General features: G+C 37.7%; 4 protein-coding genes across 9 annotated transcripts in view; 3 read left to right on the forward strand and 1 right to left on the reverse strand.

The window, feature by feature from the left end:
- Positions 1 to 330: 330 nt before the first annotated feature.
- On the reverse strand, positions 331 to 4332 carry tmem218 (transmembrane protein 218). 2 transcript variants are annotated; one of them, XM_079600134.1, is made up of 4 exons: positions 3751 to 4332; positions 3552 to 3654; positions 728 to 772; positions 331 to 605 (listed from the first exon to the last, which is right to left on the reverse strand). In XM_079600134.1, the coding sequence occupies exons 1-4, from the start codon at positions 3858 to 3860 to the stop codon at positions 543 to 545; spliced, it is 321 nt and encodes a 106-aa protein (XP_079456260.1). In that variant the 5' UTR covers positions 3861 to 4332; the 3' UTR covers positions 331 to 542. The 2 variants fall into 2 exon arrangements, with proteins under 2 accessions (XP_079456260.1, XP_079456259.1); XM_079600133.1 differs by having other exon boundaries at positions 513 to 772; positions 3751 to 4321.
- Positions 4333 to 5204: 872 nt separating this feature from the next.
- Positions 5205 to 75699, forward strand: pknox2 (pbx/knotted 1 homeobox 2). Its single transcript, XM_079600132.1, has 12 exons — positions 5205 to 5410; positions 21467 to 21538; positions 51125 to 51233; positions 53763 to 53899; positions 65504 to 65675; positions 67882 to 68067; positions 69524 to 69659; positions 70033 to 70130; positions 72235 to 72354; positions 72535 to 72611; positions 72778 to 72956; positions 73974 to 75699. The coding sequence occupies exons 3-12, from the start codon at positions 51147 to 51149 to the stop codon at positions 74213 to 74215; spliced, it is 1434 nt and encodes a 477-aa protein (XP_079456258.1). The 5' UTR covers positions 5205 to 5410; positions 21467 to 21538; positions 51125 to 51146; the 3' UTR covers positions 74216 to 75699.
- A 2554-nt stretch (positions 75700 to 78253) lies between these two features.
- LOC306991676 (pannexin-3-like) lies at positions 78254 to 84346 on the forward strand. Of its 2 annotated transcripts, XM_079599763.1 has the most exons (6): positions 78254 to 78374; positions 79384 to 79575; positions 81572 to 81714; positions 82300 to 82514; positions 82635 to 83368; positions 83909 to 84346. In XM_079599763.1, exons 2-6 carry the CDS (start codon positions 79392 to 79394, stop codon positions 83965 to 83967), a joined length of 1335 nt encoding a protein of 444 aa, XP_079455889.1. In that variant the 5' UTR covers positions 78254 to 78374; positions 79384 to 79391; the 3' UTR covers positions 83968 to 84346. The 2 variants fall into 2 exon arrangements, with proteins under 2 accessions (XP_079455889.1, XP_079455888.1); XM_079599762.1 differs by lacking the exon at positions 83909 to 84346 and having other exon boundaries at positions 82635 to 83586.
- Positions 84347 to 86953: 2607 nt separating this feature from the next.
- The window catches only part of opcml (opioid binding protein/cell adhesion molecule-like), a 169771-nt gene continuing 112545 nt past the window's right edge, over positions 86954 to 144179 (forward strand). For 2 of the 4 annotated variants that reach the window (XM_079598664.1, XM_079598663.1), the window contains exons 1-3: positions 86954 to 87093; positions 96598 to 96720; positions 119292 to 119375. In XM_079598664.1, the coding sequence (XP_079454790.1) occupies positions 119303 to 119375 (73 nt within the window). In that variant the 5' untranslated portion in view covers positions 86954 to 87093; positions 96598 to 96720; positions 119292 to 119302. Of the gene's footprint in view, positions 87094 to 96597; positions 96721 to 119291; positions 119376 to 120927; positions 121223 to 144179 lie in introns of those variants that run through there. The other 2 variants (XM_079598665.1, XM_079598666.1) reach the window with 2 other exon arrangements.

The following is a 144179-nucleotide window of genomic DNA, read 5'->3' on the forward strand; positions in this document are numbered from 1 at the left end:
GTGTGTGCACTAACTTGGATGGGTTAAATGCAGAGGACAAATAGCCTATGAGTTACAATACTTGGCCTTCATGTCTCGTCACTTCACTTAATTCATAATTTGATCAAGTTAATTCATGATTCAGACTCATGACGGATTTATTCATGAATTGGACAGATCTGGTTCTTGTTTGCTACCCATTGACTTGATCCAATCACAGCTTAGTACTCAGGGTTATGGGTTTTTCTGGAAAAAACCTATGACAAATCGGACAAATCCTTTGAGCAATTATGATAGTGATGCTTGCTAAGCAAGCACCAATAATTTAAGAAATTAACAAACTGGAAGTTTGAGAAAAATAGATTGTATTTGTTTTAACAGTAAAATACACAAAATTACGAAATTGCAACACACAGGAAAAAAGCCTCAGAGAGAGAGCCCTCCTAAAAACACTAGCAATGCACATGCTGCATGCAGGCCAGTCTATGTTGTGCTCTCAGAGAGATGTGGACGTCTCTGATTTGGACAGGAAGACAAAAGCCCTGGAACCTTCTGCTGTCCTCTCATCTCAAGCGGGGCTCGTTGATCGACGGCGCTGCCAGGTTGGCCGCCCTGCTCTGGGATATCTGTAGGAGTTTGGCACATGGAGCCTCACGGTCTAGTGTGTTCTCAGGGGCTTGGCATACACAGGCTCCAGGAAATGTAAGGGCAGCAACATGAACAGGGCTGCCAAGAACACCACACTCACCAAGGACAGGAGCACGTACCGGCCGATGAAGAACATATCCACTATCTGAAAAACATCACAGGCTTACGTTGTGAATTATTCAACATATTATACAGTTACTGAAAAGTAATTAAAGCCATGAGGGCTTTGATGTGTCCATTAATTTTTTTTAATTAACATGAAATACATTTAGTATGTTCTGCTTTTCTCCACTAGAGGTCAGCAGGGTTCTTTAAGAAATTCTGACTGCAACCTGAGGCACCTCAGAAGACCATTTAACACAGAACAAGACACTATTGAAGTGCCATAAAGACAGCATTTTTATCAATATGATCTTGAGAACAGTGTGAAACTAAAAATACAACTGTTTTAAACATTGATTTAAAAATATATATTTTTAAAGAAATAATAGAAGGATGTCTGAGGGATACATTACATTATAATTTATTAAAATAGAAAGCAATTTTATAATATAAACTACTAATATAAAACATGTAATACATGTAAACTAAATCTATAGTAATACCTGATAAATAGATAAACATACTATTTTATATTTAATATACAGAATAAGACATACAATGTTGATATATAGATATAAATAAGTATGCTTAATTGAATGGTTTTTGTTTAATATTTATGTAGCAGGATTTACCCTTATTTTAGCATTCTCTCAGAAAACAATAACTTCGTTCTCGCCATTATTTCTTACTCTGCTGTCTGTTTTTCCACCATGTTAGAATTAAAGCTGAACAGGGTGATAGTGTTGAATACTAATGACACTCTACATCCCTACGGACCTGAACTAGAGTATGAGGCCTAAATCATGGGAGAGGCCACAACCTACATTAAACTACAGACAGAGAGATGTCTTTGTGTGTGTCTATGCATGTGTATGTGGGAGGAGGCTCTGTCTCCAGCGAATGCAGTGTTCTCTCGTTTAACGCATCTCACTTTCTAATTTGCCAATTAGCTGGCTAGCGAAGCACAGAGCAGAGGCCATGTTTTATTAATGTGGCATCGAATGTGCGACAGTGAGCTCCTGTTTGGGGCCGGCCTAATTGGCACTGTGATATTATTCCTTTGTACAACAGCGAGGGGTTACCCGTTTCTCATACAACACACTGTCACCTATCAAGAAAAAAAACTATTATCTAGTCATACCCGCTGCAAGCAAATCAGCAATGGGTGTAACATGGATTTGCCGTTATGCACAAATCAGAGTCTAGCACAACGCCCGGTACTACATGCATGCTTGTAGAACTAACTAAATGAGACTTAGTTACAACAGGAAGCCACTGTGGCACAATGGAGATTGTATCATGTTTTGTTTTTCAATTTATCTTTCTGTTGTTCCAATTTAGGCAACTATCAGACTGTATATTCATTGCTAAATTGATTAAAACTAACGCACACACAAACATACATGATTTATAAAAGTGCTAAAAGGTGCTTGTTGACATCAGAAAATGTAACCAAACACCTCAAACCTGATTTGTAAACCTGAGAACATCTTTTGCAAGATATTACAGAAATTAACTACATGCAACCTGTGAGATCTCAAGTATGCATCAAAACAAATATTTTTCAATCTGAGAGCAGGGGGTTATTATTATATAATAATTTTAGGTTGATGACAAGAGAATGTTCGATTCAGTCAACATGTTTCCGTTCTGCTATTGAAGACTGAAAGGTAAACGTTCGGTTCGGTTTTTGTTTGTGCAGACAAGAGGGTGGCTTGGCAGCTCAGAGCGCTGGTTTTGGCAAAGACAGACTTTAGGAAAAAGCTGTTGTGTTTGTGCTTGTCTGCTGTTGAGGAGAGATAAACTAGCACATGTCTTTTTTTTCAAATATAACTCACACAAAGAGCTGTACAGTGCACCTAACACCATTCAAGCATGAATATCAGAATTCAGTAAGCTTACAAAATTATCAAAGCACTCGTACATTAACCTTTCATTAACATTTTTTTTATCAAGTATAGGAGAATTCCGGAAATATTGTCACTTTATTATAGGTACACCTGTTCAACTGCTTGTTAACATAAATATCTGCAGCCAATCACATGGCAGCAACTCAATGCATTTAGGCATGTAGACATGGTCAAGCCGATCTGCTGAAGTTCTGAGCATCAGAATGGGGAAGAAAAGTGACTTTGTTTGAACGTGGCATGGTTGTTGGTGCCAGACAGGCTGGTCTGAGTATTTCAGAAACTGCTGATCTACTGGGATTTTCACACACAACCATCTCTAGGGTTTACAGAGAATGGTCCAGAAAAGAGAAAATATCCAGTGAGTGACAATTTACACGGGCTCACCAAAATTGGACAATAGAAGTAGGGCCTTCTATAGTAGTATCCATCCTGCCTTGTATCATCAGTTCAATCTGCTGCTGGTGGTGGTGTAATGGTGTGGGGAATATTTTCTTGGCACACTTTGGGCCCCTTAGTACCATCTGAGTATAATTTAAACACCACAGCCCTATTGTTGCTGACCATGTCTATCCCTTTATAACTCATCTTCTGATGGCTACTTCCAGCAGGATAACGCACCATGTCACGAAGCTCAATTAATCTCACTATTAATTAATTCACTACTCAAATGTCTACCACAGTCTAGAGCACCTTTGGGATGTGGTGGAACAGGAGATTCATGAAACTGATGCTATCATGTCAATATGGACCAAAATCCATTATTGTTTCCAGGAGCTTATTGAATCTATTCCACGTGTATTTATGGTAGTTCTGAAGGCAAAGGGGGTCCAACCCGGTACAATAAAGGTGTACCCAACAATAAAGTGGCCTGAGTATACATGGAAATGACTGATAAATCTACGATGCACTCACCTGAACTGCTCTCTCAGGTGAGGGAACTTCAGGTGCGCGAGGGAAAAAGACTAAAACCAGTGTGATGGTGAGCGCCAGAAGAAATATAGGGATGATCCCTAACCTGGTGAGGCAATTACATCGTGGTTATTCATGATACAACACTACAGAGCAATGCTGATGCAAGTTCTGTGTCGAAAACATAAAAGTATGTTCTTACTTGGTTGGGCCGGTTGCGCGCGACAGAACGATGGCGAGCGCGAGAGTCAGTATCCAGGTTAAAGCAATGATAAACACACCTGTCCCAACGCCCAACACCACATCGGCCATCCTCACCTCTCACGCTGCGTGCGTGTGCCTGCCCTGGACGAGTGAGTGAAGTATCTTTTGCTTTTAGGCAGCGTTTATGATGGCTGCGCGCGCTAAATCCGCAAAGTCTGGAAGAACGTTATCAAGTCGATGTTATGAAAGCAAACCATGTGGCGTGTACATCTTCAAATTGCTATTAGTAGAAATATACTGTTAGTACGCTGTTTTTACTCGGTTCCACTAACTTAGCATATTACGAAGTAAACTGTGGAAAACATGCAGTTCATCAAAATCACGTGCTTAAACTAGCAAACTAATCCATTATAAACATTTTACGGCTAATCAGTTTGTATATATACACCTAATAAAACAACCAAATTATGAAACCAGCAACGTGATTCTAAATAATATACTGGTTTATGCACAGATGCATGCTGCAGAAAGTCTAAAATATTTCCATGGAAACCCAGTCGCTTCTGTTTATCTCTACACTTCCTGTGTCGCAAATGGACCAATCAGGTTGCAGTATCTGGCGAGCAGTATGCTGGGAGTTGTAGTTTTTCCCGAATACTGGCCATACATACTAATACCAAATAGTACACATTTACGTTGAGTGCGTTTCTCAATGCTTTTCTTGCAAATGTATATATTTGTATGTTTGTATTTTTCTCAATCTTTTTTTTATGGAGTTTCTCTTTCCATTATTCCCTTTATTTATTTAAATATATATTTCATATAGCCTATTGGTGATTTACTTTGGCTAGTGACAATTTAAAAGACAATTATTTAATATTGAAGACACGTTCTCTTGGTAATATCACACTGTGAGTCTCTATACAGGAAATATATAGGCTAGCTCCCTTTAGCCTATGGGAATTCATATGGCATAGTTTTTATCCAGATTAGCCTTTCAAGGGCTGCAATTTAGCTTGTAGCCTATGGGTTACATTTCTAGGACAATAACGAAATATACATTTAGGATTTGACCAAGTGGCTTTTCTTCTTCTTGCACAAATAAAAAATAAAATAAAAAAATAGCTGCCTTAATTTTAAATTGTAATTTTTTTTTAATCAACTTGGCTGTGTAAGTATTTTCAACTTAAATTACATTGAACTGACGTAAAAAAATGAGTTGAATCTTGTAGCCTATAACTTAAAAGTTGAATTAATGTAAAAACATTTGTTTATGACTTATTGATCGTCAGATCGTGTATTTATTTTTTACAGTGTAGCCTAGCCTATTTTTCCTCTGCTTTTCAACTACAGTACTAACAACCAAGGCGACCTGCAGCCGAATGTAGGTCTCATTTGATGTCGATAGAGGGCCAGCGGGCTCCACCGTTAATGAACCGGAGATGCGCGTGCAGGGCCCGGGGTGTTCGGTGTACGAATGGCAGTGGAAGAGGAACCGCGGAGGTCTACACTCGGTAGAGAGGGGTACGGGGAGAGAGAGAGAGAGAGGAGGGGGGAGATGGTGGGAGGGGTCTGATATGGCAGACGTCACGGCTTGTGTAGGGGAGTATAGGCTGTGTTGTCAGCCTGGTGTCAGTCTGATGAAGATTGGCATTCAGGTAAGCTGTCATTCATTTTCAATGTCAGAGCGCGGAGCGGGCGAACACTCCAGCCTGTTTTTTTCCCTCTCGCTCTCATTACAAAAGGCAGGACATTATTCATACAGACTGGCCGAGGGCTGAGGGGAGAGAATGATAGACAGAGAGGGAGAGAGAAAGTGAGGGAAAGAGAGGGAGAGAGAGAGAGAGCGCGCGCGTGAGTGAGCGGGAGGGAGGAGGAGAAAGAGAACGAGTGCGATAGAAGGAGGGAGGAAGAGAGGAAAGACTGTAGAAGATGCCGTGCAGTTTGGGGAGCGCGTCTTTGTGGATGAATTTATGGTGGATGATGCTTTTGGACTTGTGAAATGTGGTGGTAATTCTTGTGTCGACATTTTTTTTTGTTGGATTTAAAGGTCGTTTTGCATTTTTGTAGCTATACGACTAATTATTGTTATTCATATCGCGCAAAATATATAAGCATGTAAATTCTGTTCAGAATTTTAATTGGGATATATTTTGTTATCGCTAATGTTTTGTTGAGCAAAAGCAATGTCTTTAATGAGTATTACATATGTTTTATTTTATTTGAATGAGAGTAAGATCATAGCCTATATTTACTTTATGACTGGTCAGTTTTGAAACAATATTGCTCAGTAGCCTAAATGTTTTATCTGGCATTCAGAACTTTTTCCAGTTTGACATTTATGTTTATATTAAGATTATCGCACATTAGGCTATCAGAGCAGAGTTTAGGAAAATAAAAACAGATTTGACTGCAGTGTTAAATGATAGCACAATGACGACTTTCCGCGGAGTCAACTTTTTGTTTTAAGAATATAGCAGCCTAGGCCTAGGCCTACATTTTTTTGGTTGCGAATAGGCTACATCCCATTTTTTTGTCTTTCTCCAATGACGCAATATTTTAAATATATATTTTAAGCATAAAACAAACGTTTTGTGGTATGTAAATGTGTAATAAAGTTTGTATTAATACTGTCATGTTTTATGTTTTGTTTATGAACCGGATGATATTGACACTAAAAACTGCAATAATGGTTCAAGTAGCCTACTGTTGTTATGGTTACCACCTTCGAACCGTTCTCAAGCGTATAGGCTATTTGGCGCCAGAAAGAAAAGAAATACTATTGGAAACATGCTCAATGTGTGTTTTAGTACAGTTATCATATTTAAACGATTAATGGTTACATTTTTAAGCCGTCAATTTAATCAGTCTACTCTTTGCTGTTGGCTCTATGTCTGATGCATAGCCTACTGTGTAGCCTACTTTTTGTTTAGGCTACTTTTTTTTCTTTTTTGTTTTCTTGGATAGCAAATCATGTGGTATAGTACCTAATTATTATTCTCTTTTGTATTCTAAGATTTGTCCTAGGGATGGCCCGATACCGATACCAGTATCGGGTATCGGCCCGATAGCCTACTGAGCTCATGTACTCATACTCGTACTCGTAAAAAGCGCCCCGATACCAACAACCGATACCAGGCAGCGTGTGTACAGTGTTTGTGTCCAGACAAAGAAGCACTGACAACAGAAAGTATAATGGGGATAAAAAAGAAGGCTGTCTATGAAGTAAATGTATCATATTAGTGAAATATTAAACAAAATATAGTAACGCCTATATGGCTGTGGTGCGCGAGTTGATAAGAGAAAAACGCGCAGTGGATTGAGCGCGCCGCGGCACCGAAGCGCGAGCTGGTCGAGCGCATCAGACGTCAGTGGAAAGTTTGTAGTTCAGTCGGATGTCAATGGCAAAGAAAGTAAAACGAGGCATGGAGCTTATTATTAACATTAACTGACCAGAGAGAGAGAGAGCGAGAGCGCGCACTTCTGTTGAATGCTCTGGATTGCTGATCGTTCACTCGGCACGTATATTTGGATTAAAACTAAATCGTATATGTAAGTAAAACAGGAACTGTTACCTTATTTATGTTTAATAACGACATTATTACAGGACATTTGCAGGTCAAGAAGTTACATGAACTTCAAACATCCAAAGCGCGCGCCCCGAAAACCATCGCCTCAGACAGCGCGCGAACACTGAGTGGAATTCTTTCACTATTGCGCTTGTACGGATGAATTCACACAAAACTATGTAAAAACGCCCGTCTTGGCGAGTATCCTAGTAAACAAAGTATATTATATGTCAAGTGAACGTAGACAGTATAATTCAAATGGGGTCCGTGCGTTTGGTCTTAAAGGGGCAGCAGTTGAATTAATCTGCTGCTGTGTTTTAATGTTAACCAGACAAAGGATTAACTCTTGACTAAATAGGCTACATTTTTGGTAACTTCACAAAAAGATCCATCTATATTTAATTTATACAGTAATGAATATGCTGTGCATTAAATATATTTGATGAACAAATTAAGTTTACATTTAATAAACAAATATGATTTGACATTCTTTTGGTTTCTCTACCAATACATTTAAAAATGACAAATGCATGAATTAAATAAATTGAAAATAAAAATACAGGTATCGGTTACGGTATCGGTATCGGCGAGTACCAAAAATGAAAGTATCGGTATCGGACTCGGCCTGGAAAAAGTGGTATCGGGCCATCCCTAATTTGTCCTCTATGGAAGCTTGTTTCCGCCATTGAATGAAAAATCTAAAAGGTTATTGTGACTATCTCGCAATTCTGACTTTTTTTTCTCAGAATTTCGTGCAATTTAAACTCGCAATTGTGAAATATAGCCTAAAGTTGCAATTGCGTGTTATAAAGACAGAATTGCGAGAAAAAAAGTCAGAATTGCGAGATCTTGTAATTCTAAATTGCGTAAAATACACTTGCAATTACGAGGAAAAAAGTCAGAATTGTGTGGTATAAAGTTGCAATTGCGTGTTATTAAGTCAGAGTTGTGTGATATTCGCAATTGACCGTTCGCAAAAGCCACGCCCCTTAGTTATTGTTACTACGCCCGTCAAACAATTGAGAACCATAGCCATGGCTGGGTTGAGCTCCATACATTAAGTGATTGGTTTTGGAGTAATGCAGCAGACATATCCTCCAGGGCACGACAGAAAGTATAGACAGAATAGCGCGGGAGCACATGCACAAAACAGTTTTGTAAAATTATATATCAATCATTTTTATTTGATCATATATCATTTTACAAAACTGTTTTGCGCATGTGCTCCCGCACGCGCTATTTCAGTCACAACACTGCAATCAGAGGACGCGCTGAAACCATCAACTCTCGATGCGGTTCTCTTCATTCATAACTCAGCCTACTGAGAAGGATATATTTGTGTAAATAGTTGTGCAACTGCGCGAACTTTGTTTTGAAGTTTAATGTTTGAGTTCCAGAGGAATTTGTGACTGTGTACCTGTTCAACCACATCAAAGCTTCGTAATAAGTAAGTCCGTGCTTTTTCTCTTTTTTTTCCTCTTGTTTGCTGACTGATGAGGGGCCGCAGTGCCGTAGTGAAACGGTGTTTGTACATGTAGCCTATTTTTTAATAATAGTTGCAAGCAATCATAAAATACAGCAAGTTTTAAGCCTGTGCAGACCTCACTGCCATAGGCGCATCATTGCACTATCTTGCTGAAATCGGAATGTTTGACGGAGGTCCTTCTCCTTAGTTACAGTTGCTGAGCTAGGATTGGACGAGAACCGTTCGAGGGCGGGGTTTTGCGAACGGTCAATTGCGTGAAAATGTCAGAATCGCAAGATATAAACCCACAATTGCAAGGAAAAAGTCAGTATTGCGAATTATATAAACTCACAATTGCGAGAGAAAAAAAGTTAGAATTAAGTAAACTTATGTAAACTTATAATTATGAGAAAAAAGTCAAATTTGTGAGGTAAAATGTCGCAATTATCTTTTAGGCTAACTAGTTTTATTCCGTGGCAGAAACAAGCATCCATATTCCCCTGATTTGTAAAACATGAAGCTGATTGTTCCTTTCTGTCTTGCAGAGAGAGAACATTACATTGTACTGTAAATAATTGAGTTCCTCATTGGATATAGACTTGTTCCTTTGTAAAAAGTTTAGTGACTTAAACACCCTTGCACTTGGGGCTGTGTGTTTTTCTGCAAATTTGGATTTTCAACCTAAACTAGCAAGCTGGCGTTTGGAAAAACAGAGAACATCTGAAAGGTACTTCGTAAAGTAAGAAACATGCAACAAAAAAAGTATTTTTCTAAATTTTGTAAAGACGTCAGGTGAAATAAAAGGGCTAAATGGCAGTATACAGGAAATGTGGATATTTAAGGGTTGTTTTAAACTGTTCGCAAGCTTATGAAGCAAATTTGTACAAAGTCATTTTTAATGCTCTTTCTGGAAATCTAAAATGCTCAGTTTATGTTTTTCATGTCAGGTTTATATCAGAAAGGGAGCACTGCTTCATAAATGAAACAATAATTAGATAATTTGAAATGGTGTAGTTCCAAAACTCTGCAGAAATGAGAAACTATACTCTCAAATCCTCTTTCTGACTGGCTTAATTTAATTTAAATATGTATCTGCAGTATTCACAGACATAACACCTTTCACAATATGCTAAAATATTATTCAAGAAAAAAAAAAAAGCTAGGCTAAATTCTAATGTATTTAAGTAAATAACACTTTTTTTCTCTACAAATATTTAGATCAGCTTAGTCTTTCCAGTACAACCCTTAACAAAGTTCTTACAGAGTTGTAGATTTGAATTTCTTTAGTGTCAAATACAGAATAATTTCAGCCGAGAGGTGACATTGCATGTCCATTTTTGGACCTCAAAGATGGATCTCATTTAATCAGCTGTTTTATTTCTGTTGTGCAGGCGATCACAAGGCTGTAATGTTTTGTCTGGAAGATAAAAGTTGTTGGATGGGGCTAATTTAAATGCCGAGATCCCTGCTGGGATCTTAATTGATGATTTGTGTCGCGGGACAAGCTGCCCACGGGCAAAACTGCAAACACAAAATACTCAGACTTTATTTGCATATTCCCCTTCTCCCCATTATGAGCAAATTACAATCTGAGGTTCAATACTGCAGGACCCGGAGCTCTTTTGGTCTAATCGCTAATAATAAAAAAAAGACTCCGTCACCCTAAATGAAGGAAGTAAACTGAGCAAAAAGAAGATAGCAAACCAATTGTGATGCTTCTAGACTTCCATAAAGCTAATTGTCTTCCTCTCTAATGTGTCACTTTTGATGCCGACCCGTATATATACATTCACAGTGCTAATAATTGAAATGCCTATTTTTGTACAGGTCTCATTTGGATTTTCAGATCTTACACATGTTGTTTGTCTGTTGACAGTTAATGAGATAGCGTTTTTATCTTTGCCTCAAATGAGAATTATTCATCAGCCTGTAGTCTTCTGGGGTCTTGTGTGTTCAAGGTGAAGCAATATGAGGCTACATTGTTCTCTGCTCCTCTTAGATGCACAGAGACAGAGCTCTGTTGTTACAGGCTTCCACCGCTAAGCCTTTGCTGATCCTGATGGCTCTCCGAGGAGCGCGGGCCTGTTATTGCGTTGGACGGCTGTGCGTCCAAACGACCTCGCTATGCTGCTCTCATACTGCCAGGCACGACGGTCAAACTCCTCTCCTGGGACCTGGAGGTAGAGGAAGATTTGCTTGATTTACACGTGTAGAGGCACTTAACAGTCACCCGTAGCACAGCACTCGCATCACAGGCCGTGCTGTTTTCATGTCACCCTGGCCTTGGAGCCCACGTTGATTTGATTTACGAGAAAACGCAGGCTCGAAATCGACAGTCTCCAAAAAGAAGCGATGATCAGATGTTAACAAATGCAATGAAGTCGTCAGCACTTGTCATGCACTTTAATAGATGTAGCCTGAAGTGACTTGATGGAAATCTGTCCTTGACTATCCTCTATATCTGTGCAACATTTAAAACATCTAGATACAAATGTATTATAGTAAGTCTATGGAACAGGGTTATTATTGTTAACTGAAATGAAAACTAAAACCATAAAAAACATTTTCATTACTTGAATGGAAAAATAGACATGAACTGAAATATAATAAAAGCTAGTTGCCAAAGCAACATTTGTCATTTTCTTTTAGTTGATTTATATATATATATTGTTATTGTTGATATATATATATATATATATATATATATATATATATATATATTTTTTTTTTTTTTACATATATATAACTGAGAACTGCTAATTAATTTCTATGTGATATTTAGTGGATCTGGTGGATCTGGTAGGAAAAAAAATCCTATAGACTTACATTGCAGGAGTAACCCAAGCCATTTCTATAAATCAGAATCTCATATTTTTATTTGGGGGTGTGATCATTTGAATTTGACCAGTGTGCAACACCCTAGCAAGTACAGTAGCAACTGTTCCAATGTCCTGGTAAAAACCCAGTGACTTTTGCTCCGCGCATATATATATATATATATATATATATAGCCTAATATTATTATTATCTTATGCAAATGACAGTCAAAGTTGTTCATATGACAGAAATAATTACTTCACCAGGATCAAAAGCAGAGTCAAATTAGCAGCAGCTTATTATTAATTCTGAATTTAAAAACCTTGAACAAGACTGTAAACCTCTGAGTGCCTTTGTTCTTATCTCTAGTGGAATGCTGATAATCCAAATAAATGTACTCAGCGTCACTGAGGGAAATACAAACACTTCTACACAATTCTGAATTTATAATATTTCTGAGTAGTTTCTCAGAACAGACGAAGGTTGAAAATATTTTATTAGAATTCTTTTCGAGATCAAAGTAGAAGAAAAAACCCTACCCAGGACAAATTCATATCTCTTTCCCCCCCCTCTAAATATATAAATATATGCATGAGTACAATAACTAGTCAAATTAAAATAATGTGCTAGAGGCAGGAGAGTGCTTGACTAAGGTTGAGAGAGAATGATGTTTAATATTTTCTCTATTAGGGCGAGCATGTGAATTGTAGTTCTCACATGTTTTACACATTTCATATGTTGGTGTCATTTGGCGTGACTGGAGAGAGATAGATGTTCTCCACCGGTGCATTGTGTGCATTTCACTCTCCTGTCTTTTGGAGTGTGGCATGTTTTATTAGAGCTGAAATAGTGCATTGAATGCTCATCTATTACTGTAAAAGCCATCTTCTCCGAAAGTGGCATCTCGCTTCGTCCCGTTTCAATGACATCATTCATAAAGGCATGTTTTTCTCCCATTCACACTTCCTGCTCTGTCCTCTGGAGCATTCAAACACAGACCACCATTGATTCCAACCACCTGATTTCATTTGGACCTTTGACACCGGGCTATATCGGAGCTTCCTCTCCCGCTGATCTATTTGTGCATCTTTTGTTGTGTTTCGAACAGAACCCCCCACGTTTCCATCATCCTCTTTCAAGCTCAGAGCCATTAAAAAGGCATTGATCGGTAGATGTATGTGTGCAAAATGCCTGTGATGGCGTCAGTACATGACAGTTATTTTCCCTTTGATTAATGCATTCCAATGACTTTCTTTATATTGATCGTGAGTGACTCCTGAATGGCGGCTAATTCACTCGTTTTAAAAAGATTATAAATGCATATCAATTCAGATAAATGGATCTGAGTTTTATTTGCGAAGTGGTGCATCTCAGCTAGATTTATTGGCCAGTAGCTTTGCAAATACCGTTAGGAGCGGGGTCTTATTTTTTGCTTTCTAATAAAATGCGTTGGGACAGAGCAGCCTCTGGGATGTCATAAAGCACCTGGCTTCCCAGTGGATTTTGCCATAATGTTTGATTTACAGCTTGCAGAAGTTTCTGCTTGAAAACTGTCTCTGTTTTCTTTTCTTTTTACTGAGAGCACTAATATATATAGCCTATATATATATATATATATATATATATATATATATATATATATATAGTGTTTCCTTCTGGAGCATTCACTATTTTGTAATAGTTGCGTATGAGTCCCTCAGTTGTCCTCAGTGTGAAAAGATGGATCTCAAAATCATAGCTATCACAGCTGGAAAGGGTTCAAATATGCAGAAGATGCTGGAAAACCAAAGAGTTTATGGGACCTGGAGGATTTTCCTGAAGAACATTGGATAGTTTAACTGCTCAGGACAAAAAAGGGACTCATGAACAACTATCACAAACACAAACATTCATGAATCATCCAGGTAGAACTAAGGGTGTGTAGACTTTTGAACGCGGTCATTTTTTTATAAATTCAACTTATTTTGTCTTATGTAAACATCTTTTATGTAAAATATCTTAATCAGGACAGTACTAAATAAAAAATAACATGCATTTTTGTATGATCCCTCTGATTTTGTTAAAATAATGAACATTTTGCAGATTCTGCCAGGTGTGTGTAAACACACATACACACACACACACACACACACACACACAATTTTTAATGTTGTAGCTAAAAAGAATCACAGAAATTGTATATATTTTAAGACAAAATATGTATTTTCAGTTCAGTGATAAAATTATTAATTTTCCATGTGCTGTCAAAACGGTTATCCTTTCACTTTTTGACAGCTGCTGAAAAACTAGACCCCTCTTCCCCCTCGAACAGACCCGCTGTGGTCAAAAAGGCTTCTAGGAACATGCAGAATGCAGACAAACTGCAATAAATTGTTTTCCATAAGTGGACTGGATTTGATAATGTTTGGAAAGCGGGATCATAGTGACAACTCCAATCACAATGGGGATTCATTTTTGTACTAACATTGTAGCTCAAAGTAGCTTTCTGAGAAAAATTATACGGTAGTTCTTAATAAAAACATACTTTTTTTCAAGGGTGGATCTCAGTGCTAATGTACCATACAAATTGTAGAGTCAAATTGGCTTGTAAAGTGTTGTAATGTCACTAAATGATTTATTCTAGAAAGTTAAAAGCGATTTCCACAATCACTCTGCGCTTTAGTGTTAAAAAGGTTGCATAGCCTATTTGTCTATTATTTATCTATTTATATGTGTACTTGTTTTTATCAGTCCAACAGTGCGAGCGTTCATCATTATATCTAAATTCCTCCGAGCTCTGTGCTGTTTAGCGCTGCTGGTGGGTTATATTTGATACATCAGTATAAGCAGCATGATTTCAGGCTGCGGGGTGCTTTGCCTTCCTCGAGCACATGAGAGATTTCACACACACCAGCTGCTTTATTGCGTTCGTACAGTATGTGCCGACAGTTTTGGGAAAACCTCATGTCATTTCAGATTTAAGAGGTGGTTTCAATCGCCAACAAAAGGCCTCAACATCATTTCTAATGGATGTTCCAACCACGGCGAACCGCATTCCGCTCCTTCTCGCTCTGGTTTGTTTTTAGGGGCCCCATAAGATATAAAGTTGTTTCCTTTCAACTGGAGTGTAAACATATAAAAGGTTGCAGATTGAGTGTGTTCTTCTCGCTCTAGTGTTTGGAAATATCTCAGAACATTAAACAATCTTTTATTCCCAAAGCATTTACTCCACAATAAATTAGCACATCGCTGCAGTTTTTCCTAACAGTTTTGGTCTAATGGTCCCCCACAGCCTCATCAGCAATGCCCAAGTAATCCCGAATCAACACCATACAAAAGTTTTCCTTTTGATTTGTATTACTGGATGCAATTTAGCATTATCATTAATATTATTAGAAGGCAAATTATTAACTTTTTAAGTTTGTCTTACATGTAAATGTAACACACAAACACACACACACACACACACGCACGCACGCACGCACACACACACACACACACACACACACACACACACACACGCACACACATAATTTTATATATATACATATATATATAGCAATAGTTTTAAGATGATCTTTTTGTGTGTGCATGTGAATTTATTAAAATAAACTTTAAAATTATAATAAAATTATAATATAATTATAATTATAATAGTTTTATAAAATAAAACTATATATAATATTATTTGAAAGTACATTTGAATAAATTAACATGCACACACACACACACACACACATATATATATATATATATATAATATGCAGATATATACATATAAAATATACTTTAATATTATATATTACATTATACTATATTATAGCCATCATGTTTTTCTTCACGGTCTCTGCAGTGCACCTTCCCCATTGAAATTCAGCATTGTCTGATGCAGTGTAAACTCTACTGTGTAGGTGACCTTACTAAATTGACTAGTTGACGATCTTACGGACAGACGCCTGTACTTCGGTTTTCTCCAGCTGCTAGCCGTGAGACTTCTGGAGACTGTTCAATTGAAAACTTAGAGGGAGATAAATATAGCAGATGAAATTGTGTCCCGCTTTGTGTGAAACTCTAGAAACGGATGGTCTTCAGAGAAATCATCACTTGCCATACGGGGGATGATATTAATGCGAGCCCGCAAACACTGGGTGCGATAACAGCCAGGAGACTGATCAGCGATGCATCAGCCATTTATCGACCACAACTGCGTGGAAAACAATCTCGTGCTCCCTGACTGTTAGAACTTCATAACGTTGCCCTTCAGAAAGGACTGATGACAGCTCTGAGCTAAAAGTGAAACATAAACAGCTGCTGCCCCAGAGTGTGGGGGAAATGTAGACGCATGCATGTGGCGCTCTGCCATAGCCAGGGTAGGATGACACAAGTTTTTGGGGAGAGCGAGGACAGCAAATGCCCTCGCCGTTAGGGAGAGAAGCCAGGCCCGTGCACCCAGGTGGCTCATACATCCTTGGCGGATTTGTAACAGAAGTGCGAAGTAATGTGCAGAAGGTGGCAGTAATGCAAAATATGGCGTACACCTGCCTTTTTTATCTCTGTCGTAACGTGGACCACCATTCTGGTGGTCGTATGCACTCCAGAGGTATTTATAAACCACCATAGACATTTAATACAGCTCATCACACCTTTTAGCTCAGCTGACTTTAGCGATCAACACAACTGGGCCGAGGAAGAGCGAAAGGGTTAACCTTTTCCTTCCCGTTAGAAAAGGAGGGTGGAAAAACAGAGTGAGAGGTCATGGTGAATACATAGTGTAGGGGAATTCCTTACTGTCTTTCCTAAACCTGCCAATGTTATCAGAGTGCAAGAGTGGAAAACCTGCTACGATACATTAGATTAAAGCAAAAGCTAGATTAAAGACTCTCAAGCCAAAGTATGGTAAAAAAGGATATATGTAAGGTTACTGAGGATATCATTGTCATTGTGGTGGAAGGATTTTGTTTGTCAGAACACAATACACAAAGTAGCCGTTGCATTCTCAATGTCTCCACTAGGGACACTGTAGCGGGAATTAGCATAAACTGTAATCTATGAATTTTTTTATTTCAGATTTTTTTTTTTTATTGCAGATTTTATTGATTTAATTGATCGGAACTGTGTTATTTTGATATTATTTATTTATATATTCTTTATTGATATTTTGAATTTGCCTTTATTTGATATTTTCAGTTTTTCAGTTAATTTTTTTACTATTGTTTGTAAAAATATTTTTAAATAGTTTTATTTCAATTAGTAATTTTACTTCAATTTATATCAGTTATGCCAACTTAAAAAAAAATATTTAGTTTAAGTTTTAGCTAATATTCATTTTCTATTTTTTTGTTTTGTTTTTTTGACAACACTGGTTTGGAGATTTTTCTCCCCTATCTTTCCCTATTAATCAAATAGGAGCTGTACTGTATGCATGTTACCTACATAACAAAATAGCTGCTTGGGGACGTTACCAAGATGGCCACTGAGTGAGCTGACTTGCCTTAAAAGGACTAACACAATTTTAAAGTTTGTTACTATCACAGTAATGCAAAAGCTCACATTAAGTATGTACAATAGTAATGCACACTTAATGTATTAGCTAAGCACTGCAGTTTGCGTACTCGAGTTTCTGGCCTTAGAATGCACATGTGCGTTTCCTGAGCGTGTCTCATCTTGTGTGTATGCGACAGACTCACGAAAACCATCTTAAGCCAGGGAATCTGATGAAAGCTCAGTGTCTGACTTTCCCGTGTCCCAGCACTCATTCTTTAAGTCCCAGGACAGGAAGCAGAGCGAGCTGCAGGCCTCAGAGAGTGTCTGGGTTTGGGCAGATGGGAGATGAAGTTTGGCTGAGGGCCAGAGATCTCCGGTGAGCAGTTAGAAACGAAAGAGCATATGAGCTCAGGGATGGATTTTCCACTCAGCAAGGTGACCATCGGCTTTTGTCATATTAGTTTTAGTACTAATAATGTTCATTTGTAAAATATTGACAATTTTTTTGGGGGGGGTAAAACAAACAAAAAAAATTCTCAGAATTACCGTATATTTGAAGGAGGGAATTGAGTCAAACAGAATACATTTTTTTGATTTAGACAACTTAGCACGCCCTAGCAACCACCCTGACATCCCACAATGATCTAGCAACTGCATAGCAACTTAAAAAATCCTCTCACACTAGCAACCACTGACATCACTGGCATCATGTAAATTATACACCATTCAAAAGTTTGGGGTCAGTACTTTTATGCAGCAAGGATGCATTCAATTGAGCAAAACAGACAGACTTTTACATTATTACAAAATATTTATATTTCAAATAAATGCGGATTTTTTTAATCTGAAAAAAAGTCTCCACAAAAATATTAAGCAGCACTGTTTTTAACTGTGATAATAAAACAAATCATAGAATGATTTCTGAAGGATCATGTGACACTGAAGACTGGCGTAGCCTAATGGCTACTTCACTAAACTAAATTACATTTTAAAATATATAACAATTTTAATATTTCCTAATATTACGTTTTTACTGTTTTTTTAATCAAATCAATTCAGCTTTGCTGAGCATAAGAGACTTCTTAAAAAACAACAAAAAAAAACACTTACAAACCCCAAACATTTGAACAGTAGTGTGCATGTACTTTGTGGATTTTATTTTATTTTAATTCATTAAAACAATTCTTTCTTAAAACAATCATGAAACAACTGGTTTACATTAATTTATTAAAATAGAACCTGGGCTTATAATAATGTGTCATCATTACATATTCTGCCTTTCAAAGGTGGAGGAATTACAGATTTAAAAGTTCCCATAAACTCTTCTCCAAAAGTCTGAGGAAAATCAAAATTTCATGGTGAGGTGGTGTGCCATTTAAAAGATTTAGAAGGATTTGTTTCGGATAAGAGCCCAGATCTACCTGTCTCATTGCTACGCCTAGAGATATTTTTAGCAGTTAAGTCCTTTTCCTGTTTGGATTTCCATAGCTCACTAATGTGGAGAAGACTGCAGCTAAACTTCCAAGATTCAGATCAAGGGAAATGTATTATGCACTGAGTATGAAAGTGTTGTTTCGACATGGAGAGCACAGCGTATACTTCATTAAGCGCTAATATTGCTTTGTGAGTTTGTGTGTCGGTCTGAATGGTAACAAAATAAACTTTTGCTTCATTCAGCATGTGCGTTTGTTTTGTTCTCAGTGTGTATATATAAGCTTAATGCGTCTGCGTGTTGCTCCATATTCCCCTTGTTGTGTCTAGTGTGGCCTTTTGTGTCAGCTGCACACTGGTTTAATGTGAAGTTTAAGCTTCTCATGACGCCAACTAGGGTCTAGTTACACTAGTGGGAATACCTGCTATTGTCCGCTAAATCCCTTCTAATTCCCAGGAATTCTGCTATCATTCCACTTATCAAACCTCCTTGGTCCTGCCACACTTCCATAAGTTTCTATAAGTGATCTTAAAGAGCCATGATGCCTTTAAAAGCTATTTATGGTTTAAATGCATCAAATAGGCTACATATAGAGTTGCACTGTGTCAGTTTTGCTTGCCATTCATATTTTAAGGTTACATTTTTCATCCAGTTTTATTGGTTTTGTGATGCCAAATCTCATGAAGCAATCTTCCGACACAGACAAAAAGTCTGTCATTCTTCCAGACGTTTTTGACGACTGCTATCAGGCGTTCCTGAATGCAAAGGGCTATTTTCATATATTGCATAGAAATACAATTACGCCCTAATGTTACACACTTTATTAGAGGAGAGACACACAGAATATGAATTGTTCCGTGGTTGTCATAGTAACAGGAAGTTCTAAACCCCCGGCAGCAAACGTTGTTCTCGTGGTCTTTGAACAGCTGGGGGGGCTGTTACTGGCAAGGCATTGTGGGTCATTACCACCTTGGGACAAAATTCTTGCATTTCTTTGGTAAAAATCAGGAGTTTTGAGTTGCGTCATAGACAGTGTTTTAAATGTGTCGATCTAATGACTGTAGACTGTAGTTATTTTTATAGGACAGTCAAGATTGACGAGACAAAAGGACTAAAAGAGGGCTATATAATACTGGAGAAAGCTATCTATTAGAATTGACATTTGTATTAAAATCCTTTCTTGCTTTTTAAGAGACGTCCAAAAAGAAATCAGGCACTGGTAAAAACATCTAATACAATATAATGATATAGACTAAGTTTTATTGTGTTAGAATAATCAGCTAAAGGCCTGTTCACACAAAGACGAATGTTCGGTGCGATAAACACTTTAATTTGAATGAACGTCTGTTAATGCATCTGTTCAGACTGACACGGACATTCACATGCCGTCAGTGTGACAGACTCTTTTCTTTTATGCAGAGGTGTTCTAATCTCTTTTCCATCACACTGCGAAGAAAACTCACCGCTTTGAAACCTCAAGCTCGTTAAAGATGGGTGGATTCTGATTGGCTGTCAACAAAAAATCATCCTGAAAGTGATTACAATAACATTGTTCCTTTGTGTTGTTATCGTTATATTCTCATAGAATTAGAAAGATGATTCAAACTTTATAGTTATTGTCGTTGGTGTGAACGGCCCTTAAGTTGGAGTACTAAAATGACTAAAACTAAAATTAAATGTATTTAAAGCTATATAGACGTATCAAAATAAACAACAATGACAAAAGCACATAACACCATTACTAATACTTAAAACGAAAATTAAAATGAATACTGAAAATATAATGATAAAATCTAATTCAAAATGTTAATAAATACTAAAATAGTGTCTAAATAATTCTAAGATAACACAGTATCAAACTGTAGAGAGTAGCCCAGCCGCATTCATCTCAGTTGGAATCGGGTCAGTCACTCAGTATGAGTGTAAAGTCTCCTCAACCGTCTCCTTCTCTATATGTGGAATCATTATTCAGAGCGGCTGGGGGAGTGCAGGAGGTCGGTGTGGCGACTGAGGAAGGCTGGGATTAGGTATTTCACAGAGGTGCTCTGTGTATTAGAGAAGGAGGTTTACCCTAAAGTTCAACTTTCTCTGTTTTGAATGAGGGGTGGGAAGGGCAAACCCACAAATCTTCTGTTCATCTGGTTTGGAGGGTACTGTGGTGTGTATGAGGGACTTATTAGTGTTTATATCTGTAAATAAGCTGTTTGTGTGTGTGTGTGTGTGTGTGTGTGTGTGTGTGTTTGGTGCCCTGGTTGTTTGTGAAGGGGCCTTGAGCTGTAGATGTGGTGGTCTGCTGCGACAGGAACGCTAATGCTTCCTCTGAGGCCAGTGAGGAACAGCATGATTAGCCCTCCAGCCCCCCGGGGGGAGCCGCTGCGCTCTCTATGCTCTAATTCACTTTGACGTCAACAGGAAGGCAGATCAGGTCTCATGAGGGGGAGAGGGAGGTGGGCTGCGGACTGTATGGCTATGGAGGACTTTTGGGGCTTTGAGAGGCTGCGGGAGGGATTACAAGAACCCTAAAATGTTTTCTTTGTAGTTTGGAAGAAACTCGGGGAAAGGTTTCACACAAACCTATACTGGCGGACTGAAGCGTGGGGGGCTGGCCGCCATGCCTGCCATTCCCGCCCCTGACTTTATCTTTGTTTGCCCACCTACCCGAGCTCACGCACACACACATACAGCCTCTATTAAGCCAGAACAGCAGGGCCCACACATACATATACCTTCCCACGCAATATCAAATTACTTTTCGAATTGTGGGGTCAGCAGGCCCACGGGTATCAAGCAGCGTCAATAAAAAGATCCCCATTCTGAAACGCATGTAGTGCTGGCTAAACCTAAATCAACATATTTGGTCATTTTACAAGTTGTGTTGTAATGCTGTCGGAGTAATGATCTCAGGTTAGCTGTTGGTGAACAGACCATTAGATGTAACTGTACTCAGAAGGTTTCTCTTGTGTTGTAGACTGTCTGGAGGGCAGTGCGCCGTTGGACCGACTCCAACATCAGATGCTCCAATGCTGAGAACAAGCAAACTGTAAGTTCCTAAATCAACACTTTCCATGCTCATTTGCTCTGTTCCAAAAGCTAGTGAGCTGCCTGTGTAGGCAGTATTTTAAGGCATCATAGACGTAGGCTACCCCTGACACAAAAGCTGTTCAGAATTTTAGGCAGCCGTTTAAGATCAAGGTTTTGAAAATTAATCATTAATTGAAACGATTAATCGTTAAGAGACCGCGATCTCAATTCAAACACTCACACGATCTTATTCCTAAATGACAACTATTTGCCTTTCTATTAAACCTTTGACTAATCACAGCGAACATTCAAATTTGTGATGGCGCTACCACTGACCCAGAGAGAGCAGTTGTCATTTATAGATATGAAACCACTTCACAAACAGTCTTTTCCACCACACAGTATCATTATTTATGTGTTACAAACATTCAAATTGACAACAAACAATCTGTCTGTCTGTCTGTCTGTATGTCTGTCTGTCTCTTTCATTCTGTTGTTCATTCTATTGTTTATTGTTTTTTCAATTAATTGTATTATTTTTCCCTACTATCTGTCTGTCAGGTTTAATTGTTCTTCCTTACATTCAAATTGCAAATCTGCACCATTTGGCACATTCAATTCTGAGTGGCATGCATCCATGTCTAAAATACCAAGTTTATTTTGTGCTAAATTGTATGTTTATATTACATACACAAATAGTTAATTTAATACTGAAAAGTGTGAATTTCTTAAATCTAAATAAAAAAATGGCTATTTTACACAATTTTTGTATGTTCTGCTTTTCTGCTTTTTAGAATGTCACATTGTTATCTAAACAACATGCTAATGACGAACTCAGTCGAACTCAATTGTGAACCATATACACTTAACATGAAGAATGCTATTTTGTGGAATGGCATTTTGCAAAGAGTTGCTGCTGATGTTGCTCATTCTCAATCTGTCATTTATGAGGTTCAGTTTCGGTACGGTTGCTAGCAGCTAGGCAGCTCACTGGGTGTTGGAACAGAGCCATTTTGGTTGCCAAACACTTTTCTTGTACTTTGATGTTAACTGAGGTTTCCACAAACTCACCTAACAGCTTTTGTAGTCATGCATAAAACGGTCTTCTATAATTATACTTTTTGCGATGGATTTTTTTTAAAGCATTGATAGCACATAAAGTTCTCTCACTTTATTGAGGAGGGCTGATAAATATGCAGTGTCACCTATCGAGCTGCCAAGAATACGCAAACCTGTGATTTCTCTGCAGTGAAATCGCTCTTCTGGAGTCGTAGAGTTATTCCTTGCTGGTTCATTCAGAATTGAGCCTTTACAGATAAAGTTTGAAATGAATTTTCCAATGCTTGCTGTTCGTCTGCAATCACCCCAGCTGTGTTGTTTAAGAGTTTGTTTCCTCACTTTAATAGCACTTTCTGTTATGTCCTTATAGAGTGCGAATTTGTTCGAAAACACAATTTGTGTCTTTAATGGTTCGTGGGCTCAGGGTGGAATTACGTCGTGGATGAGTGAGAGAGGGCGAATCTGAGGGAGACATTTGTGTGTGCGGCAATATGGAGAATGGTTAACTCTTTGCTTTTCAGAGGGGGTAAAAGCCAGGCAAGTCTCTTTAATTGAGTGTGAAAACAGCTGGGTATCTAGTGCCATTTTCCCCCACAGCAGCATGGAAGTGACTATCTCAATATCCTCCCGACTCTAATCGCTCAAAACCCCAAATTCCCCCTTTCTTTCTCTCCCTCTCGCTCTCGGAGCCCTGCCGAGGATTGTTTTACGCTTAATTTTGTTAAACCTAATGAGATTTCCCTAATTAAATCTCCTCCTGACTGGAAAGCTCTCTCTCTCCTGTCGAGTGAAGTGATTGTTTGTAGATCTTTTTAGACAAATAAACATTTTCGGAGGGAAAGCACAGCGCAAGAGAAATGGAAGGAGCCTGCATCTTTTTGTTTTTTTGCTAAAGCAGCCTGTGCTGCATTCATGCTTTGCTTAATGACTATTCACCTAAATTTTCACCTTCTCAAATGATCAATACTAGTTCTTCTTGTCTCATCTTACAGCGAAGATGAAGTGAATTAACTTATTGTACATTATGCCAAATCTTAACCGGGAGCAGTGTTGGGGAGCAACCAATTAAATATGATGCTATTAACTTTTTAGTAGCATAACAGTAGCTCAGCTACCTTCAAAACCAAGCTTATAATTTAATACACTGGCTTAAAATGAATCAGTCAAATTCTTTTTAGTGAATCAGTTCAATCGGAAAATAATTTTAAAGAAATCGATGTGATCACTCATTTAAACTGATTCACCTACATGATAAATTTAAATTAATTAGTTTAAAGGGATAGTTAATTATGATTTCACTTTTCTAACTTTAGTTAGTGTGTAATGTTGCCGTTTGAGCATAAACAACATCTGAAAAGTTGTAACACTCAAAGTTCAAAGCAAAGGGAGATATTTTCTTTTAAAGAAATTGCTTTTTAAGGACTACAACAAACGGCTGGTAGGGACTACACGACATTCCTCCCGTGTAAGTGACGTCACTAACCCTAAAATGTATATAAACCCCGCCCCCGGGAATGTGATTTATAGATTATCATGACAGAATATGCTAATCAATGACTAGAAGATAACTACACATAAGCTACATAAATTCATCAACTACCATTCAGAAATGTTTTCAACATGGTGTCGCTTCTTCTTGAGTCTCTCCATCTTTTATGTTCAGACTCCGTTTTGAACATAAAAGGCTAAAAGTTTTTGACATTTTCAGGACACAAGCTTTTGAAGCTCCGCCCCCTGTGCCGGGAGCAGCAGCTCATTTAAATTTAAAGGGACAGACACAAAAACGGTGCGTTTTTGCTCACCTTCTAAAAGTGACAAGTTTAAGGGCCTGATCACATATCGCGCCTAAAAACACGTAGAAAACGCTAGGCGCGCAGCATTCTCCTTTTTCCAAAGCACTAGGGTGGTTGCGCTCCGGAGGCGTCTGTCGTTGCTAAGCAACCATCAGCTGCGCTCTCCATTACAGCAAGGATAAATAATGAGAGCTTGACAAGTCATAAAGTTCAGGAAATCCCTGGACTGCAATGATGAGCTGCTCCTCCATTTTTCTGCTGAGGTTGCAACGTAAACAGAAAAAGTGAGGAAGCTGATTGGTTGGTTCTTGTCACGTGACCTACGGTGCGCTTGCAGCATTCTGAAAAGTTGAGATGTTTTTATCTCGATGCGGCGCGGACGCGCTTGGAAAAAACGAGCGCGTCGCACCGCTTCCAATATGAGCACGCATACCACGCGCCTACATTTGAAATAACGAACTTGAGCGCGCAAAAGACGCGATATGTGAACAGGCCCTAACATGCTATATAAAAATATCTGTGGGGTATTTTGAGCTAAAACTTCACATACACACTCTGGGGACATCAGAAACTTATTTTACATCTTGTAAAAATGCCATTTTACCACCCCTTTAAAGTAAAATAAAATCCACAGATTCATGAACAGTAGATGAATCTGTATTGTATTGTTGTTTAATATTGATTATATTGTGTATCATTTTACAAAATAATATAATATTATATAAATACTTTAAAAAATCTATGTATTTACCTGTATTTGTATCTGAATGAACTACTCAAAAGTGACTAATTTGAACTTTTAATAAACTTTTAAGGGCTAACTCCTAAGTTTTAAAGTAGCGTCCTCAACACTTTGAAATGGCAACAACCATGGCAGTGATTGTAGACTGATCCTGGACTGAAAGCCTCTTTTATAGCAGCAATATTGTCATTTATATGAAGGTGTATGAATATGTATGTGTGTGTGTGTGTGTGTGTGTGTGTGTGTGTGTGTGTGTGTGTGTGTGTGTGTGTGTGTGTGTGTGTGTGTGTGTGTGTGTGTGTGCCAGCCTGCCAGGGTCTTGTTTTGTGTAGGAAAGTGCCGCTGGGTGTGTCTGGTCCATTGAACTCTCTGAATAAAAGGCCTTGAGAGTATTGTTGACTGCGGTCATTGAGCTGGTATTGTGGATGCCCCCTGGGAGACTATTGTGGGACTCGACCTTCTGTTTCCCGTGCCGGCTCCGGAAAGCTAGTGCCAAGACGCCTTCACACACATCACAGACACACACCATTCCAACCAGACCCTATTCTTTGCCCCCTCCTGTGGACCGTTGGGCACTTTGCCCGGTTCTTGTGAAAGGTGCCCTCAGATTTTACCCCCTCTGATCAGGTTTCTGCCACCAGTTGCCCAGTTTGATGTGAGTAAGTAGGGTGAGGAGTCAGGGGACTTGCCCTGGCATCTGGCACCAGCAGGCCACACACAACACCTAGAACACTTATTCGTTATTCAAGGACTGACTTGACAAAGCGTCCATTGCGAGGAATGTTGCTGTTGTTTATTTGATGTAGACTGAATTGTTTTATTTCCAGAAAGCTCTGTTAATTAATTTTCCTTTAAAATGTAATAATTTTCTTCATGTCTGGAATAATTTTTTTTCTGTTGAAATAATTTATGCCATACTAGTTTCATATTACCTTTACATCTTTTAAATTTCTAAAGCCATTGAAATTAACAAAACCTAAAATTCATGAAAAGCCATGAACATTATTATAATGAATATTATATTTATACAGTATTATCGGGAAAGTATGAAAGCCACATAAATTAATTAATGAGAAGTATTGGAATATCAGTAAGTGGAGTGCTGTATTATTTATTGTTGTTAAGACAGCAATTTGATCTATTGGGATTCAGTTACTGTATATATTATTGATTAATATGTATTTTTTCTGATGAATCTTGCACAGGACCTGGGACACTTATTAAGGGGATTATTCACACACAAAAAAAGAAAATTCTGTCATCGTTTACTCACCCTCATGTCGTTCCAAACCCATAAGACTTTCTTTCATCTTATGTGTTCCAAAAACTTTCATCTTTGGAACACAAATTAAGATATTTTTATGAAATCTAAGAGACCTCTGTACCTCCGTTGAAACTAAAACTCTGAAACTTCAAAATATCCATAAAGAGATTGTAAAATAAATCCATATGAATTGAGCTCAGGTCTATTGAAGAGACAAGATCGTTTTATATGATGAACAGATTTAATATAGGCTTTTATTGACATATAAACATTGATCAGCGGACAAACAGAAGCTCTGTCATGACAACTTTTTGAGTGTTTGGTAATGGATTTGACAATATTGATATATTTGGTCTTGGTGGAATAGTTCTGCTACGCTGCTGCTGCTGTTGGTTATTGTTGCTGCTGCTGCAGAGCAGGTACGGGCCTTACTCAAGCAAGCACACTTGAGTTTCCGTTTACCAAAATGAAATGCATTGTTCGCTGATCAATGTTTATGTGTGGATAAAAGCATAAGTTAAACTAAATTAAATTAAGTTTTGGGTGAATAAATGTTAAATGGAGGGACCGAAAGCTCTCAGATATCATTCAAATTATCTTCATTTGTGTTCCGAAGATGAACGAAAGTCTTGTGGATTTGGAACAACATGATCCAACTGATGACATAATTCATTTCTTTTTTGGTTAAGGTCAATTTTGATTTCATGTTGCCTTTTAATAGTGGATATAAATTTTTTTATATAGCATCAGTTTACATGGGCATTAACAGTACAGTACCTTGTGTCATCGAGGAGTTGATTAGTGCAATTCCTTTTGCTCTTCTATAACAATCTCAACCTCATCATCATCATCATCTCCACCACCCCTGGCCTTCACCCCGAGTCTGTTCCTCATCAGCCTCGATTAGCATTATGTTGATTTAGCCTAGCAGCCCCCACCAACCAAATGGAGGCTTATTAGTTTGAATATTTTTTTTTTTATTTATTCCCGTTTTCTTGGGGTCCCTGTCGGCATTTCCAATTACTCTCGCCGTTCGGCTGTAATTGCCTCCGTGCTAATGGCTGCCAGACAATTGTGCTAAATGAGGTGAAGGCGCGAGGCAGCGAGCTCGACTTCATTAAGAGCTAATGGGATTTTATTGGGGGGACTGAAGACCCAGCTCATCAAAAAGGAGAGATGGAAGGAAAACAAAACAGATGGAGGAGAAGAGGCTGAGAGAGTTTTATAGGCGTTTTCTTCAGTGTCTGCTTGTCTTAAGTTATGTCGGACAGGAATGTGCAACCCTACTGTTTTACTGTTAGAAACACATGCACACACACACACACACACACACACACACACACACACACACACACACGCACACACACACACACACGCGTGCACGTATCTGTCTTTTTCTCGATCACAAGATACATGCAAAGACGTACGCGCTCCACTAAGCAAACATCCACTCACGCATATAACAGATAGATACATGTATAAACACATTAAAATTCAACATAACATTCATGCTTGAAAAGATGAAAGAGAAGAAATTACAGTGAAGATTTGATGATAATCTATGCATGTCAGTCTGATTACACAGATTTCTTAGATAACATAAATCGAGTGCCAAACTTTGTGCTTGAAAGTGTGCACCACTTCTGGTTGAAAAAGTATTTGCTTGACTGTAATCTAAAAAAAATAATCACATTTCCCAGATTTCAGTTCTTAGTTTTTCATAGCAGCATTTATGTCATGAGCAAATTGTTTGATGTCGTTTAGATATGATAGATGCCAAATGTCTTCATGTCTGAATGAATGCCATATAGATGTAAAACAGATCTTGAAATCTCCATCTATAAATCAGAAGAAAAATGTAATGTTCATTTAAAACTAACCCATGAAACACTGAAGTGTTTGTTTATCTCTTATGTGTTTATCTCTTTCATTCCGGCTGATTAATATCTGTGTGCAGAGAGTGACAGAAAGTATTTTTGATGGCTAATACTAATAGAAACAACCTGACATAGATAGCAGTTCCATAGTGGGTGGTTTAACTTTCTTTTGTAATCCTGTTCTGCTTAAAACAAACCTGCTCTGTTAGTGTTTTCAGGGTTTGGCTCTACAGAATGTTTACTGAGAACAGATGCTTTTCTAACTTTTTGAAGACTTTAGCTGTGTAAACTTGGATTTGTCGTTTACCATTTTTTTTGTATCTTAATGTCTGGCACTTTTACTTTAAAAATACCACAGTTAATTAAAATATGACCATAAACTAATTGTTTTTGCAATTAACTATATAAATATAATTTTGTATTATTATTATTATTTTCACATAATACATTTAAGACCCCATTAAATGGCATGACGAATGCAATTTCCCCCCTGTGTGAACAAGTTTGGGCAGAACCCATTTAAGTCACATAGGCTTCATTTAAGTTACAGCCATGAACATGATTTGCTTCTTGCTATTCGGGCGGGAAATACTAGAGAGATTTGATTGGACAAAAGCTGTAGTGCAGAATGAGTCATCAACATTTATTACACTAGAAATCAAGCGTTGCGTCATTTTTGGCAGGTCATGTTAGTCAAGCTCGCATCAGCTGACTCTCAGCTGATCCACGTCTAACTATAGGAATACGATGCCTATCACTGTATACATATAGTTTATACAGTATTTAAGCTCCTTCAGTATTACCAGCAACTATCACGTTTCTCTGGAGCTAATTACCCTCCTCCATCCCCAGCTCCTCCTCTCGTCAGTCAGGATTTGACATTCTGATTACCCTTGAATCAGAATAAATTCTCGAATTATGTTGTACTTTAAAATCTTGAAGTAATGATATCTGCAATACCTTCATGTTGGAACCATGTTGGACGATAAATTCGACGATAGTGGTCCAGACAGAAATACTGTTTTTATTGTATTGTATTTTTTTTACTTTTAGGAATACACTTGCATATGGACTAGCATTAAAGCTAGTAAACATTGACTAAAAACAGCAGTACTCTCATCTTGATTTTATGGGGTCTAATCAATCATAATATCATAAAAATGTAACTTTTTATCAGGGACCCCCATGTATTAATATTCTTGCTGGTTGACAAAGTTCAATTTTAACAGTTGATGAGAATATTCTACTCAGGAAAATCCTATAAAACTTATTTTTTATATTGGGGATACTTCTCTCTTGTCAGAGGAAGTACTATTCTATACTGTACTGTATTTAAGAGCACTTAGCTCTACCTGTGACCGCTGTATACAGATTTGTGTGCTTATCCACAGGGCAGCTGCTAAACTGACTCAGAGACAGTGTTACCGTGTAATCAGCTTATCTCCGAGGTGGAAAAGAGAGGAAAATCTATGCCCTGGCCTGATTAGATAAAAGGCATAGCTTCCAGCCATAACATCTAACCAATATGACATCGGATAGGCTCTGGCAATGAGAAAAATAGGGCTCTGGTTTTGTCATCCTCTGTTTCTTTATTTATTTACTGTAATTTTAGATTTTACAGGGGAACATCTGTTTTGATTTGAATGTCGGATAACGACGGTTTAATGGATCATGCTATGGATAGAGTGAACAACCGTGGGACGTTCGTCATTGATGTGGATGGCTTGAGTCACTGCTCTGGTTTTTTGGAAATAGTGTGCCAGGAAATTTAAGAGTCAGAGTGAATGGGAGAGTTTTGGTGAAAGATGGACTCAATGAGTGAATACAAGCGACTTCTATGATACATACAGTATTGACATATTCCATGGTAAAAACAATTTCTAATAATCACGACTGACTTGATTGGATCATGGATGTTAAGTTGTACTATGTGAGATATAATTAACAGTCACAAAATGGTGAATAAATAGAAGTGTAGATTTGATTTTTATAATAATATGAGACATAGAACTAGCACAGCTGGAGGTAATTGCTGGCCAAAAGTCAATTAAACAGTTTAGTGTTCATTATTTAAAGAAATTTGATTATAGAATACTGCAACTGACTAATCAGAATCAAGTATTCCAAAAAGAAGCGCAATAATGCTGTGTAATATTACTTGGTTACATCAGCAGAAAAAGTTATTACATTTTGATGAAACTTTATGAAAGCAAGTGTTTTTGCTCTTTAAAGTAACATGCACTGATGAATCATGCACAAGACCAGCAACATTATTAAGAAAGCAAATGGAGTCAATTTTGTTTTTATGTTGTTTTTAACCAGAAACAGGCCTTAAATTTAATTATCTGCTCCTATGGATATATTTTTTCGTAGATAGTGATAAAGAAATGAGAGAGGGAGTGACTGAATGAATGGGTGAGTCAGAGAGAGGAAGAAAGAAAGTAACCCTGTCCCGGTGCTAACAGCTGTGTTGCAGCTGCCAGTGGCTCCTGCTGAGGGTGAGCAGCTCAATTCTCCAGGGTCAGATCTGTGGTATGGCGGTATCCGTGGCAACGGGCTTTGGGCCTGTGCGGCAGGAACAATCCTGCCTCTGAGACCCGAGCGCTGGGCTCTGAGCTCAACACACCGGAATGTTTTACACCAAGAGAGGGAAAAAGAAGCAGAGGAAGAGGGTGAGGGATGGAAACAAAGATGAGGTAAAGAGAGAAATGAGTCAAATGCGAGAGAAAGAGGGGTTGAGAAAGATCAGTGACCCTTTAGGAAAGTTACAAGATATTCCCAAAAAAATACATTTCTCAAATGACAACAGTCGTGATTATAATTTTGAGCAAAATAATTGTGATTATCAATCGAACTAATATGCACTGATGAAATTGTGACTGAGTTTTCCTTGACTAAAACTACACTAAAATGCCCAGGCATTTAGTCGACTAACGGTACGTTTACACGGCAACGATATGCTTAAAACGGAGAGTTTTTTCCTTTGAGTTTTCCGCGTACAGACGACACCATTGTCAAAACGATCCCCATTTACACAGATCCGCGAAAACGACTAAAATGCTGTATTCTGCTGCCAGGCCATTAGATGACGATGAAACACTAAGGGCCCTATTTTAACGATCTAAAACGCAAGTATCAAACGCGAAAAGCAAGTAACTTTGTGGGCGGATCTCGGATCTCGCAAATCTAAAATGGGTTGTTCTGAAGTAGCTATATTACTCATAGGTGTGGTTTGGGCGTAACGTACAATAAACCAATCAGGGGTGCGTTTCCCGAAAGCATCGTTTGCCAACTATGGTCGCAAGTTCCGTCGTTATCAGGATAGTTCAACGATTTGGTGTTTCCCGAAACCATCGTTCCAACGAACGTTCGCAAACAGCATTGCAAACTTGTGTGGTTGGAACGACAGCTCTCGAGCTGTGGTTAGAAGCATAGTTTCTAGTTTACATGAGATATAGACTGAATAAATCCTTATCTTTAGCAAAATAAGCAAGCTGACATTCAGTACAACCCGTGTTATTTATTTAGAATACATATAAATGTAATTTACGTCTTTTAGTTTGTCAAGAGATTTAAAACACCGTTTTTGAAGACTGCGCATGTGCGAACCTGCTCTACTATGTAAGAACGAGCCAAATATTGAGTCTGGTAATAAAGCAGAATAACTGAGAAAAATTAGAAATGGTCTTCAGATGCCATGTCTGTAACTTATATGACAAAATCTAGCGTTAATTCGATCTCAAACAGATTAATTAAAATAATTTATTAGTCCACCACGTGCGAGACGTCATAAACCAACGTGGTTGAACGATACTTTGCAACATACGGTTTCGGGAAACAGTCGTGACGAGCTAGTTGATTTCTCCAACGATGCATCATACTATGGTAGTTAAGCAGTGAGCTATATAGTTGTACGGGAAACGCACCCCAGAGCGTCATCTCACATTCCCTTTAAGAGCAGGCACGCTTGTTCCATGGCAGATTGCTATTATACGGGCGGATTTGCCAGGCGCACGCAACTTACACGATGGTAAAGGAGATTTCGCAGTCTTCAGAATTTTGTTTCCTGGTTCTTGACAGACAACCCACTTTGTCAGATGTCCTTATATACCTGTGCATTGGCACCATTGATCGAACAGGTTTGATCCGTCATTACTACAATTAGCATGAATAATTTGGGTAAATGTGTAAGCTAGATGTATGCCTATTTTTTCACATCTTCATGGACACCACAATGATTTCCCTCGTGTAGTAATATTTTTCCTTGTAATTATGTATGGTTTGCAAAAATGGCAACTGCTGCGTCTGTGTAGATGAGAGAAGCAAAGTCTACATTATGGCCAAGCATGCGCCCTTAAAATAGCATCTGAATAACGCGCCACTGACTTTAGACTAGGTTTTTCCTGGTCTGTGGCGGAATTGTTTTCTGAAACTGCAAAATAGCACCAGTGAACGTTTGCGCCGGAACACGGCGCCTCTTTCCGCTGAATAATGGCCCCAACTTGACTAAACAAAAACATGACAAGGTTGACTAAGGGGCTTACAGCAACTTTTTCAACTGAAGCCAATAAACCTTTTATGCGTTTTGGCCGTTCGTTCACACAACAATGGTGTTTTGGGTGCCTAAAAACGCAAACTTTTGAAACTGGGTTTCAAAGTGCAAGTTTTTGAAAATGGTCTCCGTGTAAACAACAAAAACGTGAATCTCTGAAGACGATGACGACATACACATGCATCGCCATCTAAAGGCCTGGCAGAAGAATACAGCGTTTGCAGTCGTTTTTCGCGGATCCTTGTGTGTGGGGATTGTTTTGACAATGTTGTCGTCTGTACGTGGAAAACTCAAAGGAAAAAGCATATTTTTGTCGTGTAAACGTAACCTAAATGTGATACAAACTAAAAAGAAAATGTGATACAGGACTAAGACTAAATTAAATAATAGCTGATGAAATTAACATTATCTAAATGTAAGAAAATGTTACATACACTGATGTGACTTATCTAGGTTTTTTCTCTCAAAAACTATATAAATATATATTTCCAGGAATAAGTTTTTGAGAAATAAGTAGAAAATAACCTGCAGGAGAAGAAAGAGGACAGGAAGTAGAACTTAAAAGTAACTGAGACGCATAGGGGTCAAACATTGGAAGTTAGACCGAAAAGAGTGGTCCGGTCTGAGAAAGAGAAAGGAGAAATAGAGCAATATGATCTCAGCCAAACAGAATAGTGGTTGTCAAGTTAACAAGTCTTTCACTGTCCCCTAAAGCAAGGCGGATGGAGTCGGTCTTATCTCCTGGCTCCAGCTCCGGCCCACAGCAGTCTGGCCCATAGAGCTTCCCTCAGCCTGAAAACATCGTTTTAAATCCGAAGCTTCATTAAAAAAAAATCATCCTGCAGCATCCACAATGATATTAAATATATTAAACAAGTATCCAAAAACCTGCCATGCTCATTTCAACAAACAATGAATGGAGTGAATTCATTAATCACTAAACAGTTGTGACACATTTGAACACAGAATTTCGACAAAAAATCCTAAAATATACAGTTATTGGTATCATTTGATATTGGATATCATATTTCATTAAGAATGCCCATTTACATTACATTTTTTTACATAAATATTATGTTCGCCGTCATCTAACACTCACTTAAAAATAGATTTTACTGTAATAATACTGTTAAATGTAATCTTAAGCAATTTTCAAAAGGAATATCTATGTTTCACACTGTTCATTACAATATTGTGATGCCTAAATTCAAAACCTAAAGTTTAGGTTTTTATTTTGGTAACACTTTAGAGTCTCACTATTACTAGTTACTTATTAGCATGCACATTTCTAGGACATTGGCTATTTATTAGTACTTATAAAGCACATATTAATGTATTCTTTACATATTCTTCATCCCTTAATCCTACCCAATACCTAAACTTAACACCTTACTAACTATTAATAAGCAATAATTAGGAGTTTATTGAGGTAAAAGTCATAGTTAATAGTGAGAATTGGACCTTAATATAAAGTGTGACCGATTATCAGCCATAAAAAATAATGATTTCCTTATCTGTATCCATCAGAGGTGGCAGTAAAATATGTATTGTCTACAACTTTTTAAAAATGTATTTATGAAAATAAAATTATAGTATGTGGTATGGCATTCCCTGTAGTATTATGAAAACAATTTAAAAGAGCAATATGTGTAGTTTTATTCGTATAATCTACATAATCTATACCATGTTCACAGCATTAAAAAGTTGCTTTGAAATCACAGCGTCTCACATCATCTTGCAGTTATGAAACAGCCATTGTCCTCTGTTAAAGACAGTTTATTTTTGAAGTCACACATTATAGCTGAATTTATAAATCTGCCACCCACAGTCCTTCTGGCCGGCCCTCAGCGACCAGCTGCCTCCTGCTTGGCATTGTCTATATATTTCATACTCAAGATTGCATTTCCATGAGGAGCTGACAAAGTGTTGATGAACTAAGAAGAGACACGCATTATCACCCTAGCTGGGTCGAGCGGGCACGAATAAGTTCAGCTACCATCAGATTGACAGCAGAAGTCTGTGTATTAATATTCATTTGAGTGCTAATGGAAGTTATTTAGATGTTGTAAACATCATATGTGAGTTTAACATGCATTGTTAGTCATGTCAGTTTGTCTACATGAATACTAATATGATTAGACGAGAGTTTAAGGGACAAAACAAGCAACATTTACACTTAAACAACCGTTTCCTGTGAGTATTCTGTCAGAGCGATGACGGAAATATGTACAGAATGATGTGCGTTTGGGGGGTGCAGCGAGAGTTTCCATGGCAACAGGATTCCTGTGAAAAGGTCAACGTGGAAGGCAGACTTGGAAAAGCACAAGAGGATTATTGGGGATTTAGCGGCGAGTAAAATCATTTTTTTTATTCTCTTTTTATGTATTTTTCTGTCCTATCTGAATGACGATAAAAACACTGGATATGAATAGTGCAATTATATTGCTCAAAAAAACGTCTCGCTCTCCTTTTTTATGATTTCTTGCCTTGGTCCTTTGAAGTGAAATTGAAAAGAGAAAGAGTGGTGGACGGCGGTGGTGCTCGGCTTTGTGCTTGGAGCTGATACGCACTCTTCTGCCCCCTCAATCACTTCTCTCTCTCTCTCTCTCTCTCTCTCTCTCTCTCTCTCTCTCTCTCTCTCTCTCTCTCTCTCTCTCTCTCTCTCTCTCTCTCTTTCTCTCTCTCTCTCCTTCCTCCCCCCCCTTCCCTTTCCACTCACTTTAATTAAGTCAGCCTCCCTGGCATGGCTGCCAAAGATAATTGGAGTGGGTTTTGGATGGCATTTACTCGAAATGTCGCCTGTTTCCTTCTTTTTTTTAAAATTCCTCGTCCCTGCCACGTTCACTAATTTTCTCCCTCTCTTCTTGTCGTTTATGAGATAGGGATTAACCTGAGGTGTGCGCCGTGCAGGTGTGCTTCACAGACGGAAGACAATTTATTAGCCAACTTTGTGGGCGAAGATTCGTTTTCTTTAACTTGCTTTTAGAATTAGTTCTATTTTTGGAGCACTTGGAGGAACTTTTATGATAGGCTACATTATAATCAAGCAATTAGCCATGCAAACTTCATTTACATTTTCTGCATTTACCTTTTTTTCCCCTTCACTCTTAAAAAAAATATTTTTTAAAGACTTCAAAAATATATTCAGGATATTTATTTATTTTTTACTGTACAATGTGAGTGAGTTGGTCATATATGGTTCTTTGTAGATTCTCGATTCAATAGGTTGTAATGTTTGTATCAGTTGACAAAAAACATTGAAAATGTATTATCATTCTACAACAGTGCTTTTAGTGTTAAAAAAAATGAAATAAGTGACAATATTTTGAAAAAAATAGGCCTTGTACAGGTATTTTAAAAAATAAAATAAAGTGGACTGGTCTTATTGGGATTACCACATGTCTTTGCATAATGTTTTTTTCTTTTTGTAACACTTTATTTTACGGTGTAATTTTTACATGTAGTTACTATAATAACTATAAATTATGCATAATTACATGCAATTAACCCTAATCCTAACCCTATTGCAGTTACTTAATATTACTCAGTGCTTAAATGTATAATACATTATAGTGCAGTGTAACAAAGACACCTTAAAATAGTCTAACCATTTTTTATACTTGTTTTTATACTTTTATACTTTATTATACTTTATTCACTTTATTTAATTTAATTTAACTCTGTTCTCATTACATTACAGTTTTCGTTCTCAATACATTCTGACTTTATTCTTGTAACAATAACATATTTGTTCTCATAATGTTACAAGTTTATTTTCAGTGTTATTTTTTACATGGCACTAAGACATTGTATACTTAAACCAATCATTCCAACATATCATTCATGTCAAGATCAGACATTTTAATTTTATTTTAATAAATAAAACACTTTATCATTCAAATAATCATGAAATAAGACTAATGGAGGGGTTAACGAATATATGAGTTAATGATAATTAACCCGTTTTGGAACATTTTTGTTGTTGTTGTAATCGATTGTCAGTCTTTTGGTTTATCATTCCTAAGGAATTATTGTTCTCTTTCAGTGAGATGATTTGCTTTTCTCAAGCTAACAGAATACAAATGCAGTACAGCTCACTTTGCTGCCAATTTGTCAGGTTAATCCTTGGTTTTGTAGCCAGTTCTCTGATTTATTGCGTGTGATGAACTTTCATGTTTTATTGACGACATCTGTTGTTTCGCAAGCCAGGTCTGGTGTTATGATGAAGTGCTGTTATGTAATCAGGTGGTGTAAAACTTTATACAGTACCACCCATTATAGTGTGTCTGCTCATGCCGATCTCCTGAGGCGTCAGCGTGTCACAGTTTTGGAGGCAGTGCTTGTAGTAGCGTGTGTGTTCTGGTCACAGTGTGTGGTGGCTGCAGCAGGAGTCAGCGAGTGAGGCCTCCTATCAATCATGCTGGGCTGCTGAAAAGGGCTGCGCTGGGCCGGGCCACCCATTCAGCCGGCCACGGCAGGGGGATCCAATATCCCCCCCAGCCCTAATGTACTCCAGATGGCCAGGGCAGAGCTCTGGGGCCGGCCAGGGTCTCTCTGTACACCTCCAGAGAGACTGAGCGAGAGCGTAGAGCGATCTGTCTGCATAGCTGCGGTGTGTGTACGTTAGAGAGGAGACGTCCTGACCGTGGGGTTCCACTGGAGAGCGTTTGCTGGACTTGCGGTGTATTACGCACACACACATTCTCTCGCTACGTGTCATACAAAACACCTTCATGAGCCTTATGTAGAAGTATAGAAGGGTTTTGAAAGGAGTCAACATGTCCACAGGGGTTGCTCCAGAGGTGCAGATTTTGTGGTAGAAAAACACAGAAGTTGCTTTAAACTGTAATAATCTGTCATTCAAAATGGATTTTAAAAATTGAGGATGCAACTATATTACATAAATATATATATGAAATTTAAAAGAATTATCAGGTAAAAAAAAAAAGAGTTGGTCAATATAAGTCATGATTGAGGGGATAGAAAGAGAGATCTATCTATCATCTATCCATCTATCCATCTATCCATCTATCCATCCATCTATCCATCCATCCATCCATCCATCCATCCATCCATCCATCCATCAATGCTACAAGTGAATTTAGGCATCACAATGTTATTATATACATTATGAAAAAATTATATTCATGTATATTCATTTTGAGATTTGTTAGTCCCAACAGTAATCTAAATGTTAAAACCTAGGAAATTAACATGAACAGGGAAATATTCAGTATCTGCTGACAACCAATATGGTACTATCACGAATCCCTAACAAAAATGCTTTTTTTGACAGATAAAACTTAATGTGCGATCAAATTTGTGAAATTTGGCAGGAAATTAAGGTAATTGTCGATTGTCAATAGCGATGTATGAAGCACTGCTCACTCAAAGACCGTTTTCAAACTAAGCAGATTTGTGTTGGTGAGCGTGGCACGACTTGAACGAGCGAAATCTGATAGGGGAACTTTTTCACCCTCACAAGAAACTTCAGATCGCATGGATTCCAATTGAAACGAGTGTATTTTGCTAGTGAAATTCAGCTGAGCAACAGTAAATGTGAACTGTTTAATGTATCTGATTTGTTTACACAGATCTAAATTTACACAGCAAAGATGCAAATATGAATTCGATGTAAATGGGAGAAAGTAAAGTTTTAAAGTGTCCTCATGCACCCATTCTGCAGAGTGAATTTAAAAATGGCTGAAATGTTGCTGAATTATTATACTCGTGTGAAATAATGAAGTATTATACTCGTATAAACTGAAAGCATTATCAAAATTCGGGGTGAGGAATTCAGCAAACTTTATGAAGGATGCTTCTAATTTTAAGGGAAACTGGAGTTTCTTGCAGAGATTCCATGTGTGTCTAGTCATGGCATACCAGCCCCGATGATTTAGATAATGGCCCCTTTAGGTGGAAGAACGCTACCATTTTAGTAAAATAAACAGTCAGAAATTGGACTGAGGGTTATTTGAAATGTTATAGATACACCAAGGAATGTGTCTGTCTCCCTGAGGCGCACATGGAAGCTTTCATGGTAACACTATATCTGATGGAAGCCATCGGTCCGCCACAGTTGTTGATGCACCTGCGGGTTCGAAACTTGGCTCAGACCTGGAGATGGCCAGTGAGAGACTTTCCACTCAAAATAGCCTGTCATTTTATCCCTGAATATTACCGGTGCCTCTCTCTTGTTCATTCTTTCATTTTCTCCGCACCCCCCTGACATCTCATCTTCTCACCCTCTATGAGTGTATTTTGTCTTGCTCTCTCTTTCTCTGTCTCTCATTTTCCCACTCTTCTCATCTCCCCGCTACCCCCCCCCCCCCCCCCCCCCCCCCCCCACACACACGCATGATTCTCTTTCCCTGTGGCATTGCAGAGGAAATTTAATATTGGATTGTTTGGAGTTTCCAAGGATTCCATTCGGCGTAGCTCCGGGCACTACGCAAAGACAAACATCAGCTGTTGGGGCCAAGAGCAGCAAACATCGCCTCATTATCCCACCATGCTCATTTTTGCTCCACTGGTCTTGTCTCTTGCTCTTTTCTAAGTGAATCTTTCTCTCTGTTAAACTTGCTCTTCAGGACTTTTTTTGACTGTTCCTGTCAAACTCGGAAAGTGTTGAACATTGTAAACATTTTTAAGAATCTCATTATACTCTCATTATACAGTTTATACAACATTCTAGAACTCGCTTTGGTTTGATTCTAAATACTCCATGGGCACCTTGCTCTCCCTGTGTTCCAGATCCTCTGGTGGCAGAGTTTTTTTTTTTTAAGGAAAAATTGTAGGACATGAAATACAGACAGATGGATAAATTAATGGACAGATAGATTGATAGATAGATAGATAGATAGATAGATAGATAGATAGATAGATAGATAGATAGATAGATAGATAGATAGATAGATAGATAGATAGATAGATAGATAGATAGATAGATACTGTAGATAGATAGATAGATAGATTGATTGATTGATTGATTGATTGATTGATTGATTGATTGATTGATTGATTGATGGACAGATGGATAGATAGATAGATAGATAAATAGATAGATAGATAGATAGATAGATTGATTGACAGACATACTGATAGATGGATAGACGGATACAAATATCGATAAATGGATGGATTGATAGACAGACAACCAAATACACAGAGAGAAGATAGACAGGTGGACTGATCGATAGATGAACGAACACACACACACGCACGCACGCACGCACACACACACACACACACACACATATAGACACACACATATAGACATACGGATGGATAAACAGACAGACAGACATGGATGGATAGACAGATAGAAATATTGATAAATGGATGGATTGATGGATGGATAGACATGACAGACAAACAAATACACAGAGAGAAGATAGATAGATAGATAGATAGATAGATAGATAGATAGATAGATAGATAGATAGATAGATAGATAGATAGATAGATAGATAGATAGATAGATAAACAGACAGACATATCTCTCTTTCTCTCCCTCAATCATGACTTCAAACTTCCCCATGCCAAGTAAAACATCTTGTTATCAGGGTTAACATTACCTCAAAGGCTTGTCTTTACCTCAGACTAGATTTAAACAGCTGCATTTCACTCACTTATCTCCACGTGTACGATAAGACTCTGTGAAATTTCATCGGAGCTGATAGATTATGACTCTAACCATTTAACCATATGTCTCATCAGTGTCCAGCATGTACTGACCCTCCCCGCCAGGTCCTCTTGGCTGGTCTGAACATACGTGCCTGCAGCAGAGTCTCCTTGCAGCGCTCTTCTGAAACTTAAACTCTTCATTAGGAATCTGCTGACAATCAGAGCAGTCAGAGAGTGTGTGTGATAATCCCCCCTCTCGTTAACCCCCCGTGGCTCTCTCTTTGAGCGCACACACACACTCGCGCTCCTGAGGTTTTCTCTTTTTTTTAGGGAAGGAGTGGAAGGGGTTTGAATCCTCTGCATGCTGATCACCCTTGCCCTAATCCTACTGCCACATTCCTGACAAGGCCTTCTCATGCTCTGTGTCTCTCTCATAGCATAGCACCTTATTTATTATCCTCATCGCTGTAGCTGTAGTAGGGGAGACCGAAGCCACAGTGCACTCTAGTTTCAATTTTAAATATTTCAGCAGTTTTTGGCATTTTACATTTAAATTTTCTTTCTGCTGCTGTCAAGATTTTTTTATATACATATTTATGTTGCTGTCAACATTTGTTTGATGCTTACAAAGTTTGCTGGTAGCTATTTCACAATTTGATTTGTTTCAGGTTCACAAGCTGTCGATTTGATTCCAATTCATTGTAATTTCGATTCAGATTTGTTTGTGACATGTATGATGCGTTGACGTAAATTCCATTGAAACAGGAAGCTAAGGCGGGACATATTGAATGGCTCCTCCCCCTTTTCAAATAGCCAATAGCGTTTATTTTACCGCACAGACTGCAAGTCGTACTTGACAGCACCACGGAAGCGAATAGTAGAGGTTTGAATAAATTCTAGCCATTTCATTAACCAACGTACAGTTGTAAAACCCGAGTTTGAGCAACCAGCAACATCTCCAACCCATATTTCTTCATGACATGTCAACGCCGGTCGCTTTGGCCAGGTGGTATTTATAGTATAGGGGGGCGGGACGCTTTAGATAGAGCATTTGATTGGACAGAAGATGTGATGAGAAGCTGAAGTTATCTATTTTAGCGGAAGAGAGGGACTGTAAGTTTTGAATGCTTATATCTCCTAAATGTGAATTTTTACATTGCTTTGGAACACACCAGCTTATATTATTCATGCTAAAAGCTTAAAAACTAAAATTTTGATTTCAGGGGGCCTTTAAATAAGTTATATATTGGCTATTGCTACAAGGAACCTTCTAAAATGGATGGTACAAATATTGATAATAAATTATGTTAACATTTTTCATATTTATAAACTTATAAATATGTATAATTTATAAAAGAGCTTCTGAGTAAAAATTATACAATTGCCTACAGATTTCAGAGTTTTCTTTTATACTCGATGGCTAAAACAGGCCTGTTTCCAAGGCATATCACTCTATTCCAGTAACAGCAACTGAGTGGAAATTGATGGACGACGTGCTAAACGGGTTAAAAACAGGCATAAGTGGCCACCGTTTCCATTGGTCAAAGAATCACTCCGCAAGCGTCCACTGAAATGACTTCTACAGAATGATGTATTAGCGCAGACTGCTTTCTGATCTCTCAACACATTTATCACAGATGGGTTCTCTGGTTTTTTGCCGCATCTACCCAAAGTCTCACCAAGCAACAGAGCTTGATGCCTCGTGGTAAGATTAGGAGGTATCCATTTAAACAGCCCTGCAGATTGGGAAAGCAAGATAACGCACACACTGTCCCCTTACCCGTATCTCTGCTCAACATGAGAGCGACCAAACCGATTTGACAGCAAGCTCTTGAAGATTACCTTCACTCTCTATGAGCTCAGGTGTTCCAATTTCGGCGGAATTCCAGCTTTCAATATTCCGATTTTTATCAGCGCAGTCAGGAACTGTAACCATGCCGTGTCACCGGCAGGAACGACCGCTCACTCTTGTGTGCGTTAAAGCCATCAAGATGCGATTGCGTTCTATGCCGTTGCAACACGGTGACAGAATTATACACACGCCCACACAAAGCACATACAAGTTTGAATGATCTAAGAGCACTTTAAATGAAGCTTTTGGTCAATTTTCTAAAGATTGCCATGTTATCGCATTTAATGGATGGAGTCAAGCAGTATTGAATTCTTTTCAAAAGAGTGCTATTAGCTTTTGGCCCTCTCAGCTTGTCATACAGTAAAACTGGTCTACGTGTTGTACGTGCACACCTCTCCTTTCTCTTAACCGTTAGCCAGGAAGTGTATTGAAAATAAGCCAAAGGATATCCTTGTGGTTCCGTACAGTATAATCAACATTTCAGGTCACAGCTAATGCAAGTTTCCATCATATTGCCCATCTAAACTCTTGATAAAGTTACACAAAAAGTCATGTCTATGAATTGTCTATGTCTATGAATAAATCCGGAATTCAAAATGCAATTGTGATAGTGCAAATCTTGTAGGTTCCATTCTTTCAGTACTTGTGCAGTCTATTGAGAAAATGCTAATTATAATAAAAGCTTTTAGCTATGCTAATGAGGTCATTTGCATGCGAACCATCAGGCCTCTGGGAATAGCAAAATTTCACCACACAGTAAGTTTCCGCAACACCCATTTCAGCGAAGACTTTAATCTAATTTTAAAAAGCAGGACACTTTGGAATTATTTCTAGATCTACCATATCCAAACAATCATTACCATAAATACAAAGGCAAGTGAAATTGCAGATAGATTGGATGAATGGTGAATGAAGATCCTGAACGTCCCTGACACAAAGGGTGTTTCCAAATCACATACACACAATCACAGAATGCAAGAATTACTCTAACCTTTTAAATTGTGTAAAATTGTCGGGTGTACAAGCAGTGCGCACTGTGTAGAATACTGTATTCTGTAATGCAATGTGCCGGATTTGACCTTCCATTTTATTAGTAAAATGAACTGCATTAGTTTTTTTTTTCATACAATATAAATCAATGAGCTCCAAAACAACATTGGACCCCATTTACGTTCATAAATAATCTTCCTTTGTGTTTCTCATAAGAGGAAAGCCAAACAGGTTTGTAAATGATGACCATGATTTTCATTTTTGGGTGAACTGTTTAAACCAAATGGAAAGCCATAATTTGAACATGTATGAGACACACGCAGAGAGAGATTTGAGCTCATGAATATCAGAGATTAATCCTCCACCTGTGGTTCCTACAGGTTAATGAGCAGTGCTGGGACGCCGAGTCTCCCAAGCTGTTTTACACTGTTGTGTGTGTGTTTGTATGCAATAGCAGCGTGTTGCCTGAAGGTGTATAGCCCTGGGGTGTATGTTTGTATTTTGTAAATTTGTGTGTTTGTGTGGCCTGAGAACCTGGTCCGGAGTTTTCCGTCCCCACGCTGGGGCACTGCTCCGACACACTGCTCCGACACACTGCCCTTTTCCCTTCTTCATTAATCAAACCCCATATCTCCGTCCTTTTTCTTTCCCAGCGCACACTTGCACGCGCTCAGAACGCATTGCAAATCTGCCCACGGAAGGACCTCTAATGTAGCAAATGTATTCAGGTGGGCCGGTTTTATATATTCACTTTGGAGAAGCCCTGACTCAGGACATTAAGATTCATGATATTTGGGCATTTGTGACACACGCGTACTGTTTAAAATTATTCATTGCATTCCCTGCAGCATCTGTGAATGACAAACTTCCACACAGGATACATAGAAAAAGAGCCAGGAAAATCACAATCAGATACACTTTTGGCACCGCCACATGCTTGCTTTAAAGATCAACGATTCCTCAGGTTAGGCACAGAGGACAGTGCTGGAGTTTACAATGAAGTCTTTCACTATTGATTCATACTAATCATTCATTTTACAGCTGTAGTGTGCCATTTTTGATGGTTAAATACTTTATATGCCAGCTTAATATGCAGAGACAACAACAAGAAAGTCATTCGCAGGTTGATTTTGTCTATGATAGCTATTACAAACAATGTGCATCGTAGTGATAATTACAGTTTTAATTCAAACATACTGTTAACAAAATATTACAGGAAAAAATAGCACTAATGTTAGCATGACTGAATACTGAATAGTCCAATCATAGTCACACTAGCGGAACAAGTACACTCAAGATTTGGGGTTAGTTCAACATGGATGCATTAAATAGATCAAAAGTGACAGGTAATACATTTATAATGTTACAAATGTTTATTTTATATAAAATAAATGCTGTTCTTTTGAACTATCTATTCATCATATAATCCTAAAAAAAGTATTATGGTTTCCAAAAATATATAGCACAACTCTTTTCAGCATTGATAAGATGTTTCTTGAGCACCAGATCAACATATTAGAAGGATCATGTAACACTGGAGACTGGAGGATTGGCTGTTTGAAAATGTTGCTTTGCCATCACAGTATAAATTGCATTTTAAATTGTAATATTTCACATTCCAGGTTTCACTGTTTTTTTGATCAGATAATTTCACTCTTTGAGTCACAGTTTTAAAAAAAACATTAAAACATCTTTCCAACCCCGAACTTCTTAACTATATTATGTGCTAGTACTGTATGTATAACGTGTTTTTGTGGAGTAAAATTAGATACCAATTTAGTGAATCTGACAAAAGATTATGAATATGACACGAAATATTAAAGGTTCGTTTTGTCAAAAGACAAAAACTAGTGTACTGAGTCCATGTATAATTGGTTCGTGACACCAGTGGCACAGAAAACACTTCACCTACAGTATAAATGAAACAATCTATGTAGTTGTTTTCGAAACCGCGTCCAGTGGCGTGCCACGTTTGAAGTGTCTCAAGAGAAAGTGAAGGTCTGTTGTTTCTTCAGTCTGCCAGCTTGCCTGGTAAACAGATATATAAAACACCCTCTTCCCAGATGTGAGGGCTAGCTGTGAGACGCAAGGGGAGAGTATGCGGATGATGATGAATGGGGTCTATAAACCACGAACCACTTCCTCCTGTACTTCAGAGCTCACCTGTTTCTGCTTAACGTGAAAAAAAAAAACTGCTGCTCTTTCTCTGCACCGGCTCACACGCTGAGTCCTCCGTGGCCCGTCCACAAAGGATGTTTCCAACTAAGAGGAAGTCACACATCTTTGATCCTTCTGCATTGTGCACAAGGATGCGTGTCCCGGACCGAGAGATTCAATACATAGTCATTCCCCACCATTTGTTTGTAGCTGATAGCAAGAGTAGTTGCAGATGTTTGGCTAGATGCCACGACACAATTGTAAATGCACAGTTAAAGCTGGATCTTTTAAATATGTATAAACTATGTTAAGTAAGTACAAGTTAAGTAATGAATTATTAATGTTAATATAAACATAAACGGAATGTTTAAGTCTTGGGGCCCTATTTTAACGATCAAAGCGCATGGCACAAGCGCATTTGGGGCGTGTCCGAATCCACTTTTGCTAGTTTAACGACGGGAAAAATGGTCGGTTGTCCCTATTCTCCTAATGAGTAATGGGTGTGTTTTTGGTGTAACGTGCAATAAACCAATCAGGCTCTCATCTCCCATTCCCTTTAAAAGCCAGTTGCACTCGCGCTATGGCGGATTCGCTATTTACATGGCGGAATTTGCAAGCAGAAAAACCGAACGCTTCTCTAGCATGGAATCGGATCTGCTCTTGCGTTAGGTTAAAGCGTGCGAGCAGACAATTTACGGGACAAAGTCTACGTGCGTTGTGGCCCACCTTTAGGTGCATATTTAAATAAACCAAGAAAATACTGCGCCATTGACTTTAGAGCATTTGGTCAATGGCGCAATCTATTTTAGTTGCCTCAAAATAGCAACGCCCGAACAATGCGCCTGAACACGCCTCGTTTTCAGACCAGCACGCTCATGGGTGCACAAGTGGGCGCAAATGCATTTGCTATTTAAACAACGTGGCACAGGACGTAAAAATGATAACTGCGTCAGGCTGAAACTAGCAAAAAACACTTGCGTTACGCCGGGGGATAATAGGGCCCTAAAACTCAGCTAGATGCTAACGCTTACATGCTGACACAAAGAGTTTGTGACAGTGACATGATAATTTCCCAATACTGCTGTAATTTCTTCATTTCAGTATATATGCTACTTTCAGTTCACAAATTAGCATGCAGGCGTTGTCATTACTAAACATCCTCTCCGACATGTTCTATTAGCCTCGTCAGTAGCATCTTTCCGCCAGGTGGCTGTGTTAATTATCGACTGATCAAACAGTCAAACGATTGTGGGTGAGGGGTCTGGTGAAGCAGTATCGACGGGAAGAGGGCTAACATTCGAACTCTCCATTTTTCCCAGACACACACCAGACATGTTCAATACATCCCCACTTTACCCAGCCTTTAAATGTTCTCCCTGCCAGCTGTAATTATGAGTTCAAATCAGGAAGTTACAGGCTGCTGCACTGTATGACTTACACTTGCACATTTCTCATGAAACCCTGTCATTTAAAAACATCCTACTATTTATGACAATTAACTTGGTTCTATTTAATTTCTGCTTTATTAAGAATATTGTTTTTTTAAGCGCTCATTTTATTTCATCTTTTTTAGCTTTATATTTTATGTAGTTTCAATATCTTTTTTGATGCACTTTTGAAAATATATTTGATTAGAAATTCTAACTTTAAGTTATTTTTTGTTTGGTATAGGTATAAATTCTATTCATATTATCATTTGTAGTTATATAAATGTTATAGTATAGTAATTTAAACTATGTTCTCTTGAAATTGGTGTCACTGCAATTCTACTAACGCTTTAATAACCTTTAATGTATTATTTAACGGGAAAACACTCTTTATTAATGCACTAATACCCAAGAGAGCAATAGCTTCTGGTCCTTTAAACTTTAAAGCAACTAACATACATACAGACATACACTCCTGGGGCAGAAAAAAATGGGCCAAGCCAAAAATGGCAAAATATTTATTGATCTTGGTCTTAACCATTTTAATCACAAATCACTGGTCAATAAATTAGCAAGAATTGCATAAATACTGTATTAAGGAACTTAGCATTGAATAGCCTTCCCTTCCTTGCAGGCAGCTTTTTACAGGAAGAAGAGTTAAACAGTTCATAGTTGAAAAATGTCTCCCAGTTGGTTTGAGTTTAATCTATATATTCACCAATCTATATATTCACTATAGGGTTCAAATCTGGACTCTGACCAGGCCAAAACATGAGCTCGATGGACTTGTTCTCAAACCACTTCTTGGTTATCGTTGCAATTTGGGCAGGAGCATTGTCTTGTTGAGAATAACATCTGATCTCTTTAGATAACAACTTTTCATTTTTGGGAAGCAAGCCATTCTGCAATATTCTCCTGCCATTAAATTTCTTTTCTCAGTGAAGTAGCTCAACCAATGCCAACAGCTAAAAACAATGCTTTATTGTGGTGGAGATACATTTATTATTATATTTCTTATAGCAGATTTTCGAAGAGACTGCTCTGGAGCATGTTCTGCTAAAAACTTTGACTTTTTGATGATCTTCAATGTTTCAGTAATGGCTTTTTTAGCGCATTTGCTTAAATTGAGCTAATTTATTGACCAATAATTTGTGTTTAAGTGTAAAAGTTTAGTGTTTTGGGCTTGGCCTCTTTTAGTTTTTTTTTTTTTGCCCAGGACTACAACATAAACATAACCGTACCGTTCAAAAGTTGGGGGTCAGTAAGATTATTTTAATAAATTAATATTTATATTCCCCAAGGATGATTGATCAAAAGTGACAGTAAAGACATAGAGTGAAGACATGAAGACTGGAATTATGTTATGGCTTTGCTGTTTTCAGTTTACATTTTTTCCTATTTTCCCTTTTGGCCCTAAAAATGAAAATGTGTCTAGAGTAACATCCTGATCTCTCATTCAAAGGTTTCATGCCTTTCTTATATCTTCATGTGTACTGCGTTACTACACACAAGGCTCAAAGTGCATGTCCTGACGTATACGCAGCTGTTCAGGTGCATGACGGGAAGAATTTCCGACTGTATATCAATGAACGGATCATTGTGTTTGTATCGACTGATGGATTGAAATCAATACCCGGTATGTTAAGTCAGAAGGTGTGATGATGTGTTTTAAAAGAGCAGGCCAGAAGGCTTAATCAGTGCACGCCCTTCGCCCGCAGAGACTTCAGAGGTTTCTTTGCTCATTATAAAGTATGCGTGTGTGTGTCCATGTCTGCAAACACAGGTTTGTGGATAGAGCTGTTACCTAGTGTACACGGTGTGTACGCGTTATTATTATGATGCTGCGGTGGGTACCACCCCACTCCAGGGACCAAGACTTGAGAGGCCCCCTTAAAATACCGTGCAATAATTGGAATTGCTTTATCTTTAGTCTCATCAATTAATGTGCAATTTTCCATTTAATTACCAACTCGCTCACAAAATTTGCAATTAAAATGAGTCGAGATAACAGTGAAGATGCCTTTCGGCTGATAGCACTTGGAATGAGAACACAAGCGCGGTGTGTAATCAGTATACAAATCACACACACACAACGTTCTCAATTTGTATGATTTGGACGAGCTTCATAAAATATGCAACGCCAAGCTAGAATCTAATTTGTGCCTGGAAAATTCCTCACGTTTCCACAAAGTCCAACATGAAATGGTCCGAGTGCAGAGGTGCTGATGGTTTTTAAGATCCTGATAACCCAAAACCCAGTGTGTGTGTGTGTGTGTGTGTGTGTGTGTGTGTGTGTGTGTGTGTGTGTGTGTGTGTGTGTGTGTGTGTGTGTGTGTGTGTGTGTGTGTGTGTGTGTGATCTCCTTAAAATAGCTTCTTGGTTTGCTTTGGCCCCTTCAACCATTTTCCACATGCTCCTGCCAACCTGAAGATGAGCTGTGAGGCGGGGAAAAAACGATCTTTCCTGTTTTCCCGCACAAACTGTTGTCTGTCTGCTGTCTGAGGAAGGTTACATCCTGTCTGCCATCTGACAGACTTGGCTTCTGTACTGTATTCTGCTCTATGTCTCCTTGATTTTCCCACAATCCTCTTGACAATCCCGTTGTTCTGCTGTCCACAGAATTATTTACGCATATGTGCTCATTTAAACATGATTCTGTCTCTTTAAGATTTCAAGCTGTTAAGATATAGACAGAGCTAACGAGATGTTCTCAAGAGAGAAAATTACTATTTCTAAAGCTCGGAAAGAACTTTATAGGTCACGTTTTAAATGAGTGATTTATGTCTCGTGTAATTACCGAATGGAGCAGAGGTCCCACCCACATTAACTCGGCAGATGTGATTGTACTGTTCTTTCAGAGTAATTATATATGATTGCTTATGTATTTTTAGTATTCTTTGCGATTGTTAGCTTCTGCTTCTTACATCTGTGGGCTGCTACTAAAAGCCTGGAGCTCAATGGTGGACTGAAGACCATGAATTGGTGGGGTCAAACTGTCTGAAATTATATTTTTAATGATTCGGGTGTGATTTCACAAGTTTCCGTAACAAAAATAGAACAAAAGACTCAATGAGTTTAACAGTGAATATACTTTTATATGCTTTATGTGTTTGGATGGCACTAAAACTTATTTTTAAAGCACTTAGACAGATGTGAAATATCCTAACAGACTCGGTAAGTGTATATACTGTAACAAGAAAGCTATAGGGTCGCAGTTATGCTTGCTTTTATTTTTTAAAATCTGGAAAAAAAATTTTTATTAATTTTTCCGGTTTCGTTTTGAAATTCAACTCAAATTTAAAATGATATGACATTTCAAAATGTGAGCGAACGAAAACCTCCAGAATTATTGGTACAGACAAGTTAACATGGATCAGAAAGAGTAAAGAACATTTGTGTGATACTTGATAAAACTTGACTCAGAAACGGGGTTCAGGGGTCCTTGTGCGGTAACAAGGGGCCAATTATCTGTAGTCAGGGTTTCCCACAGTGCACCATCCCCAGGGTCCAGCCTTCTCTTGCCCAGTGTCAATTACTCTTCTGACAACAGAGCTAATGAGCCACTGATTGGCCTGCTGGGGTCGTCATGTTTATCTTAGTAAAACACTAACTCATCATGTACCTGCACCTCAAGGTGCTTATTTTGTTTTCTTGACAGACGTACTGCAAACTTAGATTGTGTTAAATTGTTAGATTGTTGTCTCTCAAACTTGTTACTAATGCCTTAATGGATTCAGTACTATTATTCATATATATATTATTTCATCTATTCATATAACTTCTATAATAGTTGGTGTACAAAATTGCATTAAATGGACACTTTAGGTACTTTAACCTGTACATTTTCTGCCGTTAGGTTTGTAGAGCACAAGGCTTCGATTACAAATAGTGTTTGTATGCAGACCTTGATTTAATCGCTGGCCTCAAAATGATTTATATAAACAACTCAACATATTAATTTCTTCCAACATTGTATCAGTTTGTTTCAGTTTAAGTACAGCAGCACCTAGTGGTGGGTCTTGGAATTGTTTTAGGAAATAACTGAGAAATGTATTTATTTATTTACTTATTTATATTTTTGTTGTCTTTATTTATATATATATATATATATATATATATATATATATATATATATATATATATATATATATATATATATATATTATATGTAATTATGTTCCTTTTGGTAAATATGCCAGTAGGTACAAATTTTGGTCATACAACAACACTCTCAATAATCCTTTACATCATTGTTGTTTCCTTCAGGGTCTCCATGTGAAGCTATCCCATGATGCAACATGTGTCCCCAGCACCAGCATTGACCATGATGGCCACACAGAGCGTCCCACCACCATCGTACCAGGAGAGCCAACAGGTCAGTCAACAAACAAACGGCAAAGGCTGTGACAAACTTTCTGTTTATTTGGGAAACCTAATTTAAAGACAGATGTTAATGCATTATTAAATACATAGACCCACCTTAGATGTAGGTTTATAATCCAGACCAGTTACAAAAGATGCATATACAGCTCATCCTTGAATGAGTTCCCTGCTGAAATAAAAAAGCTTAAACCAGCCTAAGATAGTTTACTGGTGTAAGCTGGTTTAATATGGTCTCCCAGCCTGGTCATGCTGTTTACAGTAACTACCCAAAGCATAAAAAGCCTAACAAGACTGGAAGATGATAAGAACAACGAATCAAATTGTTTGTTGTTTCAAATCTCCAACTGTGGACGTCGAAAAGGTGCATTTGTGGTCCTGTGCAACATTTAGCATGTGAAATCTTCATTGTGCTTGTCCTGAGGTAATCAGAGGGACACAGAGCTACATTTTTGTCCCAGAGTCCCCCTCTCCCTGTCCAGCTGCTGTGTCCCTCCGCCCTGAGGATTAGAGGCTGGGGAAAAGAGAGCAGCGCGCTGGTGGAGACATGCAAATGAGAGCTAGTTAAGTGTGAAGAAGCTAATTTATTTCCTATTTGAGGCTGGGATTAAGACTTCCAGCTTCCTCCCTTAAACCATTTTGGTTCTGGGGAGGGAGACAGGAGGGGGCTTGCTTTCAAAGCTGCATCACAAAAGAGGAAAAAACAGGACAGGGAGAGATGGGAAAACGTAGACAACAGGAGAGTTGTACTCTCTCTCCCACTAATGCATCCTAAACAGGGTATTTGTGCATCCTGACAATGTTTCAAATGCGAGGGCAAGACCTCTGCCCACCTCGACTGCCAGAGTTTTATTTGATGACTAGGTGGAACATATTCCTGCAGAAGGTGACCTACGTAAAAATTTAGGGGTCAAGTGCCTCAAATTAGATTCCAGATTTTAATGAGACCATATGCTGCAGCCGCTAACGGTCTTACATTGTCAAGATGGGCAAACCGAGAGATTGCAGACACATCGGAAGTGCCTTCCTGAATATGTATGCTGAGAGGTTTTTTTTTCCTTACTAGCTTTTTACCTCAAGTTTTTCTAGAACTTCATCTGGATGTGTGCCATTTTTCCTCCAATGCGGAAAAGATAACAAACCAGATTACTACATGCACATTTCCGCTCTTACTTCTATAAAAGCTAAAAAAAAAAAAGCATGAAAGTGAAGCGTTAATAAACTAAATCTGATAAGACGACAGTGCCTGGATGTGAGGCACCAATAACATGCACATGAGCAAGATGATGTTGAACAGCATCTCATCAGTGTGGACAGGGTAAAAGCAGAATGGGTTGCATGCTCTTCAAACGCATGTTATTACAGATTATTACAGATTGAATTGCTGTAAATAAGTCCAAGAATTCTGTAAAGAAAACTGAATTTGATTAAGAAGAGAATCTGATTGGTGTCCAACATCGTACAGTAAATCTAAAGGTGTCCCGGTTCTGTTAGTTTGGACTTTTTGTGTTTCACCACCTTTAGTTAGTCTTTTGTTGTCTTGGTCACTCATTGTGTTCAGCTGCGCACTCATTATCACAGTACTTAAGTTCAGTTGTTTCATTGTCGGGTATCGTCTATGTTACGTGTGTGTATCACTCTCTCTGTTTGGATTTAACTTTATGCCTTTGGATTTATTAAAAGACTGCATTCTCTCTTCATCATCGTGTTAAAAGTTTGATCATCTACACGGCGTTGTGACAAAAGGAATAGTTTAATATTTTTGGAATAGTTTAATTGTCATATTTGGCATGACATACGAATCCTGCATGAGTTTAGTGGAACACAAAAGGGGAAATTTGTTTTGGTTGCCAAACAATATCATAGTTTTTACCACATTAAAATCAGTTGTAGTTGAATTTTTGTAGTTAGAACTAGGCGTTTTATGTTATATATATATCAGTTTTACTGTTTAGTTTGGGACTGTTTTTTAACTGTTATGTAATATTATTTTGGTTTATGTCCAAGTTCAAAAGAAAAAAAAAGAAAATAATCACAAATGAATATGACGATGTACCTTTCATTTATAAAATATTTGAATCACTGGATTATCCATGAATAAGTATTGCTACATGGATATTTATTATACAGTATAAACCATTTTATGCTAGTAGATTAATTTTGTATCTCCTAAATGGAAAAAACGCTCCATAAAACCTGTATTTATATAGCGCATTACACAATATAGATTAACAGGATAATAATGATTTAATTAATCTTGCAAACAGAATTTAAAAAGTCGAACTCTAAAAAGACAATCGTGTCATTGTTCAGCTCAAGTCAGTTCAGTTTTGATTCAATAACTGTGTAAAGTTAATCAATTATTGAATTATGTTCAATTGAAATAAGTTCAACTCAGCTATAAAGCAGCTCTGCAGAAAACAGTGATGATGCCAGTGTTTTCTGCAGTGGTCCAAATGAAAATGTTTGTGTGTAATATGGTCAGAATATTCTGCAGTTCTTCTGATTTTCTGTATTTTTTCAGATGACAGGCACTACGCAGCAAAACTCGAAGGCCCAGCATGTCCACCTCTCTGCAGGCTCAGCGGCTGGGACCGCCCCGGTCAGCGTGACGCTCGACCCTCAAGCCCAACTGGAGTCAGACAAACGAGCCGTTTACAGGTGAGCGTTGTGCAATAGTGCAACTTCTTATTAAGGACATCATTTAGTATCAGAAAATCAAGATTTTTACTTTCTCTGAAGAAAATGTGAATAGTGCTTGTATGATGCAATGACGGGCAACACGATGCAATGTTGTTTTGGATGGCATACACTGCCATTAGAAAGTTAAACGTTGCTAAGATTTTTTAAATGTCTTTGAAAGCCATTTCTTATGGTCACCAAGGATGCCTGTTTTTGATAATAAAATATACAGTAAAACAGTAATATTGTGAAATACTATTAAAAAAACTATTGCAAATAACTGTTTTTTATTTGAATATAGCCTATATATAAAAAAAAAAAATTATGACAAAAACAATATTATGTTTTTTTTTTTTTTTTAGCAGCCAATACTCCAGTCTTCAGTGTCACATGATCCTTTAGAAATCATTCTGCTGATTTTGTTCTTATTATGAATGTTGAAAACAATTTTGCTGCTTAATAGTTTTGTGGAAACCATTATATATTTTATTGAGGATTAATTGATGCATGGAAAGTAAAAAAAAACTGCATTTATTTGAAAAATAAATAATTTGTAGCATTATAAATGTCTATTCTATTTAACATGTTCTATTCTATTTCTAAATGTTTCTCTGTGTCCTTGCTTGAATACAAGTCTTTCTTTATTTCAAAACAAAAACAAAATAAATCATACTGACCGCAAAACTTTTCAACGGTACCTAATGTGTGTAGCCTAATAATATACAACAAAGTATGAAAGTTTTTGTGTTCCTTTATTTTTCCAGTGAATATTATATAGGTACCTGTACGCCATTGTTCCATCAGATATAAATTATGCGGTTTTATAGTTATTTGAAACCCTCATAACATATTGATCTAAATACAAGCATACAGACTAGACGCTTGATTTGGATAGCAACACGCCTGCATAAGTCATATTTTCCTCGTTTATTCATGAAGTAAATAATACATGGCACACTGACACTTTAAATACTTAAAACCTCATTCCCAATCCTCCCGTTCCCGGTTGATCACAGCGCGGCTGTTTGCGAGCCGCATGCATATCGTAGCATCACCGGGTCCTGTGTGAAGGCAGCCGCGAGGGCTCGTTCGACCGGCTCGGCGCTGGCTATGATTAGCGGTGTCTCGCGGCGGCGTGGCAGAGGCCCGTGGTTTGACGCTAACCCCTGAGGCAGGTCTGTGAAGGCCTGGGCAGGCCTGGGGCTCAGTCTCTCAGCTCCTCAGAGAGAGAAAACTGCCTTTGATGTGAGCAGCCAGCCGGAGGCGGCCTGCAGGCGGTGTGAAAATAAAGCCCAGACTCAGCCTACATTCACACTACTTCACAAACACACACATAGTGTCTGCTCCTACTTCCTTCTCGTTCCTAGTCACATATACTCAGCTTCTCACTCGCCATATATATCTCACCACCTCCTTCTCTCTCTCTCTCTCATACACACAGATTTCTGGTTTCATCCTACATGACACATCTTAAGTGCGCCTTAATATTCTAAGGCGCAACAGAGAGCCATCACTTATAACTTGTTCTGATCCTCATCCGGCACTTTGAAAACGCACAGGTGAAATAGAAACCAAAGAGAATTTGTATTAGACCTGATATCTAGTACTGTCAGGTGTCTAATGCAATTTGTGTCAAAAAATACTGTACAAAAAAAGAATGAGACAAATAAGTAATAAGAAATGTAATGTAATTAAATAATAGGGATATATTTAGATATTTCATTATGTTTCATTATACCTCATTTGAAATTCATTTTTACATATCTGCTAAATGAAAAATCAATGTAAAATATGGATGCGAATAATGTATTGTAATTACTCATAATTGCCCAGTCTCTTAAATTCAGAACATACATTTGTATTGGCCAAGCAACCGTGTACATGCTGAGGCACAACAGAAATGGATCGCTGGCAACGTCATGGTTGTGGGTTTGTTTCCCAGAAAAACATACTTATAAAACGTATACATAAATATGAGTAGCTTTGTATAAAATATTTGTCACCTCAGAGTCATTATGCATAAATATTTATTATATATATGTAAATATAATAAATGTTGTTCTTTTGATCTTTATATTCATCAAAGAACCATGAAAAAGTTTAACACAGTTTCCACAAAAAAAATATTTAGCAGCATAACTGTTTTTAAAATTTGTTAATAATAAAACAATAAATCAGCATATTAGAATAATTTCTGAAGGATCATGTGACACTGAAGACTGGAGTTATGATCACAGGAATACATTTCATTTAAAAAAATAAAATAAATTTATATACTATAGCCTATATATATTTTTTTTTTAACTGATCTTTGATATTATAAAAATACAGCATTGTTGAGCATTAAAAAATCTCCCGACCCCTAACTTTGTTATGCAGAGTATAAAGCAACATGCATCTCACCTCCCAAATCATTATGGGCATTTAACAGAGCAAAAAAATAATAATTCATAGCTGTTTGTTTATACTGCGTCCTCGTGTATTGTTTTGATTCAATTTGGCAGGTTGGTGTTTATTTCCGCACCTTTCGTTTTTCTAATTGCCATTATTGCGAGTTTGAGTTGTTGAATCTATGCTCTGGCATGTGTTGCTTAATTATTAACAGTAGAATAAATGTGCGATACAGTAATTATCTTAACGAGTTACTGCACTCTCTTTTAAAGCATCCGAGACCTTCTCTTCTTATTAGAAACGAGGCAGGGGGTCTCTTTCCTGTGGGGTACTTGCGACATATCCAAAATTAGCTCCAATAAAATTCAGGAGATGAAATTGTAATATGTATCCAAGAAGTTCCTGAGGGTGTAAAATTCAGCACTCTTCCACAATGATAAAAGCGAGATGGAAAGGAAACTCAGGTGTGAAGTCAGAGAGTTTCATGCATGCGTGAACCAAACAAAGAAACCCAGCAAATGTTTTTATTACCGAAAAATTTAATACAAGTATTATATAAATTAAATTAAATTGTAGATAAACTTAAAACTCAAACTAATGGGAAAAATAGTTGGTGAAAATGCTAACATTTTTCAGGAATTCAATTCTTCATTCCTCAGGCACAGAAATTATAACATCGACTCATCCAAAGTTTAAATAAATTAGGCTTTTACTATAAGCAAATCAAATGTAACCAATATATATTCATGATTTGTATCCATTGTAATCCATATTTAATCTGTTTTGTACAGAATGCTTTGCACCTCTCAGCATCCATATTTTCAAGTATTTATGTTTATGTATATTGTTCAGACCCCCATAGGTGTGCTTATATTAGGTTATTGAAACATCTGAATGGGGTTTATGTGTTTCTTTCCCTTCTCGCCATGACTCAGACTGGCGGGTGCTGAGTGGATTTGCATTGATACTGGATTTCAGTCTTGTGGTGCACAGTCATGCTGTCTTCATTGAGCTCCAGTGGATCAGGGGTGTCATGGACTGACGGGAGAGAGAGAAAGAGGGAATAGAAAACCGAAAAGGAAAAGGAAATTAGAGAGTTGGAGAACAGCTTTAGAAGACCCAGCAGTGGCAGCAGCGCATATCAGTCCCAACAGGAGTGCTTTTAATTTGACAGCCAGAGAGGAAATGGTGAGCCAGTTCTCCCCAGCCGCTGTAATGCACCATAAATTCTGTTTACATTCGCTGTTGGGGAGCTCTCGCAGTCATTTGGTGCCCAACATCTTAACGACTCTCTCTCTCTTACTAATGGTGTTGCGATTTCTATACCATCCAGAGTAAGTCATCTTATCCAAGCCATAGATTTATCCTGAGAGCGAATCAGTCCTAAATCATGAGCATCAGGCTAAAGCCGGGCTTAGACTTCAGGAGTTTTTAAATCTTAACCGATTGTGAAATCTGGTTGCATCACGCACATAAGAAGAATATTCAACCGTTTTCTTCTTTCAAATCTTAAACCTACACACACTAAAAGATTTGAAAATTATGGCTAGTCGTCACACAACAAGATATTCTTAGGATTAGCATGCAAGATTTAGCTTGTGTTCTCACGGGGAAACGGATGTAAACAAAATGGATACTGTGTCGCAGCAACTTGCTGCAGACATTATATGAGGAGACATTATAAAGGCAGTTGTGTTCGACCAGCCGTTCCTCCATTTCCATTGTCCACCAGAACTGTACAGCTGTTTCGCGGTCGCCATTTAAAAAAGTTATGTCACTTCCTTCTCCTTGTAGACTTGTCTCTCGTTAGCTATTGTAGAAGTACTGACGTGATCACAGTCGTAATCATCCCGATTTAAAATCCTAAATATCAAACATGTTTGATATTGTCGACCCCAATGTGTCGCGAGCAGATCGGGAGGTTAAAGATTTGACCTGTAAATGCCTCTCATTACCAGATAATCTGGGTCAAACATCGGAATGACCGATGCCCTGGACACGCTTTTTTCACTGTATGTCGGGAGGGGGTAAATCGGCCATAAATCAGCCTGAAACTCCTGTAGTCTGAGCCCGGCTTAAAGGATGTATTTTTTAGATTGTTACTGGCAGATTATGGTAAATAGTACTCAAAGTATCTCAGGAAGTCTCTGAGGGCACATTTATATCCGAGTAAGATTTTGTTCCTCAATTTAAAACCGTAGACGTCGAGTTTTATTCCATTTCATCCTGTCTTGTGTCTCCAGGGTGCACAGTGTTCTGAACTTCACAGACTGACTGTCTGAAGATCGAACCCAATCTGACTGTCTGAAGATTGAACGTGTGTGTTCGTGTTAGCGAGAGCTAGTAAAGTATGTGAATGAATCTAATACTTGTTAGCTGTGCTTGCTAAGGAAATGTAACTGCTCAGGGTTAGAGGACGGCTCAAATCTCTATATTTTTTGAACATTATTTCATAGAGACTTGGCAACTGCATAGCAACAGTCTAAAAACTCAATTTGACCATACTAGCAGCTACATACAGTAGTAATTCCCTAACAACCACTCGGATCCCCATAGCAACTCTATAAACTTTACTTAATACTTAACAACTGTATAGCAACACCCTGGAAACCAGAGACCAACCCCCTAGCAATTACTCAGAATGTCATAGCAACAGACTAGAAACCACCCTAATACAGTAGCAATGCAATGACAACCCCCTACATCACTACAGCAATATAAAAAACACTCACAACAACCTAGCAACTACATAGCAACACCTTAAAAATCACCCAGACCACAGCATTTCAAACTATCCAGAACACCCTAACAACTGTATAGTAAAACCCTAAAAATCACCCTGACAAGTCACAGCAACGCCATAGAAACTACCCAGAAACACCTCAGCAACTGTATAGCAAAACCCTACAAATCAGCCTTACCAAATATATAGTAATGCCCTAGACACTACCCAGAACACCCTAGCAACTGTACAGCAAAATCAGTGGCACTTTATTTTACAGTATACGTGTATTTACAGTGTACTTACCTTAGAACGTACTGGGTAATATAGGGTAACTACATGGGCTAGGTTAGGTTTAGGGGTATGTTCATGGTTAGTACCTAATTATTACCCAGTTATTGCAATTACTATAATAAGTACATAGTATGTACATGGGGAACAGGAAAATAAAGTGCTACCGCAAAACACTAAAAAGCACCCTGGCCAGCCATAGCAACAAAGTAATAATCTACCCAGAACATCCTAGCAACTCCATAGAAACACCCTAAAAACCACCCAGACAAGCCTTGCAAACACATACAGTATCACTGTCTTGGCAAACCATCAACCGCATAACAACACTCTAAAAACAACTCAGAACCCCTTAGTAACCATGTAGCAACATTCTGACAAGTGGCAACCGAACATCAAATGTATAGCAGCTCTCTAAAAACCTATTTGAACACCTTAGCAACCACTGTTTATAGCAACATCCTGGCAACCAAACTATACAGCCTAGCATCATGATGGCAACTTTTACATTGGTGAGCACTGATCATTTATTCTTCATACACAGTAGCATGTTAAAAACCTTTGATTGCTTTTATGGCATCTCTGTATTTATTAACCTCTATATTCACACCTATTGTCCAATGAAAAGACCCGGCTGTGTATGACAACAGGCCGCAGCTACCCTTTACCCTGCAGGTGAAAGAGAGAGAGGGGAAAACAGTTGAAAAAGAGCAGCGCCACTCATTGAAATGCAGCAGTAGGGGTCCCATATAAACCCTGATGGCGAGTGGTATATTTGTGTGTGCGCGCCCCCAATACAGGTTGAGCTCCAGACATGCAGCCTGGAGGAGGGAGTGTGTGTTCATGTGAACGTGTGTGTGTATATGTGTGTGTGAGGAGCGGTCTCAGCGTGGGAGCTCCGCAGACTGGGTTTAATAAAGCCAGCAGCCACTGGCTCGCCCTGATTAGGATGGCAAACATACCGGGTGAGCACACAGAGAGCACACCCCCATCTCCCCAGCAGCCCGTGGGTGGCCCACCACGATACCAAAACAAATGCAGCTAGAGCTAGCATGAAAATGCGTCCAGCTTTAGTTTTGGACTCGCAATTGCTTTGATGTGCTTTTTTCCCGTTTCTTGGAAAATATTTATTTTTTTGCTGTTGACTTATTTTTTTTTAATCTTCGAGGGCTTTAATCTTTGAAACCTCTGTGCTAAAATATTGAGCTTGGTATCAAAAAACAGGTAAGCCCAATAAGACTAAGCCTTAAATGTCTCATTAGCTAAGACGATGAAACCCATTCGTTGAATGGAAATAAAAACGCCATATCCGACTTTAATCGTCAGTTCGCAGGGTCAGTTCTGCTGACTCTTATCTCACTAAATGACACTTTTATGGGTTAATAGTTCCCCGGCTGCCTTCATCCTGAGACCTCTGCACTGCAGATAACGTCTCGCTGTTCTGGCATGTTACCAGCTCTAGGTGCCTCGTGATGTTTGAGGAGGTACAGACGCAGTGCTATATAAGATGACTGTATCAACATACGGTAGCAGGATTACCATTGTAAATCTGGTTATATAAATGTAGTGTTTTTTTTTTTTTTAAAGTCTGGAGTTTGTGACTCTTCATTAACGATTCATATGATTTATAGCACCTGGTCATAAGAGTCAGCGGAAGAGTTCAGCAACTCAATTATTAGACAACTCCATTGACTGATTCAATGTAAGAACCTGCTAATACGAATCATTGTGAACTTAATTACTTTAGTTTTTATGCTTAGCCACCGAAGAGCAAAAGAAAGACACGTCATGATTTCTATTATCTAATGAGAGGTCTAAAGTGGTTAAAGTTTGGTTTTTCTTTTTTCATTAAAACCACCTTTTCAAAAGAGTCGTTTGTTTGTGAATCAGACTACTAGTGTGTTTGTTTTTGCACATTTTTTTCATGCTTAAATTAGAAACCAACATTAATTACGCAGTTCTCTGTATATGTTGTGGCCATACAGTTCAGTAAATAAGTGAGATGTTAATTCAGTTTCCACTCACAGATTCAGCAATTCAATTAGTCAACTTTGGAGCTTGTGAGTCTTTTTTACTAATTCATTTAATTATAAAAACCTTCCCATACGAATCATTTGTTTGTGAATTGAATTACACTAGTTTGTTTTTATGCTTAGCTATCGAAAGCAGAAAATGCCAAAGAAAGACATGTCATGATTTGGAGTGGTCTTAAACACAGAGTGGCTAAAGTTAGGCTTTTTTTTTTGTTTCTTTGTTATTTCAAACCAAAGTGATAGTCCATCCAAAAACGAAAATTCTGCCATTATTTGCTCACCCTCATGTCATTCCAAACTGGTTTGACTTTCATTTTTTTCTGCAGAATACATTGTACAATATAACATTTTGAAGAACAGTTTCTGTTCCCATTGACTTCCATTGTATTTTTTGTCCATACAATGGAAGTCAATGGGAACCAAAACTGTATTTCATTACAAGAACCTACTCATAAGAATCATTTGTTTGTTATTTGAATTACATTAGTACAATCATTTGTTTTTATGTCTAGCCAGAAGCTCAAAAGATGCAAAAGAAAGACGTCTTGATCTGGATTATCTGATGAGTGAATTCAAAGAGTCTTTGGCTACTTTTTTAATGACATCAGTACATCAGTAGTTTGCCCATCATAGAATGTAAAAGTCCTTCTAATGGCCCCTCAGTTTCCAACTATATGAGCCTACACTTTTACGTTTGAAGGATGGCAGCCTGGACAGTCTCTCCCGCAAGAGTTGAGAGGTGATAACTAAAGGTTAAAGACAAATAGCATTAAGTGTTTCATTTTAACCGGCACATTTTGAAAGATTAACCGATTAGCTCTGCACTTTGAGGCACACTGCCTCATCCAGACCGCAGAGATGAAGAGATTTAAAAGTCTGGAGGTGCTCCGAGAGATCAGATTACATTTAAAAGTTTTTCTACCCTCATATAGCCTTCGAAACAACCGAGGCAATTAGTTTATAGAGTAACCGCTCTAAGTGTTCTGTCCATCTTTAGTAACAAAGATTTTACTGCGATTGGCATGTCATCTGAGATAATGCAATGTTCTTTTCAGAATAAGAGCTGTTACTCGTCCATCATCGCATTTGTATTCAAGACTTGACTGAAATTTCCAAAAAGCTCACAGTTTCTGCTGCAGATAAATGTTATGAAATGTAACCTCCTAATGAAGGTAATGCAGCCTTATTAGACTCACTCCAGGGAATGTGAGTGTTCAGATGAACCTGTACCTTGTGGCTTAACTTTCCAATTCGATTTTATGCTCTAATTTCTGGGTAGTTTGTTCCTCAGCCTACTTGCCAAATCCTCAGAGAGCTAAATTGATAGCATCCTTTGGCTTTGGGCCTTTCGGGCTGTGTCCGGGTTATGATCCAGGCCTGCGAAGAGAGAGAAGGAGAGAGATAACCCAGCCATGCCCTCCAGGATTTACTGTGACTGGGGAGGGGAGAGAGGAAGAGGGACTGGCACGGCGGAGGGGAGCGGGACGAGCCCGGAGGGAGCGCAGATCGCCTCGCTGCTTAGCACTGCGAGTCTGTTTAGTATTCCTGTCACGTCAGCTGGAGGGAGCGGCATTAAATTGGGATCAGGCAGATTAGAGTCTAATATAGCCAGCTATTAAAGGCTGCAAATGAGAGTGGTGGGTTACAGCCGGAGCCTGGGCCCCTCACCCAGTCTCACAGCTTCTCTCAGTCTCTCAAACAGGCTCCGCGAGGGAAAAAAATATACACACACAGGAACACGGATAGGATAGGATAGGATAGGATAGGATATGGGATAGGATAGGAGATATAGGGTATGGGATAGGATAAGATATAGGATAGGATAGGATATGGGATAGGATAGGATAGGATAGGAGATATAGGGTATGTGATAGGATAAGATATAGGATAGGATATGATAGGATAGGATATGGGATATGGGATATGATAAGATAGGAGATATAGGGTATGGGATAGGATAAGATATACTGTAGGATAGGATAGGATAGGATAGGATATAATAAAATAGAATAGGATAGGATATAGAATAGGATAGGATAGGATATGGGATAGGAGATATAGGATAGGGTAGGATATGGGATAGGATAGGATATGATATGGGATAGGATAGGAGATATAGGGTATGGGATAGGATAAGATATAGGATAGGATAGGATATGGGATATGATAGGATAGGAGATATAGGGTATGGGATAGGATAAGATATAGGATAGGATAGGATATGGGATATGATAGGATAGGAGATATAGGGTATGGGATAGGATAAGATATACTGTAGGATAGGATAGAATAGAATAGGATAGGATAGGATAGGATAGGATATAAGAAAATAGAATAGGATAGGATATAGAATAGGATATGGGATAGGAGATATAGGATAGGGTAGGATATGGGATAGGATAGGATAGGATAGGGTAGGATATGGGATAGGAGATATAGGATAGGATAGGATAGAATAGGATGTTATTTTGACATAGTGTTTCTTGCATGCAACAACGAACAGAGCACAAGCTATGATGTCTGATTTGTGAACAAATTAGGATAGGATATGGGATAGGATAGCATAGGATAGGATAGGATAGGATAAGATAAGATAGGATAAGATAGGATAGGATAGGATAGGATGGGATAGGATAGGATAAGATAGGATATAATAGAATAAAATAGGATAGGACGCTATTTTGACAGTGTTTCTAGCATGCAGCAACAAACAGAGCACAAGCTATGATGTCCGATTTGTGAACAAATATATATGCGGAAAATGATTATTTTAACCCTCATTCTGAGCCTCTGTCTGGAAAGATCCAATTTTAAGGGGCGAGTCCTTTAAGTGCTGTCCGTAAACAGCCACTGTTATGATTGGCTAATGTCAATGCATAAGAAAAAGTATCAACGCCCCCTCGCTATTGCACGCGAGTAAGTATTATCTTTTTAAATCCATATACCGTAATTAACAGACAAAACATCAAATATCAGGATTTACAAAATATTTTTCTTCTGAAATTTCTTTTCATTGAACAATCCTGAAAAAAAATAATGGAATATTTTCAACATTGATAACAATAATAAATGTTTCTTGAGCAGCAAATTAGCGTATTATAATGATTTCTGAAGGATCAAGTGACACTTAAGACGAGTAATGATGCCGGAAATTTAGCTTTGACATCACAGGAATAAATGACATTTAAAATTACTTTTCTGTTTTAATATATTCCTAAATATATTCATATAATAATTTGTTTTACTGTATTTATGCTCAAATAAATGCAGCCTTGGTGAGTATAAAAAGTATTTCCCCCAAAAAAACTGGTATTAAAAGATACATTAAAAAATATATAAATATTGTTCCAAAACAGTGACATAAGTTTATATGACACAAATGCAATCAGGATCACTACAATGACAACATCAAATGGGACCATAAACACTTTTAAACCACTGAACAATTCTGTAATATGCCAACTAAAACATCTCCTAAATGTTTCATTTTGGGATCCTACTGCTCCCTAGTGTTTTTTTTTTATATGCTGTCCTTATTGACTTCCATCGTGACCCTTAATCATTTGTTGTGGTGATGTTGTTTTCTTTTTAATTGAATCTGCATGTCAGGCTAGGCTTAGCTTTCAAGAGGCTGAGCTGAGTGAATTTGAGCTTTCATTAGGTCTGCTCTTCAGCAGAAGCCTCTCTCTGGACAGGCTTAAACCAGTGCAAACATATTCATCCTCTGATGATACAGGAAATGTTAATGCTGTTAACATGACAAATGTCAACTTGCTAGAAGAAACCTTTAGACAGGGCTTATGCCTACAATCAAATGAAGATGACAACGATGATATATTCTGCTGTGTAATGCCATCCGTCCTGACTGAACCAATTAAACTGGTTATTTTATTCTTAACTGGTTATTTTATTAAATACTGGTGTATGGCTTACTGCATAATCCACAGTATACTCCAATTCCTTCAGAATATGTGGAACATGATGTATGGAAAGATATATACCACACAAAATAAAATAGGATTAGGGTTAATAAGAATTATTATGCTCATAAGCCGGCATTCATTTACGTATTATACAGTAAATGATGGATAATATAAAAAAATACAGTAATATTTTTTAAATATGATCTCTTTCTTTGTCCGGCAGACATCCTCTTTTCCCTCTTCTGGCGTTGCTGTTTGAGAAGTGTGAGCAAGCAACACAGGGCTCAGAATGCATCACCTCCGCCAGCTTTGACGTCGACATCGAGAACTTCGTCCACCAGCAAGAGCAGGACCACAAGCCTTTCTTCAGCGAGGACCCTGAACTAGACAACCTGGTAACCACTCATGTGTCTTGTTGCTTTATCTGTGTCAAGTCCAGCTGTTTACCTGCTCTTAAAAACCTGTTTACTTCCTGTACCTAAATGTCACATTTGCACTGCCCTCTGCTGGCATACTTGCACTGTGTAGTTTAAATTCTGAGGTAGTTTGTTGCTTAAAATATCATTAAAACGACTAGGAATTAACCATGTTTTATTGAAAATAAAAAGTCAGAGGTAAGTCACAATGACACTCGCCCACCTCTAGTCCGTAGCTCTTTTTTTCCCTCTATTGTTCTCGTTTCCTCTAACACTCTCCCTCATATTCATCATCTCTTCTCTTCTGTGCCCTGCAAGACAGTTAACAGTAATTAGAAATTAAGGGAAGGAGGAAGAAAAAGGTCACTGTTCATCATTACCGGGGCACTCGGCCGACTAGCGCTGCTCAGTCAATTAACTCTGCATCTGTGTGCTTTACGACACACTGGTCACACACACACACACACACACACACACACACACACACACACACACACACACACACACACACACACACACACACACACACTCACACGAGTCTTCCGTTCACTAACTCTTCACCGCGACAGTTATAGCGCCCGCGCCGCGCTTCGTTCTCGCCTCAGAGAGATGGCACTGAGCCCTGATTAAACGAGCTGCAGTAATTGGCAGATTTATCTCCTCCTTGGCAAAGCATTTTTTAGCCCATTTGGTCGTCCTTGAGTTCTGACTTTGGGCGGTGACTATTTGAATGGGTAGTTGGAACTGAAAGTTCAGTCCTGTCCAACTGTATCAGCAGAACTCGAAAGTGTTTGTAGCATTAAGCAACGCAACCAGGCAAACAGCGGCAGGGAGGCCTGGCTAGCTCAGATGTTTTGGGGGGTTTTGTTTTGTTTTTGTTTTTAAAGGATATTTAAATAATTCACTAAATAAAGGAAATTCCTTCATTATTTGCTTATCTTTTGTCCAGAATGTGTACAATAAATAGTATACTAAATCACCATAAAGTATAAAAAAGTGACCCCTATTATAGTGCACAATACTGTATATTCAAATTATTCTGAATTCATATTGTAGCTTAGTTCGAGGAACAGATTTTTACTTCAAGTCCAAAATCATCCCTTTGGTATTTAAATTAATGAATGAAATTATACATGTATTTATTTATTTCAGGTTGTATCATCTCTTTTTTGATGCTGTATCTTAAATTCCATTTTCAGTACTGGCATCTTGCTAAATTAAATTAATTAAATATAAATATTTTATTAAAAACTTAAAAATTCAAATGAAAATTTGAATCGTTGCCTTTGCAACTGAAATAAGTTGAAATTGAAGAACTAAAACTAAAATAATGATCAATTATAGCTAAATATAATAAATAAATAAAACGAATAAAAAGTCTCAAGCTTTAAACAACTTAAACTATAATTTAAAATGAAAACTGTAAATATAAAATGAAATGCTAATTTAAAATAGTCATTGAAATAGTCAAATGGTACGTATACGTAAATACCAGTAAAATACCTGTAACACTAGTGTAGACCGCCTTTGGTTAAGTTATTTTTTAAAAGTAATGTGTTACAATAGTGTGTTACTCCCTAAAAAAGTAATTGCATTACTTAGTTACTTTTTTTTTTGGAAAGCAATGCATGGCGTTACTTTTGTGTTACTTTTTCTAACCTGGACTTAGCTTGCTAGGTTTTTTTTATTTTTTTTTAACAAAAAAAAGTTTTATTTTTGGCAAATGTAAAGGCCCTCATACCAAAAGTGAAATGAATAAACCTCAGGCTGAAGGAAAAACTAAATTACACCTGCACAGTATTAGATTAAATACATAAAGTATATTTGTAGTACTTAACATATGCAAAACATTTAGTGTGCGAGTGTGCATTTAAGTGTTTATTTATTTAGAGAAATACTGAATCTGCTGTTGTGCAAGTGAGATGGGTAAATGTTCACATTTAGTCTAGAACTACAATAACCCTCATGTTTACAAAGCGCACACAACGCCTTACGTCTGATTTTTCTCAACACTAGGACAGGAGAGGTGTCAGTCAAAAAATGAGAAAACAAAGTAACCCACGTTACATATTTGAAAAAGTACCTCAGATATTTTGTTGAAAATTTAAAAAGTAAAGTGCTACTTTACAAGTTACTTGAAAACATCTGATTACATGACTCGCGTTCCTTGTAATGCGTGACCCAGATGGTGAAGGCGATCCAGGTGTTGCGGATCCACCTGCTGGAGCTGGAGAAGGTGAACGAGCTCTGTAAAGACTTCTGCAACCGTTACATCACCTGCCTCAAGACCAAGATGCACAGTGACAATCTGCTACGGAACGACCTGGGCGGCCCGTATTCCCCATCACAGACCAACCTCGGTCTGCAGCAGGTGACTGACAGACCTTCAGTCTAAAGGCTAAAGGTTGTTTCTAACACATAAACACAGTGCCATATGAATGCACACACTCTCACAGCAGTAACATTTACACTTGCGCGAACACAAGCTCTTCTCCCGGGGATGCAAAAGGTCACATCTGGCTTGCCCTTGCTGCTCCTGCTGAACTTTGCTGACCTCTGCGTGAGAAGACTTAAAGCACACACTTTTGGACGTTTTATCTAGGACTGTCAATCAATTATAACTGAATTAGATTATAACTGAAGTCAGATTAATCAGAATTAATCACATATGCACTACTGTTCAAAAGTTTGGGGTCAGTGATAAAAAAAAAGAAAAAAAAAGAAATTGATACTTTTATTCAGCAAGGACACATTAAACCGATCGAAAGACCTGTAGCATTGAAGACATTTATAATGTTACAAAAGATTTCTATTTCAAATAAATGCTGTTCTTTTTGAACTTCTATTCATCATAGAATCTTGAAAAAAAAAAAACAATATTAAGCAGCACAACAGTTTTCATAATTGATGTTAATGAAGAATGTTTCTTAAGCAGGAAACTTCATCTAGAATCTAGAATAATAGTGCGTGCCTGTCGCTTTAAATGCTCGAGGTCGTTACAGCAGGATGGATTCTGATTGGCTGTTAATGTTTTTATCGTTCATCCGCTAGATAAAATCATTCTGAAAGTGATTCCAACGATATCGTTTCTCTGTGCCGTTATCGCTATAGGCTACCTGTGGGGTGGACATTCTTTAAAATTTAGAACGATTTTTAGAACTATATCTTTATAGTTATCGTCCTTGGTGTGAACATGCCTTTAGTTCACTTGTTTTAAGTCAATTGTGCGCACGATATAATAATTAATCTCCTTGTTTTAGTAAATCGTGGCGTTTTGACTGAACTAAAAAAATGGGAACAAATTATTAGAACATGGCCAAGATTTAGTCAAACGAGGGAATAAATTATTATAGGCTATTGTGTGCATGATTTACTCAAAACGAGGGAAATAATTAGTAAAACGTGCTGATGTATTAGTAATTTCTGGGAACAAATTGTTAATTCATACGATATACATATTTTTTGGTCCTCATGTCATGTGCAGGGTTCTGTATAATAGAGAGACTTCTTTCAGAAACATTAATACAAATCTTACCAAACCCCAAGCTGTTAAATGGTATTGTATTTTTTGAGAAAAGCCCCCAAATGAAGATAATGTAGGCCATTATATTTTGTTGTATTATTTACATGTTAAATAATTGATATCTTGTTATGGTGTGCAATTATTGTGTTCTCATTTATATTGGGTTCTTTTAAATAATATTTAAATAATAAATAACATACAGTAGCATAATAGCATATTAAATACTATTATGTTTACATTGTTTACTAGGTCAAGAAATTCACATGTGAACACTAATTTCTATTTTCTGCTCCTCCTCTTACAGGACCTGCTTCAAAACTCATCCCCATCCCTCACCTCTGTCTCCAGCACGATAAACCCCTCTGGGATCGTAGTCCCTGCCGGTTCGCTGCAACAGAACAACGTTGCCATGACCACTATCAACTCTCAGGTGGTCTCAGGTGAGGAGGCCAATCATCAGTCCCTTTGCCCGCTCCAAAATCAGAGATCTCAGCATTCAGAACAGATTTCCTTTCCAAATTCGTGGAAGTAATGCACATTATCTTCATTTATATAGCTCTTTCTTTGACTAATTTCCTCTCTTTACATCCATCTCACACAGAACAGTACGTTTCACATTGTGAATACAGGATGTCTAATTACTGTGAAATCGAGCTAATTAGCAGCAAAACAAGAACCCCTTGTTCTCTTCCTGATCCGTTCCGAATGCCCTTTTGTTTTATTTTGGCGCAGTGAACGGTATTACAGTATTTCAACAACTGGCAGGTAGAGTCTGTGATAACCTCAGTCTGTGTCTGTGACTGATTCCCACAGGTGGGACGCTGTATCAACCGGTGGCAATGCTTACCTCACAGGGGCAGGTGTTAACCCAGGGGTTACCACAGGGAACCATCCAAATCCAAAACAATCAGGTGAGGGAAACCGCTCGACAGACAACACTTGCTGTTCTGCTTTGATGCAGAGAAACGGCAGGGCTGTGTCTTCACAACTAATTCTGGTGAATTATTTCTAGACTACAACACCATGTCTACACGGAATCACTGCTGTTGCAAAGAAGCATTCTATAGCCTGATGCCTTCAGTTTATGCACACATATTCACATACATATTATTTGTTATGCATTTACATGGCTTCAGACAGTTGCAGTGGCATATTTAGATCATTTTTGATGTCTGCTTATGATGTCTATGGCCTACTAATTGAAATTTAACATTGGCACTTATTCATAAAACACAAGCAGAACAAATTTTGGTGTGAATAATTAATAACTCCATTCATATGTTCAACCCCGTTGAAGTGGATGCAATTTATAAATTGTTTTACATAATTGTTTTACATAAGATTATGCAGATTTTTTGTTGTTGTCCTTTCTCTTGACAAATAAGACCCAAAATGGAGGAGGAGGGGAAATTTATTAATTTAAAAAGTATTTGTCAAACATTTCATTATTAATAAAAATAAACATTTAAAATTATATATATATATATTTATATATATATATATATATATATATAGGCGACAGGTGAAACTCGAAAATAATATAGTGCAAAAGTGTATTTATTTCAGTAATTCAACTAAAAAGGTGAAACTAATATATTATATAGATTCATTACATGCAAAGTGAGATATTTCAAGCCTTTATTTGTTATAATTTTGATGATTATGGTTTACAGTTATGAAAACCTTTTCACAATATTATAATTTAGAATTTGGGATTTTCATGAGCTGTAAGCCATAATCATCCAAATTATAACAAATAAAGGCTTTAAATATCTCACTTTGCATGTAATGAGTCTATATAATATACTAGTTTCACATTTTAAGTTGAATTACTGAAATAAATTAACTTTTGCACGATATTCAAATTTTTCGAGTTTCACCTGTAGGCTATATATATATATTTAATATATTCTAAGTCAGAGGTAAACCTTATTGGTATATTTGTTAGCAAAAAAGGTGACGTGTCACATTCATGTTCATAGATAACCTCATGATGCATTGGTTGCTTCAAGTAGGCTATAGACATGATGCAGTTTATTTAGCAATTCTAGAGCTGTTAGTTAGCATTTTCTTTGCTGTCAAGTACAAGTCAGGTGAGTCAGGGTTTGACAGACAGCTGGAGCCTGTGCGGATCCCCAACATTGGGCCGAGGTGCTTCACTACACGCAAGCTGGGAATAGAGTTCTGCCCGTAGCTACTTCTCCGACAAGCTTTCAGTAATAATACCCCTGCATGAAGCCTCCAATTAATTCACCCTGCTTCCTGAATCACACACTCTCCCCCAGTGTGTGTGTGTGTGTGTGTGTTTGTGTGTGTGTGTGTGTGTGTGTGTGCGTGCGTGCGTGTGTGTGTGTGTGTTTGCGCGTGTGTGTGTGTTTTGAGTAGAGGAATGGGGGAAGAACCACATGACACCCAGCTGCAAATGTAATGAGGAGGTTGTTTTTAGAGCTTGATTATTATTTATTTATTTAAAAAAATTTAAATCAGTGGGGAGCTGCTGCTTTTTATGGCTTTCAGTGGCAATGGTAGCACGAAATTAATTATCCCTATTTTCAAAGTGGAAATGTTAATTTTTCCTTTTCTTCTTTTATTAATTTATTTATTCGCACACAGAGCTCTCGTAGATTATGCATCTTAAACGTCTCTGAAATGTTAATGTGCCAGTCTCAGAATGCCGTAAACCAAAGGAAAATAAATAGTTAATTTAGCACGCATCCTTTAAATAGTCACTCTCTCAAACTCGCCTTACATTAATCGTACTTCATAAGTTTGATGGAAAGAAAAAAAAATTACGACGTTTTCTGCAGCTCTTTGAGTTGATGAAAGGCTTCTGTAAATGCACCCTCCTTGGCTTTAATTTTAGGTATCATTACTCCCATCGCGTTGCTATGGTGACTGAAGGCATTCCTGCCCCTGCCAAAGAAATGGTGACTGGCGACTCTCTTTGTTTCCGTGGCAACTATCCCTCCCTCTCCCCCGCTCACTTTCTCGTCTCTCTTCTCTCTTTCTTCCAAGGTGAACCTGGACTTGTCCTCACTCTTGGACGCCGATGACAAGAAATCAAAAAACAAACGAGGCGTCCTTCCAAAACATGCCACAAACATTATGCGTTCCTGGCTCTTCCAGCATCTCATGGTGAGAAAAAGGATGCGTTTTCCTTTCCCATTATTGCCCTACAAGCCAAAGAGGAGTTTAAAATGCACTGCAAAATCTCACTCCAATGAGATAAAGACAAACAGAGACCTCAGAAGGCTAAAAAAAATAAAGGCACACTATTTAAATAATACATTTGTGTATCCCAATTTTGTTTTCCAGCATCCTTATCCTACAGAAGATGAGAAAAGACAGATCGCAGCACAAACAAATCTTACCTTATTACAGGTGAACAACTGGTAAGAACGACTAGTTTGTTGCATTAGATTAATCCACAGCAAAATGGCGCCATCTAATGGTCACAAACAAAATCGCAAACCTTGTTTATGATTTGCAAATAGTATCTAATAAAAATCCTGGTATATGTCTTATATCGGTGTCCTTTTTTCTGTCTCTCTTTGAAAGGTTTATCAATGCCCGCAGGCGTATACTGCAACCCATGTTGGATGCCAGTAATCCTGACCCTGCCCCCAAAGCCAAGAAGATGAAATCTCAGCACAGACCCACACAGCGCTTCTGGCCCGACTCCATTGTAGCTGGAGTCCTGCAGACACACGGATCCCACTCGGCAAACAATTCAGACAGTCAGTAATATCAACATATTCTCTCATGGCAGATATTATGAACATACTGGATACTATATATACTGAACTGAAGACTAAACATTAAAAATTACAAAATATGAATCATTAAAGGATTCATTTAGTGATTTTACAAAATTAGTGTATTATATTTCTGTCTGAGTTGAGTATAGGCCTATCTCAGACTTAAAAGCACAATTTCAAAATTTCCAGAATGTCCCACTGCAGCTATATAAATGGAAATTATATATATATATGCGTGTGTATTTATATATACAGTATATAACAACAAGGATGCATTAAATTGATCAAAAGTTACACTAAAGTTAAATATATTTTTAATTTCTATTTCATTTCTAATTGTGTTTATAATTCCATAACAATTTTTTTTTAAATAGGACTGTTTCCACAAAAATATTAAGCAACTGTTTCAACACTGATGTTTATTAAATCATCATATTAGAATAATTTGTGAAGGATCATGTGATTTCTAAAGGATCAGCGTTGCCATCACAGGAATAAATTGCATTTTCAAATATATTAAAATAGAAAAGTTATTTTAAATTGTACAAATATTTTACTATTTATTGTATTAAAATATTTTATTGTATTATTTTTGTTACTGTATTCAGGATCAAATACATGCAGCCTTGGTGTGCATAAGAGACTTATTTTAAATGCATTTAAAAAATCTTCCCGATCCCAAACTTTTGAACAGTTGTGTGTATACATATGGAAGTGTGTTGCTGACAGTTGATATTTTTACATATGTTACTATGACAATGGCCCGGTTTCACAGACAGGGCTTAGATTAACCCAGGATTAGTTCAATTAGGACATTCAAGTAGTTTTTATAAACGTTCCTTAGAAAAAAAAACATTACTGGTGTGAATCCTGAGACAAAACAATGGCACTGACATATTTTATTGACATTTATTGACCCGGACGAGCTTAAGCTTCGTCTATGAAACTGGAGCTATATGTTATAAGTTTTTGCAATTGACTTTTTGTGTTTGTTAGATTCTCTGGGCATGGACGGCCTGCAGCCTCTGTCCTCTGATTCCGCCACGCTGGCGATGCAGCAAGCCATGCTGGGAGGAACCGACGACTCCATGGACGGCACAGAAGAGGACGACGAAGAAGAGGAGGAAGAAGAGGGAATCGATGAGGAGGACGACGAAGAAGAGGATGAAGAAAGCGAGGGAGGCAGACAGATGGTTCGGAGAGATCTGGGCCTCAACCACAACGAAGGACTCGAATAGAGGATCAGATCGACGAAAATGACATAATTGACTTAACTACTCATCCCCATGGCAACACATCTCAACACTGCCTGAATGGTTTCCAGTGGACACTAAGTGCCATGGATCATCCAATCAGAATGAAGAGGAGGGGCCTGCTATGGACTGGATGAATAGCTAAAATTCATGTTAAAGGGAGAATTCGAGGGAGGACAGAACATTGTGCAAAGAACGTACTGTACATTGGGCCGTCAAGCAACCGCTCATGCTACTCTCATTCATATAATGCATTTAAGCCTTACTTTGTTTATTATGTCTCTTTGGTTCTCAGGTGTCTTAGCATGACATAATGTCTACCCTCTTACAGTCATATTGATAACCATGCAATGAGTGGATGTTTTAGGCATGTTTTTTTTTTCCTTTTCCTTTTTGTAGATTTAACAAAATATTCAATCTTTGAAGTTTAAAAAAAGAAGAAGAAACAAACAATCTAAATGCCTGACAGCACAATGTATGTACATTTGATAGTGATGCATTTTACCCGGACACTTCATATTTATTTTATAAACTGTCAAAAAGGCAGTGGCACAATCAACAAGGATGCCGTCCGCTGGGTTCACCGGCCGAGCAAATAAACATCAGCCTTGTTTAAGACAAACGCATGTTGAGAGACTCGACGCAGAGTGCCAAGCATCTCTTCCACGCAAGGAACAAAACTCTCGTGCCCTTCTGAAACCGCATAGGACCTACAAATGAAGTTTACTGAAGAACACTGCAGGAAAAAAAGACATATTTACAGGTGCGTATCACACCCTGAAACGCCCCTCTTTATTTTATGTGAAGGACGAAACAAAAAACTGTGAAGATATTTCTGAGCTTTTCTGCTAACTGTGTCTACAGATTGAATCACCCGTTTCTGATGTGATGTTTAGAAAAGACAGAGGATGTTTCTGAATGTTATTGCAGTTGGTCTTTGTGAAGTACATGTTGCTCATTATCCTTTTCTTGGTTGTTTTTTTTAAATGGTTCTTCCAGAGCAAGTGATGATAGGGGAGCTTTTTAATTATTTGTTTGTATACATTGTTGTCATAATCTATTGTGTTTCAGTAGACCATTTTTTGATAATTAAAAACTATGACTCTACTGGACCTGGGTGTCATTTTACAACCTAATGCATTACTAGTACAAATGAATACATACATAATATTCACCATTTTGTTGGGTTGTTATTGTGAACTAAAGCTAAACCTATGAAAACCTTTGAAAACCTGACTTCTACAGCACTTCTATAGCATCTTTGTTAATGTTACATGAACAAACTGTGAACGGCTGTATTTTTATTAACTAACGTCAACAAAGATTAATAAATACTGTAACAAATGTATTGATCATAGTTAGTTCATGTTAGTTCATACGTTAACTAATGTTAACAAATGAAACTTTATTTTACCAACATTTTTGTTAACTGAAATAAAGTAAAATATGAATATTAGACAAACTAAGACAAAAAGAAAATGATGAATGTTTTTCTTGGCAAGTTGAATCACGTAAATGGAAATAACTAAACTAGAAATAAATAAATAAAAAACACTGAGGTAAAAAAAATATGATAGGCTATTTAAAAATATCGATATTAAAAGCATAAAAAAAATCTAACCAAAAAAAATGCTTATTGAAATTATTAATAAAAACTATAATACTATATAAACTATATAAAAAACATGAAAATACTTTTTTGTATTATTATTATTATTATTTTATTTTTTTACAAAAGATAATAATACAGTCCCACAGGAGTGTATTGCTTGGAAGTTCAGCCCACTCATCTTCTATAGGGTTCAGGTCAGGGGACTGGGACGGTCATGCCAGAAGCTTCTTGTTGTGCTCAGTGTCACATTGTGTTGATTTTGATGTTTGTTTTGGATCGTTGTCCTGATGGAAGATCCAACCACGGCCCAGTATAAGATTTCAAGCAGAGGCCGTCAGGTTTAGATTTTTTTATCTGTTGGTATTTGCTAGAACCCATGATACCATGTATCTGAACACGATGTCCAGGACCTCCAGCAAAAAAAATAGGCCCCCGACATTAAAGATCCAGCGGTATATTTAACCGTAGGCATGGGGTACTTTTTATCCCTGTTTGCACCAAACACATCTGATGGGTGTTTTTTTTTTTGCTCTGGTCCCTTTTTTTGTTTCATTTGACTATAGAATCTGGTCCCTTTTGAAGTTCCAGTCGTGTCTGTCAACTGAATATGCTGGAGTTTATTTTTGGAGGAGTGAGGAGGATTTTTCTTGAAACCCTCCCAAACAACATATGATGATGTATTTTTTTAGACTTTCTCAAATCTCTGCAGTTCTCCATCTGTGATCCTTGGAGAGTCTTTGGCCACTCAAATGTTCCTCCTCACCGTGCATTAAGACAATATAGACACACGTACTCTTCCTGGCAGATTCGTAACATCTTTAGTTGATTGGAACTTCTTTGCCCTGCTATTTTCTTACAGCCACTTTCTATTTTGTGATGCTCAACAATTTTTGTCTGCACATCAGAACTATATTCTGTGGTTTTACTCATTGTGATGGTGATTAAGGGAATATGGCCATTGTGTTTCCTCATATTTATACTCCTGTGAAACAAGAAGTCATAGACACTTTCATGTTCCTAGTCACCCTGGTATGCTTAAAAAGGGTCAATATTAATGGGAATATACTTCAGAGATATTTTACTCGTAAAAAATTCTAGGGGTGCCAATAATTGTGGCCAGTGTTTTGGAGAAAAACATTTCATAATGTGATTTCCCCCCACTTTCAATTATTTTACTTCAATGAAAGGTTATATTTTTGCAATTTTTTAATTTATTTTTTACAGCCATTTTTTATGATATTTAGCTACCAGGAGTGCCTTAATTCTGACCACAAGTGTAAGTGTATTTTTGGTCTGTATTGGCTAGAAGTAACTCAAGGATTGCAGCTTTAAGCTTTTTAAGCTTTAAAAAAAAACTTTAACCCCCCCCCCCCCCCTGGAAAGTTCCTCAAATTGCAGCCCGATCTCATCCCAAGGCGTCATATACTGACGCTTTTGACATTTCGTCTACATCCAACGCACATGGCACCCTTTAGCGTCAATATGAGACGCAGATAGATATGGGCCAGAAGGCGCCTCCTAGCGGTCTAACCCTAACCCTACCCCAGACCTAAACCTAACCATAACCTAACAAAGCTCTGTGCGTGTCATATTGACGCTAAAGGGTGCCATGTGCGTTGGATGTAGACGAAATGTCAAAAGTGTCAGAATATGACGCCCAAGGATGAGAATGCGTTGCAAATTGTTATGTTACTCTTGTCATCATTTTTGTAACCTAAATAATTATAACCTAAAAGGCAAAGTTAGGCTTTATAAAAATATTTAGCTGCCAAACAAGGAATACAAATAAAACCTCATGATTTCCTGCTTTTTTTCTTTCAAAAACCCATTCATGCCACTTGCAAATACAGCTCTTATTCCATTGGTCAATATTTTTGGCTGTCTTTAGATGTTATTAAACACCTTCATAGAAGTGTTAAATACAATCCATGCAGTCATTTCTGGATGTTTACTCAGATTGCAAACTCCTCAATCTCAATTTTCGAAATCTTTGTTACTAGGCTATTACACTTAAAAGCTTTACAGTGTGTTCAAATTAACATCTTTTTTGGGCATGAATGGGTTAAACAGTCTTCCAATGAGCTCTAAACTTCGTGAAGGTCTGTATGCATCTGAAATAACAGTGTTTGTGGCAGTCCAGTACGCACTCTTGAGCATGGCTGCACAGGCAGGGCTGTTCAGGGCCGGAGAGTATTAATAACCCGGGAAATGACAGAGGCAAGAAAAGCCACATAGCCGGGTGCATTTGAAGTGGATTGGTGCCACTGGGCTGATGAGCATGTTAGGGAATTTAGTAGATCTGCAGACCATCTCCACCCTCTCTCTCTGCTTTTGCCCCAGCAGCAGGCTCAAAAGGTCCTCTTTAGCTCTTTTAATGACCCTGTAACCCAGCCCAGTACAGCCTCTCATTTTGCTCAGACCTCCTCCAGTATTTAAGATCCACGCCAGCATCCCTCTCCTCTCCAGCCTCAGGACCAGTTTACTGCTGGATTGATCCACAATACATTCCTCTACTGGACAAGAACTCATAAGGTAATGTAAGAGCAACTGTACAAAAATAAGTGTTTTTCACACTTCATTTATTTTTAACCCCAGGTCATTCTAAAGCATTAATAGCCTACTAAATTAGGAATTAATCCTGGATTATCCAGGTTTTACACTGTAGCCTACATTTAAAAGGTTAATGTTCTTATTCGCATATTATATATATATTTTTTGCATATTATGTCATGTCTGTATCTTTGATTGGACGAATATGTGACGCTACCCGTTAACGTTTGTATTGTAGCCTATTGCATATTCGATACATCGGTGTCATTTGCGCTTATACATCACGTGACTTGTTTAAATAACGTCGTGTCTCGCTTGTTGCGCTTATATTCCTGAAAGTAGCCTACCATAATAGACCTTTCGGACCACAAAAGTAAGAATACAACTCTTCTTTACTCAAATTAACTTGTTTTCCGTTTGTTTCCCCTCAAACGATAAAACACTAAACGCGTGACAGTTTTTGTGAAAAGCTCCTCATTATTTACTGAGGTAACGTTAGGCTACACGCTATTTCCGCTTATGATTGGTTGTTTATTGGTCCAGAGATTTTTTTTCATATCACAGGGCTAAAAACGGCGCTTAACCTGGGTTAAACGTGTTTAAAAAATCGACCGCCCAGTCTAATAATCGCAACACTTGTGTGTTAAAGTGGCAGTGCATCAAAGGTTTTGGTTAATAAGAACTTGGATAACTGCTAACGAATTTAATGGAATACATAATTAAAGTTTAATGGAATAATTTCATGGAAGGCTTGATCTGATACTGATATGCAAGTCTCATCATTGATTATATGTGTTCTTGTATCACATTAGCTATTAAACCACATCATCAAAGTCAAAGTGCTTCTTGATAATTTAAATAGTCCCTTATGCATTCATATTGATGTTAATAGACTTGTTTTTTGTCAATATGAATGAAAGCACATGTGATAAATCAAACCAAGAAATTGCTTACCAGAAATATCCTTTTTCTTTTCTGTTGTCGTCCACAGTTGGCAGGATGTCTATCGCCAACACGGCCGCCCAAGCGATGCTCTCTGATGCCCTGCTGAGGGATAGTAATGGGGACGGTCGCATCCGACACCTGGAGCTGGATTTGCCATTGGATAAAGTCATCAAGTTCATTTCTGTGGGCCTGCCGCTCCTTCTGGTGTCCATGGCTTTTGCCAGAGAGATTTCTATCGGTTAGCAGCTCTTTTTCTCTCCCTAGTGTTCCGTGCGCAAATCACAGGACATCAGAGCGACACTGGCACTGCAGTAATTTCCCAGGCCCTTGAGTTAATTGACTGACCATTAGCTTGAGGGCTGGGCTGATGGAACTCTGGATGTAATTAGTGTTCATCTGAGGTGACAGCGCTATCTCCACTGCTCAGGAAGGGGAACTGGGGTGAAATATGAGAATTAAGCATCTGCTAATGATTATTATCAATTTATATGACATTGCAAACCAACTGGAATTGCTTTCAGGGGAGATATCTTTAGTGACTTGAACTGTATGGGTGCCAATTGCTGGCTATAAATGCCACCAACTTGAACTTTCCTGCCAACAGTGCTTTGGAGAGAACTGTCTGTTTTGTGTAGGCAGTTGACTTTGAGGTTGCAATCAGTTCCTCTGGAGCTGGTCTGCAATCAGCTCACACAGATGTTAATTGGCATGAGGATGATTAAGAGAGACGTGTAGAGATGACAAGGGTCTGTAATTACAGTCAGTCTGCTCTTTCCCAGCTCTCTATTTCAGACTAACGAGAAGATATGCTAATTAAACCGAGACGTGCAAGGCAAGCAGACTGATTCTCTCTGGCTCTGAATGTGGTCTGACAACACTCAGGTTATTTGGGTAGGATACATCAACACTAACTTTACAGTGGAAAGAAAATTACATCACATGCTTATGCCGGTAGCAAAAAAGAATGCAGAATATATATATACTGTATATACACTACCAGACAAAAGTTTTGAATCGGTAAGATTTTTAATGTTTTTAAAAGAAGTCTCTTCTGCTCACCAAGGCTGCATTTATTTGATTACAAAAAAAAACAAAAAACAGTAATATTGTGAAATATTATTACAATTTAAAACAGCTGTTTTTTATGTGAATATATAGTAAAGTGTAATTTATTCCTGTGATCAAAGCTAGATCACTAAAAAATAGAAAGCTTTTGTGACATTAAAGTTTAGGGTCAGTAAGAATTTTAATTTTATTTTTGGGGGGAAATAAATAAAATAAATCGACACTTTTATTCATCAAGGATTAATTAAATTGATCAAAGGTTACAGCAAAGACATTTATAATGTTACAAAAGATTCTATTTAAAATAAAATGTATTTAAAAGTTCTATTCATCAAAGAAACCTGAAAAAAATATTGTACACAACTGTTTTCAACATTGATAATACTATTGAATGTTTTTTTTTTTGAGCATCAAATCCACATCTTAAAATGATTTCTAAAGGATCATGTGACACTGAAGACTCAAGTAATGATGATGAAAATTCAGCTTTGATCCCAGGATAAATTTCAATTTTTAATATATTAAAATAGAAAACAGTTATTTTAAATTGTCATAATATGTAACAATATTTCAGTTTTTTTTGTTTGTATTTATTTATTTAACCAAACAAATGCAGCCTTGGTGAGCAGAAGAGACTTCTTTTTAAAACATGAAAAATCTTACCGATCCAAAACTTTTGACCGGCAGTGTATAAATACATAGATTAAGATTGAAACTTTTAGGAAACTCAGATGTCTATTAATATCTCTCCTGGTTTGAAGAACTTTGGTATCATGTAATTTGCAGAGATGTTCTGTGAAGCTCAGTTATCCATAATAGCCGTGGCCCGTGGGTGTGGGGCATGTTGTGTTCGGTCAGTAAATTGGAGGTTGACTGTAGGTTTTGGAGGGTGACACAGATGTTTAAGTGGTCCATATAAAGTAGGGCTTGGGCTCCTCTCAGCATCTGGCTCACACCCTCTCGCCCAGGCAGCAAATCTCCCCGTCCCCGCAGAAGGGTGTTTCCTGGCAGCCTCGGTGGTTTCTCCATCTGTGTCCCTGGACAAGATCTAGCATTATTACAGACATGCCACCCAGCTCTTGCCCAGCCTCTCCACTTACACAGCAACAAGTGATGCTAGAACACTGTCATTTATATCTCAGCATGTTCATTTCTCTGTTCCCTCCCAGGCCCACAGATTAGCTGCTTTCCTCCCAACAACTTCACAGTAAAGCAGGCAGCATATGTGGATACGTACTGCTGGGACTCTCTCATGCACCATGAGTTTGACACAGATGGGAACTTTGAAGAACGCTCACTGTGGGTACATAAAGTGAGTAAAAACATTTATAAAGTACATCACAGAGACCTCTTTAATATCTTTTTACATCACAAATGAGACCCACACAGGTCTTTTTTTTTTCTTTCTAGATGTCATATAAAATTCAGAGCAAATAGAAAAAATTTCTCTCAAGTCTCTTGCTTTGTCTCCTGAACAAGAGACAAGTAATTTTATATGGAGTTACAGAAGACATGTCATTGTCTCAAACTAAGCACTGGTTTTCCTAAATGTAGTTTTATAGCTCTGATATATACTGTGTCAACAATTTTATTTTGTGTCCATTTTACATAATTCTATTATAAATCTAAAACAAATCTGAGAGAATTTATTTTTTAATAAATAAATGCATTATTTTTTTATTAAATAAGTAAATAAAATGCATACGTACAATAAGTAAATAAATATTACAAATAAATTAATAGATGACAGACATAGACAGACAGACAGACAGACAGACAGACAGACAGACAGATAGACAGACAGACAGACAGACAGACAGACAGACAGACAGATAGACAGATATATAGATAGATAGAGATATAAATACTGTACTCAATCTTTCTCTTGCTTGTGCAGATGTTTCCGTACTCCTTATTGGTCATGTCCATGATGATGTACCTGCCAGCTGTGATCTGGCGCCATCTAGCCGTGCCCAGTCTGACCTCTGACCTGTTTTTCATCATCGACGAACTGGACAAGTCTTACAACCGCTCTGTCCGCCTGGCCCAGAGCATCCTGGACCTGAAAGTACAATCAGAAAACCCACTGCAGTTTCAGGCTGAGCTTGAGAGGTACATGCACAATTTTTTTTTTGTGGGAAGTGTGTAATTTCCTTTTCTTTCTTTATTTTTGCTGTTGTTGTTGTTTCCAAACATTAAACAAAAAAATCGTTTTATTTCTTGACTTCTTAGAGCCAAGCGCAAGCGGTACTTTGAGTACCCCCTGCTGGAGAGATACATGCAGTGCAAGCATGGCTCCTACTTCCTGGTCAGCATGCTCTTCCTGCGAGGCTTCCTGCTCCTGACCTTCATGTCCGCCTCGTGCCTGTACCTAATCTACTTCCACCTCTCCGCCTTTCTGCAAGACGAATTCAGTTGCTACGTGCGCACCGGCCTCCTCCGTGACCAGCCCTGGGTGCCTGAGCTAGTTCAGTGTAAAATGACTGGCCTTCTTGTGTTCCAGGTCATTAGCGTAGCTAACGGTGCCGTGTATGTGCTGCTAGCTCCTATAGTTCTCTTTAGCCTGCTGCGTTTGTTCTGCTGGGACACAACCTTCCTCTCCCTTTACGAGGTGCTGCCCGGATTGGGGCTCATGAGCGGTCAGAAACTGGGCTGCCCACTGAACGATCTCAACGTGCTGCTCCTCTTTCTACGCGCCAACGTAGCGCAGCTGCAATCGTACGGCCGCCTGAGGGCCGTGTGCTCCCTCGCGCCCCCTCGGTTAAAGGGGTCTAAGGGTGGGCTGACAGAGGAGCAGGCCGAAGCGGTGGCGGAGGCCAGAGAGGAGCTCGAGGAGGAGATGAGAGAGGCCAGAGAGGAGGGAAAGCTCAATCTTGTAGACATCATGACTGTGCTGGGAGCAGCCAGAGGAAACGCAGTGAACTGTCCAGAGCAGCGCCCTCTTGTGGAACAAGACATGACGCTTGGTACAGTCACTCTCATATACTTACTTAAACGCATCGTGCTCGTTGGCATTTTCGTGGCTGTCATATGGGACGCTCAGAAATTCATCAAAGTGACATAAATATGTTATATAGGATGTTGGACACCGAACGTTTGTGTGTCTATGCGAACATCATTATATTTTGTGCAAACTGAAGATAATGTGGTAAAAAAAAATATGACACAATGTGCCATTTCTTGAAAATATATAGCATTTTAATATGAGCCTGCTTTTCACCAGAGATTGTGTGTTGGTTTATTAAATAATTTGGCTAACCTATTTTACTGTATTCCACAGATTTTGATTTAAAATCAGTGAAAAAATCTACATCTGGGCCCACCTTCTTGAAAGTCTAGTACACAAATTGTACTTATGAAACTATTTTATTCGTTCTAAAGGAGGCTTTAATGAAAAACAAAAGCTTTAGCATCCGCATTGTGCACTTTATTTTTTTGCCAAAAGATGTTTCGCACTTAACATCCCAAAATTGATGCCCCTAACAGCACTCTCTGTCTCTTTACAGAGCCTAACCACCAGGGGTACCATGAGTTGAAGGAGACTACAACATGTTGTTTTGCCTAAAGCACCAGCAATGGACTGAACCAGCGCTGTCAGTCTAGAGACCCCTGTAGAACAGCTAAACCTCTGAGATCAAATAAACATGAAGATAGTGCAAGAACATCCAATAGCTACAACTCCTCTTTTAAAGTCCATTAATATAATCCCTATGGATCTCTTACACAAATCACCTCAGGAATAAAAACCCAAAGTCTGTATCGACAATTTGAAAAGCCTCCAATAGCTAGCCTTCATAAACTTGATTTTTATATCTTTATTTATTCTTTTCATTCTGGTTATCTTGATGTGAGTGGATTCTATACTTCTTTGAAATCTGGATTCTTTACCTGACCTTCTGTAAGTAGGCAAAATAAAAATTGTTTATATTTGTGTTTTCTTTGTTAATTTCCACATTGTACACATACACAGATGTATAGACTAACATTCAAAAGTTAGATTTTTATTCAGCAGGGAAAAAATGTATCATGGTTTACACTAAAAAATGACACTGCTGACAATCAACTGTTTTCAACATTGATAATAATATGACTGCTGAGAATGCAGCGTTCCCATTAAAAAAAAACAAAAAAAAAACATATATATATATATATATATATATATATATATATATATATAATATTAAAAAAAATATTAAATAGAAAATAGTGGAAAAAAAAATCTTAAGACCACTAAACTTTTAAATGGTAGCATATTCTACAATAAAATTAAATAAGACATTAATACCTACAGTACATGAACTAAACATATTTTATGTGTCCGCAGAATGGTACAGCTTAGAGAGAAATATCGCCTCCTCCTTTGAGAATTAACGTGTCCCATAATTGCCAGACTTTCTGAAGTTTCTGTTCCCATGAGAGCTATCAGTGGACCATGGCTCCGTATCTTATGTTTTAAAGATGTTACTTTCCCCCTTCTTCAGTGTGAAGTTTTACAGTATCTACTTAAAGTTTCATCCAAGCACTGGAAATGATGGCCTGACATATTGGGAGCACTAAAATAAAACTACAGTGCATCCATCTTCATGAGAATACGTTTGCGAGACATTCCAGTCAAGATTTTGGAGATATAGGACAACAGCATTTTTTTTAGAACAATATTTATAGCAAATCACCATTATACAGTATTTTATAGTAAACAAGACTGGGGCTAGTTGTCACATGGATACGTTGTCACAAAGCTCATTTTAGTGAACTCTTTCTTCCAAACTAAAATTCCAGTTGGCTATGATATTTTTAGCTTTTTGCTACAGCTCCGGAGTAACCATTAAAAGCACACTGATACATTCAGACAGGAGTAAAACAAAGGCAGATTTGAACCAAAATGCTGAACTTTGTTCTCAGGATGAGGGTATTGTTAAAAAAATTCAGATTGGGGTAAGTTATCACACTTATAGAAAAATATGACATTGACTTCACAAAAATATAGCCCAGTGGAGAAAAGGCCCAGTCCCTTATATAATTTGCTATCAAGCCTCTTCCTGTTTTTGCTGTGGCTCATTGAAAGTCTGTTTGGAGAGATGCTACCTTGTTCCCATGCCCAGTCCATCTGCTGCCCTCTCTGCGTGAGATCCATTTGCTCAGCACCAATGTTTGATCTCAAAGACACTTTATTCTCACAGTATGGCCACAGACAGAACCCGAGGAGGGCAATAGGCAAAACAGTCTGGATCTTATTGAGCAAGTGAAAATTAGATGCTGGTCGTTTAAATCTAATAAACAATTTCAACTCAACCATGAAAGGGGGTCACAGCTGCTCATATTTCCCTCACACTCAGTAGCATAAACAAGAGCTACGCACATCATGTGTACCGACGACTTACATGATATGCTATTTTTGCAGCATCATATTGTCATTTACTGTGGTACTGACGGAGAGGAACTCGAGTAACACACCATCAATAGCATCTTTTGTGACACAAGCCGGTTTGCCCCGTGATCAGGGTTGAGTTAATGAGCCTGCTAAAAGCCAGGAGAAACTCGATTAGTTTGATGGAGTACTGAAGCAGAGATCTGCCCAGAGGATTTCATAATGGTCTTCTCAGAGGTGAGGACTGAACTGCAAATAGTAAATCAGCTCTGGAGAAGAGAAGCCTGAAAGGGCAAAAATACAAAAACACTAACTGGAGAAAGCCATTAGGCCTTGGGTCTTTATGCTACATGTAGCCTATGTAGTCCACTCGTTAATATGAAACAGATAAGACTGGAAAGCATAAAAGACCTTGATTCATCAGACCTTGATAATTGATGTTGATATTATGTAAGCATATTTAGGTGTACTCTAAAAGAGATTTTAGGAGAAATCAAAACACAAAACACAAGAAAAAAAACACATGTCATGTCCACATGAGGGCAGGATTTAGTTATATATCAAATGAAGATGACTGGTTTCAAGGCAGAACTTATAGAGAAGAAATAGCTTACAGTATACTATAAGCATAAGACATGGACTAATTGATTGCTTTAACAATTCTTGAATATGCATATAATCGTTATCTGCAAACTATGTTTTAAACATTGTTCATAAACTCTTTAAAGCCAGATGTAGGCCTAATAAATGTTACATGATTAAAGTAAGTGCAAATTGTAGGACCACGTGACTAATTGCTTCACGACGTAAAATGACGTGTTCAAGATGAATAATTTGAGTTTGTGTATGTTTTATTCAATTTAAATAATAGCTCATCTAAATCAATGTATTTTTTTAGGCTACATCTTTTTTTGTTTTAGGAAAATTCCACATACTGTAGTACTCAAGAAAAGATTGGCAGGGTCCAAGCCAAATTCCATTTATTTCTCCATGAGAAGGACTAGCACGCCTGTTTGGAGAACAGTATAGGCTACTTGAAAAATAATATTTGTAATATTTTTCATGAATATTTTTGATTGATGAATGGTCATGTACACTGCATTTTGTATGTATCAACTTGTAAATGTGTATAGCCTATTGTTGTATATTTTGTCAATTGCAGTTTTGATCATAGTTTTGACCCATAGAGGGCGCTGCTCGCGTCAGAAGCCGTGTTATCATTTGTCTGCTCTAAAATGGCTTGTTTGCACTAGTTTTGTTATCGAAAGGGCAGTGAAGGTCTGGTGCATAGTCGTGGTGTCGTTATGGGCTTGGGACTTTGAGGTAAGGCGCATAACGTGTGCGTGCCTGAAGACACATCTGTTTTTTAACTTGACTTCATAACGAAAAAAAGGAAAACGAGAGAATATGTTAAAGTAAACTGTAGGCCTACATTAAGTAAACTGTACACACTTTAGTTTGTTAAGTTTTTTTATTATCGTTATTTTATTCATAATATCACGGATGTGAACACGGACATTGGATGCACACTTTTGTCACAGTAGCAAGAAATAGCACTAGTCTGTCTGTCTGTCTGTCTGTCTGTCTGTCTGTCTGTCTGTCTTTTTTTTTTTTTTTTTTTTTTTTTTAGAAAGACGGTTGATAGACTATATGCGGTGTTCACTCCACTGGTAGAAGAGGGTGTTTTGGAAAACAGCTTGAAAGAAAAGCAAAATCCTAATTTATGTAGCCTACTAAATACATAAAAACGTAAAACATATTGTAATTGAATGTCTACACTAATCAGGGTTAGGTGCTACTACATCAGTGTTATCAACAAAATATGTTGATCCAGGATACTTGGTGTAGCCTATAATAATATGATATAATTATACGTGTTTTAACCAAGTGTGTTCCTGGATCAATATATTTTGTCATTAACACTAATGTAGAATCACCTAACCCTGGTTTAAAGCCTAAACTTGACATCTGTTTAGTTGTCCCTTAAATCTGATTGGTTGATTGGAATGTTGATCTAGAAACATACTTGGTGAAATCATGTTCACCTACTCCAAAGGTCCACATTGAATGAGTGAATGAAAATGAGTGAGTGAATCTGGACACTGAATGTACCAGAAGAAGAGCTGCGGACGCCATCTTTGGATGCTCACAGGGAATTCTAGCGGCTATGATTGAGTGTATGCTCAATTATACAGTTATATCAGTTACTTGTTTTTGATGTGCATTATGGGATGGATTGAGTGGACCCGATAATGTCCAGTGAGAATGAGGGTTTCGGATACAGCCTTAATTTTTCCTATTTATTTTGGTTTGGTGATGCTAGTGGTGTAGAAATGTAAGGCTTACTTAATGCGTGATAAATGGCGAGGAACACTGTTCAAATAGAATAGTATGTCACCTTTACTATTTTTTTAATAGTGGCAGAAGACGAGTGACATCCCACCTCTAATTACACCGAATTTCTTAAGACTTGCAGTCATTTATCTGAAACCTTTCTAGAGTGATTCGTCCTATTATCCAATTAAGTCCCGACACGTTATGGCTTTCAAATTCCCATCTTTCTCACTCCTTGCGTTTGTGGTCTACTGACATTAGTTCCTGTGATTCTTTATTTTATTTTTTCTCCTCTCCAGAGAGCTTGGTGAAAACAGACGGTGGGATGGAAAACGACAGCCAATTATTCCTCTCGTCAGCTCGTTTGTTTCCTGTATCTGTTGTTGTCGTTCTGAACCAAAGGTTGAGCGTTGCTAGTGATTTCTAGCTAATGTCCAATTAAGACTGATGTGGGCTTTTTGTGCCCGATCAAGGGAAGTGAACTGGTGTGATGATGGATGCTGTGCATGCCATGTGGGATGAGCTGGAAGCCGGACTCTGTTTGCTTAGGCCCAACATGATTCAGTAATGGATCTCTAATCTTGTTGAGAGAGAAGAGCTGTGGGGAAAAAGAGGCTGAGAGAAAAAAACAATAAGCAAGGACCTTTGTCATGCTCTGCTGCTGCCTGGGAAACCTTGATTACTGCTGTTAAAAGCTGCTCGCCACAGCTGAAATAGAAGGTGAAAAGTAACTAGACCGTAGCTCGACGTACATTATTGGGTCTCTGCATGAACTGATGACAAGATCGATAACTCAGACCTTGTTTTTAAGAACTGCTGCTTTAAAGGGATAGTTCACATACAAATAAAAATGCTCTCATCAGTTACTCCCTCTCATGTTGTTCCGAACTCATAAGACTTTTGTTCATATTCACCCAAAACATTCCTAAGGAGATCACACACGCACACACACACACACACGCACACGCGCATACACGTCGCACACACGCAAACACACACACACGCGCGCGCACGCACACACACACGCACATACACACACACATGCGCATACACACACGCATACAGACACACACACAGACACACACACACGCACACACACGCGCACACACACACACACACACACACACACGCATACAGACACACACACAGACACACACACAAACGCACACACACACACACACACGCATACACACACGCATACAGACACACACACACACACACACACACACACACACACACAAACGCACACACACACACACACACACACACACACACACACACACACACACACACACACACACACACACACACACACACACACACACACACACACACACACACACACACATAACAAGTATCTGTTCAAGCATCTCAGTTCAGATGCCCTCATCAAAGCTTAAAAGCTTCTTTTCAAAGTGAAGTGAAAGAAAATGGCAGTTTAGTTCAAACACAGACCCAGAAGTTACCGGTGTATTCCAGCCTCTGAGCTGTGACAGCGCAGAGAATGCGTGTTATCTGAGCGGTGTAATGTCAACCTGTATGGTGGGAGAAGCTGACCTTGCAGTCGTTCAACAAAAGCAGAAGGGAAGGTGAATGACAGGCTGCTTAGAGCTGTGTACGAGCCTACGAGGTGAAGATATTCCCTGTTTATTCCCAGCGGCCTCACATCTGTGTGGAGGCTGATAGGCAGGGAAGAGGAACACCTGTTCTCATGACTCATGTGAGAGCTGGAGGAAGGAGCAAGGTTGGGTCCAAAGTCATAACTGATAATCATTGAGAACTGCTGAAAGTGCATAAACGGGGTCCCGGCAGACCCTGTTCAGTCTACAATATGATGTGGTATCAGTATACCATATGTCCATGTGACGTGATGCTCATTTTATTGATAAAAAACAACAAAAAACCAAACAAAAAAACATGTATATGTCCATGTTTTCAGTTCACGAATCAAAATTAGATTTTTTTTTTATGGGACATACAGTGAAAAAATAGTAATATTTCTTAAAATATTAAATAGTGATTATATTTGTTTAAACAATATAATACTTTTATAATAAAATATTCTTCACTATTATTTTTAACAAATGTTTTTAATTTATGCGCCATAAAATATAAAAAATAAATGTTACACTTGAAAATATCAATTTTTAAGCTAAAATATTTTTGTTAGTATATTTTATATAATATTATTTGTAATAAAAACAACGGTAACACTTTACAGTATTGATGTAAAGCATTTGTTAATCTTTGTTGATTTTAATTATCTACATTGATTTCTACATAATTTTACCATTAAATGTTAGCATTTGTTAATATATATTATGACCATCATTTTCATAATCATTAACCAAGATTACTTAAGGTGAAAATAGTTTTTAACGAACCATTTAATTAAATAAAAATTACATTAAACTGACTTTAAAAAATTGGTTGAATCTTGTATAATTTAAATATATATTTTTATATAACTTATTTTGATGAGTTAAAGTGTAAAAAAAAAAACGTTGTCATAACTTATTGATCATGTAATTTTTGTTAACAGTGTAGCAGGTTTTGAGGTGTTATCTCAGCGATGGAAAGTGTAGCCTATACAGTAAATGTCTGGCCAATGATCTGAAAAAAACCACTAGCATTATTTTCCCAGAAAAACTGCAGACAATAAGCAGAACAGTTACATTTCCTCATATCATTTTTCAAACCACACCGTTTTAAATGAAGTGAAGCACATGTTGTTTATGCTGTAATGTTTCGAAGTTGTCCTTGTTTGCCCTCCATCACTATTTTGCTGCAAATGCAGAACAGGAATGAAACTGACGACTATGCAAGAGCTGCAGGATGTTGAGAGATTGGCCACGTGCCCGACTCTCAGCCGTCACAATAGTTCTCAAAGAGATTCTGCAAGTGTGTGTGCTAATGAGCGTGAATGTAAATATATATATAAGCTGAATATTTATGTGGTCGTATATCCAGCAGACACCTGGAAGAAAGCAGCTGCTCTGGGCTCAGAGGCATACACTTGTGATTTACAAAACACGTCTGCAAAACCTTGTGCTGTACAGCTGGGTAAAAAAACAACAAGTGGCGAACAGCTGTCATCACCAAAAGCACTAACTCTGTGGAAGGTTCTGAGATTGCACAGAATTCATATTTAGTCTACATCATGTTTTCGGGGTTAAAATACAGTAAAAAAAAAAACTGTATTAACACACTAGGGATGAAACGATACCCTCATGTCACTATTCGATACATATCCCGATACTGAACTCACGATATGATATTATTGCGATTCTCCAAGACATATGGTAAAAGGTTAACATTTTTTTTTACTGTTAATTAAAATGCTTTGGTGTTTGGTATAATTGTGGGTGTAAATGAATAGGCTTGGACTTGGTGCTGGTAACCCAATGCACAGGACAATGGTGACACCAGAATAAAAATATTCATGATTCTGAAGCTGAAAACAGAATTATTTTAGACGAATATGCTTGCACTCTGTCACTGACTAGATATATTTAAAATAATGTATGCCACTTTTTACTGGTAACATAAGACATTTGACATTATCAGGAGCCACAAATATTTCCCCATTGCATTATTATACATTATATTCAACATTATATATATAGTTTAATGTAGTACTGACACCAAAAACTCAGTAAACTTAAATTTTTCTCATAACAATTTTATTATATATTATATATATTAATACTGGTAAACAATATACAGTATTGTCACTATCCACGATACGTATAGCATTTTATTGCAATATATTGTGACACAATATATTGATACACCCCTAATTAACACAGATTTTTTTTTTCTTTTGTAGAAAAAAACAACAATCATTGCTTGTTCACTTTAATTGTAAATAGTTAGTATAATTATAATAGTAATATATAGTTATTAAATAATTATAGTACTTTTTTGTGAAACACAAAATAAGATATTCTTGAGAAGTCTCATGCATTTAAATGGTCAATAAATACAGTAAAATAATAATATTGTGAAAAATTATTACAATTTAAAATAATTGTTTTCTATTTGAATATATTTTAAGATATAATTTATTCCTGTGATGAAAAGCTGAATTTTCAGTATCATTACTGCAGTCTTTAGTGTCACATGATCCTTCAGAAATCATTTTATGCTGATTTGGTGCTTACATTTCTTATTATTGTCGATGTTAAAAAAACAGCTGTGCTGCTTTTGAACAGAAAGTTCAAAAGACAATCAATTATCTGAAATATAAATATTTGGAAACATTACAAATGTATTTTTTATCAATTTAATGTGTCCTTGTTGAATTTTTAAAAGCCTTTCTTTTTTTTTAAAAAGCTATCCCTTTAAGGACTGAATCCGCAGTGCCAGTAAGCCCTTGAAGCAGTTACGCTTAAAGTACTGGCCAGTCGACCACAGCAACTGCAGAAAAGCACCTGCATGTCATGCTTTGATGTCCTTTGATAATAATATTTCCCTAAAGTGGCATTTTAAATGACTTTTCTCTCAAAAGTCAGAAATGGTTTTGGATAATGTCATTGCAAATGCAGTATATCAAGAAGTGAATGCATTTAAAGGATTCCATTATTATGGCCTTAAACTGTTTACTGACTATCTACACACATTCATAAATATAAATTTGAGTTTTGCTCCAAGCGGTAGCCTAATCCCAGACTGGCCAAATGCAGTCAAGCGGGTCAAACGTGTCACACTCGTGTTAGATAAGGCTTGGCAATATACTTCTAGTGCCTGTAGAGTTTTGTGTGTGTATATCTGAGTGTGTGTGTGTTCGTGACTTAATGCTGATAAAAGAATAGCTAAAGATAGATAAAACACGTCCACCTCGCTGTGAACACTAAAACAACACATGGTCACATTAGGCCACTCTTTAAATAGCTTAACAAGATAATCTTCGCTTGTAGTACCAAAAATAGCCACCAGACTGAGCAGTTGCTCAAATTATAGTGTCTTTGCTAAGACAGACATCGTGTTTTAGTATAAATAGTGGAAAAAACTTGCGTGGTTTATTTAATTTGTGGATAAAAGCATTGAGTCTTATTTATTTGAGACCTTTCGCCCTCACAGTAAATACATCAAATCATGTAGAAAATAAAAGAGACGAGACAGAAAAAACAGAATAACAAGTCTTTGGAACGTTAATTGCTCCCCAAAATACAATAGGATGGGGGTGTGCAGTCTCCTTGGTAACAGTGTGCAGACATTCTAGATGAGATCCATACTAGGAAAACAGGGAAAGTAAGTAGGTGAGACTGCAAGGCCGTGTCAGGAAGAACAGTGTAGCTATTGTATGACAATTCAAATTTATTCATAAATGCTGTCAGAGTCACAAGGCAGTTTTTAAAAAATATTGTGTCAGTTTCAAATATATTATGATGAAACTGTGAGATATCGGGACCCAATATGACCATGATTCCCAAACAGGTTTTATTTTTATTTTGCTTTGTTAAACTAAAACAGAAATTACGACTTTAGGGCTGTCAAAAGATTTAAATTATTATTTCATTTACACATTCAGTTTAACACATTTTCAAGAAAACAGAACAATATAAGATGTGAAAGTGTTGGGTTCGGAAGTCAGGATAACACTTAGACATCTAATTTGCACTTCTCCACAACCATGGATTGTTTCCCCCCTCTATTTTCATCATCTCAGCCATTCAAATAAATGTCAAACTTAATGCAGTTACAGTATATTACAGATTCTAAATTCCTCCATTTTCTTGAGTCTGATTGGAAGCTCCTTTGCAAGTCTTGTTTTTCCACCCACAGTATTGATCGTCTTTAGCTTTAATGTGATTAATGACAATAATCGTATTAATGCGAGTTAACAGGAGCACATTTCTGATTTAGTGTTGACGAAAGGCTACTTGAGCCTTATTGATGAAGCTGTGGGGGTACCATATGGCAAAAAAGGTTGGGAAAAACTTATGACTGAGTGTTAAATGTGTGAAATGTACAGCAGCTAGGAACTTCTCTGTAGTTAACAAAAACACCAGACTGTGCTCAGTAGGGCAGAACAGAATGGGCTGATTCAATTTGTTTCTCAGTCAATTTTTTTGTGCCCAGACCTCTGAAAATATTCCATAATATAAATATGCACTGATTTTTGTTCTGCTATATGAAACGGCAATAAGTAATAACAGCAAGAGCCAGCCATGCAGTGTAATCTTTAATTAAGTGCTTTAACGAGCTAGAGGACAGAATGTATGGTCATCAATAACAGTTTTACCTTGTGCTATTATGTACATGTTTGTGCTGTGTGCTGTCCAAATTGTCTTGTGATGATTGAATAGGAATATTTCATGTTACATAATGCATATGTACGTATATGCTGTCAAACCTAATATAACACAATCTAACATACATTTTGTTTTTATATAAAATGTGTGTACATATATATTAGTCTGGCTATCACCAGACCAAGCTCAAACTTTTAAGACTGAAGATTATTTGGGGAGTTAATGACTAATGACTCTGTACGCAATTGGATAGTCCTTCAACCAATCAGACCAACGATCCAGGTGACGTACTTTGCAGCGAAAACTCCAGGCTGGAAACGTGTCAATAAACGTGTTGGTTTGTAGCATTGATCAGCGGTTTGCAGAAGCAGCAATGGCATCGAGCGATTTTTGCAGGTTGTGTTAAAAAAACAACATGAAAGTGAGTGGCATTTACACCCACTCGAGCGATTTGTTTGCTAAACTAAAGAAGCCATTGAGCTTCGTCGAGAGGTTTAAAGGAATTGGACTGGATTAAACCCGCCAACAGCGCGCCAGGTGGATAAGCCAGTTTGTGATTGGTCCCCGCAAATGTGTCACGGAAGCAGGATAGAAGTACAGGTCTCCAGCCTGAGCTGCAGGGCAAAATCAAATCGCCGGGAGATCGGGCTGGGTTTACCCAGGCAGTCTAGTCCGTCTGACATGTTTTCTTTTAAATTATTATTTTTTTAAATGTCACTTTAGTCAATTCACTGTTTTAACAAATTTAACTGTCTTTTGTGTAATTTGTGTTTTTTTTTTCTTGAAAAAACATCTAAGTCCACCTCTTTGGACAACAAGACATGGTAAACAGACATTGGTTACAAAACCAATAAAGATGCAACTGGAAACATTGCAAATTTTGAAAAGCAGAATTCAAAATGAAACAATGAAGAAACTGATTCACACAGTAGGGGGAGCTGTGATGAAGTGACTGCTGCATCCGTGTCTGTCAAGAGTTTTACAGCACAAGGAACATTGTTGTGTTTACTTGCTACTCGCGAAATCCTGTCATTGTCACTGTAACGATGGACAAAACATGATGATAACTTGCAGCTCGATAATTGAAAGCCGGCTCATATGCACTCTGTCATTCATCTTGAAATCATATATGATTCGATTTGCGTCTTCAGCCAGCAGCCATATCACCCTGTAGCCCAAGACTGGTAGCCCACTGAAGCTAAGCAGGGTTGAGCCTGGTCAGTACCTGGATGGGAGACCTCCTGAGAAAACCAGGTTGCTGCTGGAAGAGGTGTGAGTGAGGCCAGCAGGGGGCGCTCACCCTGTGGTCTGTGTGGGTCCTAACGCCCCAGTAGAGTGATGTGGACACTATACTGTCAAAGAGCACTGTCCTTCTGATGAGACGTAAAACCAAGGTCCTGACTCTCTGTGGTCATTAAAAATCTCATGGCACTTCTCGTAAAGAGTAGGGGTGTAACCCGGTGTCTTGGCCACATTCCACCCAATGGCCCTTACTAATCATGGCCTCCTAATAATCCCCATCCACTGAATTGGCTCTATCACTCTCTCTCCTCTCCACCTATAGCTGTTGTGGGGTGCGCGCACTGGTGCCGTTGTACTGTGGCTGCCGTCGCATCATCCAAAGTGGATGCTGCACACTGGTGGTGGTTGAGGAGAGACCCCGACATGATTGCAAAGCGCTTTGGGTGTACAGTAGTAGATATGAAAGCGCTATTAAAATGCCTCATTATTATTATTATTCTGATTGGTTTCTGTTGACTTAGAGGATTTTGCGAGCAAAGGGAGGTTGCGTCTAGCGTTTTTTGCAAACGAACCGGTATTTCTGAATGGGATGATGCCAAGATTTAGTGGATTTGTAAAGAAAGCATTTGATGAACGTACAGTATACTATGATAATATAATTATCTAATTTTTGACCGTGGCATTTAGCGGCTTATGCATCTGAGCGCTTCATATAAGCTACAGACACACACACATATATAAACACAAACTTTTATTTTAGATGTGATTAATCGATTTTGCCGAATCGATTTTTGGCCTTGGAGTGTTGTGGGGTTTTGGACGAATTGTAAAATGCTGTGCAGTATCACAGATTAGTCTGTGAAATGCTTGTATTCCCCTGTTGTTGCTTTTTGACAGTTGGCATGCTTCTTGGTGTTGTGGGCTTATTTTATTTGTGTCTGACTTTTTCTAACTGCAGGACTGTTAATCATTTTCTTTTTCTTTTTTGTTTTAGGAAGTGATTTCTGCTCCGGAGTGCCTTTGTGCATGCTGTGAAACTTTCATTTCGGGCTAATGATGAGCCGAGACTGTCTGATCTACCACCTGTAGTCTCTCTCTTGTAGTTGCCATTTTCAAGGTAAGTCTGTGCCTTTTAATGTGGCTTTAATCTGTAAAATAACTGGTTATACCTGATCAATCCAAGCAGAATGCACAACTTTGAAGTGTTGGTGGTTCAAAATTGACTGGATGAATGTTCAGACCCTCCCCCAAACTTGTCCCATTCGCTGTGCTACATGTTAGCCAGAAGCTGTGGTTCAGTAATATTTTAGGACTTATTTTTTATTATTATATTGATCTATCCATAGTAACACCTTAGCAACCCCCAGATTACCATAGAACTGCCTTGCAACCACCCAGAAGTGAGCTGCATGCACTTTTTGATACTTTTGGGTGCTTTATTAAGCATTAAAGTGAGCTCAGATATCCTTTAATTGTATTGTCTTCAACTCAACCAGATATTTATTAAATTATCTCCTTTTGAATTTCGCAGAAATAGGAAAATCATTAAAGTTTGGAACAACATAATGGAGAGTAATAGATTTTATTTTGGGGTGAACTATTCTATAAGGATTGAACTATAGATTTAAAGGCCATGTTGCAGGTTAACCACCACTGTCGATTAATGGGTACATAAATCACTCAAGATATGTATATCATTTTTAAAATGTCTCAAAAATGGTCTTAAATACCAGTTTTTTACGTTTTTGGTATTAACGGTTTTTTTCACGCAATTCGGTGATGACGTCACGTTGGGGAGACGTGGAGGAAAGGTAGCCTGATGGCCGTCAAAGCCAGTGAAATGCATGGTCCGAGGAGAATGAGTGGAGAGTTGGTGAAGTGTCCTGGTGAGTTGCTATCATTTAGCAACGCGGCAATGAGATAACGACACATATTTTTTTTTACTGTCATTGAATAGCACCGACTGAAAAATAAACTTTTCTTTATAGTGGCGGTGATCATGACGTTAGTTCAGATAAGTAACGTTACCGGTAGCCTTTGTCATAGTACTGGTAAACTTTGTCTTTGTCATCTATAAATAGAAGGCTTCGTGCTAGCTATATGGGCATTTCTAAGCGTTTCTCTTCCTCCGGTGAAAATGTTGTTGCAAACGTAGCCGCCGCGCGTCTGTCGCGGTGTTTGGCAGGTGCTTGTGCGGGCGGTGCCGTCTCGTGGAAACTGCGCTGGAAAGCTTGTGCTGTAGGGCAGTAAGTCGAGGAACTCACCCCGCGACCAGATGTGACTGAATGCTGAATGCATGCTGCCTGAATCCGTTTGTGCTGAAGATATAGCATACACACGACACATCTCAGGCAGGATCATGGTCCCCTTCAAGCCAGCACGCACGAGTAGCCTATGTTAATTGTTTGTTTACTTTTTTCACAAAGTCTTATGAACCAACTTAAACAGTTATAGGTGACTATAGATGTGTTGTATAGACAATGATCATGTTCTATAATCTGCGCTATCTGAATACTCTCGTCTACTACTCGTCTCTTTAGTCACTCTCAGCGCTCTCCAGGCGGGCTTTGGTAAACTCTCTCCCCAAGGTGACGTCATGGAATGCATTGTGGCGGAAAGGAGAATCGTTGGCGCTGTAAGAAAGTACCTACTTTTTCGTATTATATTCCGTTTTGTGATACCCAACAACATAAAATACAATTGATAACAGTTTAAATGTTCATTACCAACAAGCAAATTGCACAAATTCGTTGAAAATTGCTTTGTTTGTTTGCACATCCCAATTTGTAACGACTCAACATTGGCTCAATTTTAGTAGTCCAATTTGGTGATGGTTATGGCACAGAAAATCCCACTTCAACTTTAATATGGATTTTAGAGAAATGAAAAGAGTTGGCTTTAAATATGTAAAACTCCCACTGACTCTAGCATTCATAAAACAGTACGTCAGAAGCAGGATGTCTTGTTATAATTTAAATGCCTCTTTAATTTACGCTAGCACCCTGGAAGACTTTTGGCTTGCTGAGCTGTTCATAAATCAGAGTCTCGAATGAATTACAGATACTTTTGTGCTGGCCACAGGATAGAAATCTAACATTTTTAATGAGCAATTACCTTCTGTAATGGGTTGTTTTATGGTTCGTTCCCAAAAGTACTGGCATTCATTTAAATCAATAGCTCATCTACGGGACTAACACATTCCTTGCTGTTTCTTTGACAGGAATGCTAAAATTCGCCGAACATCCATTAAACTAAGTTTGCAAATTCACTTAGCATTTAAACTCTCTACTGTGTGAAAAGGTCCAGTTTCTTAATGAAGTAGAATAAACTTGTTTTTACATTTTCTAAGCATCAGCATTATTGTGAGTTCCAAATGCAGGTGGAAACTCATCTGAAGTACTCATGACCACACACATTTGCTGTGTGCCAATTCAGAGGCTGCATCCTTCTAAGGGCCCATTCACAGCAGTGCAATGAAGGCTGTCCCAATTCGAAGGTTCCTTCAAATGTGGCCTCCACATACGTCCTTCGTTTCCCGTGAAATGAAGCATACAACAGATGGATTCTTCGCGGCCTTGCCTACTCCAGAATTCATTGGGTGCTAGGGACGACAGGATTTTTTTGTAGATCATTTTCCGAATTACACTTTTAAACATAAGCATTGGGTTTTGACTTGCTCAAATATCTAATTATACAAATGTAAAAAAAAAAAAAATGTTGACTTATATCTAAGATGCGATTATATATAGATGATACTCTTTATTATATACAGAAATAATCATGGTGAACATATTAGACAGTTTGCGAACACTTGTTTTCAGATAGTTTAATATACCTTTCAAAAGAGTCTAGGACAAACGTTACTGTCACTCAGCTGTCACAGTTGCTAGGTGACAAGAACAGTCGTCCGTAGGTCAGACCGCCCCATTTAACAACGCTCAGTCCGACCTTTGCCGCTTCGAAGGTGTGGCCTTTGAAGTCCGAGTCCTTCGAAGGATGCAACCTTTGAATTGGCACACAGCCCTTCTAGTGACGTGATCCAAAAATCACTACATAACGTGGGTGGTCACAGATACGTGTGTGCCACAGCCTGAGAAACAGCAGGTGAATGTGTGTCTGACCTCAGTGTGTTTCCCTACTGTCCACCACAGTGACCCTCAGTAATGTGTGTATATGTAAAAACACTGTGGTATCAAATGTTCACACATATTTTAATTTGTTACACTGTTAATTTGTACTAATTTAATTTGTACATTTAAATGTAAGTTATGTTATAATATTTTCTTATTTTGATGTCTTTATAATTATTCTATGTATTCCAAGCTTTGGCAATATTGTATTATGTACAGTCATGCAATTATTGAATTGAATTGAGAGAGAGAGAGAGAGAGGCACATTTCAGAACACTGAATTGATTCCTGTCGCGTTTCCTTGCCCTTGAACAGACACATAAACACAAAAGTATATGTCTAAATGGCCGTTACGGGAAGTGTTCTCTCGTTTATGTCATAAGTGAACAGTTGAGAAAGAAACCGGATGTTCGTCAGTTTTTTCGGTCCGTGCAGTCGGTCTTAAAGTGACAGCACACATCTAATATTCATACTGTCTGTGTCATTAATATTAATAAAACAACAAAATACAGCTTTAACAAAGATGAAACTATATTACATTTTTACAGTGAACAAATTGTGTTAATTTACATTTAGGCTTACCGGTAATTATTAATTTCTGTACCTGAATACTATAGACTTTGTATCTTTGTTATTTAGTATTCATCTGTGCTTGTAATTTGTGTATTTGTTTTTATTTTATTACTGACTGTTCACTTGTTTTAAATAATGTGTGAACTTTATCAGTTATAGGCTCGTAGTTTTTGATGTAGTAGCTATTGAATAACTTCAAATATCAACTTCAAGAAATTTAAGTTATAAATGAAATGCAAAGTTACACCCCCCATATATATATATTTAAAAAAAACTTTTTTGGCTGATCCGTAAAATGATCCGATCGGTGGCTCAAAAACCGCAAATGACCCGTACCGTGCATTTTGTGATCCGTTCCACCACTAGAAACTGATATTTTTATCATATATAATCCAGTGATTCTCAGCTTCATACCATCAATATCTCCTTGTCTGTATGATGATTAAGTAATAATAAACATGAGCAACAGGATTTTGCTCCAGTGAGTCTTCAGTGTGGGCGGAGCTGCCTAGCGTGGCATTGCAGAAATATAAGTAACTGACAAAATATGTTACTTGTGGAGGGCATTTGCAGACATGTTTGAAAATCATCTTTTTTGGAGTGCAACTTTTTCTTTGCCTTTGACTTACCTAAGCGTACAATGTTCCCCAGTGGCAAAAAGGCACTGTAACTGCAGAGCAAGTATGGTACATTAGATCTATCACAGCAGGAGTTTTCTACATAACACACGTTGAAAAATCTATTAGCGATGCTGGTTTTTATGGGGGTCTTTTGTGTGCTTGTGTGCTCATTGCTGCTTTTTGTCGCCTGGAACACATGATTATTCGAGTCTTCTTTACCCAAAGTACGCCACATTCTGAGTTTTGCCTATTGTGCACTCAATTAGTAAGACACTGTTGATTATATCTGTCCAACCTGAAAGCGCAACGTCATATGTCTCTGTGCTGGTGTGCCATTGAATAGCCATTGAGGGTGGATCAAAGCCTAGCTCAAACTTGTAGATACTTCAACTAGAAGAAACTTCAGAGAAATTAAGTTTGTCACACTGCTCCAGTCTCCTACTTTGTTATCCTCTCCAAAATCCTTGAGTGTTCATACAGATTATATTCAATACAAAAAGACTGATGAATGGCACTGCAAAGTTGATCTAAGCGTTGGATTTCAGCCGAATGGCTCAGCGCGTTCATGATTCATCCGAGGTAGCGCTGATTTGGAGAGACTTTGGGTGTGCTCAGGTGTCAATGAGCATGTGTGGCGTGTCACCAAGCTCATCCGGAGAGAGTACGAGCAGATACTGACCCGAACTGAAGGGCTGCACAACTGAGCAAATTTATTTGTGAATTATGCATATAAGAGGAAGTGTGCCACAAAAAAACTGAATCCCAATCAGCCAGCTGTGCAGAAACTGAGAAAAGCATCCAATAACGCAATTTTGCTTTCCAACTTGGAATGGTTATACAATTTCCAATGCCTCTCAATGTATCTTGCTGCTTTTCCCTCCACCCGCCCCACTTTATTTCAGCAATTTTACTGTTGTGAATGTTATAGTAACAGAATTTCCTCAATCACCCAGTAGCTGTAAAAAACAATGTTGAACACAAGTCATGCTGGGCGTTAGAATATTTTACACAGCAACAGACTGGAACCGCAGCAGTATTGGGCCATTTTCTTTAACCAAGTTATTTATTTTTTGTCGATATATGAGATTGGAAACGGAACCATTGTTTTTGATTAGTTGGATAAATAGTCAGTGTGTTTGGTTTACCACAGTGTGTGCATGTTAACAACATTTGTGATAGAGCGCTGCTTTCTCAGCCTTTTGTTTTTATTATGATACCACGACCCTCCTAAATAATAATACATACGTTTCTTTTTTTTATGTTTTTGAAAAAAGTCTCTTATGCTCACCAAGGCTGCATTTTTTTCTCTCAAAAAGACAGTAAAAGCAGTAATATTGAACTGCTCCGAGACACAAGAGTTGAGGATCCAAATGCAGTTTTAATGAAGGGCAATCCAAAAACATAATCCAAAAACAGGAAATAGGTCAAAACACAGGGTAAACAGTCCAAACAATAACAGGGTCAAAAGGGCTCTGGCAAAAACAGAGAAATCCAATAATAACAGGCAGAAGTAAAAAACAAAAAACAAGATACATGAAACCAGGGGAATGCTCAGAATTACGGTATGACACAAGACTTCGCAGAGAATGACTGAGTAAACCAGGTGTATATATAGACCGAGTTATCCAGGGTAATGACACACACAGGTGGAAGTGATCAAACAATAATGAGTCCAGGCAATGGGTTATGGGAAGTGTAGTTGTTGATTGAGTGGCAATAGGGCACTCCAGCTGGCGATCGTGACATAAATGTGTAATATTACTTCAATTTAAAATAGCAGATTTCTATTCCTGTGATCGGAAAGCTTCAGTCTGAAGTGTGATTTCAGAAGTTATTTAATATGCTGATTTGGTGCTCAAGAAACATGTATTATTATCACAGTTAAATAACAATTGTATGGTCTGTTACCGTATAGTACTATTATTAACCATACAGTTGCTATTTATTGAATCATCCAATATGACGATGGCATGCAAATCAAATATTTTTCACTATAAATAAATTCTGATATTTAAAAGGCAATTAATCATGAATATATTTGTCCTGTTTTTGTTAAGCTCACCCTAAAGGGCAAAAGAGCATCTTGTTCAGCTCAGACATACAGCTTGTAATAATTTTCTTGTTTTCAGCTCCTGTTTTTTTTAAGCTCCCTTTCTCCAGAGGACAAGCATCAGTTCTACCAATAAAACCTCTCTGTTAGTGTGAACCAACATATAGCCAGCTGAATTAAATTTTCTGTTGTTCCATTCCTGTTTCACATGTCCAGAAAATGAGGTGAGATTTCTCAAGAGAATGACAGTAGATGATATCTGGCAATAATAGCGTTTGTGTTTTGTTGGTCCTGGAAAATAGAAGTTGATTGTTTCACAGACCTTTCACTGACACCGCAGCTTCATGTTTTACATGTTTGTGCCTTTAATAATAATGAAAATAATGTCATTATCAGTGTTACTGTTATTATTGTGACATGTTTTTCTGCTGTCATTTGTTATACGTCCTTGAACGCAAATGCTAATCAGTCTGTCAATCACGTACCAGCGTTAATGAAATGGTGACCTATTTTTTTAATGTTAGCTTGCAGAGTTGATGTTCGCTGACTTTTTTAATGCAAAAACAAACTCTTGAAGTCAGGCATGTTAATTCGGGTTAAAGGATTGCATATCTTGTGCAGACTAAATAACGCATATAAATCAGTTGTTTATGTTTTATGATCCCTGCGGGATTCATAATTCTTTAGTTTAGATCTCAAACTCATTTTTACCTTGGAAAATAACAAGCTCTGATTCCAGGCATGTTTCCTTGCATCGCACAGCGTTCATAATTGTCAACACATTCTTGTTATAAAACACACGTTTTTGCAAAAAATGCTGTGAGGCAATTGAACCCTTTAAAAAATAAATGTGCAATTCTGACAAGTAAAAACGAAGAGGTTTGAATAAAAACTTCTCAAAAAAGGTCTGACTGTGCAGACAGATATAAATTCACAGCCTGAAGTTACAAGCTTCCATTTCCACTAGACGACAAATTGTGTACCTGTCTGACACTTCGCCACGTAGCCAAATGTTCTCGTCTGTAATATTGTTTGGGACGATTACATATCCGCAGCTTGATTTGTTAAACTTGATAATCTTTTCCGCATGTTCTTCTAAAATAATTGTTCTACTCGGGATGTTCTTCTAAATTGGATGACAGCTTCCCCACCGGGTGGGCATGATGAACTCTTGCCAATAGGGAGCAAACTAAGCAAGCAGAAAATGTCATTACAGCTCGATTCGAAAGCCTCATCTGTCTCCCTGTCAGCAGGCTTAGCTGCTCCTACCACAGAAACTTCAAATACCTGTAACAAGTTTAAAAAGTAATTTTCAATTTGTCTTTAAATTCCCAAATGATGTAATGTATTTGAAAAGGTTTGGGAGGCACAATGGTTTGATTTCGTTAGGCTCAGTGTTCATTACAAATCATTAAGACTATTTTCTTGCTGAAGTTGGATTTTTTTTGTAATTATAAACGGTGTAATTAAACTATTAGCCTATTTGATTGATTTTGCATCCTAAAACTATTGTGCTGAAAGTTATTGAAGCCAATCTTGCATTATGAAAGTCTCGTAAACAGAACAATATGTCTGCTACCCAAACATTATGTTATTCCAGGTCAATAAGTCTTGTTTTTCTGGGAAATTATGCTGGAAGTTGTAGACTTTAGCCCTGACCTTCACATCACAGAGACATCGGATGTGTCTTATCTTTTAATCTAATATCTTGAGACAGCAGAAGGTCCACCTGAAGTTCAAAACCCAGTTAGGATCCTGAATCTGTTCCTTTGTAAAACACGTTTTGCACCAAAACGTTAAACCTCTAGTTGGTGTAGACTTGACCTTTACTTGAGAACATAAGGCTTCTGCTCTTGTGATTGTATGGATAATGGTGATCGGCATTCTAACATTTTTGATTAGCTCTTCCTATATGGCAGTAGTCTATAAATATATTATAATATGCTTTATTTTAAGATCATACTATGGTACTCTGAGCAGTTTATCTGGGCAAACACAATTAAAGCATCATACAGTTTGAGGACATCTCAAGTTTCGCTCATTGGTGTCCCAATATCTCCTTCAAAAAGAAGTGAGAGTGACATGCTGTCACAAAATGAAAAGAGGAAAAAAATAGAGCAGAAAAGAGATTTAACAGACAGTGTTTGTGTCCCTCAAATTTGTGTATTTGTGAACACTATTCCCCTCTTCTCCATTAAACTCAAAGTCAGTGGTCTGAATTCAAGAGACAAATAAGTGCTGTTGACAAGACCCTGAAACTATTTCTGTCATTCTACATTAGGTCTGCCCTTTCTCCTTAGATCAGCACACATGAAGAAATGTAAACACGTGGTTGGTTATTTTTTGGAGTATTGAAGGACTGTTCTGAATGGAGACAATCAAACTTCTCATTAATGTAAGGCACACTGTATAGATCATAGAGACAGATTTTCTAAATGTTTTCTTTTCTTTAACTCAACATAGAAAAAAATGAGGCTTTGAGGGTACTTCAGGGTTTTTGAGTACTAGATGAGTCATGCATGTATATATACAGGGCTTGGACAATGAAACTGAAACACTGGCCAATATAGTGTTGGAGATTTCACGCCTACATATGCATGGCTTGGTGGCCAATCTTTACTGATTTTACATTCCATCAGTAAGAACAGAGTGTGAAGGTTGAATTAGCTGAGCAATAGCACAGCTGTACATAAAATATTGCATTCCAAACCACATAATGGGGAAAAAAATCATATTTCAAAAGAGGACAAATTGTTAGTGCGCGTCTCACTGGCTCATCTGTGACCGGGACAGCAAAGTGTCACCACAAAGTGGACACCACTTTGTGGTGTATCGAGAGCTATGGTATCCAGGGTGATATCGGCATACCTCCACAAAAGACGAGCCACATCCAACAGGAATAACTGTCGATGCAAGAGGAAGCTGTCTGAAGTGGATGTCCATGTACTAACCCTAAAACCACAGCTGTCCAACTCACATTAGAATTGAATGCACACTTCAACTCTCAATATTCATGGTCGGGCTGGTATAGCCAAAACTTTGGTTACTTGTTCCAATGCCAAAATGGCGGTTTCAATGGTGCCAACAGTTAAAATTTTGGGCTGTGTACGATGTGAATGAGTCACGGGGGTGGATCAGTGATGGTTTGGGCAACAATATCATGGCATCAGTGCAAGAACTACCGAACCATTCTATTCGAACCATTCACGTAACAATTAAAAAAAATCACTAGGTATTGGGTACTGATGTATTTTATGTCGTAGAGTAAAACGTGAAAGTGTCTTGAGCTTGTGTTAACCAATGATCTTATTTCAGCCATTTAGCCAAAATCCCATTTAAAAAAAAAACATTAACCTTGGAATTATGGATCCAGAAGTGCTAAAATGCTGTTTTAATATTTTGGCCTACAAAGTGACTTCATACCTGCACTTCTCTTTTCCCATTCCAATTTACATCAGTATATAGAGAGACGTGTGATATGCACTGCTGCTGTGTTTTTTTTTCTTTAGAAAAAGTTTCCCCGGAAATACTTCCCTATTGAATTCAATTTCTTCCATACAAATTAAATTATCAGCATAACAATTTGAGTAAATGCTGTGTAAAAGGTACATTAACTTTAAATTGTACCACATTCGATGGATTGGAATTACAGTGTAGTGCATGTTAGCTCACTATCTTAGCCTTTTCAGTGCATTAGGTGAGGTAACTGATAATAGTTTTTCATTTCTTTTTCACAAAACAGCCAAACTGGCACAGTTTTGAAGAGAAATTGGCTCTTTTTAATGCCATCTCTTGCATTATGCCCCATCTAGGTCAATGGACATAACATAGAAAAACCCAATGAGAACGAAATGGTTAGATTCTTTTGGAAAAGCGAAAAAACAAAAAAAACAATGGTTTAAAGGGATAGTTCGGCCAAAAGTAGTAGTTCGGCAAAGGGATAGTTCGCCGTCGACCGTTGCTGGTAGCCAGTTATTTTAATTTATAATGTTTCAAATATGTATATTTTTACGACAAAACCGCTCGGATTACCCTCAGAAGGCCTTCGTTTATCCCCCTGGAGCCAGATGGATTACTTTTGTGAAGGATGCATGCACATTTTTGGGACTTGAAGGAGGTGGACCCCATAACTTGACATTATAACCACTGAAAGATCTAAAACATTTTCTAAAATGTCTGACAAATGATTGACATATGCATCTCGAACGGCTTGAGGGTGAGTAAATCATGGGTTTAATATAATTTTTGGCCGAACTATCCCTTTAATGAAAATAACAGATTTATAATACAATTGGGGTTTTAACTTCAGGAGTCGACAGAGCCAAAATAATAAACACAACAAATAATTTTTATGTACCTCTAACATACAAATAAAATAAAGATAATGTGTGTAATGCTGAACTCTGTGAGTTTCTAAAGGTTTTTGTATTCTTTGTAGTTTTGAAAATTGATATTTTATGTGCAACAATAGCATGCTCAGGCTCAGTGGCCTTACAAATGATTCTAAATCTATTTGACTTACATTATGATTTAAATGGTGATGAGTGTCCTGAGAATAACTCTTTCATCTTTCCGTCTTTAATAGTATTTCCATGTTTTGATGTATTTTAAAAAGTTGGCACTCAAAATTAAAACTGTTGGATTATAAATATTCCTTTCTTTCTGACAAACAACAAAAGATAATGTGAATTACAGAATGTATACTTTTATCTTTTTTTTTTTTGCATTGCAGTGTACAGTGTTTATTACATTGGAAAGTAATGGTACTTTTACCTGAGTATATATTTTTTCAGTACTCTTTCCACCCCTCATATTATAGATGTTTTCTTGAATAAAAAAAAGTGTAGCAATAAGAATAATGCTGAAAGTACAACAAGCCATTTCTCAACAGTTTCCGGTGCTGCTAATGAACAAGATGCTCTGTGCTTACATTAACACGGCATGACTGTCTGAGATAGCAGATGCCTTGTGCCACAGCTATGGGCCGTGTGTGATGAGTGAGTGTATGTGTTTGTGTGTGTGTGTGTGTGTGTGTGTGTCAAATGACACTCGAGTGGCGGCTCAGCAGAGAAATCTCTAAGCTGGATGAGACATCACATGTCAGTAATCAAAGAGAGGCAGAGAGATTGAGGGCGAGACAGACACTGAGAAATGATGGTACAGGCTTGGCGGGGGAAGGAGGGTGAAGTGAGGGATTGGGAGATTGATGAGGGATGATGATGATGAAATGATAGGCTGGGGGTTTGGATGCTCAGATGGTTTAAGGCAGCCAATCGGCCCCCACAGAGAGGTGGGAGCCACAGTGGTGGTCGCGTCTCTGTTTGTACTGCTAAAGCATCGTACACAGACTCCATATTTCACACAGGGACACCAAATAATTTTCAAATTCTTAGTCATGTTTGTCTCAAATGATCCAATCAGTGCTAGTTATGAACGGTTCCGTTCAGTGTGTTTATATTTAACATATATAAACTCAAACTTATTTACATCAGTTAGTTTCTACATTTCTAATTTTCATTTGTTTACGTTTTCCATCTAATAGTTATATTTTAGTTTATTTCAGCTTTATTTTAATGACCAAAAGTGATTGTAATTGATATTATGCAAAACGACACATAACGATATTATGCATAAACTGGCATTAGCAGTAATACGTAATTTTCAAAGATAGAAAACGTACTTTTTTCTATGGTTGGATAGATGCTGAAACGTATAATATGGACATGTCTGCAACATTTAAACGTAACAGTATTACGATTTTACAGCTACAAAACGTTTACTATTTACGAATATTTCATATCATAAAGATATCTGTATAATTTCCCTTTTATAATTGTATAGATACATTTAAGATCCCTTAACCCTGCCTACTCCCAAACCTAAACATACCCATTTTATAATATAAAAAGTATAAAACATAATGGACAGAGATGTGTAAAAATATATTTTGAGCCACTAATCCTACTCCTACCCCTAAACCTACCCGTAACCATTTTTTAAAACTGCGTAACGTTAACGTTAGGCTACAAATGATTAAGAAAAACATAACAGACAGACAAGTGTAATCACAATTTATTTATTGCGAAAATGTCAAAACCGTTACTAATTAAGTCGTTCACATGACGGTGTTGTAGTTGCAGTCGCAGTCCTATTTGGCAGTATAATAGTTTTGTATGAGGTACAGAAGAGAACTAACCCTTTAAGTTAATTGAATTTTTAATAATGAAAATGTGTTTGAAATGTTTTGAATTGAAATATTCACAGCTTAAATATGCAACCATGTTGAATTTGAGGCAATAAAAAATGCAAGTCCTAAAAATACAATGCATTAAAATGCAAGCATGGTAAATGCAATGCATATTTTTTTCAAGTAGTGCAATTCAACAGGCTTTTTGTTTCAAAAACATTTGGCAATAATTTACTTCCATAATCCGGCTTCGCTCTGTGAATGTGTTGCATTTCACGCGCCTCTCCATTTCAAATGTAGTACACCGACTGAAACATGGCATGTCGCAATCTGTGACGAAGCAGTCGAAAACATGTAAACTAACTAATGCATCGCGTACCGTTACACAAATCTGGCGAATGATCTCTGCTTCAGCGCGGATAGTAAGGAGCTTCTGGTCTCTGCTTCGTTCCAGTTTGCAGACATTTTTTTCGTTCTTTCTTTGTTGATGACGAACACAAACTTTCTAGAGTCGCGCGATGGCATCTCTACGACACACCCCTTTAGGCATTGATCCTTGGCTTTTGTTCACACAGGGCTTGTTCTGGGACTGATCCCGGCAATGTTATAGGTCCCCAACCCGGGATCGATGCCGACGTGTTTGTGTTCACACAGAAGGCACTCAGGAAATTTCGCGGCAATTTCCCGGGATCAACGCGCTGTGTGAAATGGGCTCATGTAGGCTAATCCGAAACGAGTTTGCAGCAGAAGGCACGAACAGAGTATTATGAGTAAACTGCACAAGTAATATTTATTATTACTATCTAAAAAGTGGTTTTAACTAAATAGAACACTAGTGACATCTAGCATTATAAGTGAATGTAGAGTCAAATTAGCTAAAATTATAATGTTGGCGATTTTAGGCAGGACAAAAACTAACCTGACTAAACTTTATCGCAGGATTGACTAAATTAATACAATTAATAGTTCATACAACAAGATTACAACAAATCATTTCAAACAAATTAGATTTTGTTGGAAAAATGTAATTCAATTTCGTGGAAAAGTTTTCCTTAATTTAATTAAGTTCGTTCAACAGCTTATTTTTTTGAGTGGAGGCTGGGTTTTATGGTTCTGGATTGGTGATTTGAGGTCTGGAGTGTTGAGTTCTGCGTGGAATTATATTTGAACGAATCACCTGGAAGATTCATTTGTGTTTGGTTCGCCCTCAAATCCTACACTATTTACAGCAAAGATTCTGAAAAAAAACATTGATTCTGGACCACTTTAACTAAGGTGTGTGACAGTCTAACCTGAGCATACTTCTTGTACTCTGTGAGCAAATGTATATAGATTAGATGTAGAAGTGAATTACTGAAAGCATAAATTAGATTTTATATTTGCTCACTGAGGCTAGCGAGCAAATGTTCCCTCCCTACTGCCATGAGTTGAATACACTAACTCCCAAAGCAATGTCTACCTCCCTGACTCTCTATTCCCCCCTTTTTTCCCCTCTCCCCCTCAGTTTACACCCATGATGCTTTGGATTTGCAGAGATTCAGACTGATTACTGATGTGTAAGATAACGATGGCTATATCAAGCACAATTTCACGAGCTGGCTTTTCCCACAAGGACACAGATCATTGAAGTTGTTTGGCTTGTTTTTTATTTTACATTTGCCAGTGCTCTTCTTCATAATTTCTTTTTTACTCCTTCTGAAAATCTTAGATTAAGTAAATTAATTGTCCATCATATGATCAATTTATTCTTGCAGACTTTGTCTAGGTAAGAGTTTAAGAAATTTTCACCCAAAAATTAAATTTCGATCATGTTCTTTTTGCCCTTATGTCATATACTGTTTTTAATGACACATTTGGTTAAACTTTATGCATTTCTTTTGATGCAACAACTGTTCATAGTGACCACATCTGGCGAGCTCTAAAAATGACTTCAAAACAAGTTACACAAAAGTAGTCCATATGGCACATTTTGAAAATATTTTTTTTTAACTGGTTCATTCCAATAGACCTTAGTCAGGTTAGATAGATGAAAACGAGGCTTTGAGGAATAGGTTTAGGACAATGGCACATAATAAAGGTCCTAGATCACATCATTTTCATATCTCACAACTTTCAAAGCTTTTTTTTTCGGACAACGTTTTATCAGTGGCCAAGCCATTGCACATATGGGGCCCTATCTTACACCCAGCGCAATTGACTTTGTACACCGACGCATGTATCATTCCTATTTTGCACCCGCGCACAGCGGACTTTTCCCTCCACAGACGCACGTCGGTATATTAGGGAATGAACTTGCGCTCGCGGGGGCGGTTCAGCGCAAAGATGAGGCGTGTTCCGGCGCAAAACTTCCCTGGTGCTATTTTCCAGTTTTAGAAAGCAATTGCGCCACTGACCAGGAAAAAAACAGTCTAAAGACAGTGGCGTGTTGCGCGTTAGTGATATGGTATTTTAAGGGCGCGTGCTTGGCCATAATGTAGTGTGTTAACGCGCATCCACTTTGATTCTCTAATATAAACAGACGCAGCAGTTTTCATTTTTGCAAATCATACATTATTACAAGGAAAAATATTAACACACGAGGGAAATCATTGTTGTGCCCGTGAAGATGTGGAAAAGATATATCTATAAAAAAAAAATCTAGATTAGGCTACACATTTACCCAAATTATACGCCTGTTTAACCGAAGCTAATTTGGGTGGGTTTCTCCCATCATCCCCAATGTCACTTCTCTGTGTTTTACGGTCCTGACGAGAACGTCGGTCTCTTTGGCTGTGAACCGCTCCTGGCGTGCGCTGGCAAATCCGCCGTTATAATAGCGATCCGCCATGGAACAAGCGCGCCAGCTCTTAAAGGGAATGTGAGAGGACGCTCTGATTGGTTTATTTCACGTTACGCCCAAACCACACCTATGAATAATGAAGCTACTTCAGACCAACCCCTTTTAGATTTGCGCCAGGCGCAAGAGTCATTTATCCCGCCGGGAAAATAGCAACAGCGCCGGGAACCGCCCACAAAGTTACTTGCGCTTTGCGCTTTGACACTTGCGTTTCAGATCGTTAAAATAGGGCCCATGTACTTACTCTCACAACCTTATTTTCATTCCTGTCAAAAATTCAATTTGGTGTTGTTACCCTGCCTACGGTCTATGAACCAATGGATTACCAAATTAGACTGAACTTAAAATGTATTCAACTCACTGATTTAATGATCTGCTCACAGCAATTCTTAAATTTCAATGTGTTCTTCATACAAGCTAACGTTTATTTATTTATTTATGAACTCCAACACTTAATTGTCATTAATACACCATTATTTATGGTATTTCACAGAAGAAACGTTATGAAATGATTTTAGGGTGAGTAAACGATGACCGGATTTTCAGTTTTGGTTGAAATATTCAAAAATAATAGATGAAAATAACAGTAAGATCCACTGAGGTAAATCACGTGCACTCACCAGGCAGCAGCTTTTCTCCAGCTTGCAATAATTCATTTATTATTGCTTCATTCATTATTTTAAAGATGAGCTGTAAGTTGCTTTGAAAAGAAAGCGTTTGCTGAGAGCATAAATATAAATGAGTTATAAAGAAATCCGCAGCTGGAATTTGGAATTATTTGACTCCGCCATCATGTGTAAACCCTTAGGGAGGAATCACATGCCGTCACGGCAACAGACACATAAAGGTGTGTAAACAGAAGTAACATGTCAGTCTACATCCTTTCAAACAACCATGTTCAAGTACGTGAGTTACTTTTTATGTAAATAAGATGATGTTTTGTGATCCTGGGAATGTTGTTTTTCTAGTTTCATACGGTGTTTTTTTTCATCCTGTGTCCCCCGTGGATTAATTTTGGTATTATGAGGGTGGCATCCGAGAGGTAAACACTAAAAATGATTTCCGTTTCTAAATTAGTTTTTTAAATAAAGCGAATGGTTCACATTGCGTAGGAGGATTATTGACAGCTGACAATATTATGTTAAGGATTTAGAGCAATAACATTAACTTGGATATTCCTATTCATCCAATTGCCTTCATCATATGTAGTGTACGATTAAGGTTTCACACAGCTTGTTTTTGCACAGTTAAGATAAGATAACTGTTTTGAAATGAATCAAGGAAGGGAAGAATGTGAAAAGGATTTATTAACCATGGGAAAATATTAATTCTTCTAAGTTGTCTTTTTAGGCTGCCAAAACTGTGCCTTTACAATTACATGTTCCATCTGCCTCTTCCTCTTGCCAAATTAATTTAGGCCACTTTTGCTTATGCCCGGGCAATCAGATGACAAACTGGCAGCATAACCGGCATGAAGAGGCTGCAGGAGAAAAAAACAGACCCAGAGTTTGCCTTCGATTCGACCTTGTTGTGTGATTTCAGCACAAGGATATTTTATGCTGAATCTTAATCAGATCTGTTTGACAATAATTGAACCTTCTATTTGAATGTTTTACTATTTCAAACATGATTAACATGACAAATTGATTATTATATTTAAAAAAAAAAAAAAAAAAATTCTTCTGATTATAAAATATATATTAGATGTACCGTACGTAGAAAGGCATAAGGCCTTGCATTTTGTTCTTTGATCAGGGATTTTGGCTTTAAGAGACTAGCCGAACAAATAAAAGTCCTTTCAATTCTTTATGCTGTTATTTTTTTTGTAAAACACAAAAGTATAAGAAAAAAAGATCTTTACGCTCATATGCTTATAGTTCATACTTGCGTCTTGTCAAGCTCAAAGGCCAAAAAGGCAAAACAAAAATTAAAAGCAAATAATAAAAGTAGTCTATATGGCTTTTGGGCTGTATTTCACGTTTTCAAAGTCATACCACAAGTAGCGTAGTTCATCACTTAAACAGGCATGACTGACAATGTGCAGGTTATTCAGGACACAAAAAAATACAAATCTTACCAATAAATGTTTTCAGACATTTCCAAACAACATCAATCCGTTTTGGTTGAGCTCTTGAAATTACAGCTTCCCTTTCGAATCATTAGAAATGTCTAAAGTTTCAATAAATTATTATGATAAAAATCTGTGATGGCAATTTCTTAAATACATTTGTCAGGAAATATGTATACGAAATATGTATATGAAAAAAAAGATGGATTTGCATACGTTTACTTAAAATATATTTAGAAAGAAGTAGAATTGTTCATATTTTTACCTAAAATAAGGTGTTGTTTGTGTCTGTTTCATTCATAAAGCCTCTCCTTCATTGACATCCATTAAAAAAAATCAGCCTCTTGTCTCCTTCCACTTGTCTCCTATACCCTGTACTGTAGCGTTTTCAGCTAAGGTTGCAGGCTTGCCTTCGAGTGGCTTTATGAATTATGACGGTCCAGGAAATCCCAGAGTAGCAGAATAAAATGCAGATAGAGATGGTTTGACTGAAACACTTGAAAACTTGAAAAACTTGACAAACAATAAACACACGATTGTGACAATACATGGTTTATCTGTGTTCTAGACATCTCTAGTATTTTCATTAGAATAAAGTATATTTATAAAGGAATGCTAATCGAAATAGCCTTTATCACCGTACAGAAAACTATAACATAAAATAACTTTTGCCTCATTCTGTGATATATGAAGCCAGCCACGCCAGATCACAAAAAGGAAGTTATTTCAAACACTCCACTGACATTATTGAGTTTAGAGTAAAAATGTCATTAAATGTTCTCTTTCATTGGACAACAGCAGGTTTGTAAATGCTTCTCGTTACACGTTTTGAAAGATGTTTGGCGAGTGTTGTTTTTTCAAATGCTTTTTCAAGTGACATTAACTGCGAACCGATCGATACGCTTAGTCCGATTTAAAATCCGATTTAGATGTGCTATAAGCCAATCACGATTTCGGTTTGTTGGTTATTCATGCAGCCCTAGGTTAACCTCACAAACAAACAAACTGTATCGCATGCATGCTACTGTGGTATATTTATTCATCGCGCTGACCCATTTATTTTGTTGCAAGTGCGAAATATATCACACTGCACAGCCCTGACATGGTCTACTTTGTAGTTTTTAATGAATTGATTTATTTCCCCACAGAAAAAATAACAACATGGTTTTGGAACATTGAGTAAATTGTGGAAAAAAAAGTCAATTATTGATTGAACTATTCATTTAACTTTTTGGTCAAACTGTGATAGTCATTCTGTCACTCTTTTTTTATCTGTATACGTTCTTTCTTCTCCTTCAGGGGTGATATGTGTATGGAGAGGCTAGTGCCATCTGTGTTACTGCTGGAGTGCAGAGTTAATAGCTCCGCAGTTGATCAAACACACACATCGCTGAAGTCCTGAAGAGCTTGCACACTTGGCCATGTACACACATAGTCACATGCACACAAATATACAAATGCAGTGCTAGGTTGCCTTGATGGAAGCTGGTCAATTTGTAACTTGAGCACGAAACTCACAGCATGGCTGTCTGAGAGGATGATGGGAAATATCTGTTTTGGGTGTTTTTTGAATGGTTTATTGTCTCATTTAACTGATGCAATATTAGATTTGAGAGGCAAGGGGCTAAAATGCATCTGAGAAGCAAAAATAATATTTTTATAATGTAACAAATCATAGTGGTGCTTGAAATTGCTTGGAATTGTTTGAAAATCAGAACAAAGCAGTGGCTTTTCTATACATTAGGACTGCACATTATAGAAGATTGTCAATCTCTGTGAAATAGGGTTAGGTATCCAAAAGCGTTATAGTCTTCCTTGCTCTGAATTGAGAAATGCTGGTTTCAGTTTGACTAGCTTTTTCAAAAATGTATGTAATGTAAGTGTAAAAATGTAAACAAGATAATGAAAATAAATACACATGTGAATAAAAAGATATTGATACAAGTTTATCAAGTCATTGTTTTTGCACAGGCCCAAAAGCTATTGTTGAGCCCTGTGATGAGATGTGATGTATTGATATTTCATCATCACAGTTGTAGCGTATACAGCACAGTTGTATCGTTTCATCCCGGATACCTCAGGATATGGTAGATTGCTGAACTAATGAGTTCACTAAAAAAAGGAATTGCTGAGAAAACGTAAATACAACTCAACCTGATTTATATGTTGTCTCAGCAATTGTCCTAAAAATGGACAAGGCCTCATTCAGCCAAAAAAATCACCAAGTCCAAGGCAACAATAAAATCTCTCATTTTGTTAGCCATATAGTTTTATAGGACACTTAAAATGGCAAGTCAACTATCTGAAGGCTAATAAATTATTGTGATTGCACTTGTCCGTCTTTGTTTTTTTTCATAACTGTATGTAGTTGAAATGGTTATGGGTAGGTTTAGAGGTAGAGCTGCTCAAAAATGTATTTTTAATGCTATATTGTTACTAAAATTGTCTGTCCAGTACGTTTTATTCTTTTTATTCCGTATAAAATGGGTTTGTTTAGGTTTGGGAGTAGGGTTATGGGATTTTACATTTATCTATAACATGGTAAAAGAGAAATGAAACCGATATCTTTGATATGAAATATTTGTAAATATTTAACGTTTTAGCTGTAAGCGTAATAATGCTATATGTGACCCTGGACCACAAAACCAGTCACATGGGTCTTTTTTTTTTTTTTTTTTGATGTATACATAATCTGAAAGCTGAATAAATAAGCTTTCCATTGATGTATGGTTTGTTAGGATATTACAATATTTAAGAGATACAACTATTTGAAATCCTGGAATCTGAGGGTGCAAAAAAATCTAAACATTGAGAAAATCGCCTTTAAAGTTTTCCATTTTTAGCGATTGTGCTGCATTCACTCACAAAAATAAATGTTTTATATATTTATGGTAGGAAATTTACAAAATATCTTCATGGAACATGATCTTTACTTCATATCCTAATGATTTTTGTCATAAAAGGAAAATTTATCATTTTGACCCATACAATGTATTGTTGGCTATTTCCACAAATATACCTGTGCGACTTGTGACTGGTTTTGTGATCCAGGGTCAATTGTTTAAATGTTGCCGATACGTCCATATTGTAAATTTTAGCATCTATCAAAAAGTAAATTTTGTGTCTTTGTTAAGAAATAATTATATAGTTGCAATGAGACCAGGCTGCACTTGGCACACAAACTTCAAAAAACTTAACAATCAATAAATAAATAATATATTTTCAAATAATATTTATATGTTCATTTGTTTGGGTAGGTGCAGTGGGGATATTTTTTCGGCCTATTGAAGTTCAAACATTACTTAGGGTATTTTAAGTCATTTGAAGGGCAAATTAGTTCCTTATTTTATTTTAATCTCAAATAAATTCATCATAAGTTTAATTACGTGTCATCAATATTATGATTCTATTGAGCAGTATTAATCATCCAAAAAGGCTCGTCTAAAGCTCTCAAAGAATATGTCCTTGTCATATGTTAGTACTGCGAACATCAATTATGATTCATATCAGGGCTGCTAACGGGACACTGTGAAATGACAATCTAGTTTATCTGCGGAGTTCGGCTGGTGCTCTGTTACTCGCAGAAATACACTCTTCTCTCAAAGAATGGAAAGGTTTGGTGGCATTTGCATCACATTTTGATATCCATCAGTTTGATAAGCTCTTTATGAAATATGGACCAAATTTCCAGTGTGAGTTATTGTCATGGGTTGGCTTGTGATTGCACTATGTCGTGGTTGGCCTCTTCGGGACACTGCACCGGTAGGGCAGATTTTGAATTAGCCTGACAGTTTCACCATTAAAAATTTGCAATTCGGTGACCTTGCCGGATTTGATTTAGTGTTTGGTTAATAGTACTTGCAGTGCAATTCAGACTTGTTAAGAGCTCGGGTAATATTTCGATTAAACCCTCTGCTTTTGCTCATTTTTAATTCATAACTTGCCAGTAAGAGTGCAATTAATATTCAAGGAATTCATGACATTCTCTGGAAGTGAGATCACACTTCTGTTTTGAACGGAGTGCAGTGGAAGTGAGCATAAGAGACTGTCCAAAGACATAAGTGTTGCAGTTCTTCAACTTATGAACCACAAACCCTGCAATAAAATATTTGTAACAAAATCATCTCGTCCTGGTGGAAAAGCCTGCTTTGTACACAGCGAATCAACTGCAAAGTAGTTTGTGAGGTCAGAAAAAGTACGGTGAAAGTACTAGGGTACAGTCTGATGATACCAAGGTTCTTGATTATCATATTCATATTCCATGGATTTTTTAATAGTATTCTACCATGAAGTTGTTGTTTTTTTCAGTATGGTTGTGCATAAGGCTGATAACAATTCTGCGAAATATTGATCATTACCAAACTTACACGCAGATCCACATTTGTTATATTTGAAATGATAGTTATTGCTGCAGTCTTCTGCTGCAGTCAAACAATCATTGATTATCTCACTCATCACACTTTGTGCCTTATATAATCTAGCCCCATATGGCTAAAGAGTACATCAAATATTTGAGTGTGAAGCCTGTATGATTGAGTTATATCTTGGACTTCTCGCTAAACACAAGACTCCCTTTAAGTTGTCAGAGTTACTTACAGTATAGTCAGTAGAAGGTCTGTTGGGGACCATCAAAATAAAGTATTTGCAGATATTAAGCATACACTACTAATACTCTAATGACTGGTCCTGGTGGTTGGCATGTAGTAGTAGAATGTCTAAAGTTGACCATCAAATTAAAGTTTTACCGTATTTAAAAATCTTTGTTAACATTAGTTAAAAATACAACTGTCCATTGTTAGATTCACAACTGTCATTTTAGCTCAAGTCCATTAAATAACAATAAATGCTTTTAAATTATTTTCATTGTAAGTTTATGTTAATGTAACTAACTAATATTAACAAACGGAACCTTATTGTAGTGTTACTGCATTTTTATTATACACACAAAATGATCTCTCACAAACCCCTTGTTGTCCTATAGGAGAGTTAATTGTCAGAATATAGCAGACTCGCGAGAGATGGATAAGTGATAACAGTGCTTTATTTGAGCAAATTCCTAACAGAAGTAAGTAATAACACAGCAATGATCAAGGCAGGTATTAAACTTAGTTCTTAGGATTGGCAAGTGAAGATAGTGATCGTGTGTGTCTTCAACATGTGACTAAATGCACACAGGCTGAATAGTTTATCAGGCTGAATAGTAATCAAAGTCTTTGTCTTACAGGTCTTGGGGGAATGCTGGAGAAGAGGAATAGACACATCAACAAGGAGACAGGAATTTGGGAATCACAGGAGGTAATATTTGCAGGTGAGGAAAACCGGTAAGACGATGAGTGTGTGTGAGGTGTGTGCTTAAGCAGAGGTGATGAGTGTGCTGATGAGGTGCAGGTGAGGAACAGGAAATGTACTGCTAAGGCTGGTGATGGGAGTTTGTGACATTTAATAAGTATTTATTTTTATTAATATTTTTTTTTTCTTCCAGTTAAACACTTTAAAAATATATTTTGTCTTTTTGTGTCTTTAATACGAATGTATTATGTCTAACTGCACTGGCAGACTTTTTCAAATATTTTAAATATTGAAAAAGTAATAAATAAATAAATGCTAGTGTAGTAAGACAAAATACACTTATATTCAGGATACAATATATCAAAACATGTCCTAATAGCTTATTCAGTCTCAAGATAATTTATCTTGATTGCTTTAAATATATTTTTACTGTTAAATGTGCTGTATGGAGTTTTTCTACTAAAATGAATCCATTTTTTATTACCTGTGTGTGAAGGGGTTGTAATCTCACAATAAAATGATCCACTTGGCGGGTTTTGCTATTACCTCCGATAGCAAGTATTCCTATTTCTATGTGATGTTCCGGGTCGGATTTGCCGCAAAATCCAGTGACGTGACTGAGACCTGCATGCGCGCTCCCGAGCGTCTCGCCTCTCGCCTCGTCTACTGACTTTGCACTCAACAGCGACGACACTGCAACTTTATGACATGGAGTCTGCTAATACTAGGAAACGACTAGCACAACACAGACTCAAACACAAACTCCACATAATAATAAAAAACGAAAGAAAGCACGCGCACGAGCACTCGCTTGTAAACGTATTGGTTGCAATCTGAAACATCATCGCTATATGCCGCTGAAAACTCCATACAGAACCTTTAAAACAAATAACACAGACTAATAATTAAAAACTAATTTTGAAGTAATTTTGAGTAGACCGCATTGGTTTTTCATTGTGCTTGACGTTGATCTTGTTTTGGTGTTCTAGGGAGTGACTATATAGTGATTGATGTCATTTGAAATTATATTAAGTGGTTCTTGGAGAGATTTTTTTTTTACACCACAACATAATTGAACAATTATCAGATCTGTTTATGTTTATGTTTATTCAGATGCATTTAGGATGGATGAGATGCGCATTGTTAATCTTTGCCGCTAGAGATTTACAGAGGCTGCCCAAGGTCACCTTGAGAGTTTTGTCGGAGTAGTGATGACTATCACATCGAAGGGACTTCAGCGTCTTGGCATGAACCCAATACTCAGTGTTGACAGCAGGCAATTACACAAAATAAGAAAGGCATGATCTTTAAATAGAAGCAACGTTATATAAGGGAATAGAGCAATTCCAGACGTGTCTATCAGTTTGTGGTGACAGACCAAATATTAGGAGGCTTGCCGCCAGTTTTATTGAAGATGCTGCTCGTCTCGTTCTCTCATCTTGCAGAGCTTTGCATTAGTGGTCCAGTCGAAGCATGAACCCCTTGCTGACAGGCAGCCAAGAGTCCCGGCCAATCAGAGCTCAGAGGGGGCGGGGCGTTCCCTTCAGCCAGCCTGCTGAGCGCGGTCCTCTTATGAAAATAATCAATGGGAGCTCAGTCTCTCTGCCGCTTTAACTTGTGCTGGATTTAAATTGCCTCCACTCCACTCCATGCCTATCCAAGGGTGAAAATAAGCCGTTTTCTGCTGTAATTACCCGGTGATCAAAGAAACAGCAAACAGAACACAGGTGGTTGTGTTTCTGTGCAGAAAAGCAAAAAGGAAAGGAAGAAATACCAGCTGCTGCATCCAGAGAACAGTTTGAAGAATGTGCAATCCTGCCTGCTTTATCTTCATGGTGTGGCTGATTGCTTTGCTTGTGTATCCAGGTACTGTTATCATCTGTTTTATGCATGCTGAAGCTGGGAGATGATATTTGCTTAAACCTAAACTGGGATATGGGGAAGGGATGTTGTGTTTCAGTAAGTCAGCAAGTGTCCTTTAAGCATGGTGCATTTCAAATGTGATCAAAGTTGCAAGAAGTGTGCCGTGCAGAATTCCTGTGAGGTGGCGTGCTTCAGCGGTTGCATGCAGCGTGAGGGTGTTTTTTAGCCGAGGGACATCCCAGAGGAATGTCGAAACTCTCTTCAGGTAGACTAATCGAGAATGACAGTGGCGACAAACTGAACGGAGTAAGCACAAGACATCACGCAGACACCGTTTACTCGCTTCCATGAGTCATATCAGAGGACGAGGGGTGCTCTTTTGGCATTTTGATAAGCTTATATTGCAGATATTTTCTATGCTTTATATTTCAAAGTCATTGTAGTCTGATTCCATGTGTTATTGAAGGTAAGAAAAAGGCTAGGTTTTCTACAGGTTTACCTGAGGCAAATTATTGGGCTTTTAAGCTAGGGACATTTCAAGCATACAACTGCAACAAAAGAATAAAAAAAAGCATGAATGTGAGTCATGGTCACAATAATTGAAATTTGAACCTGAAATTTTCTGAGACTCTGCATTCACACAGAAAGGCATACACAGATCAATATTCAATTTTGAAAGAAGTAAGGTTTCTCTCATTGCAGTAACCTCTTTTACAATTGCAGTAGTGATTGCAACATTTAAAAACTAACAAATAAAGTCACTAAGAGAAAAAAGTCCTCCTGTCAGGGTCGTTCTACTCCATTCACAAAGGTCACTCTGTACGTGTTGCGTCACATGATTGAATAAATTACCTTTTCCGTCCAGGTTGCCTAATTAATAGACTCAGCTAGTGGTTTGGAGAGGTAAATGCTTCAGGACTGGAGCCATCGGTTTGATACTTTTAATCACAGGTGGTTGTTTGCTTTGACTTAATTAGCAAACTGCTGAAACGTATTGGCCAATCATCAAAGGGCTGCCCCTGTTTGATCACAGTTAGGCCTTGAGCTGTGATTTAATTTCATAATCAACGGGAGCCAAAGAAAATAAATACATGTAATAATAATAAAAGAAAATACACTTGGAGCATTACAAGTCACAATCAAGTCTTAATTTTGAATTCTGAACTAAAAAATATTGATAGGTTAGCATGACCCCTTTAGCCCAGTAAACTGCTAATGTATGCGTGTAATTTATTTATAATACAATTTATTTATTTATAATAATTACATTTTTATAATATGTATTTATGGCCACACTTTAGATTAGGGTCCAATTCTCATTGTTAACTAACTATTAACTACGACTTTTGCCTCAGTAAACTCCTAATTACTGCTTATTAATAGTTAGTAAGGTAGTTGTTAAGTTTAGGTATTGGGTAGGGTTAAGCGATTTAGAATATGGTCATGCAGAATAAGGCATTAATATGTGCTTTAGAAGTATTAAGAAACAGCCAATATCCTAGTAATATGCATGCTAATGAGTAACTAGTAAATAGTGAGAATTGGACTAACCTAAAGTAAAGTGTTACTGTTTATTTTTAATAATATTTATGGTAACACATTAGTTTGGGGTCCAATTCTCTCTATTAACTAGTTGCTTATTAGCAAATACTAGAATATTGGCTGTTTATTAGCACTTATAAAGCACATATTAATGCCTTATTCTGCACGACCATATACTTATATGTCTTAAATTAAATTAGACCAGTCTACGTTTTTATGTAACTGACTTAAAAAAGTTATGAACAATCTTAAAGAGAAATTGGATGACTAACTTTTAAGACTAGTCTTAGTAGTTTATGCAACCAGCCACAGATATTTTCATGTGTCAAAAGAAACACTTTCCATGCAGTTCTTCATGTACTGCTTAATACATCGTCTGTGTGTGTGTACAAGAATAGTTACATAAGCCTATGGGGTCTGTATTTTTGTTGTTGCATTTTTATTTTTATGAAGATGACACAGTATTACATGAAAAGACTTTTTACTGTTATAAAACGTTATATAACATGGATTTGTGAGCATTAGCTGAACTGAAGGTGTCAACGACGTCATCGTTGAAGCCGACCAGTCGTGAAATAGCTGTCGTCAGATGTTTCTCGAATCTCTTTTGCTGTACTTTGATGGCATTCGCAGAGCCAAAACGGGGAAAAGACATTTTGAGTGACATCATAAGAAGATTTTTTTCACCCCAATCCACGCTTTCAGAACACCTTGCGTCTGAAAGATTAGATTTGTCTGCTTAGTCTGCCTCTTTGAGCCATCAGTTCAAGTCACTTCACCACGATTAGTCAGGTATGTGGTATTCTACAACTTCGACTGAAGTTCTATTTATATACCAGCATACATTCCTCAATAATTTAGACAGAATTTTGACCATCTGAAAACTAGTATCTGCCTGAAAATGATGGCACTTGAAGCGTGACATTTTCAAAGTCTCAATATAAAACTTTAATGGCCCCCCATTAAAGTGTCATTTTTGAAAGTGTTACATCATCCATGTTGTAACTTTCAGACCAGTGAGATTGTTCCACCCACAGAAACAATAGATTTATTGTCAGCTGTAAACAATATAAGTAATTCATAATGATTGACAGCTCAGTGCTTCTGGAAACTTGTGTTTGCTCCCTCAGCCTTTGGAGGCATAATGAGCCTTGAAATAACATCATTCAGGCACTCAGAAACATCTTACAGAATCATTCTGATGGAGGCTGATGGTAATATATTTATGGAGTAAACAAAATGCAGATTACTGCTTCTCAACAATATCAAAGTCTGTGATCGCGCAGATGACAAGACCTCGATCAGAACTTCAAATAAAATGTGATGCAATTGGCATGCTACTTTTTTAACACTTGGTTTGATTGCTTTGCCCACTCTAGATTCAGAGTCTTATGCATGGTCAAAACTTTGTTGAAAGACTGTGGCACTGATTGATCAAATGACTTCTCAATGACACTGTACACTATGCTAAATATTTTGCAGCTGCTGCAGGGCTTCTCTTTGCAATTTTTGATTCTGTATTAATAGATCTATTAATCAAAGTGGCAGCTAAAGGACACATGCGTTCTTACTGTTCCAGTCACGACAGGTTTTTATTTTTTTGGTAATCAGTGACAGCCAAGTGAATACATTTAAGAAAGTAGGCCCCTATGTGAGAGATCATGGATGCACTGTAAAATAAAAGCTGTGATAACTTGAAATACAAGAGCATTGCACTCACACCATAGACTGTTAAAAAAAGATGGATGATGTCTTCACTTCTTTCCACTGTACAAAAATGAAGCCAAAATATCCCTAAAACGGTCATTGCCGATTAAGTCATTGGGAGTCTGCGCAGTAAGGATACTAAGGTGGAGCCGCGGTATGATGGATTCAATCACAAGCAAAGCTGTCAATCATGACGTTACACCTCGTTTTTATAGCATCAAGTAACTAAATAAAACCAAAGTTGTTGGAAAAACGAACACTTGAACATATGTCAGCGTGATAAAAAACTATACCTAAAATGACAGGCTTTTTTTTTTTTTATGTAATTGGATTTTTTTTAGTTTGGCTTGCATCCCATTTGATTGCATGGAGAGGGCGGGGTTTATGACCTTACTGCAGCCAGCCACCATGGGGGTGAACGAAACGTTTTGGCTTCACTTTTCAGGAAGTGTGCACAATCCAAGAACCAGGATGGGAAAAAGAGGAGGGAGATCCCCTAGTAATTTACCTCTAAAATCATTATATTATTTAAACACATTTGTTGTTAAAGTAGCCAGTTGACACCTTCAAGACCTTAAACCTACAGTACGATAAATGGTTTAAAAAAAAAAGAAGCATAGCGACAATATATATAGTTAGTAACGTCATTTGAGAGTGTGGTTTTGAAGCAGATCCTGGTTACCACAGTTGATAGAATAGTAAATGCTATTAATCATAAATCACAAAATTGATTAGTATATAATAGAGAATTGACTTATTCATGCAGACTATATTTTGCAGATTTTATTACATGTAACAAGCTCTAATATATGAAGTATTGCTTACTATATGAACTTGATTTAAAGGCTATATCGATATATGTTGACCATAATCAGTGAACTGTTGCCACAGCTAAATATGACGAATTATGTTAATAATAAAACACTAGAGGACAAGTTTGCTTTGGTAGATTAGTATTGGTTCAGTATTAAAAGCTGTTAGGAACACATTTTTTTAAGCCTACATCCAAAAGATTTGTTTATTTTTATGTTATTTCTTAATTTTTTATTTTTTTATAATTAAAAACAACTAAACCACAGTGCAGTTCAATTTGAGATAGTGTTTTTTTTTAAATGTTCTATTGCATGTGGTCCGAACATGCTGGGTCTATCATGCGAGGACATCCTTTGGGGTAGTTGGTATGCTCTGAGAGTGTTATCTAATGCCCCTGTTCAACTGGGCTGTCATTTAAAATAATGTTTGTGTGACCTTGCCAGAGGTGGTGAGTGCCTCATGACAGATTCATTCCTTCCTTTTCTCTGACTCAACTCAGCATGTGCATGTATGTTTTATGTGCACATAAGTGGCAATTCGAAAAGCTCAGCAAAAAAAAAAAAAAAAACAAGCTAATAACAATGCCCTAGCCGTATACCTACTATAGACAGATAAACATTTGTTCACTCATCCTTGCACAGTCCAGGCCTGGAGGGGAGGGGGATGCAGGAGAGGCAGGCTGGCTTGCCGCAGAGCCTGGTGTCCATATGCCATCACGAGAGCCCCGTGCCCTTCAAGAGTGGCATGGTTTGTTGAGCTCTGGTCATTTGGTGCCCAATCTACTCAGTAGGCCACAGCTTGGGCTGGACAGTTTCTGCTCTTGTGGAGGTTAAAACAATTTTGAAGAATTGTTTGCAGATAATGCACTCAGTGTGTGGCTGTCTGTCTGCCTGCTTTTCCAGATTTTCACAAGTTTATCTCCATGCAGATAAGCCAATTCAACAGAAGGAAGTATAGTGGTAGACAATTTAACATTATGGTCTTTAAGACATTATTATTGCTAATTATTTTTCATGTTTTGTTAATACTCATGAATCATATTTTATTAATGCTCCCTGAATCATGGCTAGTTATTAATATGAATATTTGTGTCGTATTTTGTTAATGCTCCTGAAACAGACAAATGCGACCAATACAGAGAACAAAATATACATTAGCTCTACACTGCAAAAAGTATTTTTCAAGATACTATATTTGTTTTATTTTCTAATAAAAAAATTGTTTTAAAAACAAGGTAATTTTAAAAAGCATAATTGCATAAATTATTGTTTAAATCTAACAAAACATGAAAAAAATACATTGATTAACAAAATGATTTTTTGTTGTGAAAGTTTACATTTGAAAACATCTGCTACGTCAGAATTCAAGGACAGCGAGAGATGTTAGGTCACTGGCACTGGAATGAAGAAACCAGCGGTTGCCAGATTAAATACTTGCGTGTGGTCTGCAAATACTTTGCCATTTCTGTCAACTGATATTTCATCCACAGAGACCGTGCAAAAGTCTCTCTGTAAGTCCTATTAAAAATCGTATTAAACCACAACAATATAGACATGCTGATTAAAATCGTTGCATGGACAAAAACGCCATGAAAGTCACCTTGTTGTTGCTGATGTGTTTATTTCTCCTGGCATATTTCAATAAAATTCAATATGTTTTTGCCACCATTAATTTATTCTCATATTGAGGGTTGTTGAATTTGATGTTGAATTAGGTCTAGTTAATGCTTACAAGCTGTCCACACATGTAGCCCTCAGGCAATTCGTCAGTTACAGCTTTTCCATACTTTAAGAAAAAGCTTCAGCTGGTTGTCCAGTGCCATCTGAGATTTATTTCGCTGCATACTATCATACGATATAGTATGTGAGCTGAGTAGTACAGTATGTCCGAATTCATAGTATTCATAAAACAGTATAGAAAACATAAAACACTACTACTTCCGGTAAAGTGTGGATTAGACACTTTACTATCCCATGAGGCCATGGAATAGGATTTGTGAAAGGAGGTGAAGCAACATATGAAATGCGATTTTTACTTTCGGGCTACATTCACATGTGGTTTGAAATCCAACTCAAATAGCATTTCTGGTAATCTGTTTCAGGGTGTGTTCACACCTGGCATGTTTGGTTCGATTAAAACGAAGCCTTGTGCGATTGCTCTGCTAGTGTGGTTTATTTGAATAAGTGTGAACGCTGTCATCCTAACCCTGGTGCGCACCAAACAAGCGGGCCGAGACCGATGAACTCTGGTGCGGTTCCAATTAAATATGAATGCAACATAGAGGAAAGTCATGCTGCTCCAACTATACGCGAGGCTAGTTCAAAATTCGCCAAATGAACGGACTTGGCGTGCGAACATTTTATCGTCGCCGGCAGGAAAGGAGGAGAAGACTGCAAGCGTTTTTTTTTCCAGTTGACTTATGTCGTCAGACTATATTTCAATTAAAAACCTTGTCTCCTCCTCTCCACATGTGCTACCACGGCTCATTTTTCCTGCTATCTTTGTCTCTTCTGTTTCGCAGGAAACATCGGAACTTCCTGTAAATGGTCTGAAAGTCCGAGCCATCAGAAAATGCTTTCACACTAGAAATGAACCAAACCTTCAGTTTGATCCAGACCGAGATTACCTCTTTTCATCGGACCACATTTCGTCTGTTAGGCTCGGACTGTGGTCCGGGGGAGGTTTCACACCTGTAATTTTGATTTGAGTCAAACTGAAAAGTACGAAAATGCAGACCAAACAAGGTAGGTGTGAAAGGGACCATATGTTACGAAATGTTATTTTTTTGGTCCGGACCAAACGAACCAAGCGAACCGAACTACAAATGTGAATGCACCCTCAGTCTTGACTGCTCATCAGATTTTGTGTGGTTTATGTAACTTTCTCACAGCACATAAAATCTAAACGTCAGATGTTGTTATAGGAGACGACAGCATGAAATAAAGCCACGCATACCAGCCTCCTACGTTTCTGCCACTGCCTCATAAGATGCGATAGTCCAGCGCGCGGGCTATACACATTGTCATGTTGTAAACAAGACAACATCTGCATTGCAAATCCCTCCATGTTGATGTTGTTGTTTTTGGTGTATACCTACCAACGCAACCTCATTACCATATCCTGGAAAACGAAAGAGCGGTTTGGGACACACAAATCGGGTCTGGATAGTTGGTATACACTATGTGGACAGTCAATATTTTTAGATCAGATTCTAATCAAAAACACAACTAATCGGTTTTGCACTGACAGTGGCCTTTGATATTTGATTAGATAAATCAAATATCAAGACAAGAATATATAGCTTTGTTATACAATGTTATTAAAAACATTTGCTCAGTTTACATTTTTTATTAATAATTAAAAAATAAATGAGAGAAAATATTAAACTATGATTTTTTTTTTATATTTCAAAATGTTTTATCTGCTTATATTCTCCTTGTTTGTCTGTTGCCCTCTATGTAGAATTTATGCAGATGAACTTTTACTTATTATATGTTAAAAATGGATGCTCAGGCTTTGTTTGGTCCTGTTTAAAATCAGTGCACTTGGGCAATCTCAATAGATCATGCCTCTCTCTGCCTCTTTCAACCAAAACGTTTGTTTCTGTTGCTGTCATTAAGTGCATGGAAGCATGTTTTCTAGTCTTGCTATTACATGCACTGTTAAATGAATAACCGAAAAAGAGAGGTCAGTTTTCACCCAATCAGTGAGTGCAGCTGATCCTTTATTCCTACAGCTGTCAGTTTGCATTTAGTGTTTCATGGCTCTTGGGTATTCTGTCAGAGAGACTACACAAAAGGCCGTTGTGATTGGAGGAAAGCTATTTTTCCAGGGCAATCTGCACAACATTTGATGTCATCGTTCTAAAAAGGAACATCTTCCAGCGGGCAATGTCATTGGCTCCTTTTTGTGTGGGTTTGTTTTAGCCCTTAAACAATCACTTTATAATGAGGCACAAATGGAGTCATGTCATCTGTTGCATTGTCAGGGGATTGTTTTAATGCTGTTCCTTTGTCTTGTTAATAGTTTATGAAATACAGCATGTAAAATGCTACTCATAATGTCCTACACTTAATTAAAATTCAACTCGTTCATTGCTTGATTTCACAGTATAATCACAAGGGATGTAGGTCAGATTGTTGCCCCCAAATTTCACATGTTTAAAAAAAACAAAAAAACAGTAATGTGTGAGGAATTATGAACAGCTATCTTCTCATTTCAAAGCATTAGTTCAAGGATTCTTTCCTTTGATTTTTCCTTTTGTTTTCATTGTCTTTCCATTTCCTAATTTCCTTTTCGTTTCCTGTTTTCTCTTTTTTTTCATTTTCCTACTTTTGTTTGTCTTTTGGATTATTTTCCCTTTCCTTTCTGATTTGCTTTTGTTTGGTTTCCTTTTTGGTTTCCTATTTTTTTTCATTTCCTTTTCCTTTGTCCAGTTTTTATTTATTTTCTTAATTCCTTTTTCCTCTACCCTTTGTTTTTAATTTTCTATTTTATAAATGTATATTTTTATTTTATTTGTTTGTTTGGATTTTCTTTTTCCTTCCCCTTTTCCATCCTTTTCCTGTGTTTTCATTTTCTGTATCCCACTCTCTTTCATCCTTTTCCTTTTTCTATTTCCTTTATTTTCCCCCCTTTTCAATTTCCTTTCCTCTCTCCCATCTTATCAAGAGCATATGTGGATTAATTTTGCATTGCAACATTAGCTGTACAGAATTAAACATTTTCCAAACTCCAAAATTCACCATATGATAATCAGACTAAGATCTTGTTAGCACCATCTGTATGCAGTGATGGAACTGTACGAATCTCTAACTAACAGGCGGATGCTGTTCAATTCCAAATTGAAGTGTAATTTTCCCACCAACTCAATCTGCAAACATATTTGGTAACTGCCCACTAAGGGAATGATTTGTATTTCCAATTCGGAGCATCCAGACGTTCACCTAACTCTCAAACTGATTGTACTCATGTAAATAATGGTATAAGTAAATCATTGACTGAGGTTGTTTTTCATGAAAAATGCTGCCGCTGTAGAGAAAAACATAAATACACATAGAAGCACACTTATATTGATCGACATACTGTCTTATGTCTGCAGGGAGGGTTAAAGAGGGGAATGAGATATTAGGGTCACATGACCAGTGTCTACTGTAGAACCACTGTGAAGATGGACCCCAGTGCTCGGAAGGTCATTGATTTGATCTTCAGCGCTGGAGTGCTGACAGTGTTTAAATCAGCCGGTGAAGAAGAATAAAAATCCTCATACTAGTCTTCTGTCTTCAACAAAGTTCCTGACCCCTGTCTGCCCTACGGCTGTTACAGAATAGCTGATTATATCCGCTAAATGCTCTGTTTGTATGTAAATGTCCATTCAAATAAAAAAAAACTAATACAAACATAAATATCAGTGTCGCTCACCTTTAACAAACCTTGAAAATATTTACTCTTTTATGTGGCTGGAATAAAGCATGTGGAAAAGAAATGTTCAAGTAATCTGTATTCAAATTAGAATTTTAGACACACAAAGTGTTCAACTAAAGGTCTTCAGATCTGCTTTATTATTTCCATAGCTCAATATGCCTCGTGAATGCGTAACGAGGCAGAGGTGCTCAAGCAAAGGGAATTGCATTTTGCCTTTCTCTTGAATGCTCATTGAAATGTGGTAAAAACGTTTTAATATGCAATATTTGAGTAAGTGCAAAGTGATCTGTACTTTTCGAATTTATGTGGCCTTGTTCATAATTTCAAGCAGCAGGGAAACACATGCACCATGTCAGTCAGTTGCGTCCCCTCGGGGGAAGGAACAGGCGCTGTAGCTGGGGTGCGCTACTTGCTCTGAATCCGGATTCCTTTTAATTAATGTGAATTGGAAAAGTGAGTTTCTGTGACATAATGAGGCCATACATTTTTTATTTCAACGCCTCCGCTGCATTTGCAATACTCCAAAATGACCTCAATGCAGGTTGGGTTGTTTAAACTAAATGTTTACTCTTTAGAATTACATATTATGTTGTTTCACTATAGTTGTAGGTGTTGTCAATGTTTGATTAATTATGCTGGACAGATACCTGCAAATACCTCTGACTGAAGACCTTGCCAGACTCACATCAGGGTCACTGGACTGCACCGCCAGCTCTAGCGTGCTGCCAATGGTTCGGAGAAGCATTGATTCATTAGGCTGGACAAATAAAAAGAGACCTTCTACTGAACTAAAATTGCCTTAAGACTCGGTTGGAACAAGCAAAATGGCTTTGAGGAAGGACTGCCCGACCTCTGCCTTCATGTTCGCAGCTGTTTCTTTCTCTGAGCTATAGCTAGATGTAACAGAAAAAAAGAATATGACTCAAAAAGAATGTACTATGAGTGCATGGGAGGCACAGAGCATTCAGAATAGGATTCAAGTGGAATTTTAAATGTATGCCGCTCTTGGGTGTTATGGTAACTTTCGTAATGTTAGTCAAATAGACCCTGTTTGGAGTAGCATATTGGGAATTCATGTTACAGTCTCAATGGTTGCTTCTCCCACCTACGTGTCCATTTTTAACCTCTCTTTCTGTAGCTAATAAACAATGCTTGTGTTATAATAGCAACTGTTGACCATACAGCAGATTGTTATGCGATGAAAAAACTATTTACCTGTGGTGTAATATATTGGTTTTGCTTTAACACCCATATTTTACTTTGGACATCAGGTGGTGACCCATGGTACCACAATTGTATAAAAGTAACAAAAAAGTACTTAAAATCTTTTCAACATGAAGGATATATCCATAAACTTGTGTTGAGGTACTGGTAATTTTCTTTACATATCTTCAGCCAGGTGCACACTATGCGATTTTGGCCGCGATTTGGCCGTCTGAGCAAATGTAGCAAATCCTAAAAAATTCCTCTTATCCTAGGCTAAAATCTGAAGACTTTGATTGTTAGTTTGACATGTTCACCGACAGCCAATTAATGAAAGTTGCGATCAAATTTCACCGACAAAATTCTGGCAGTGTCAGAAGACACCATCAAATTGTCTTTGTTTTTCAAGACAAGCCATGACCAAAATGAACGTTCGAGATTTCTTTGTAGCCACCATTTCAATCCCACATGTAATGCAGCTCAATGTGAACGTACGTGTCATTGGTTGATGATGTAAACCTCCGGACAAGTTTTCTTGCGTGCATCCATTTTTAACGCGTCTTGACTGTCGTAAAGTCTGACATTAATGACAACTGAGATCCTACAGTGTGACATGGCTTACAGCGATGATCATGTTCGTACAGTCTGACAAGCAACAATCATAAAGGACTATTATAAATAGTTGCACAGTGCACCCGGCTTTACACATTCTGTTTACATATTCTTCTACATGTTCGGCTGTTGACAACAAAGAGAGATATGAAGCGTGTTTTCTTCTCCATTTTGAAAGTTTAAGAACCTCTTTTTGTGCCATGAGAAAGTGAGTTTGCATGAAATGCACCCCAGACCACCTTTTCATGCTGAATCTGACTCTTGTATCTTGTGGAAAAATAACATGTTTGTGAATCTGACAGTGAAAAGACGCTGAGGCTGTCGTTATGTTGTGTTTTGATAGCTGAGCTCAAGTCTGACAGATTACAAGACAACTGTAACATTGTTTTTGTAGAGACTCAGAGTCTTGAGAAAAACACCTGAGGTAAAATCCTGCGGCTATGGTTCAAGACCTGGGCTGGTTGTGACCTTGAGCAAGACCCCAATCTAAACCATCGAACCCTAATTCTTGCACTAAATTTGATTTCTACAAAAAAATAGTTTGCTAACTTACTTGTGGTTGTTTCAAGCAGATGCTCTCAACTAATGCAGACTATTGGTATAGGTGTTTGATTGTAAGCTAGTGGGAAAGATGGCTTCTCAGGATAGAGTGCACAGAATCAACCAGCACCAATTACTGTACATCCTCAAATTACACAGCGGGACAGAGTGCACGCAGATACCTCTATCTGCCAAACCACCCATCTAATGAGTGGCTAACTCATGGACCACTGCACACATTCACACAGCACCCACCCACCGTGTGTGGCATCAACGAGGACGATTCAACTCCAGGTGGCTTGCATGTCTCATGCCATTCAAATAATGAAGTTATCTTGTCTCATCACTCTTGATGGCACCATACATAAAGTGATCACATTCTTCTGCTGCCAGAAGAGTGGAATGTGTCTCATCTGACCTGCTTAAAGCTTGGATCTCTCTGTCAGTAATCACTGTATATTATTGTAATCAAAACTTTTTACCAAAATACAGTTCATACACAAACTGTGTTATTGGCTGATAAGTGGTACTATTTTGTCTTAATAAAAAATATAAAAAAATCAATAATCAATCATTTTAAATGCTACAAATGAGTTTAGACAATGTAGAGGATGAGAACTGGAAATTAATTTTAAGATTTGTGAAAGATATAACAATATCCTCAACCACCACCAATGTGCAGCATCCACCTGGATGATGTGACAGCAGCCGTATTGCACCAGAACGCCCACCACACACCAGCGTATTGGTGGAGAGGAGACATTTGTCTCATTTGACTTGGTTCTACTAAGTTACATATGAGTTTGCACCAAAATACAGTACAGCACAATGTTGTTTGAATGGTTGCACTGCCTTTGACATTAGCAACTAAAGATACAGAGAGTGTTTTTTCCTTCTTTTTTCAAGTTGATAAGCCAATTTATATTGCCTTATATTGCATAACTATAGTAGTTCATTATCTGCACTTAGAGTTATTTTCTCCATTGTGATCCTCATAGAACAGACCAGTGACCAACCAGTTGAGAACCACTGATCTTAATATACTGCCACTAAAGAAGTTTTGATGTTGTCTATTGGTGGTGTTTTATGTTGGTCTATCTACCACCATTTCCAGCCCTCCAGAGACATGGCAAAAAGTCAAAACTCTGCAGAAAAAGAGCAACGGTAGATTGAGTATTTTTCGAGCTGAACGTGGCATGGCAGAGCAGATGGGCCTGTAGAGAGAGGGCTGTGAAAGGGGCGCGACGTTGTTCTCCAAACAGCCTGCAGACAGAAGGCAGAGCGTAACTACCTAAACCGAGGCAGTTAGAACCGACACGTTTAACTCCTGACCCCAAAGCGAGGAATTTTACTTGATTGGAGGAAGATACACCATCATTTCTTTAGGCAGCATCTTTTCCCCTCTGATTCTCAGTGTCGTCAAGATGAGGTACAAGACACTGCATTTCTTTTTATACTGAGGCTTGTTTCTTTGTCTCTGATCTGTTTATCTAAATGATATGTAATTAATGTAAATGCAAGGTATTGTCCATATTTGCAATATTTGCAAGAAGCTGGCCTGTATTTATACAGCCATTGTGCAAAATTGTTATTGTATTCCGTGCGCTTTCTTTTTAACGCAAATTACAGTGTGGTTGATGTCTCAGACTTTAACTGCATGTTTTAACTATACACAACAGAACCATGTTTTTATTTCTTTGAAATTGCAAGCTTCCAATCATTTCAAGCTTTATATGTATGTATATAAAGTAATATATTTTATGAATTTAGTTGGAGCAAATGTATATATTTTTTGCATGACTTTAAATTATTTTAGATTCATGCTGTCAACAAGAAAATTATATTTGTCAATTGGGTAAAAAACTAAAAACGAATCTAAGACACACTCTAAAAATAAGTCTTAATATCTTTTGCAATTTGGCTTCTTGAATAAATTTATCTTATTTTAAGAATGTTTCTATTTGGAAAATAAGACAAGAATATTGATTTAAAGATTTTTTCTTTTTACTTTTCCATCTTATCCTAATGTAAATCACATAGGACTAAGTAAATGCAAGAAATTAAGCTTAAAGGTGCTGTATGTAACTTTTTTTTAGCATTTTACATGCTAAGTTCACATACTCGTTTCTCTGAAAAACAGTTCTACAGCCAGTTATTTTACTTTTTATGTTCTAGTTGTCAGTCAGTTTTTGTTTTGGTCTGTGTGATCTCGCCCACTGCCAGTTCACCCAATAGTATTTTGACACCCCGGAATGCCAGTTGGCAGGAAACACAGCGTATTGCAGCCTTGGAAATGGGCAAACAAACTGGTTTAGAGATTACAGATTCCACACAACCTAAAAAGCCTCGATATGCATCTAAAAATCTCTATGAACGAGAACATATTAAAACGTGGATAAATCAACTCATCAAATTACAGTGTAGTGTGTAAGTCTCCTCGCTTTCATTGTCAATTGCGCTCGTTCCTGTTGCGTGTCCTCAAACTGGCATCCCGCGTGAGCGTCGAGTCTGAGGAGGAGGGGCCGGGGGAAATGACAATCTCTGATACTTTGAATTTGGACTGCAGTACCTATTTCAACCACTAGCTGTCATTCTTACAGACCGCACTTTTAACATTTTCAGTACAGTTGAGCAAGTTTATTGTATAATACATAAAGGAACTAGTTTTATATTTATTTAATTTTTGTACTGTAGCAGTGCACATGGGATAATCTGAACATAAATTTAATTTGAAGAATTTACGTACTGCTCCAATCGTAATCCATATAACAGGCAAGAGGTCAAACACACGGGCAAACAATCCAAATGAGCAACTGGGCAGAAAACACAGCCAATAGGTTAGTCCAGAAAACAAGCATAGAATGAGAGAAGAAGAAGAAAAATAGAAGACAAAAAGAAGAAAAAAAGACACAGGAAACTAGGATAACGCTCAGAAATGCAGTGTAACAACATGACTTCACAAAGTCAGAATGAAAACACAGGGATAAAATAGGCAGACTTTAACAAGGGTAATCACACACAGATGAACAAAATCACACAATCATGAGTTAACCGTTAACCTTGCACCAAGCAAAAAACAAAAGTGCAGACAGAGAGTCTTGGCCAAGCATCCTAGGTCATCAAGGCATTGGAAACATGAACAAAAATGGCCAGAGACTTCTAGAACTCTGCTGCTATCACAACCTCTGTGTGACTAACACCTTTTTCCAAAACAAGGGGTGTCACAAAACCTCTTGGAGACATCCCAGGTCAAAACATTGGCATCAGCTAGACCTGATTATCACTAGGAAAGATTCCCTGAACAGTGTCTGCAACACCAGAGCATACCACAGCGCCGACTGCGATACTCTCTGCTAACCTCCAAGGTCAAACTGAAGCCCAAGAAACTTCATCATACAAAACAGAAAGATCAACCAAAGATCAATACCTGCCAAACTGCCTATGCTGACAAGAAAGAAGAGTTCATCAAGCGACTTGAAGAGACTCTGACCAAAAGAAAAGGAATGAATGCAGAAGATCAATGGAATTTCCTCAGGAATACCATCTTTAACTCTGCACTCTTAACATATGGAAAGAAAGAGTACAAGAGCACAGATTGGTTTTAGGCCAACATCATGGATTTGGAACCAATCATTGAAGCCGAACGAGATGCACTGATCAACTACAAGCGCAACCCCAGCCAGCAAAACATGCAAGCACTGAGAACTGCTCGCAATGAAGCACAATGAACAGCAAATACACTGCACAAATGATTACTGGCTCCAACTCTCAGACAACATCCAGGAAGCCTCGAACATGGGCAACATCAGGAAAATGTATGAGGGGATCAATCAATCAGGCAACAGGCATACCAACAAGGAAGACTGCACCCCTGAAGTCCAAGACAGGAGATGTCATCACTGACAGGGACAAGCAAATGTGTTGTTGGGCTGAGCACTACCAGTAACTCTTCTCCAAAGAAAACACTGTTACCCAAGAAGCCATGGACGGCATTAAAAACCTGCCTGTGCTGGATGAACTGGACACTAAGCCAAATTTGGAAGATCTCAGCAAAGCCATTAAAGGCACCAGGTGAGGACGGCATACCACCGGAAATCATCAAGTGCGGTGAACCAGCTTTGTTGAAACTGCTGCATGATCTCTTATGCCTTTGTTGGAGAGAAGGGATGGTGCCTCATGACATATGAAATGCGAAGATCATCACACTCTACAATAACAAGGGCGACCGCAGAGACGGCAACAACTACCGGGGCATCTCACTGTTGAGCGTTGTGGGCAAGGTGTTTGCTAGAGTGGTCTTAAAACAACTGCAAGTCCTTGCTGACCGCATCTATCCAGAGTCACAATGCAGATTCAGGGCCAAAAGAGGTACAGTGGATATGAAATTCTCTGTAAGTCAGCTTCAAGAAAAATGCATAGAACAGCAGATGCCACTCTTCATCGCCTTCGTCGACCGCACCAAGGCATTTGACCTAGTGAGCAGGAAGGGTCTGTTCCAGTTGATGCAGACGATCGGTTGCCCCCCCAAAGTTGCTCAACATCATAACCTCTTTTCATGATGACATGAAGGGGATAGTAAGCTGTTATGGCGAAACTTCTGAACCCTTTGAAATCAAGAGCGGCGTCAAACAAGGATGTGTCCTTGCCCCAACCTTGTTTGGCATCTTCTTATCCATGCTGTTGATATTTGCCTTTAGATACTCTACAGACGGTGTTCATCTACACACCAGGAGTGACGGAAGGCTGTTCAATCTGATCCGCCTGAAAGCCAAGACTAAAGTCCGCTTGGTACTCATTAGTCATTAGAGAGATGCTGTTTGCAGATGATGCAGCCCTGGCGGCGCACACTGAAGAAGAACTACAGCAGCTGCTCAGTCAGTTTTCCCATGACTGTAAAGAGTTTGGGCTCACGATCAGCATTAAAAAGACCAATGTCATAAGCCAAAATGTCCATTCGCCACCATCAATCAGCATTGACGAAGAGGTGCAAGAAAAAACTGACCACTTCACATGCCTGGGCTCCACCATCACCAGTCACTTGTCTCTTGACTAAGAAATAGACACACATATTGCAAAAGCTGCTGCAGTATTGTCCAAACTCAGCAAGAAAGTATGGGACAACAATAACACCAAACTCAGAGTATACCAAGCATGCGTCCTCAGCACCTTGCTGTATAATAATAAATAATAATGCGTTACATTTATATAGCGCTTTCTGAGACCTCAAAGCGCTTTACATAGAAGGGGGAATCTCCTCAACCACTACCAATGTGCAGCATCCACTTGGATGATGCGACGGCAGCCATATTGCTCCAGAACGCCCACCACACACCAGCTTACTGGTGGAAAGGAGACAGTGATGAAGCCAATCAGTATATTGAGGTGTCTCATCCGAAGGACGGTTTGATAGGTCATGTGCGCCGTATGAAGAACGGCCGAATTCCCAAGGATATACTGCATGGTCAACTAGCTACAGGACACCGTCCTCTAGGCCGACCAGCACTGCGCTACAAGGATGTTTTTAAGCGTGATTTGAAAACCACTGGTATAAACCCAGATACCTGGGAGTCACTTGCAGAAAATCGCAGCACATGGAGAACTACAGTAAGTGATGGAATCCAAAGGGGAGAAGTAAAGAGACTCCAGCAGTTGAAGGACAAAAGAAGTGGCAGGAAGGAGGGGAAACAAAGCCATGACTCCAACCCGCCATCCAGCTTTGTCTGCTTAAATTGCGGCAGAGACTGCCATGCACGGATTGGACTGCTGAGCCACTCCAGATGTTGCCTACAACAAGATTGATCGAAAAAAGATAAAGAAGGCGCAGCCATTGTCTTTCGAGACAGAAGGGGCCTACTACTACTAATCCTTTATCCAACTTCTATGATTTTTGAATTAGTGGTAATGTAGATCTGAATGTTCTGCTGTGATCATACTTCATCAAATCTAGTAGAGTCGCTGTCATTTAGGAATAAGATTGCGTGGGTGTTTGAATCAATATTTTAATGATTAATTGTGTGGCTCTAGTTTGATATGAATAAACATTGCAGTTTAAGGCTAATTTACATGAAATTATAATCCAACATGATTGGTTCCATATACTGTCCAGACACAGGCTCTGTGGGGTGAAAAATATTCTTGTCACAGTCATCCATAATGGAAGACCTAAGTTCACAGGTGCAATGGCCCTGTCATCTCCAAGAACTGGGAACACTAAGGAACACTTCTTAAACCTATGTCACGAACACAGTCTTCTCAGAGCTGACATCCCATTTCTTTAGGGATGCTAAAAGGCACTTTAGCAGAACTGGTGAACTGTAAAGGAATATAAATTAATGTACAGCTGAATTCTGCAGTGCTCTGCAGTCAAACTCAACTCATGTTTACTAAGAGCGATACATTATTAATATGCTTTTCAGGTCCTGCAGGAGCTTATTTAATTTCTCAAAGGGGTCCCAGGCTATTAGATAGTAATGCAGGTAATGCTGGTAGACACCAGTGCATTTATTAAAGATAAGTCGGTTTGATTGCTCCTTCAATGCGATGTGCTCTTATGAGATCCACAAATAGAATATAATGCATTGATCACAAAAGCTGCATCATTCAACATCATGGGATAAAATGAGTCCTTATTCAGTTCAAACAATGGTTTATTGTTTCTTTCAGTAGATTCACAGAACATATCTCATAGATAACTACTGACCTACTTAACTACTTACCAAATCCTACTCCAGCAACATTTGTTATCTGTTATTTTCAAAACATTTGCTCAATTATATTGTAAATATATGCAGGATGTGTGTTTGGATAGTTTGAAACACTTTTACAGAGATTATATGGTAAAACGTAACATAAGTCAAATCAAGTCGCATTCATTTATATAGGCTAATGCTTTACAATACAGATTGTTTCAAAGCAGCACAGAAATAACAGTATTAATGTTGCAAAGTTCTTCAATTATGAAGCTAACTCAAGTCAACGACAGCAGCTCTACATACTGTACGATAATAATGTCATTATTTAGCTTAGGTCAGTTCAGTGTTGATTCAGTTATGTTTAATATAGTACTGTCAATAACGTCATATCCCCCCTAACCTCATCTGTCAGTAGAAACCATGAAAACGTGCTTCCTGAAAAAAATGCTGAAGTAGTAGTTGTAGCATCAAGGCCAAAGATCTAGCATCTACTGTAGAAAGTTATTTGTTTCACACATTCGTGATTGACCACAATTATTCACTATATGTTGCTACGGGTTCTGTCGCCAAAGATAACCCATATAAAGCAAAACAGCTGTGGAGGTGAACAGGACCATTCCCATGATTCCACATCCCATCACTGCGTCATCCAGCTTTGTCTTTGTTATAGTTTTGAATACACAAACTTTAGCAACTGAACTTACATATTGTGCCTTTAATTTAAATAAAAACAACAGATAAATATCCCTTGCAATGTCATTCCAGTCCACATAAGAATTACCTTTTTTTTTGTTACCTAAAAAACTCTTCAGTGAACAGTTCCTAAAATAATTATTTTTCTTAGTGTGGAGAACATTTGAATAATCTTCAAACTTTTTTCCCCACTATAAAGAACATTTTGTACAAAAAAGATTAATTGGATGTTAAAGGTTCTTAATGGAACTGTAGATGTCAATAGAGAACCTTTATTTGTAATAGTGTATGTTTATTTATTTATAATAAATGATGATTATTCATCACCATAAAGCACTTGTGTGAAGAACCACCATAATTTAATCTTCCCTATAGATTAAATTACTCTGATGCTTGTGTGATATCACAGTAATTTAATCTGTAGGGAAATTCACAATATGTCAATATGATGTGGGTATGAGAGTTTTTGTCCTCTGACTTATGTAATTATCTTAATGTCTGGACTCTGGTCAATTATCGAAGCAGATATACCAGTTGAAAGGATTGCCATGGCTTTGTGTTGTCTCTCTGTAGACGTGCCAACAGTGGTCAGTCATGTAAGGTAAGGCTTGCATCTGCAGCCACTGTAATCAGTGTGTGGATCTCCCAGCTCCCAGCAATCAGTCATAATTGAGGCATTCTTCAGAAGACTGCGTCGTTCTCAGGAAATAATCCTGATTGTGCATTTCATTTTACATTCTCAGGATACATAATTTGTTACCTCTAATAATTCTAATTTGAATGAAATCAGACATCTAATCAGAATCAAATGGATGATGACACGCAGCTGTGTTTGTGTTGTAGGTTGATATCAAATTCTGTGCACCGACACTATATTGACTTACAAAAAGCAAATGTACTGTGAATACTGTTAAAATGTCTTATGGGATATTATGTTTGCCCATGTGTGCAGGTATTTTGAAATGGAGAAGGGCAAATTTTGTTCAATTTATTTGTATAGCAATTTTCCCAATACAAATAGATCCGAAGCAGCTTTAAAACGAATGGTGCCCCAGTCAGATGGTGACAATGGCAAGTAAAACATAAAGATTAGGATGAGGAAGAAACCCTGAGAAGAACAAGACTGTAATTGCCAATAACCCTACCTTTCAGTATAGCATTCTCACTGTATCCTTGAATACGACATAGGCCTACTGTCCAAGCTGAAATGATGGCTAACAGGAGTGTTAGATTTTGGGGCTTTCCTTCCTTCCTTCCTTCCTTCCTTCCTTCCTTCCTTCCTTCCTTCCTTCCTTCCTTCCTTCCTTCCTTCCTTCCTTCCTTCCTTCCTTCCTTTCCTCCTTTCCTCCTTTCCTCCTTCTCCTTCCTTCCTTCCTTCCTTCCTTCCTTCCTTCCTTCCTTCCTTCCTTCCTTCCTTCCTTCCTTCCTTCCTTCCTTCCTTCCTTCCTTCCTTCCTTCATTGTTCTTTATGTCTGTCATTCTGTCTATTGTTTTGTGTATCTGTTGTTTTATTGTTCTTTATGTCTGTCATTCTGTCTATCGTTTTGTCTATCCAGCCATCGTTCAATCAATCATTATAGAACTATCTATCATTCTATCGATCTATTGGACTATTGAACTATTAAACTATTGTTTAATAGAATCATAACTTTCTATCAATTTATCATTCTTTTATTTTATCTATTTTTCTATCTGTTTATACCATATTGTTCTCTCTGTCTGTAAGGTCTACAAATCTCCAAATTTACGTTGTAAACTATTTTTAAACTTTAAAATAAGGCCTTGTCCAGCCATCAATTTTCTTAAACATTAGACTTGCTTGTAAAAATTTAAGTCATGTAATTTTATTTGAATTTTCTAACATTCAATGTTTGTTACCTCAAATTCAATCATTTAATTGAATTGGAATTGAAAAGGCATTCTCAAACCAATTCTCAGAACACCTTAGTAATCACTTAGGAACACCTTATCATCATGGGTTTTCCATAAGCAAACTTCAGAAAATGTCTGTCTGTGTTTTTGTTTGTTTGTTTTTTGAGCTATAAGTAAAAGTCGGAAGCAAAATGAAATGGTAAAGGTAGAGCTTCATATAAGGGCAGAACAAGAATCGAGGCAGGTGGGTCTAATCTCTGGCTGGATTAAATTCACACCCAGATGGTCATGGCTGATACCATCAAAGTAGTTCTTCCTCATGAAGATAATGTCAGGCTGGAGACAGGTGAGAATATGAGAACCTCCGAGTCATTCATCTGGTTGTCTGGTGCTTTGTGGAATCGGTTGTAGAGTTGAAGCAGGTTCATCAATGAGAATTGTTGTATAATTGAGTCTGAACTCACTTACACTGTAAACTCTGACAAGTTCAGAATTTGAGTAAATGCATTGCCTCAAGTTAACTACGCAGGATCTCACAATGGAAATGGGGGTTTCTATTGTGGTGATGAGTGAATTGATTAGTTTTAAATTCAAGCACGATTAGGTCAGAAACAAGCTGCTATTAGAAAAAAACTGCTCTATAAATTCTGATCCATATATTGCTTATGCTATATTGTATTATTAAATTGTAGGAGACAATCACAATTATTTACAAGTGCCAATTATTGTAACATTTAATTTCTGGACTGGTTAAATTCAATCAAATTGTATTGAGTCCTAATGATGATACATGTTGCGAACAAAAACTACGAATTGTGAACCTTGTTGTCCTTCTATTTTTCTTTGAGTTACTTTTGAAAACTTTTTTTCTTTTTGTAAAAGAATTACAGCTAAAATCTGTTCAGAGGAAACACGGATCACAGTTTTTTTTTTTCTCTTGTGCTTACAACATTGTTTTTGCAACACTTTTATTTATTTATTTTACAACTGCGTAATGAGGTTGACATTTTGACATTAGAATGTGTTTTCAACTTTGGTTTGGCCAATTAAGTAAGCTTCTCTTCTAAAACTTACCTTCACTGCTTGTTCAGTTTACTTAAGATGAGCTAAAGCATCACAATTCTTCTAGCATTTTAACAACTTAGTTTCATTACATTCAGTTCTACCAGAAAGACTCGGGAGAGTAAATACAGTGACAATTATCCATTTATTAACAACCCAGCAAGCAATAAAGTTCTTTGGCGTAGGCCCCGTCCGTAGCTCGCAATCTGAGGGTCCGGACTCTGCATATCCTGCCTGAAGATCAAGGCAGGGGCGCAGCCGACCCCCTGTGAGGTATGGAAGGGACCATCCTGGTGGTGGTGGGGAGGATGGAGGGAAGGATTCCACTTGGAGGTGGAGGGGAGGATGGTGGTGAATTGGCGCGTCAGCATCTGCGAACTCAGACAAGAGTAAGTGACCAATCTTTTATACCACGAGTATTGGAATGTGATTGGATAGATAGATAAAGGTAAAGTGACGTAACAATTAAGTCTTCCCGGCAGAACTTTATGCTAAGCATCCATTTCACTTGAATGTTAACTAAATCCTTTTGTGTTTATACTACTAATTTTGTATGGCATTATCTGAAACTGGGCAGCGTATTTCAAGTTCCCAGCACGTTTTGCATGGGACAGGGGAGTAAAGTGCTATTTTGTGTGTTTTTGAGTGAAGGGAAAGACCTTTTTTAGTGTTTCAGTTATGTTGGAGATTCACACAGTTTACTATATAATATTTAATATATCTTAAGTTAGACCTTAACTATTAAGTGCTGAGTTTTTTTGTCTCACAAAACATTTTTAACCATGTAATACACACACTTT

Source organism: Phoxinus phoxinus (genome assembly GCF_949152265.1).
Source record: "Phoxinus phoxinus genome assembly, chromosome: 23".
NCBI classification, from domain to species: Eukaryota; Metazoa; Chordata; class Actinopteri; order Cypriniformes; family Leuciscidae; genus Phoxinus; species Phoxinus phoxinus.

Bases quoted from the DNA above. Each gene is read 5' to 3' on its own strand.
- tmem218 (XM_079600133.1), bottom strand. From the start codon at position 3,860: ATGGCCGATGTGGTGTTGGGCGTTGGGACAGGTGTGTTTATCATTGCT. The intron at 3,655-3,750 runs GTAAGAACATAC...TTGCCTCACCAG, and splicing joins CGCGCAACCGGCCCAACCAA to GTTAGGGATCATCCCTATAT. The intron at 773-3,551 runs GTGAGTGCATCG...GATGTTTTTCAG, and splicing joins CACCTGAGAGAGCAGTTCAG to ATAGTGGATATGTTCTTCAT.
- pknox2 (XM_079600132.1), top strand. From the start codon at position 51,147: ATGATGCAACATGTGTCCCCAGCACCAGCATTGACCATGATGGCCACA. The intron at 72,355-72,534 runs GTGAGAAAAAGG...TTTGTTTTCCAG, and splicing joins GGCTCTTCCAGCATCTCATG to CATCCTTATCCTACAGAAGA. The intron at 72,957-73,973 runs GTCAGTAATATC...TGTGTTTGTTAG, and splicing joins CTCGGCAAACAATTCAGACA to ATTCTCTGGGCATGGACGGC.
- LOC306991676 (XM_079599762.1), top strand. From the start codon at position 79,392: ATGTCTATCGCCAACACGGCCGCCCAAGCGATGCTCTCTGATGCCCTG. The intron at 81,715-82,299 runs GTGAGTAAAAAC...TTGCTTGTGCAG, and splicing joins GCTCACTGTGGGTACATAAA to ATGTTTCCGTACTCCTTATT. The intron at 82,515-82,634 runs GTACATGCACAA...TTGACTTCTTAG, and splicing joins TTTCAGGCTGAGCTTGAGAG to AGCCAAGCGCAAGCGGTACT.